The following is a 144,179-nucleotide window of genomic DNA, read 5'->3' on the forward strand; positions in this document are numbered from 1 at the left end:
CTCTAGACGCATATCCGAGCCAACAATATTAACTCTAATTTGGAATAACTAGTTGATTCACTTTGGGTTATGATTTTCTTAATAGCTATACATTATTAAGATGTGTATGAGAAATTTTCTTCAGAGTTGTCTTCATAATAGAGTTATTTATAGAAGAGCATTATTGTATTAATGTTAATACACCTGTATGTGAAATGACATGATTGTGTTATTGGTTTCCTTATTAATGTTCACTAAACTTGGAGTTTGTGGGTATCGCTCTGAAAACCCTCACAAGACTATAACTCGTCCACTAGGGTCACCTAGGGGTTCAAAGCCTTGTTGCATATGGTAAATGCAATTGTATTTTCCACGAAAAATAAGGTAGATAGGAATTCATTTATCTTTTGTAGGTTTCTTATTTTTCCTTTGCTCGAGAACTAACAAAGTGTATATTGGTGGTTGTGATGTGTTCCTAAAATGCAAATCACAAATTAACAAGTTAGTCTTCTAATCTTATTTAAATACTCTTCTGAACTCAATATTATGTTAGTCGTTCATAATTGGCTCTCAAATCATTGATCAAAATTAGAGTATTGGATTATTAGAACAGTATTGTTGGCCTCAACAAATCTACATTGGTTGCACAAAGAGTCAATTAAGCTAAATTGAAAACCATTCAGACCTTAGCCAATCATAATATGCTCCTCTTTAGTAAAATGGAGATCTTATATCAAGGTTTTCAAATTGAATGATCTTAGATTAAAAAGGGGAAATTTTGAAGCAAATCAAGCCTATTACATGTTAAGGAAAAAGTTTGAAGAGATTTGGTTAATCACCTTGAGTATTTCAAGCTAAATCTAAGAAATTAGAAAAGTTCAGGACATTCGGGCGACTAAATGCCCTAGTCCAGTGTTTTTCCAATCCAGCCAATTCAGTTGACTGAAGGATAACAGTCAGTCGACCGAACCCATATTAAACTAGGCCGTTGAGAGTATTAAGTGTTTCAAGCAACTGAACGTACTATAGATAGTCAATCAAATGCTTTGGGCAACTGAATGACTTGTCTAGTTGACCGAACCTATATTGCTTCTATTAATTGGGTGTGTTAGGTGATTTGGGCGATCGAATCCCACCTTTGGTCAACAAACCGCGAGTACTTAAAAGCTTAAACTCACAAAAAACCCTAACTTTTTACCTCTTTAGTTCCGCAAACCCCATTCATCTCTCACCCGCCCGAACGTGTGTCTCTCCTTATTTGAACCCTCTACACTTCGATTTCTCTTCCTAAACTCGTATTTAAGCTCCAATTTTACTTCCTAATCTCATATTTCATCTCCAGCATCACGATTTCTCTACATTCAAACTCCAAAATAATGCCCAAAAACAAGAGTGTTGCATGAAAAACTCCCACCTCAGTTCAAGATGACATTGAGTTTATTCATCAATGGCTTCTGACTCGAGGTGCGAAGAAGCTTTATAATGAGCACCTTTGATCTTTAGAACCCATTCTTGGTAAGATTCTTAATATCCCATTTATGAACGAATACTTCCCAAATATTCTTGGTAGGTTTTGAAATTTAGGATGAGGTAGATTTGTGTCTTATCAACCCCAAAGCGTTTATCCAAACTTGGTGTGCCTTTTATATGCCAACTTAGGAAGGAAGGTGACCAATATACTACTTAAATCATGTCCAAGAATTTTATGCTCACTGCCAGCAACATTACTACTCGATTTAACCTTGAGAGAGGAGATTTTAAGTGCCCTGGAGTTTGACCTACATAGATAATGGAACATGATTTTACCCTCCAAACATTTTTCCCTCTCGCTTTACCTAAACAAAGCAAAAATTTTGGGCATCCTCCCTCGTACAAAATTTTTAACCCTAGAGGCCAACATTATTCATTTTCTTATTACATATAACATCCTTCCTAGAACCGGGTCTAGGGTTCATGTGTCTTATCTAGAATGTTTTTTCATGTGGTGCATATATATTGGAAGGCATCTTGATCTTCCCTCTCTTATCATAAAATGGATGATAGCCAAGGAAGAATCTCGCAAAGTCATTCTCCCTTACCAAGGGATTCTAACTCTTATTTTTGAACATATTGGTGTTACTCATCTTTCCACCTTATTTGTTAGACAAAAAACATCTGATAGATTCTCAACTACCACTATTAAACAAATGGACTATTAGTTAGCTAGTGTACTTGGATGGATCCTTAAAAATCATCAACCTCAACGTAATGATGTGAATGTGTGCATGGAGGAGAAACGGGAATATGCATGAAGGGACGATCCATCTCATGGGGAGCCACCTGCTCCTACCAGTACAGCTGCTGCTCCTCTGGATTATGCCTCCCTCTTAGGAACTATCAATGATCTTCGTTAGCATATGGATTTTCAATTTGACACTATGCAGCTAGATATTCACTCTAACTTCAGTCCCTTTAACCAACGACTCGCAAGGACTAAAAACAATATGGGTGGTGCTTCCTCATCTAAAGGAAAAGCACCTATGGAAGCAAGTTCAAGTGAAGAGGACAAAGAAGAGAATGAAGATGATGATGAGGAGGATGAGAGCTCATCCAGTGGAGATCCTATTTATGAGGACTAGATGAGGATTTTCCAGTTATTAGAGAGAGAGATCTTTGTAACTGATTGTACTTTAATTGTAATTGTTTTTTTTATTTTTTTTTCTTTTGCAAATAGCTTGGTTGTGTATGATTCCCGATATTAATGTATATATGTTTTGTTTGTAACTACTATGTGACTTTTTATGCATGCTGAATGCTAAATGTTGGTTGTGACATATTGCTAAATATTTAATGACTTGGCTGATTAATGTATGCCTGTTACATATTGCTGATGGCTATATTCTTGTGAACTACTTCTAATTGTCTATGCAAAATTCCTAGTTGAGGAAACTGAAATGAGTGATATATATATATATATATATATATATATATATATATATATATATATATATTTGGATTTTCAATGGGCTTATATTAAGCAAAATGTAAAATTGCATTGAGAAAACTGAAATGGCTCAAACTTGTATGTTGATTTTAGTTAAACCTTTTTGTTGTTGTCAAAAGGGGAAGAATGAGCACAATGCAAAATTATTATAAAATACTTTCTTAACCTTAAAGATACCTTTTTGACCTTTTTGAATTCTAAGTATAAAAGGGTAGAATTTTTTTTTTTTTTTTTTTTTGAATTCTAAGTCAAAAGGGGGAGAATATTTTTTTAAGCCAATCACAATTGAGCTTAAACGAATGTTTTTACATTTCTTATTCTTATGTTTATGCTTATTGTGAGGGGGAGTCTTATCAAGGCTACCTCATTTTCCTCCTTATTTGTCATCATCAAAAAGGGAAAAATTGTTGGCCTAAACAAGCTTAATCTCGTTTAGATAATGACAAATCAAGGCATCTAATTGTGCTGTTAAGCGTGTATACATGTATTACAGTATAAAAGCACAATGAAAGATGCAAATTGGAAAGCCATGGTAAATGAAAGATGGTTGTTGAAGTAAAGTTTGGATGAAGACTAAGCTTAACGATATGAAGACCTAGTTAGTTTATTATGTGTATTGTAAAGTAGGTTTCATGCAAGTACATCTCAATTGGTTTTGTTACGAAGCTCTTAGGTTATTTATTTAGACTCCAGATACCTTTTAAAGTCCTGGAAAATATTTTTTATAAAGTCCAAATGTTATTTCAAAAGGTTAAAATCATTTTTGGAATTAAAATATAAAAAAATTTAAATTTTTGAACAAACTGGTCTGGCATCAGGGAGTTTGGGCAACCGAACCTCAAGTTCAGTCAACCGAATGGCTACTGCCAGTTTTGAAATTCAGATTTAAATTGGTTCGAGCAGCGATAAGTTTCACAAACAGCAAGAAATCTTTTGAATTTTCAATTATAATGTTACCAAAACACACAAAAGGGCTATAATTCAAACCTACTTATAAACAGCCAACCCTAATCGTGTTTTGAACATAGAACATATGATTTTACACTGATCAATTCAAAAAAGTGCAGTTCTTGCAAAAAATCATTTTTGAATTGTTTTTTCAAGTTCATAGCTTTCAAAACCCAGAAAACATATCCTACCTCTTTGAGCTTCTTAGCAAACATCTTCTAAAAGTGTATTAGAGTGCTGATTGTGTACCTATCTACTCTATTTGAGAGTTATTATTGTACAACTCTTGTTCTTGATTATTTCTTTGTAACAAGCGAAAGGGTGTTTTCGCTTTAGAGGTAACTCCACCTAAATAAAGGAGAGAGGTGACTCTGCCTAGTGAAGGAGTAGGGTACTCTGCTCAAGCAAAGGAGAGAGGTAACTCCACCTACGTAAAGGAGATGCTCAAGCAAAGGAGAGAGGTAACTTCACCTACGTAAGGGAGAGAGGCGACTCCACCTATTGAAGGAGGGTTTGTAAAAGGCATCTCCACCTACTAAAAGAGAAAGGTTTCCCCACCTATTGAAGGAGGTATAGTGAATCCTCATAGCGGATTGCTTGAGGCAAGGACGTAAGCACGATTTCCGAACCTTGTAAAAAATCTAGTGTCATTCTCAACCTTATCTTTTTATCTCTCTATGCATATTTACTTTGATTTGTGAATGTTGTGAATGCTGTGAATATTTTTATTAATTAAAATCAGCAATAGTTACTAATATTATATTGATTCAATTTGTTAGGAATTTTATTATGATTGGTTTATCACTTATTCAAGTTATAACATAAACTATCTTGTGGATTGGGCATATTTTTAGTGATATTAATTTGTTGTAAGTATTTTTAATATTGTGTAGTTTGGTTTAATATTGAAATCTTAGCTTTGACTCTTTAATACTTAAGGATATATAAATTGATAAAATAATTTGTTGAGAATACTGTTGTTGTCAAGAAGTTAGAGCACTTATAAGTTCATAACATTTAAAATTGATTAAGCTTCCGCCCATAAAATTTTAAAAATACCCAATTCACCCCACTCTTGGGACACACCACAGCTTTCAAAATTTACTGACCTATAGGTGTTGAACCAATTTCTATTTGGTGTCATGTGATAAGAACATCTCGAATCTAGCATCCAAGAATCCGTGAGGTGTTCTAAACTCGATGAAACAGAAAGTATATCACCATCACTGCTCCTTGAGTCTCCTTCTTCCACTACATTTTCATATTTTGATGAACCCTCTTGATTTTCTACATTCCCCTTCTTCCACTCCAAACACTCCAGTTTTATGTGCCTAATTTTCCCACACTTAAAACTCCTTATGTCCTTCTTCTTCCCAGATTGCAATCGAGATTTATTACCACTCGATCCGCTCTGTAACTTGCTTCTCCCACATTCCTGATTACATTTTACCACAAGCCCTTCACCTTGTGAAATTTCATCACTAGCTTTCTTTCTTTGATGAAAACTCAGCAGTGCACTTCTTACCTCTTCCAAATTCAAGGTTTCTTTGTCCCATGTTAGAGCCATAACCAGATTTTCATACGTGTGAGACGCTGGTAGAGAATTCAATAGTATCAACACCTTGTCTTCTTCCTCGAACTTCACATCAACCCGCATCAAATCACTTACATTGTGATTGAATGCATTGATATGTTGGTTCAAATCCGAACCTTCTGCCATCTTAAGCCAATACAATCTTCGCCTAAGAAACAACTTGTTCGACAAAGAGTTAGACATACACCAACATCCAATTTCTACCAAAATTTTTCCAGAGAATCCTCATCCATGATGTAATACAACACGTCATCGGCCAAAAAAAGTCTAATAGTCAACACAGCCTTTGCTTCCAATTCCTTCCAACTTGTTTCATACATGTCTTCCGGTTGACCTTCGTATAATGCCTTCACCATACTTTGTTGCACTAATATATCTTTAACCCTTCTCTACCACAATTCGAAGTTTCCCATTCCATCGAACTTAATAACATCAAACTCACAGAAGAAATTCGAGAAGCCATTACAACATGGCTCTTATACCAATTTGTTGTGCAAATCAATGCACAGTGGAAACAAACGATCTCACAATGCAACACTTAATAGTGAAATATACATAAAATAAAATCATGCATATTATATGAAAACAATAAAAAAAAAAAATGACACAAAGAATTACGTGGTTCGGCAATGCCTACATCTATAGGAGCAAATGGCAGTGTTTTCCACTATCTTTTTGTCAAAAGGCATGAGAGTAATACCATATATCATACATAAATAACCCTCTCAGAGGTTTTTCTCCCGAAACCTAACCTATTTAACTTTCCAGTTCAAAATTCAAAAAGCAGCATTGAAAATCAAGCCAAACCATTGACAGTTTCAAACATACTGTTGTTGTTCGCTCTTGGATACGCAGAGCGAAAGCACACAATCACACACGAATCAACTAACAAACACCAATGCAATCACTTGATGACGAAATATATTCAAGAAGAAAACACTCAATAATGAGAAGAATCAAAAACACAAGCAAAAACACAAGATTTATGTGGTTCGACAATCTCCCTACGTCCATGGGAGCAGCAACCTCTTTTCCACTATGAACAATTGCAAAGCTTACGATAGGGTTACAAATTGTTGATTATATGCGAACCCTAAACGTAGAAGAACCTTAGATCCTATCTAAACAATCCCTGTAACAATCCTCAAAATAAATCCCTCCGATCAACCCAGTCTACTAGCCCCTAATTTGAATTTACGTTATCTGCACCAACTGAAACCATCGACAGTTTGGTGCTGAGAAAAACACCCCTGAATTCTACCTGAAACCATCAGTAGTTTGGCCAATCCAACATGATCTGCACCGACTAAAACCATCGACAGTTTGGTGCTGAGAAAAACACCTTTGCATTCTACCTGAAACCGTCGATGGCTTGATCAATCCATCGACGATTTGCCCTTTGACCTGCAGACTTCTCTCATGACATTACCACTCACTTCATGTAGCTTTCTCTAGTGCATGTGATTCACTCTAAATATGAGCCACGTCCCTAACACATATTGTCGACGGTTTAATACCGAGACCAAACAGTCAAAGTAATAGAACCAGAACGGTCAACGTTTTTTCCTGCAAACCATAGCTCTAGTTTTCTATTATGTTTTCTTATTTCTAGCCCGTTGCTCTCAAGAGACCAGCGACACATCTTCTTTTTTAGGTTAGGAACTGAATCCTTCTAGTTTTTTAAACAATACAGCTATTGCGGTTTTATTTCTACCCTAAGGGGTGTCTTTCTAAACAAGCTAGTTGTATATCTCCTATAGCTAACAACCCTTTTGTGTATTAATTCAAACAATTTTCAATTATGAAAAACTCCTAATTAACTCAAAACTGCAATAAATCTTGAATTTAAATTATCAACCACAATGGAGACAACAAGATTTCTATCTTTTTTTCCCCTATCCTACCATCGATGAAGGCTGTAATATGGAGTCATGCCCTCGCACTCTTCTTATAATCATTTTCCTCTTTCTTGATTACGATATCTTCTTGAATACAAAATCTATAGAATCCTTAAAACGATTAGAACTTTTATTAAGTATTTTGGTTGAGAAATTTGTTAAAGATGCCTATTGGTTGGTGTGCTTCTTGAACGAGTATATTTTTTTCCTTAAATAATTTTTCAAAAAAATTGACCATGGTTTTTATTTGTTTGGATTCTAAGGTTTGTAAACACATTAATTAGTTTAGCACATTGAGATTTGATGAGGTAAATAAAAAAAAATTTATCCATATGTTCAGGAGCTTGAAATTTGAACTTTGTACTAGGATTTGTGTAGAATGGGATAAAATATAATATAAAAATATACTATCCTCGTACAAATTTAAATTTTAGGCTCAAAATTTATACCCCCAACACAACTTAAAGGTTTTTAATAGTTTCTAAAAATCTAATACTACTACAGTATTGCTTATGTTCGTTCAAAAGTTGGATATACTATAATTTGAGTTCTGAGTTGTGATTAAAAAGTCATAATATAGCTCTGAATTTGGTATGAATTTTGATGCTAACTTTGGCCAATGCCCAACCCTTTTAGTTGTGCCTTCTCACGCCTTGATTTTGATTTATTGATTATTTTGTTGTATTATCTTGTTTTCTTATATTCTAACTCTCTCTCTCTATCTCTCTCTCTCTCTCTCTAGGTTGCTCTTGGAAAGGACACAACACCAATTGTGTGCATTGTTTGGTAAAAATTAGTGTTCATTTTGAAAATGGACACAACTAATATTTCTAATAACTTTTTTTACTATTTTTTTTAGTTGCTAAACATGCTTGTGTTTTTAATTTGTCTCGGGAGAGTCTTTGTCAAACCCCGGGCCCACAGGTCATCAGGTCACCCCCGAGGTCCCACAAGTCGCTCATCAAGAAGGGGAACCTCTAGTTGCTTCCTTGGAGGTCATAAAAAAAATGCCTATTAAACTAATCACAGGAATAAATCTTTTTTCGGAATTGTTTGATTTTCAAACTTCACCTTCAACAAACATATATGTCCCACTCTTTCTTTTCACAGCCAATTCTCTTGTTGAGGAAATTTTTCTTTCTTGTAGTTAAAAGAAGCTTTAGTGCTTTTGTACAAAAAATGATTAGAATGTATAATGATGATGTACTCATTTTTTAAAACTAAATGCCATGCATATAAGAATAATTGACATGCATGAACCAACTAGTATATTAAGAAATTAAAAGTGATAGGAAGGAACCTCTTCCCAGATGTATTAGTATAAAAAGAATAGAAAATTGCTTTTTAAAAAAATACTTATTTAAAAATAATATGATATTACTTATTATAAGTAATTTAAAATTTTATGTCGTAGCACCGAGAGAAAATTTTTCCATCGTTACGTTTAAATTTACTGAGATACCCCTATATGAATATATAGGCCATAAATGGGTGACCCATTTAGATCTATTTATTAAATGGATTAGATGTGTGTACCTGCTTAACCCATCAACTTATTTAAATTTCCAACCATATTAATTATGATAGCAATTTATTTATTTATTTATTTATTTTATTACATTTAAAAATATACTACGAATAAGTAACTAAATCAAATACTATAATTTAAATCTCTATGTTCATAATGTAATTATGTATTATTTAGTTCAAATATTTGTATAATTATATACATAATTTGACTTGATTTTCAAACTAATAAATATGCACATATGTTTGTAATTGCATAATTGGTTCATTTAGATATATCCATAATTTATAGGTATGTAATAATATTAATTGTTGACATTTGAAATTAAACCATCTAATTATGCAATCAATATCATTTTTTGAAAAGTCTATGTACATAATTTTGTAATTATGAACAATTTTGTGGGAATATATTCATAATTGTGCAACTATAAATGTACACAATTGATTTGCTTCATATGCATGCAACATGTATGTACATAATTACAAAATCGATTTGATTTAGATATATCCGTAATTATGTAATTATGTAAGTATGATATTGATTATACTTGAAATTAAACTACAAAATTATGTAATTAACACTATAATTTGAAAATTTATGTACCCAATTTTGTAATTGTGGGATCCAAATATGTATGTAATCAAATAATTGCACGTACGAAATTAGTTTGGTTTAATTATCTGAATCACCTCATATGCATCCATGTACTTAATTAAATAATACATTTGATTTAGATTTGTTCGCAATTATGCGGATGGTTGTAATTATAATATTAATTACTCATGATTTGAAACTAAACTACGTACATAATTACATAATTAATGTTATTACGTGAAAATCTATATATATAATTAGTTATGCGATTATATATGCATGTACTGGTTGGTTCAATTTTCTAAACTAATTACTATACATACGTGTATATAGTTATGTAATTAGTTTGATTTAAATGTCTTAATTATGTAAATATGTAATTATAGTATTGGGTACGCCAATCATTTGAAATTAAACATAATTATGTAACTAATACTAAAATTTAGAAGTGTATGGACACAATTTATGGTTAGACAATTCCATTTGAACATGCACATAATTATATGATTATGTATGCACATAATTGATTCAATTTGATTTTCCAAATCAGATAATTCGCATGCATGTACTAAATTAGGTAATTGATTCGACTTAAATGTTTGCAAACATGTAATTATAATATTAGTTGCATATCAATTGAAGTTAAAATTCATAATTGCGCAATGAATTCTATAATCCAGATATTATGTATATAATTTTGAAATATTTTAATAGTTTGATTCAAATATATAAGTAATTCAGTGGTTATATGTACACAATTAATTTATTTTGATTACAAATATAAGTAATTATGCAATTATAAATATATGCAATTTGTTAGATTCATTCATGCAAACCAATCAATAAGCATATGTGCAGGTACATAATTACTTAATTGATTTACTAAGATATGTCCATAACTACATAAACACACCCCAATTATATAAATACATAACTGTAGTATTGACTACAACTATCATTCAAAATTAGATTATATTATTAATTTCAGAATCAACACTAATGTTTGAAAGCATGCATATACATAATTAATTCAGTTTGAAGAATTATATGAATGCGTGCATGTGCATGCACTCATTACGAAATTACTTACCATTTTTCAATAGATCAAATGACAAGAATAGATAATGTTTGAATATAATTATAAGTTTCACCAAGTATTTAACAATTACATTCACAAGCTTTAAAATTAAATGAATAAATCAGCTAACCCATATCTAAATGAGCATGCCTAATTTTGCCCAGCTGTATCTTATTCCTGGAGGAACATGATAATCAAAACTAAGGACGAATTACTAATCTCTGAATCATTGTAATTTAAGCATTTGCAACACAAACAAATGGTTGTAATATCACAAGAAAGGGATGTATACACTCGGCAAATAATAATAATAATAATAATAATTACAAAATACAGTGGCCAAGTAGTAGTACAACCCACAGAAAGGCAACAACCGGGAGGTTGTAAAAAGAACAAAGAAATCCGGCTTTACAAACTCTACTGAAAGCCCCCCTGCCTCGAAGCAAAATCTGGCCAGAAAATATGTCATTGAACAAATCAATTACGCACTTGCACCCAGCAAACCACAACTGGTACAATGATCAAACTCATCTTTGATTTTGTGAGACTTGAATGGCCCTCCGTTGAGGATCAGTCAGATTCTGCAATTTAAAAAGAAAAGCAGTTTCTGATTATGGTTGAATAAGCTGTGAAGATTAGAGCAAAACCAAGTTCATTCTTCATCAGAGCATTCAAAAGCTAGGGAGAGAAAATGGACCTGGCAAAGATGATCAAACAGCTGCCTGTCGCTTTGAGAAAATTTTGCAAAGAAATCCACAAGATAGTTTGCTAGATTAATCTGTCAGATGCAACAAAAGAAAGCCAAGATTTATGAAAGGTTTGATAACTTGTTGATTTAATATAAAAGTAAAGGTCTTAAAAAGCACCTCATTAAGGGGATCTGCTGCAAATAGCATGTCATCTTCATACCCGTCCTCTTGATTCTTACAAGTTTCACAAAGTCAGAAAAACAATCAGTAATGCCATACAGAGAGAGAGAGAGAGAGTAGGAAACAATTCTTGTTTTGACCAAACCTCACTAAACACTTTAACCATTGCATCAAGATGTTCATATGAGGGCCTCCCAAATGACGTAGCACTGGCTGAATATGGAAAATCTTGATCTGTTTCCACATCCCCATCCTGAACATCTTCCCAATCACTGTCCTGCTCAAAAAAACATGAAATCCAAGAACTCATAACCTGAATAAATAGAATAGGAAACTTAAGGGTCATCACTACCTCATCACCCCCAACCAGAACTTGCTCTTGAATCTCAATCACCGCATCCGCCAATAAAGCCAATATCTATGATATTCAAGGAATGAAGAAGGATAATGAGACTGCTCAGAATTTACACTCTTTAACAGTGTCATCTTAATAATCATTCCTTCCAGAAAACGAAAATGAAAAAGGGGAGGGAAGAGGAAAAAAACGGCGTGGCATTCACCCAGGAAAGGAAATTTCTGCAGCAGCTGGCAGCTAGCAATTTGTAGTAACTAACACAATATTCAAATAGAGCATAAACATTGCATCAAGCAAGCAAGAGCCATGTTATTAATAAATAAAAATGATTAGGTCAGTAAACAAGGAGCATTCAGGTGATAGATTTGGAACACGCATATCCAATAATTAAACTTCAACTGACTGGATATAAGCCACATATACCTTTGCAGGAAGCGACATCAGTGTCCATTGATCTGGAGCAAGTTTAGCTTTTGAGCGAGTGGCTATCCCTTTCATGAACTGAAGATGAAACAGAATAAAATGTTGAAAAATAGCTCTCACACACAAAATGCACTAAAAAGCATCTCCAAACCTGAATTAGGTGACCCTGGACGCTGATTTTAGCCAATTCAACATGCCTGGTAGAAAGCAATAGTGCCAAAGCAGTAGTTGTTACTTTAATTTGATAGGCCCCCTGGATCTCCCCTACACAATAATTTTGGGGGAAAACATTCTTTTCACTATTACTACAGCAAATCCATTGGATAATAAAACACCATTTATTGTGAAGATTGTACGAATCAAAGCAACAGAGATACAACTGTCATTAACTCTCCTGCAACACTATTGACTGGTGCTAAGATTCATTACAAAAAAAAACCTTAGCATATGGATGCTTGATGCTCAGGCACATGCATGCAAATGTTTGGAGACAAAAGTTCCATGCGTTAAGAGAAAGTAAAAGCTAGAAACAAACACTAACGCCACTACCAATTGGTAGAAAAAAATTGCTAGTCAAAGACTTTCTAAGATCCATGCCCAACAACATTTAAAAAAAATAAAATCAGATTATTGGAGCAAATTGGATAACAATAAAATGTACTGGTCATCATTTTTATCTACCCAACAATTTGACAAGCTGCTCATTTTGCATACACAATAATTAAAAAATAAAAACAATTTAAAAATAATACTGTAGTTTGGACAAAGAAGGGAAAGGAGGCTAATCACAAGGAGATAAAATACTTCTGACCCCAATTCTACTTGATACGTATTGATAAAAAGTGAACATTTTAGTTGAAAGATATGTTTGAAACACCTTAAATCCCTTAAAGAAACTTATCAACTTTAAGAAGAAATATAAAATATTTATACCCATTCGGTCATATTCAGGAAAAAAAAACCAAAAAACCAAAAAAGAACAGTGAAACAAACACCTCAAATGTCTTGACAGAGTATATATATATATATATAAAAGTAAATTTTCTACTCATATTTAGAAAAAATAAAAAGAAGGGCATGAAAAGAAACTAAAATCATATCCTGGTTTCTAATCCAACTATACTGAATCATGATAAATAGTATTTCATCACAACTCTTTTGAAATTCCAATTTGGTATGATTTATAATGCAGAGGATCTAGAGAAATAACTCAGAAACTTGAAACAAACAAAACCGCAGTAGAAAATTTACAATGTATGATGATATATATATATATATACACACACACGAATCTTCAATAATACAGCACAACCAAGCTAAATAGAAAAGAATTAAAGAAATTATAGATTAGGCTAAAAATTCATAATTTATGGTAGTGTGATTTGGGTGTTATAAGATAGCCTTTAGAGAAGTGACACATTATTTGAAATGGAATTTGGCTCCAAAATAAATATGTGGTATTCAGATTATTGGAAATAACAGCTGTGTCTTATAATTGACGAGAAGTGTGATAGAGCAATGAGAATCATGTTCAATGCCTCCAAAAGATTAAATATCTAGCAAATCAATCATCCAATCACCTGAGACCATTCATATTTTCTATGTCTTTAGTAAGACTCACTCTTAAAATCCAAAACTACAGAAGTGGCATGCTACACAGTACACACAATGAGCATTTAACATTTGCATTTCCATATTTCATTCTAACAGTCCCTCATGGTATAAAAACCAAATCAGACTGTTCAAGTAAATAAAATTTTATAATGCAAAAAAAAGTGCATCACACTAACATTAGCATGCACATCTGCGCTCAAGTCCTTAATCTCTTGCACTTAAATTCCTTGGGCCCCTTTTTACTGAGTATGCTAACTAAACATGTGAAAATGCTCTAATATGTGCTCATGGGGCACAATCCTGCCACTTCATATAATTTTCGTCCTTAAGTAGCTTGCTCGCAAACAACTCGTAAGGGTTCTCACCTTGCTGTTTAGTCCATTCTGACATCACATAAACAAAGGAATTATTGTGGCCTTGAGCTGGGATGGTGACCAACAGTTCAATAAATTTTTCTACATTTGGAGCACTCAAATGAACCTGCATAAAAAAGAAGAAAAATCTAAAAATGGAAGACACAGAATGCATGCATGAATCTTGACCATAATGGCTAATAAGAACAGACACTGAGTAAAGGAATATGAAAAGATTAGGCTACTTAACAAGCAAGTGCTATTGCCCGCCAAGACAATTGGGAAGAAGGGGGAGGCTGATTCATGTCTAGGCTCTAGATCTGCATTTCTATTGTGATAATAGTTTGAAAGGCATCGAACAATATAGCATCGCCTGAAAGCACCCATGAGTATATTGCAATCCTAAACCTTCTAAAGATTCAATCACAGCAGCCTAAGATTATCAACTAATATCTGAGAAACATCAACAATAAGTACTGAGCCACCATCCCAAGTTTCCAGCCACTCAAGGTAAATAGTCAATCCTTTTCTTCATTCAATTCAATTTACGGCTATGCATTCCGATAAATTAAATTCTATTTATTATTTTTCTACTGTTATAATCTTCCATATTTTCAATACCCAATAATATCATGCCCTTGTTGCACATTTTATTAATAAAATGTCAATCAATTTATAACATCAAATAAAACAAGCTTACTATTTGAGACTAATATTTAGCAGAAAAAAAATATTAAGATGCATTAAAAACAAATCAAAAAGCTGAATCAAGATACCAGTCTAGCAAAAATAAGCAACAACGAGCTTCTCAGGCCTTCTATTTGACAAGACTGCATACGCCTAACAAGAGCAGCAACCAGGTCTCGGATATGCTGTGCCATTTGTGACGGAAGATGCAAAATAAGTTGCAAAATGTAGCTCCCAACAAAAAGCGAACCAGAGCTCTCCAAATCAGGATCTAGAAGCCTACACATAATTTCCCAACTAAGTCTCCAGAATCCAGGAGGAAGATGTACCTATGAAAACATTTATTTTTTAATGGTAGCTAAGCTACAAGTAGTTCAAATTACAAGAAGAACAAGTCACAGGGATGACTTTAAGTTAGTATATGAAATCTGATAACCAACCAATCTTTCATCATGCAAGATTATACATATAAGAGAAAACAAAGCACAGCTGGAACATGAAAGGAAAGATTAGACAGAAAAAGATAACGACTCAGCATTGGGAAGGGTGGGGCAGGCTCAGGCCAGCCTGGACCTGCTCGAGAAACTCGTGATTAAAAAATATTTTAAATTATAAAATATATGTATATATAAATAATATAAATATATTACAAAATTGAAATATAAATACATAGACCAGGCTCCCATCGGATAACTCTACCAACCCCCCCCCCCCCCCGGGACCCATGCCCACGGCCAATGGCCTAATGATGACTGCATTTATCAAAAAAAAGCAGGTGCATGTAAAAATGAGACATAAAAAGTTCACCCCCTGGACAGCATATCACCATTAACCAAAAGAGTGAAATCTGGTTATTTCCACTCATTCCATTCTTAAAAGAACAATCACATTGGAGAATAAAATAAAAGGCTATCAATATGTTCTTCAGTGAGACTAACATTTCCTTTAAGTTCATTTAATACAAGTTATACATCATCATAAATGAAACTTTCTTGTACATTACATATTTCTAATGAATATGAGAATAATGATTGTTCAATAAACAAGTTCCATATAAATATTTCATTCAAATCCAATATTCAATTTATGTTCATGGAACCATCAACCATCCACACAACTAAGTGGCTGCAACAACCAAAAACCTTGCATGTCAATTATTTATCTATTTTAAAAGGACAGCGCATCATTTTTGCATTTGAGTATTCAGTAACATCTATCATGCCTGTCCATGCACATGCTACTCACTGATGATTTTCTTTATTAAGTCTTAAAATTATGTTTTTTATGCATCATCCAATGCTCATACAACAACAGTAAGTAGCAGCACCTGCATAAAGTCAGACCCAAATCAAGCATGAGTTTCCATCAAGGAGGAAAAACAGAGAACTGAACCACCATGCTACAATAATCTATAGTTAATAATTCAATTTACACTTCAGATGTTCCAAAGTTGAAGGCAGTCACAGGTACAGTGGTAAGATGCATCTAGAGAGAGTTGTTTTGCTTGCCCCTTAAAGCTTTCCAGTGCTCCTCATGATGCATTTAGGTATTTTAATGTTAAAGGACCTTCTTAACATTAAAATACGTACACAATGAGAAAGTAGCTAGCCAGGTCACGATGCCTTCAGTAAGTCATTAATATTGAACTTCTGGAAAATTACAGACCAGACAAAAACCCTTCAGATGAAGCCTTATCCGTCCAAATTTAATTAACCCACAAACAGGAGATTTATGTTAGGGAAACCACTCACGTATATGAATTCAATTGCCCAATTTGCTGATCTTGTGCCTGTACCTTTTCTATTTTTTCATGCTTTTTGGGGGATATTTTGAGTGCATCTTGAAATGATGCTATATCTTGTTACTAACATAATTATTAATGATGCAAGTTGCACTAAGGTGCAATCAGTATCGAGGGCCAAGGAATAAGTGTACATTCATTAAAAATATGCATAAAATACTCATCTAATAAATAGTTAGTTTGCACAGAGCCACAGATTATCACCAAGATCGGCATTGAAGATACATAGGAAGTCAAAGTATGATCTTAAGGGCACAACAATCAATTTAGTCAAAGCATGACAATTCGAATGACCACATTGGTTTAGAATTTAATTAGTTTTCATGGCTTCACATAAATCTTTAAGTTGATTTGGGTCAATTTCATGGTTTTCAAAGTATTTAGGGAAGTTTTCTATCAAGTTGGTTAAGTTACGGGGTTGACCAAATCCAAAATTTGTCCATGGCTGATGATCCTGTATATTAGACCAAAATTCAACCAAGACCATATGAAGCATTTGTAAAAATTCTTATAGCATTTTGATTTCTAATCATTTTAGGCTAAATTAAGTTTTTTAAAGGCAAACTCTCCGAAAATTTTTAATTTGTACTCAAAAAGAGTTGACTTTTTTTTATTTGGGATTTGTTTGCATGAAAGCAAAAAATAGAAACGACACACGTTTGAATGCTGTTACATGTAAATAATTGTTGATTGCACCAAAAAGAGGAAATAAACCACTGATGCCGCTGAAAGAGGACATGCAACGGGCAGTCAGACATCCTTTTTTTGTGCCTGTCCCAAAGCACAAACCTAGGCACCTAGGCCCCTAGGTCTTCACCTAGTGCAAGCCGCATCAGCTGAGGCTACAACCATCAGTCCACAACAACAGATCTTCGCACTAAAAAATTAGATTTCTCAAGACTTATGAGCACACTAACAATTAAAATTTCAACACAAATCATAAAACTGCTAAGGATGATACCAATGCCAAAACCATGAGCTCACTACAGTCAGCCTTTCTTGGCACAATAAAACTAGTTTTTCAAGATTTATATGGCTGAAGAAATAGCAAGAACAAGCAGCTACCTTGATGCTGCATCAAGCAAACATCTCATTGTAAATCCAGAATCACCATCCCAAGCAAGGAGTTCTTGTTTTCCACAAGAGACAAAGGCGGCCAAACATTCTGTTGCATTCTGAAAATTGTGCGGCAAAACAGAAAAGTCATTACTACAGAATGCATACAGGAGAAAAAATATAAAATAAAATAGCTAAGAAATACAATTGATTTCAGCAAAAGAAAAACCTGCATTTCACTATGATCATCACTTTGAAGGATGATTTGGATAACAGGATTAAAACAAACGTCATATATTGCTTTTACGACATCAGTAGGAGCATTCTGTCCAGGGTTATCACAAACCATAATCAGCAAAATATGTGTATAGGTTGTCAGCAAACTAAAAGGAAAATAAATATAATTATCAAGTGAATTATACTTGCCTTCAACAGCATCGTCAGCAAGTCCAATGATCCAGCTACTAATCCATCTGGCTGATGTTTGGGCTGAAAATTTCCACCAGGATGTATCAGAAATAGATAAATATTCAAAAGACAAGTTGCCACAAAAATCAATATTTCAATATAATTCTTGCAATCCATACCTTACTTAGGATTGGTCCAATATACGGTAAAATACGAGAAACTAGTGGATGAATACAACCAGGTGAATTTTTTATCGCCTGAAAAAAGATTTTTGGGGGGGGGGGGGAGAGGAGAAAGAGAGAGTTGATGAGAATGAAACTCAGAACACCATCAGTTGATCACTATAAAAAATCACAATAGTAACAGTTTAATGATTAAATTCTTAACTAATATTGGAATTGTTTCTCTCAGCAATACAATGGCACACTTGAAACCCTGGTTGTTTTCTAATAAGATTACAAAACCTAATTTCAAAACAATTTGTTTGGAGCTTAAGTTCTGCATTCAACCAACATAGAGGGGAAGTTTCACACTCAGACCCTCTGTCAATCCCATTTCAACCATGCCGGTAAAAAATTCAAAAACCAGCCATAGCGCTGCTCATTGGCTACTAAACTTGATATACATTGTTGGCCCACAACCTTAACACTCCCCCACAAAACTAGCCGTGCATTAGAGAAAAAATGATTTACTTTCTTGTCCCCTTTCTTGGCTAATACAACAAAGAATGTAAGAAACTAACCCAAGCTTGAGCTGATAATCATGAGGATGGTGCTATCAATGGCACAAGATGTACAACAACATGGATGCTATCTCCTTCAAAGTGCTCTGACATCCAGTGTTCATGAGGCTAGTTTTATCTGACAGAACTGAATCCTTTTTTTTTTCTTTTTAAAAATGCTTCCTTCAGCAAAACACTTTTGACAGCAAATACTGAACAACACCTTTTCTTTTATTCTTTCTTGCCATTGGAAGACTTTGTCTCCTGATTTTCAGGACTAACAATCTATCTCTCAAAGCATCATTCTAAAGCCCCCTGAATGTCTAAAGCAAGGAGATTATGGATTCTACTCTTGCTGCCCACATTTACCATATGGTTGTTAAAAATTATCTTATTCCTTGAAATGGGTGTTATTTAACATTTTTTTATATCACTCCACATGCAATCAGGCTCCACATGTGGGAGTCTTAAGGCCTAACATACATTGTTGGCCTACTACCTAACAGCTTAAGTTTTTAGACAAAGTGGTGATATGGCAATAAAATCACTTTCAAGCAAGGTCTTAAATTTCGATTTCAACTCAAATTACGAAGCTCCAAAAGTATGAAAATTTCGACGGAAATTTCGATTTCGATGTCAATTTCGATTTCAATTTGAAAAAATAATGGAAATCACTATAAAACATGGAATTTATTTATGAAACTTTAGAAATGATTAATAGACATAAGAATGTAAGTTTTAGGACTAATATATTACAAGTAAACACATCTATGCTGTGTATAAGGTGGAGAAGTTGTAATATAATATGTGCTTCAAACATATTTGTAAGATAATGTACATTAAACATATTTAGTGAATTAGTTAATACAAATGAAATGCATAAATCATTTAAAAATTATTTATTATACAAATAATGATAATTTAGAAATGAATGGTTAAATAAAATGTTGTTGTAAGTTTATTTTTTCATTTAATTTCAAAAGCACTTGTAATAATCATTTGTTTCAATAAAAATAAATAAAATAAATTAAAATATAAATTTGATTTCACTCATAAATCCCTCATTTGAATTTTGAGGAAATTTCATTGCATAGTTCAAATTTCGACAAGTTTCGCTAAAATTTCGAGATTTTGATAAATTTCGGATGATTTGTTGAGATTTTGACAGAAATTATGCACGAAGGAAATTGACTGCTGTCGGATTTCTAGGGAAAAAATTAGGAAATTTTTTTTTTAAAATCTGAAATTACTATTTCAGTTTTTAGTAGTTTCAATTTCCTGTTTTCTAGCCTAGAGATCTGCTGATTTGATTTGCTGATTTTGTGGTGATTTGATTTGCTGATTTTGTGGCCTTCCTAATTTGGTGGCCTTCCTCTACTATTTATCTTGTGATCGTGTCTCTTGAAATTCAATAAGAATGGTTATTCTTCTTCTAAAAAATCCTTCATGGTATCAGACCCTCGTGCTCTTTTCTTCTGATGATGTCATATAAGTCGGCAATGACAGGTGCCCAAAGAAATACTACCGGCTCTTTGATACTTCCAAAACCATTCCACCCAATCCTCCCAAGTCTGTATTTACTGATTATTATTCCCAGAATTCAGCCCTTTATCTCACGGTTACAAAATTCAATCGGCATAACATTGCAAAAAACTGCGGCATACAAAGGAAACGTGTTGGAAGCTTCTTGGTAAACCAGGAAATAGGAAGTCAAAATCCAAACGTGACAGTCACGCCTACCAAAGCCACTGCTGAAGAGACTCAAGAGCCTTCTACCAACTCGATGCAGTCCCTTTTAACAAGGAGCAATTTCATCACCTGTAAAAATTGTTTCAATCTCCAAAACTGTTCTTAACTCCGTCTTGTTCTTCGGTACAGAAGGGTAACTCTCGTGCTATTGCGTTTTTAGGTGTTATTCCTAATTTTGTTCATTCTTGGATAATTGATTCTGGCACAACTGATCATATGACTGGTTGCTCCAAATTTTTCTCATCCTATAGTCTGTGTGCAAGCAATAAAAAGGCCAAAATTGCCAATGGTTCACTCTCGGTAATTGCCGAGATAAGAACTATCAAACTCACTTTGTTGTTAACTCTCCATGATGTGCTCAACGTTCCAAATTTGTCTTGCAATTTGTTGTCCATCAGTAAAATTACCTCTGATTATCAATGTCAAGCTAATTTCTACTCTTCATATTGTGAGTTTCAGGAATTGGCCACGAGGAGGATGATTGGCAGTGTTAAGGAAAAAGATGGACTCTATTATTTTGACGATGGACCTAACTTGAGTAGACAATGTCAAAGTACATGCTTAAATTCTGTTTTTGTTTTCAAAGATAATGATATCATGTTATGGCATTATAGGTTAGGCCATCCTAGTTTTCAATATTTAAAATACTTGGTTCCCAATTTATTTCGAAATAAAAGTCCATCTTCTTTTCAATGTGAAGTTTGTCAGTTTGCTAAACATTATCGTGCATCCTTTCCCACCCAACCCTACAAACCAAATACACCATTTACTGTGATTCATAGTGATATTTGGGGCCTATGTAGAACATCTACATATTTTGGCAAAGAACGATTTGTGACCTTTATTGATGATCGCACGAGATTAAGTTGGGTTTATTTGATAAAGGAAAAATCAAAAATGGAAACAATTTTCAAAAAATTTTACACCATGGTACAAACACAATTTCAAAAATATATTCAAATATTGCGAAGTGATAATGGTCGAGAATATTTCAAAAACATTTTGGGCCAATTTTTTTCTTGAAAAAGGAATTGTTCATCAAATCTCTTGTGTCGACACTCCGCAACAAAATGGTTTGGTTGAAAGAAAAAACAAACACTTATTGGAAGTAGCTCGGGCATTGTTTTTTACCAATCAAGTACCTAAATATCTTTGGGGTGAAGCCATTCTTACTGCTACATATCTCATAAATAGAACGCCTAATAAGGTTTTAAGCTTTGAAACACCTTTTGATATTTTTCATAAGTTTTATCCAACAAATCGGCTATCTTCTTCTTTACCACTAAAGATATTTGGTTGTACCGCTTTTGCTCATATTCATAGTCATAATCGAGGAAAACTTGAACCCCGAGCCACAAAATGTGTGTTTGTTGGTTATGTTCCGACTCAAAAGGGGTATAAATGTTTTGAACCCATTTCCAAAAAAATGTTTGTTACCATAAATATTACATTCTTTGAATTACATCCCTATTTTACACCTAATCTTTAGGGGGGGGGGGGGGGACCAAAACAAAGATTCAGCTGTGTTTCATGGTTTTTTCCAAACAGAAGACAAGCAAAATGATCCTTCTCCAACTTTGATTAGTCAACTTGAAAACCCAAGTTTTATTATACTAGGAGAAAGTGAGTCGAGTTTTTAAGATACTAAAAAGGCAAGTCTTCCTACAGTACCATCTCATGGTATTCATGATCATATAATGACTAACAAAGGAGAAACAAAAAAACACACATCGTTGGTACCACTAGACATTGTTTACTCGCGACAGAGGACAACTCAAAAGAAAAGGTCTTCCAATCCTTTACAATGTCTAGAATCCGTAAACCCTCTAGGTGATGTCCTCATCGAGCCTTTACCTCATGTTCAGTCCATTTCATCTTCGAGTTCTAAGTCCCCTCTAGTTTTTGAACTCGAGTCTGGTTCCAATCCTGAGTTTGATGATTCTGAACTTCCCATTGCTGTCCGGAAGGGTGTGAGGTCTTGCACCAAACATCCATTGTCCAATTATGTGTCATATAAAAATATCTCACCTTTTTTTTGTGCTTTTACCTCACAACAATCCTAATACTGTGCAGGATGCTCTAAAAGTTCCTAAGTGGAAGGAGGCTGTCTTTGAGGAGATGAAAGCTCTTGAAAAAAATGGCATGTGGGAGTTAGTTGATCTACCAAGAGGAAAGACAACTATAGGGTGCAAATGGGTGTTCACAGTCAAATATAAATATGATGGTTTTCTAGAACGGTATAAAGCTCGATTGGTTGCCAAGGGATTCACTCAGACCTATGGCATTGATTACTTTGAGACATTCGCTCCAGTCGCAAAGCTAAACTCTGTAAGAGTTTTTTTGTCACTTGCAGCTAATCGTGACTAGCCTATGCAACAGTTGGACGTAAAAAATGCATTTCTTAATGGAGACCTATAGGAAGAAGTGTACATGGATCCACCTCCAGGATTTGGTGAAAAGTTTGGCACAAAGGTATGTAAACTAAAGAAGCCTTTATATGGGTTAAAGTAGTCACCAAGAACCTAGTTTGAGAAATTCACTAAGTTTGTTAAAAGTTAGGGTTATACTCGAGGGCAAGGTGATCATACAATGTTTATAAGACACTCACAGGATGGGAAGATAACGAGCTGATTGTGCATGTAGACGATATAATTCTCACTGGAGATGACGTACTTGAGATGAACCGATTGAAGACTTCCCTCTCATTAACATTTGAGATCAAGGAGTTAGGATCTCTGAGGTATTTCCTTGGAATGGAGGTTGCTCGGTCGAAGAAAGGGATTGTTGTCTCCCAATGGAAGTATGTCCTTGACCTCCTTAAGGAGACCGGGATGAGAGGTTGTAGGCCAGCAGACACTCCAATAGATCCCAATTTGAAACTTGGAGATGACAAGGAAGATGATCCAATGAATAAACTCAGTATCAAAAGTTGGTGAGAAAGTTATTTTACTTATCACATACACGGCCCGATATTGCTTTTGTTGTGAGTTTGGTAAGCCAGTTTATGCATTCACCCTACGAGAAACATCTTGAAGCAGTTTATCAGATTCTCATATACTTGAAAAGTACACTAGGCAAGGGTTTACTCGTCCAGAAGATCACACAGCAGAACATAGATACACTGATGCAGATTGGGCAGGCTCAGTTATTGACAGGAGATCCACATTAGGATACTTAAGTCTGAGGAAATATGGTCACATGAAGAAGCAAGAAACAGAATGTAGTTGCAAGGAGCAATGCCGAGGCAGAATATAGGGCTATGGCTAACGGATTTTGTGAGATGCTATGGTTGAAGAATGCAGATGCCGGTGAACATGCCAATGAAGTTGTATTGTGACAACAAAGTTACCATAAGTATTGCTCAAAATTCAGTTCAACATGACCGCACAAAGCATGTAGGGATTGACAGACACTTCATAAAAGAGAAGATTGATAGTGGAGTTGTTTGCATGCCTTTTGTTCCTACTACTCAACAAATAGCCAATATCTTCACCAAAGGACTTTTCAGGCCTTGTTTTGAGCACTTTGTAAGCAAGTTGGGCATGATAGATATCTATGCTCAAACTTAAGGGGTGGTGTTGGATTTCTAGGGAATAAATTAGGTAATTCTATTTTTTAAAATTTGAAATTACTATTGCAATTTCTAGTAGTTTCAATTTCCTGTTTTCTAGCCTAGAGATCTGCTGATTTGATTTGCTGATTTTGTGGTGATTTGATTTGCTGATTTTGTGGCCTTCTTAATTTGGTGGCCTTCCTCTACTATTTATCTTGTAATCATGTCTCTTGAAATTCGATAAGAATAATTATTCTTCTTCTAAAAAATCCTTCAACTGCCATTTCGATTTCGAGGGTAACAAAAATCAGAAATTTCAACGAAAATTTTGACAATTTCGTTGAAATTTAAGACCATGCTTTCTGATAAGTCCCTAAAATATATGATTTTAGACACTCATTTATCTTTGTTTATTCTCATTTTATTATATATTCACCCAGAGTTATCATTGTTCAGAGTTATGTAAGGTTTGTTTGTCTTTTCAGGAAAAATAGGTTAAAACTATAGAGTTAGGTATTACAAGAAGCCAAAGAGGATTAAGAGGATTCAAAACTCCAATTCAAACGTCCAGCCAAGCTCCAAAAGCTTCAGATCATAAATAGACAAGAAGATTATGCTCGACCATGTGGTCCAACTAGCAAACCACAGGGACGACTTAGTCTTCCACTGCAAACTCCAAGGTTCAGACTGAGATTAGAATGCTGCAAGGTTCGACCAAGTGTACCACCAAGTGACACCCTGGATCGACCACGTTGAGATACTGAGACAGAACTGAAATTCAGAAGTACCGAGAGTCTCGACAAAATGTTCAACCAAGAGACCTTCAGGGGCGACCATGTCCAGATAGTGAGATTTCCTGAAGAACGAGATACTGCAAGTTTCGACCATCAGCTCGACCATCAAGTCCCTGAGGTGCAATGAAGTCGAAGACATTGAAGATTCGAATCCCTGACTTCCTGCGAGATCCGATTAGGATGCGCACAAAAAAGCCAAAGAAGCAACTTGGTCAACAGCGACAATCTTCTGCATGAGATTTGCTGCAAACTTTCCTAATTTGTAAAACAAACCTTGTAAACCATAGAGCCTATAAGTATTCACTACGAACACAAGCTTAGGGTTCCTCTTTGGCTTCTTATAGGTTAATGACAGGCCTACGAAGTCGTTGAGAGCCAAGTTAGAGTAGGAGTAGAGTAGTTTCGGTTCGTGTATGGAGTGTTCGATAGCCTGTGACAACCGACAGCGTTCATACAACAACCGTGCATATTAGGATCTCCTCTTGTACTTCTGGCGTTAGTGACAGACGTTTGGAATGACAAAGGGATGATCTTTTTACTCATGCTTTCATTTACTACTTTCAATTTACTGCTTTCCATTTATCTACTGTGTGTTTGATGAAAGATTGTAGATAAGGATAAGCACAGCTACGTATCAGTCAGAGGGAAATAGTCAGCTACGAAACCGCAGAGGTGTTCGTTATCGTTGAGATAGGGTATACTCCAATTCCCGACTATACTCCGGACGGTTGGTGCACCCTTACTACCTTGTGCCCTCGATCGCCCCTCTCCCGCTTTGGCCTGCTCTGATTAGTACTTCTATGGAAGTCTAGATGAGCGTAGTTAGAAGCATGGCGTCCAGCATCTGATTCGGACCGCAGTATCGCTTTGTAGGAGTAGGGTAACTTAGAAATTTACTTGTTTTCCAGTAGTATAGATTTACTTGCTTTCAGTTACATGCTTTCCAGTAGTTGTTCGACAATCACCATTGCAAAATACCATCTTTCACTTCTTTTTCATAACAAGGCTTTAGTAAACTAAATTGGAAGTGGTCTAATAACTGCGCTTCAAGTCTCCGTGGATCGATACTCGACTTACCCACTTTCTACTGAACTTGAGATAGTTAGATTTTATAAATATTATTTTTGATAGTTAAGGACCCAAGCCTTCGCAAGCCTACCACTTTCAAGTACTTGAGACTCTTTAAGGTGACTGTGACCCAACAAACTCTTCAGATATTTTCATTTCTCTCATATCATGTGTAATCATTAAGGATAATAGTAGGTCCACAAACCTTGCAAGTACAGAATGAGGAGGAAATGCCCACCTCTTTTCTTTTTCTTTTTCTTTTTCTTTTTTTTTTTGATAAAAAAAAGAAAGATATATTGAGAGAGAGAGAGAGAGAGAGAGAGAGAGAGGGTACGATCAATGCAAGGATAAAAATTTGAAAACAAGGAAAGAAAAAACAATAAATAAAATAAAAATAAAGCTAAACAAAATTAACCAAGAAACCCCCTTTTTATTTCACAGAAAACTTAAAATTTGCTAGTCCCCTCTAACCCTTCTGAGTTTAGTTTTACCACCATCTAACCAAATTTCATTTCCTCCACGCATGTAACCCAATACAACCAACAAATACTGAGCTTGAAAAATATTACAAAAATAATCCCTGCTGTGGAGAGCAAAATTCCTAGTTTTTTTCGATTTATCCTTTTTTAAAAATATATATATTAAATAATACCTTTTTTGGAAAATAATTCCCGAAATGACTCTAACGTAATCTCGCTACTTCAAGTAGCAAGATTTGCCACATGTCATTTCAAGAATTATTTCCCAAAAAATATATTATTTAATATATTTTTTTTAAAAAAATGATAAATCGGGAAATAAATTCTTCTGTGTAATAAATTCTTTTGCGTAATAAATCGAAAAATAAATTCTTTTAATATATTTTTTTTTTAAATGATAAATCGGGAAATAAATTCTTCTGCGTAATAAATCGGGAATAATTCTTTTATGGTAACGAGATTTGCCACGTGTCATTCCGAGAATTATTTTCTCAAAAAAAATATTATTTAATATATTTTTTTTTTTTAAATGATAAATCGGGAAATAAATTTAATAAATATATACTATACAATATAATTTTTTCCCCACGAGAATTATAGAATTAATTTTAAAGTATTTGAAATAGCAATTGCTTGTGTGACTCAAATCAATTGAATCAGTTAGTCTAGTCAACCTAAAAACTGAGTGTTTGATTCACTTATAAATTCAATTTTCAAAATATACTTAACTGACGAATTTGTTCAGCATAATATATTAAATTAATATTATTTTCTTAGTTTATCTTATTACAATTAAATAAAAAAGATAAAATTATCATTTATCAAGGGCATTTCTTTAATTTTTTGACGTAATTTAACTATGACTAATTATAATTTTGGAATAACAGAATGGTTTTTGTGGTCCATAAAATTAAATCTCAGATGATTTTTTTAGATAATTTTCAAAGTTTAACATATGTAGAGTCATATTTAATAAACTTAAAAGGTGCTATGAATTTTATCAAAAAATAATATTATCTACAAATGGCACAAATTACCAAAACTATTTTAATTTTATACAAATATTAATTTTTTTAAAAATATCATTCTATATATTTTTATTATAATTTTAAAAATAAAACTATTTTTTACATCTGCTCAGACCACTGATATGTTTTTGTGAAATTTTCATATAATGCTCTGCAATTCTTTTATTGGGATTGTAGAAAGAACTTTCTTTTTTAATCCCAAAAAGCAAAGAATAGATCCCCAATTTCTTTTTGAAAGCATAGATTTGGAAGTCTTGAGTTTTAATTTGTAAAAAATTAAATAAAATTTAGTATATTTTTATTGTACTTAGCTTAAATTTATACATATTTAAATGTATAAGTCAAGCTATCAAGCTCCTAAACATAGTAAGAAACTAAGAATTGTGAAAGTTGCTCAATTAATAAATTTAGCATATATTTGAGTGTCTAATGTTTAAATTTTGGACGTAAGTTTTAAAATATATTTAGATAAATAATTTACAAATTAGACTAAATTTTTTCAATTGAAATAATATCTCAAAAGGGCAATATATATATATATATATATATATTAATAGTTGCCAAAAATAAAAAATCTTTTTGATAGTATTCGAAAGTGCAGACTTTGAATTTTAAATTTTTTGTAAATTTAAATATAAAACAGAAATTTAAATTTAAAACTTGAAGTTTATATTCATAAACACAATTGAAAAATTATCTTTGCCTCCATGAGAAAATAAAATCAAAATAATCTTTCTTACAATCTTTTTAAGACTTAGAAATTTAGAACTCTATTAATTTAGTATTAGTATTCGAACATTAAAATTTTAACATTTTAAGTGAAATAAGATCATCTTTAAAATGGATTGTATTTTTTATTTCGATAAATTAAAAAATGAAAAAAAATCTATGTTTTACATTTACATTTGTAAACTCCAATTGAAAAAAAAAATTAAATGACATTCCTAAAATGTCTCACATACAAACCCCTATGCATTTATTGATTCATAATCATTTTTGAAAAAAGCTAATGCAATATCATGTAATCATTTATAACCTTCACATTCCAAAGCAAATCTCGCTGGTGCAAATCTCGCTGATGAACCAGCGAGATTTGCACGCGTCCAAAGCTACCTTTATTCATGCACAATAAATTTCACTACTTGATCCAGCGAAATTTAATAAATCTATCTGGACCAAGTAGCGAGATTACGTCAGGGTTATTCCGAGAATTATTTTCCCAAAAAAAATGTATTATTTAATATATTTTTTAAAAATATATATATAGGGAAAAAACTAGCAAAATTTCATCCTCCAATATCTTTTTATTCATAGAACCATTTCAAAAATGCTTTTTCCCTCCAATCCTTCTAATGGAGGAAGCATCACATGCATTAATCCCCAAGCATATCAGATAAATTAGAAACATAACCATATCATTCCTAAACCTTGTCCAAGAGCAAAATCCCATCATGAGCAAATCAGTGAAGCCTTCGCTGTCATTGTCCAAATATCACCCCAATTCTTTATTTCCTTACAATTACTAACCCTCTCTCACTCTAGCACAATGTTCTGAACATGGGTTCTGCAAATATACTTAAAACTCCTACATCTCTCCTTAGAACTTTTCTTGTTAATTCATCAAAAGTAGCTTTTTCTTCAAACTTTTTCCTCATTTCAACACCCATCACTGTCTTCCAGCGTAAAGCCTTTGACCCTTGAACTTGTCAAATTTCATTGCAAAGCAGGGTTTTGTGCCAAGATTCTACTTGGAAGACAGTGCACCTACTAAGACCCTTGGCTGCCTACAACAAATAATGGCAGGAATTATGGGCTTCATCAATTACAGGCATCTCTTGAACTCTCTCAATTTGGCCTCCAACTGATATTAGGTACAACTCCATATGATAACTCTGCTGTTACATCTTCCCCTAAATGTTCACTATTGGTGTTTCAAATTAAAAAAAGTATCAATTTAATAGTCGTTGGTTTTATTTTAACCAAGTATATATTAAATTTAATATATTAGTTTTAACATTTTAAAAATATTATCTACTACTTTAATAGTTCGTGTTTATGATGCTGGAAGTTATACTTAATTTTACCTATATAAATTATGATCCATCTTCATTTCAAGATACGGTTTTTCTTCTTTGAAAAAACTATATCTTCTACTCTTTCTTGAATTCATATTGTTGGGTAACTAAATAACACTACATCTCCAATAACTTTGGCGTTTGTGAGTGCACACAAAACCAAGCCACCTGAGTAATCCTAGAGTTGTGCACGTAGTGACTATATGCACCAAGAAATGTTCTCTCTAGGCGCGAAATCAGCTTTAAGGACAATAGTCCTTCCAACTTCTGAAAAGTATTTGTGATTTATTTAACCTTAATTTTATTAGTAAATATCTTTTCCTTCTATTATTTCCAACAATCTTAAAGTCGAATGCTATTATCTATTTTAGAGGGGAAAAAAATAAATTACAAAAGTTGAAAATTTCAAAAATAAAAAAAAAAAATAAAAAATTGATTCAGTTAAGTTTGGTTTGAATAGTTGATACAACTTTATATTTTGCAAAAAGCATTGATATGTCTCCATTTATTTATTCAATTGTTTAAAAAATTAAATTTTGGACAATTAAATTTGAGGTTACGATATTCTTATTTGTAAATCATGAATCTCATGTTAACATGCTTTTCAAATTTTAATTTTCATGTTAAATTTATTTTTAAGCAACCAAATTCAATAGCATCATACTTTTAGTATGTGAAATAGCAATATTAGTTTTTCAAAAAAAAAAAATTTTAGAATTATAATGTCTTTTCTTGGTATGTAATGATGCAATTCATGGTTGTTTATTGATATGTTTGTATTCATTCTTTTTTTCCTTTTTTGAGATGGATTGAAATTACTCTTTAAATTCTATAGATGATTGTTCATATAATTGGGAAAATTTACAAGAATCCAATATTCAAAATAATAGTAGAATGGGGCAAGAGTGCTACTAAAATCGAAGTATTTATTTGTAATTACTTATGGATGCATCTATATTGTGTTGGCATAAAGAAATTAATTGAAGTGTTTTGATATTCAATTCATATATGAAATAGAGAGTGGTGCATAAATATGCAATTAAATTAATATGCTTGACAATTATTATTCAAGTTTTTACAAAGTAAGATAGGTGCAAATGAGGCACAATATTTGCATGAGAAAAGTAGTGTGGTGATGGAGTCACCTAAATTTACGAGCCTTAAATGACACATGAAAATTAATGCAAGTATGATAATTGAAGGATTTTTTAGAAGAAGAGTAACAATTCTTATTTAATTTCAAGAGACACGATTACAAGATAAATAGTAGAGGAAGGCCACAAAATCATCCAATCAAATCACAACAAAATCAGCAAATCAAATCAGCATATCTCTAGGCTAGAAAACAGGAAACTGAAACTACTAGAAACTGCAATAGTAATTTCAAATTTTAAAAATAGAATTTCCTAATTTATTCCCTAGAAATCCAACCCCCCCCCCCCCCCCTCCTTCAAGTTGGAGTGTAGATATCTATTATGCCCAACTTGCTTACAAAGAACTCAAAACTAGGTCTGAAAAGTCCTTTGGTGAAGATATTGATTATTTGTTGAATAGTAGGAACAAAAGGCATGCAAATAACTCCACTATCAATTTTCTCTTTTATGAAGTGTTTGTCAATCCCTACATGCTTCATGCGGTCATGTTGTACTGGATTTTGAGCAATACTTATTGCAGCTTTGTTGTCACAATACAACTTTATTGGCATGTTCACCGGCATCCGCAACTCTTGAAGAATTCTCTTCAACCATAGCATCTCACGAACTCCATTAGCCATAGCCCTATATTCTGCCTCGACACTGCTCCTTGCAACTACATTCTGTTTCTTGCTTCTCCATGTGACCATATTTCCCCAGACATAAGTATACTATCCTGACGTGGATCTCCTGTCAATAACTGAGCCTGCCCAATCTACATCAGTGTATGCCTCTATGTTCTACTGTGTGGTCTTCTGGAAGAGTAAACCCTTGTCCGGTGTACTTTTCAAGTATATGAGAATCCAATAAACTTCTTGAAGATGTTTCTCGTAGGGTGAATGCATAAACTAGCTAACCAAACTCATAGCAAAAGAAATATCGGGCCATGTATGCGATAAGTAAATTAACTTTCCCACCAACTTTGATACCGAGTTGTATTCACTGGATCACCTTCCTTGTCATCTCCAAATTTCTAATTGGGATCTATTGGAGTGTTTGCTGGCCTATAACCTCTCATCCCAGTCTCCTTAAGGAGGTCAAGGACATACTTTTGTTGGGAGACAACAATCCCTTTCTTCAACCGAGCAACCTCCATTCCAAGGAAATACCTTAGAGATCCGAAGTCCTTGATCTCAAATGTTGATGAGAGGGAAGTCTTCAATCGGTTCATCTAAAGTATGTCATCTCCGGTGAGAATTATATCGTCTACATACACAATTAGTATCGCTATCTTCACATCATGTGAATATCTTATAAACATCGTATGATCACCTTGCCCTTGAGTATAACCCTGACTTTTAACAAACTGAGAAAATTTCTCAAACCAAAATCTTGGTGACTGTTTTAACCCATATAAGTACTTCATTAGTTTACACACCTTTCTGCCAAAATTTTCACCAACTCCTGGAGGTGCATCCATGTACACTTCTTCCTATAGGTCTCCATTAAGAAATGCATTTTTTATGTCCAACTGTTGCATAGACCAGTCACCATTAGCTGCAAGTGACAAAAAACTCTTACAGAGTTTAGCTTTACGACTGGGGCGAATGTCTCAAAGTAATCAATGCCATAGGTCTGAGTGAATCCCTTGGTGACCAATCGAGCTTTATACCGTTCTAGAGAACCATCAGATTTATATTTGACTGTGAACACCCTTTTGCACCCTACAACTGTCTTTCCTCTTGGTAGATCAACTAACTCCCACGTGCCATTTTTTTCAAGAGCTTTCATCTCCTCGAAGATAGCCTCCTTCCACTCAAAAACTTTCAAAGCATCCTGCACAATATTAGGAATCTCTATACAAGACAATTGTGAGGTTAAAGCACGAAAAACAGGTGAGAGATTTTCATATGACACATAATTGGACAATGGATGTTTGGTGCAAGACATCACACCCTTCCGGACAGCAATGGGAAGTTCAGAATCATCGAACTCAGGATTGGAACTAGACTCAGGTTCGGAACTAGAGGACTCAGAACTCAAAGATGAAATGGACTGAACATGAGGTAAAGGCTTGGTGAGGACATTACCTAGAGGGTTTACGGATTCTGGACAATGTAAAGGATTGGAAGACCCTTTCTTTCGAGTTGTCCTCTATCGCAAGTAGACAATGTCAAATGGTACCAACGCTGTAGTTTTTTTTTTCTGTTTCTCCTTTGTTAGTCATTTATAAGATCACCTGCCTTTTCAGTATCTAAAAAACTCAACTAAGTTTCTCCTGGTTTAGTAAAGTTTGGGTTTTCAAGTTGAATAATCAAAGTTGGAGAAGGATCATTTTGCAAGTCTTCTTTGTTTTGGTTCCCCCATGAAGATGAGGCATAAAATAGGGATGTAATTCAAAGAATGTAACAGCCATGGTAACAAACATTTTTTTGGAAATGGGTTCAAAACATTTATACCCCTTTTGAGTGGGAGCATAAACAAACACATTTTGTGGCTTGGGGTTCAAGTTTTCCTTGATTATGACTGAATATGAACAAAAGTGGTACAACCAAATATCTTTAGTGGTAAAGAAGAAGACAACCGATTTGTTAGATAAAACTTATGAAATACATCAAAAGGTGCTTCAAAGCTTAAAACCTTATTAGGTGTTCTATTTATGAGATATGTAGTAGTAAGAACGGCTTCACCCCAAAGATATTTAGGTACCTAATTGGCAAAAAGAAAAGCCTGAGCTACTTCCCATAAGTGTTTGTTTTTTCATTCAGCCAAACCATTTTGTTGCGGAGTGTCGGCACAAGAGCTTTGATGAACAATTCCTTTTTCAAGAAAAAATTGGCCCAAAATGTTTTTGAAATATTCTCAATCATTATCACTCTGCAATATTTGAATTTTTTTTTTTTTAAATTGTGTTTGTACCATGGTGTAAATACTTTCGAAAATTGTTTCCACTTCAGATTTTTCCTTTATCAAATAAACCCAACTTAATCTTGTGTGATCATCAATAAAGGTCACAAACCATTTTTTGCCAGAATACGTAGATGTTCTACATAGGCCCCAGATATCACTATGAACCATAGTAAATGGGGTAGTTGGTTTGTAGGGTTGAGTGCACAATGATGTTTAGCAAACTGACAAACTTCTCATTGAAAAGAAGATGGACTTTTATTTCAAAATAAATTAGGAAACAAGTATTTTAAATATTGAAAACTAGGATGGCCTAACCTATAATGCCATAACATGATATCATTATCTTTGAAAACAGAAACAGAATTTAAGCAAGTACTTTGACATTCTCTACTCCAGTTAGGTCCATCGTCAAAATAATAGAGTCCATTTTTTCCTTAGCACTACCAATCATCCTCCTCGTGGTCGATTCCTGAAACTCACAATAAGAAGAGTGGTAGTAGCTTGACATTGATGATCAGAGGTAATTTTACTAATGGACAACAAATTGCAAGACAAATTTGGAACGTGGAACACATCATGGAGAGTTAACAACAAAGTGAGTTTGATAGTTCCTATCCCAGCAATTACTGAGAGTGAACCATCTGCAATTTTGACCTTTTTATTGCCTGCACGCGGACTATAGGATGAAACCAATTTGGAGCAACTAGTCATATGATCAGTTGCGCCAGAATCAATTATCCAAGAATGAACAGAATTAAGAATAACCCCTAAAAACGCAGTAGCAAGAGAGTTACCCTTATGTACTGAAGAACAAGATGGAGTTAAGGACAGTTTTGAAGATTGAAACAATTTGTACAAGTGCTCTAACTGCTCCTCGGTAAAAGGGACTGCATACGAGTTGGTAGAAGGCTCTTGAGTCTCTTCAGCAGTAGCTTGGTAGGCGTGACAGCCATGTTTAGATTTTGGCTTCCAATTTGCTGGTTCACCATGAAGCTTCCAACACGTGTCCTTTGTATGCCACGGTTTTTTGCAATGCCTGCACCGTGGTTTCTTACGCCCATTGAGTTTTGTACCCATGAGATAAAAGGGCTGAATTATGGGAATAGTAATCAGCAGATACAGACTTGGGAGGATTGGGTGGAATGGTTTTGGAAGTACCGGAAGAGCCAGTAGGATTTCTTTGGGCGTTGGTCATCGCCAACTAATACGACCTCATTAGAAGAAAAAAGCACAAGGCTCTGATACCATGAAGAATTTTTTAGAAGAAGAATAACCATTTTTATTTAATTTCAAGAGACACGATTACAAGATAAATAGTAGAGGAAGACCACAAAATCAGCAAATCAAATCAGCAAATCTCTAGGCTAGAAAACAGGAAACTAAAACTACTAGAAAATGAAATAGTAATTTCAGATTTTAAAAATTTGAATTTCCTAATTTATTCCCTAGAAATCTAACAATAATAAAACACATAGATGTGTAATTTTACAGTGCATTGTCCAAGTGGATGATAGACACAGCTATATTATTGACTTTGATTAGTGTATATATGGACTACCTTGAAATACTTGAATAGTCCATTTGGCTATCATTAGTGTGATCACAAAAATGTGAGGGTACCTAGTACCAATATGATCAAAATATAAGAATTGAGAAACAACTATTGATTAATGAATTCCTTAACTAAAGGACTAACTAAAAAGCTAATAGAAAATAAACATAGAGGATGATGTGTCTTAAGCCCTCAATATAAACTACTAATGATGGCAACCCAACCTATGTGATTGGAGATCCTATGAATTAGGTTCAATGAGTAATAAAAAATCATTTAGTATGGTGAGTACTATTATTTGTTTTGATCATGGTGTTGGAATAGTGCACAGCTGCAATGATTGTGAGGTTGCGTTTATCTTTAATAAATTCATATCCTTTGTTAGTTGGTGCATTTAGTTTTAGTTACACACTTGATTGATTTAACTATGTGAGTGTGAAACTGGTGCTACTTCCGATGAAAGTTTACTGGACTAAAACTTTCTAGAGCATTCATGAACATCCAGATATGGTGCATAGTCTATTCGTACCAATTTATAGGAGTTTTGTGTCTATAAATGTTATGTGAGCGATATATTTATAGTGTTATGTTAAAAGAATTTGGTTGAAGATTTTAATATTCACCCAATTCTTATAACTCATAACATATTTTCTCTAAGTGCAATTCAAACCAAAAGGTATTGTCACCCAATGCATTACATCTCATGGTTACCCAACACTGTGTTTTTTTAATCTTTATTTGATTATTTTTAAAATTTGAACCACGTGGGGGATTGTTGGTACCACTATATTAATGTTGGATGTTTCAAATTAAAAAGATATCTATTTAATAGTCGTCAATTTTATTTTAATTAAGTATTTGATAAATTTAATATATTAGTTTTAACTTCTTTAAAATATTAACTACTACTTTAACAGTTTTGTATTTATGATGTTGGATGGTATACTTAATTTTACCTATATAAACTGTGATCTAGCTTCATTTCAAGATACAATTTTTCTTCTTCAAAATAACATCTTCTACTCTTCCTTGAGATTTATATTTTGTTGGGTAGCTAAATGAAACTACATATCCTATAACTCTGGTGTTTGTGAGTGCATACAAAAACCGAGCCAATTGAATAATCCTGGAGGTCATGCGCACAATGACTATAAGCACCAAGAAATTTTCTCCATAGGCCCAAATTCAGCTTTAAGGACAGTGTTCCTTCCACTACTCAGCTTCTAATAAGTATTTATGTTTTATTTAATCTAAATTTTGTTAGCAAATTGTTTTCCTTCTATTATATTTCTAACATTCTCTTCTAAATCCATCACTCCCAACTTAACATCCCTCGTCTTTAGAAACATTAGACATGGAGACCACTTGGGCTTTATTTGAGATCGGAACAGCCTCATGAGCTTTTGCACCAGCTTCTTGGGCTTAGTTAGAATTATTCAAGCTAAGGACTCGCTAAAAAGAGTGGCCCATATGAGAAGAAATAGAATGTCATTTGTTTCTGAAGAATGGTTCCAATCATCTATTTGGGCTGGAGTGTCTCACAGATCGAAAATTTGCATTGCTTACATCTGTTGATCCTTCTTAAGTGAGAAAGAGGAAAGCTTTGCAAGAAAGAAAGAAAATGCTTGCATTTTGCAAGCTACCCTTGTATCAAGATCTTATTGTTACTTTCATCATTCACCATAGTAACAAGATCTTTTCATGTTTTTTACGTTCTGAATGGAGATTGGCCTATACAGCTAAGTAAGATAGACTACCATTTTTCCTTCTTAGTTGATAGAGAAGATCATTTTATGTGAGCATAGTTGTTAGAATCCTACAATTCGCCAATTTGATTCATACAATTTGTATCAATTCCACAACAAATCAATTCAAATCTAACTAGAAAATTTGAATTGTTGCTCAATCAGTCAATTCACCCTGTGAATCTAACGAATTCAATTGGAATCTATCAATTCACATGATTCTAGACCTATCATATCCTAACAAATCTGACTAGTTTATAACCTTTAAAAATACATCTCATTTTTTATAGCTTTTATTTTTGCATGAATATCTTCCACTCATTGTCTATGTCAGTTATGTGTTTAAAAAAAAAAAAAAAAAAAATTGAAGGTCTTTTGTTCATTTATTATCAATTTTGTTCAACTATTTTATTTTCCTTTTTTGTCAAAGAAAACTTATGCAAGAAAGATGAATTTTTTTAAATTGTCGATAAACTAGTTTTTTATTGTTTTTCCTTGATCCCTTCCCTTAAACATCATAAAGTTCATTTTTTTATTAATTTTTCTTAACTCATTCTTATATTTTATTGTTTATGGAATGCATACACATAAAATATGTTTTATTATTGTTACAATTTAAATATACTTTACTATTTTTCTTCTTCGCATACCAATATATACATTTCCTTTGGAATAGAGTTTGAAAATTTGTACCGAATCTTACAATTCAATTCATTCTAGATTCCTAAAATGGGGATTTCATTTCACAATTCAAAACTTTATTGCGCAACTACAGTACATAGCATGCCAATCATCTCTGAGGGTAAGATAACCCTAAGTGTTCCACCATGGACTTCAATCTTTGATGCTCTGGCACATTAATGTTTTTTTATTTTTATCTCTATGCCCACCTAAGTTCAAATAAATTCTAGCCTCATAGTTACAAAAATGGACATGGCACCATAATGTATGAAGCATTCAGTACTACTAACATTTATTTAGCTACATCACCTAATTAGTAACCAAGAAAATGAAATTTATTGAAATAAAAAAAAGAAAAAGATACAAAGAGGATGACAACTTAATAAAGCATCCTCTGAGTACGCATAAAAACAAAGGGAAAAAAGAACTAAAAAACCAAACAAATTAAATATTAATGGAGCAAAACTCTCCAATCCCTTGCATTTACTAAAAAACCAAACAAATTAGATATTAATGGAGCAAAACTCTCCAATCCCCTACATGTCACTCAAAGATACTTCCCAAATAAACCATTAGCAAAGCACCAAACTAAAGCAAGACATAGCAACCTACTCCAAACCAAACTTAAAGCCCTTGAAGATCTTAGCATTGTGTTGGTGGGAAAGAGTTGGATGCTATGCGTCTGAAGGACGAAGGGTAACACCACAACACCATGCACCTAGCATATGACCAAGCCTAGTAGGTGAGACATAGACCTAGCAAACAACCAAGTCAAATTAGCAAGAGGGGAAGGTGCTCAACGCGCGCCTAGAACATGAGCAGTCCATGTTGGTGAAAGCATGTACCAAGCATATGACCAAGTCAACTTAGTGAAGAGGAAGGACCACATCATGCATCTAACACATTGACCAACCAGGTTGATGAGATCAAACACCTAGTACATGATCAAGTCATGCCAACAACAAGGAAGGGCCACACCTCATCCCTAGCATTTGACCGAACTAGATCTATGAAACCATGCATGTAGCACACGACAAGGTCAAATCAACAAAGATGAAGGGCAACATCTTGTGCCTAGCATGTGAGAAAGCCAAGTTGATGAGACTGCACCTTGAGTGAAAGGAGGAAGCATGTAACCAAGCCAAGTCAGTGAGATAATGCACACAGCACAAAACAAAGGCATCAAATGCTTTCCTTGTTCTCTCCATGAGCATCAAATAATGGATAAGGACCAATGTGAAGGGCAAAGCACACGATAGTATGAGAGCCTCACGAATAATCAACCCCTCAACCTCAACAATCTAATAATGGGACACAAGGGAGTCTCAAGTCTCTATGGGCCAACCTACCCACCCGATGCATAAAAGAGGAGCAAACCCAGTAAAAGAAAAACCATTTCGTCTCTCTCACTTCTTTTTACACTCTTCTCCTCATCTCGTCTAGATTAAGCATTGAAAAGATCCCCCAAAAGCCATCGAGAAAATCCCAAGACACTTCCCTTTGGTGGTGATGTGCAAGTCACAAGTTCACTCACAACGGGCCATTTGTGCAACAACACGATGCAATCCAACCAAATCCACCAATTATAGAAAAATAAAAGGCAATTTTCAAAAAAGCATATCTCCTTCCCAAGACCTTTAAATCACAAGACACAAACTCAAAGAGGACAAACATAGTCTCCTAAAATACACCAAATAAGTTATTATAAATACCCTAAGAATAAGAACAATGCACTAAATTGGTAGTCTATATCATGACCATACATGCACTCATTCTGTGAAAGTGCTTTATTTGACCTTCTCCCCTTAAGCAAATCATTAGTGTCTAACTATTAAGAATCCCAAGTAATAGCCTTAATTTTAGTGGGGATAATAGTTTTCCAAATAAAATAATGACACAAAAAAAGAGCACTTAGAAAATTAGTATATTGAGTGAAAAAAGACGTGCAAGAAATATTCATCAAAGCATCCAAAACCTAGATCCTTCCATCTCTCTTGGCAAAAAACGTAAAGAACTCAAAATATTTAACAAAAGGATCAAATCAAATGCCCCCCAACAACAACAACAACAACCAAGCCTTAAGTCCCACTAGATGGGGTAAGCTACATGAATCATTTTCCCAAAGGAAGCATGGATACTCCAAAAGGGTAACAGTCATATATCCAAAATGGATATGCCTTGGATATGGCCAGATACGTTTACAACACAAATCTGTAGCTTTTTTAAAAAAAATTTGGACAATTTCAGATATGTCGGGATATGCGCAGGACAACGTTGGCTTGAAATGCAGCGTTTTTAGGGCCACTAACCGGGGGAAAAAAAAAGAGCACGGAGGAGAGAAAATGAACATGAACAAATGGGCCCTAGCTAACTCTCTCTTATGACGAACAATTCTAGCCTTCATTGCTGACTCACCAAACATTGCACAGCCTTGGAACCTCCCTCCAAGCCTCCATTATCAAACATCTCAGGACTCATCCTCATCGTAAGCTTTGCAGCCTTCAAAAGTTCCTCTCAGCGAGACTGCGAGTGTGAATCTACCAAAGGGAAGCTTGAAGTCGAATGACGAATAGTGCCTCTATGCCTGCCCAAAGCCTCTTTACTCTTCAGTTTTCTTGCAAGTTGCAACACGAGTCCCTACCTCCTCCTTCCCTCCCTCTTCCCGATACCCTTGCCTATTTAAAATACATCATTGATGATTTGATTGAAGGTTTTGAAGCCCCATGAGTCCCCACTCCTCTCTTTTTATATCTTTTTCTTGGATGTCCTCGTCAGTCAATTTTTTCTTGTGAGTTGTACAATTGTGTGGTGCACTAATGATTGATGAGTGATCACAAATGTTAATTTGAGACTTTGAATGACTAAAATACTAAATGTTTGATGGTTAATTGGTACCTTGGTGGATGATGATATTTATCACAATATTGTTGTGTTTTGTATTCTGCTTAGCCTCTAGGAAAAAGCCATCCCTAGAGACCATGTAGTATATCTACTATAATACAGGAATTTTATATGAAGGTACTATTCTCAAATTTGATTCTATAAGCTATGCAACAATGAACATACCCATGCTTTTTTTAAAAATAAATTTTCCTGCAAGATGATTAGATAATGATATTAGCTATGAGTCTTATGACTTAGCCTCTCCACGGTGTTTTGATTTCTTTGCAGGAATAGAATATGTTGCATTTTTTGTGGGAATAGAATATCCTCCATTTAGTAATATTATTATCCATTATAAATTACATTTCCAGCAATGAAAAACATCACTTAGGAACTTAGATAGGAGTTTGTTTTCATTTCTTTAATTTCTTATTTGATTGTGATTATGGTGTACTAAATTAGTGAATACTCTGTGAACAGTAATGGCTTCAGATAATTCTTCATCTTCTACTTCTATTTCTAGTGAATTTGGAACTAGGGCATTGGATGATAGCAGCCCTCTTTGGGCTTACGTTACTAAATTAGGGAAACTAGGTGAGAGAGGTGGAAACTCAAGTTTTCAGAGCAACTACTGCCAATAATATTACAAGGGCTTGTATTCTAGAGTAAAAGCTCATTTATTCAAAAAAAATTCAGGTGTAGGAATAAGGGAATGTCCTAAGGTGTCTATGAGTATCTCGCTGAGATGCAGAGATTGAAAAGTGAAGCAGAAAATAGAAAAATCCTAAGCAAGTGTTGCTGCCTAGTCCAGCTCCGCCACCTCTTCCTAGCCAATCTAATTGCTCATATTCATCTTTGTTTAAGAGGAAAAAAGCACTTGGAAATTCTCAGCCATTTCAAATGGAGGCAAGGGAACTTTTGAAATTCTTGCTTCCCAAGATGTTTTATTCCAATGGTCTATGTTTCCACTTTGATAGAATACATATTATATGGAAGCATTCAGTTATGCCACCAAGTGCCAACAATAATATTGTTGGTTTTGTTGCTCTATGATATAATGCTTTGAGAACAACTCTTTTAGAAAAAGAGAGGACACACATGGAGAGGAAGTTGCACAATCAATTAGAGGGGCTTGGAAAGAAAAAGGATGGGCATTGTGTCTAATAAGTGGATTGATCCACAAAAAAGGTCATTGATTAATTTTATCGCGCTATAACAAGAGGGGATCCAAATTTCTTGAAAGATGTTGATGGAACTGAAGTACAAGAACAAGCATTACATTGTCCAATCGACGTTGGGCATTGTTAGAGATGTTGGGCTAGAAAATGTAGTCCAAATTATTACTGATAATGCACCTATGATGAAGGTTGTGGGATCAATTGTGGAGTTTAATTATCAACATATTTTTCGAACTCCATGTGTGGTGCACACAATCTTGCTCCAAAGAATATATGTGCAACAAAAAATACCGCGCAAAACAAAATTGCTTATCAAGAGTGTAGTCGATCACTAATGTGGTGGAGGATGCTTCATTCATTTACACTTTCATCACAATCACTCCATGATATTAGCAATTTTTTTAATAAGTATATGCCACTCAAATTGCTTTCTATAGCTGATACCAAGTTTGCTTTAGTAGTAGTTTTGCTCATAAGGACGAAGCTAATAAGGAGAAGCCTCCAAGCATGGTCATTAGTGATGAGTGGGGTTCTTATAGAGAAGATGATATTTTTGGGAAAGTTATGCATGTGAAGGAAATCATTTTAAATGATGTTTGGTGGGGAAATGTTGATTACATTTTTATCTTTCACCAATCCTATCTATGATATGCTTCAAGTAGGTAATACTAAAGAACCTAATTTGCACTTGGTATATGAAATGTAGGACACCGCGATTGAAGAAGTGAGGAAGGCTATATATTAGCATGAAGGCTTGATAGCAAGGGATTCATCATCCTTTTATGAGGTGGTGTACAACATATTAGTTGCTCAATGGATAAAAAATTGTACACCAATTCATTGTTTGGCTCTGTCTTTGACTCTATGGTAATCTTTTTATTTTTTCATGTTTCATAAATTATACGCTTATTACCCCCTTTCTAACAAACCTATGTAAATTGTTATAGGTTTTATAGCCAACAATGGCTTATAGAGGACACAAATTGTGTCACTCCACATTTAGATGGAGAAAGTTTTTAGGAAAGGAACAAATGTATTTGAAGATTTTTCATAACCCCGAGGATAGGAAGAAATAAAATGTGGAATTTGCCAGATTTTCTAGTTTCATGGATGTGTTTGGTAGTCTTGAATCCATACAAGATAGATACACATTGAAGCCAAACTATTAGTGGTATGTCTACGGTGCATCAGCACACATGCTTCAATTAATAGCCTTCAAGCTTCTAGGACAACCTTGCTCATCCTCTTGTCATCGAGAGGAATTGGAGTATCTATGCATTTATCCACTCATTGAAGATGAACAAGATGGCAGCATAACATGCTGAAGATTTGGTAAATGTGCATACTAATCTTCAGCTTTTATCAAGAAAAACTGAAGAATACAAGAAATGACCAAACAAGTAGTGGGATATTGAAGATACTTAGGATAAGCCATTTGGAGGTGCTGAGGTGCTTGAGATTGTGAGTCTTTCCCTTGATGAACCATATATTGAAGCCATTAAAGATGGTGATGGTGAAAATAATGATGCATAGTTGATGAATGATGAGTGTTTCTTATTCTGTTAATTGGATTTGTTGTTGGACAAATATTTTTGTATTTTATTTGGAAGCCTTGGAAGCTTGGACGACTTTTTGATTGATGATGAATGATGGATGTTTCTATAAGTTCTTTAATATGAGCAGCTAATGATTATGCAATTCATAATTGAGCATGAATGATGCTTTATTACTTCAATATTTTTCATTTAAAAGGGAAAACATGCCTAAATATATATTTTTATATTAATTAACTAATGTATTCTATCTATATTGTATCCTTGTTTTTACAAATTGTCGTACCACCATATCCATATAGTGTCGTATCCATATCCCATATAAATATCGGTGCTTCCTAGTTTTCTGCCAATACACACAATCTTAGCAATATCTTTGAAAAATAGAGGGCTTTTAAATCCCTACTATCAATCCAAGTTGTTATAGGTCTATCCCTCCCCCTTCTACTACCACTAACATTAACTAGTAAACTCACAGGTGACCAAATCATCTCAATCACCCCTCTGTTACATTGTCTTCTATATATAGTATGCCTAATTAACTAGGAAGTGCCCATCCCTTAAATATCTTCTACAGTTATACTGGTCATCCACTCAGCATTCCCATTACAACAATTTTTACTTTTTGGATATGTTGTTTCTTAGTTGCCCAACATTCCAATCTATATATCATACCTAGCCTTATAGTTGTCATATAAAGCTTCCTTTTAAATTGTTATCCTATTCTTGGAAAGGCATTGGATTTGAATCATATGTAACATTAAATTGTATTTAAATTTGTCCAAATTCACCCAAATCCAAATCCAAGGTTCAAAATTCATGCTCCCAAACTCAACGCAAGTGTATTCTACGATCACACAACACGCCCAATGCATTTCTCCATTTTATCCAACCTACTTTAACTCTATGTCTTACATCTTCAATTTTTACTTTTTCTTGCATAATAGATCCAAGGTATCAAAATCTACTAGTGCTACTAATTTCTTGACCATTAACTAGTTCTTTTCTACAATATTCCTGCTACTCTCTCAACACCAACTTTGTCCTTCCACATTTGGATCAATGTAGTTGATTTGCTTCCCCAACCCCTTTACTATAATAGTTTAGGTAAATTTGTCATTGTTTAGTGGTTACACTGTCCATGCAATTCCTTTATCAGCATAGACTCTTCTGAAGTCACTTCCAATCAACACTTGCTAGGATGTTTGGTTTTCCTTTCTTCTCTTCTACTTATCTTAAAACTTCTAGATTCTAAAGCTACTCCCCATAACTCTAATTTAGATTCTACTTCACCTCTAGTTTCATCAACCAAAACAATATAATCTGCAAACAACATACATCATGGGACCTTATTTTAGACTCTTCTAGTAAGTTCATCCATCACTAATGCAGCAAGATAACTCAAAAGTAGACCATGAGCTACATATATTGTGATTGAAAATTCCTTCACTCTCCCTATAGTCCTAACATTAGTCATTACTCTACAATGCATATCCCTAATGACATTTATATACCTACTAATATACCTTTTTTTCTAAGAACCCACCATAGAACTTCTTTAATACCTTATCATAGGCTTTCTCTAGGTCAATTAAAACCATGTACAAAGTCCTCTTCTTTTCCCTAACTTCTACATTAATCTTCTTAATAGATATATAGATTCTGTAGTTGATCTTCCAAGCATAAAATCAAACTGATTTTATAAAACACTTGTTTCTAACCTTAATTTTTGTACAATTACTGTTTCCCAAAATTTCATCATATCATTCACAAGTTTAGTTCCACGATAGTTATTTCAATTTTGAATATTGCCTTTATATTTTTTAATATAGGACACTTTTCCCTCCATTCATATGCCATTTTTTTAGTTCTTATAATTGTTAAATGAATTAGTTAACCAAATAATTACGTTATCACCAAGGCAATTCCAAACTTCAATTTGGATGTCATCCTGTCCTAGCTTTTCAATTTTTCAATTGGGATGTCATCCTAATTCACAAGAAATGGAAATTCAATGGACCCATGCTCCCATGAGCAAGGAAAAATTAATAAATAGAAGCATTATAGACTAGACAATTGACAAAGGAAAAATTCAAATTAAAGAAGCATCCCTCACCCAATTTCCCCAACGCAAGGATTTCAAACACATTAACATCTTATGATGGTAATGTTAGAGAGGGATCAAAGGATTTTGTTTGAATAAGATATATCTCAAAAGGAAGATTGTTAGGTAGAAAATAGGGTAACAAATAATGTCAACATGATTCAACTGGTCTGCTGTAAGTCTGTGATCACCGATATCTGAAAGCAGCTAATAACTCGTGTGTAAGAACATAGTTAGACATAAGAAAGGAAGCAAAGGCATAACCATAGAAATTGGTTTTCCCACAAACCATCAGACCATCACATCTATCAACAATATTCATCATTACCTCAAGAATCTCAACAGCATCAATACTAATAAATGGATCGGAGACATGCAATGCCCACACATTAAGGATGATAGGAGAGAGAATGGGTTCTATTGATTCAGCTGCTTCACGCCCTACAATTAGCAAATTTGCAAAGAAAGATACTAGTAATTCACAGGAAATTAATAGTACAGTACATTCAAAAACACTGCATCTACTATGGACCTAAAAGACCACTTGTACAGAAATCCACATATATTGATACCAACCTGCCTTTACCACAGCTTGCAGTGTTTCAAGCACCAGGTGCAAGGTTTCATCAGACGCCTGAGAACCAGAATCGCAGCAACTGTAAGTGAAACCTCAACAAGAAGGAAATTTTTGGCATTAAAAAAAAAAATTACTTGGTTGAGAAGATCTGCCAATGATGATAATAAGATCATTATATGAGGCTGGAAAATTCCTCTGTCTGCTCCAGGTAAGAGCTTTGTAAGTGCCCTGCAGGCACCAACTTTAACAGGTGGAGGACTGTCCACAAGACAGTGTCAGCAATTAGATTCACTATGTTCATGAATAAGGAAGATACATTCATATCAAAATATGGATCTAAAGGCTTACACATCCATGCCAATTGCCTTGATAGAAGCATAAATAAAATGCCCAAGAACACCATGGCTGATCTGAAAGTTATTATAATTTCAATAAGAATACTCTGCAACAGGATCTAAAAATAAGGAAGGGAGTATAGAAACAATTACCACAGAAGAGAATTTAGCAACTGATGAAAATACACGAGCACAAAGGAAAGGATATTCATGAAATCCTGCAAAATAGAACAATAAAACCAAATCGTAAATGTTAGAAGAGAACATGTCATTTTTTGCAATCAGGTGGCACAATAGGGGTTATTTTCATCCTTGAAGTATTAATACATGTAGAGGATAGACCTGGAGCTTTACGTAAGCTCAAGGGAACTGCTCAAATAGGTCTTCCCCCCATCTAATCTATTCTTCTCTTCTTCTCTTTTCTCTTCTCCCTATCTAACACGATTGTAGTATTTTATTCATTGAAACTTCAATAAAATTCAGATTTTTGATATGGTATCAGAATGCTAAACTTCTCTAAACATGATTAATCTAACTTAGTTGGAGCAACTTTTCTTCCTTTCTTCCTTTTCTCCCTTGTTGATTCTTAAAATAGAGATTTCTTATATAGTTTAAGAGTCATTTAGGCGCTGTTTGATTGTGGAAAACAGTTTTAATTTTCCACTTTTAGTTTTCAAAAAAAAAAAAAAAGACAAAAAAAAACCACCTTATTTTTCAGTTCTGCAACAATTGCATAAAAAAATGGAAACCAATAAAAAATTTTGGCACTACTCACTAATGGGATATAGTTTCATTTTCAATTCCAACTTTTCAAATACTTACAAAAATGCCACCTTGTTTTCCAATTACCTAAATTTTATAGGAAAGTTAGAAAACGTTTTTGGTTTGATTTTTTATATAAATTTTATAAAATTGAAACAAGGTTTTTTTTTTTTTTTTTTTTTTTTTAGATCATTTGAAAATTTAGAAACGAAAATTGTCTTCCACAACTAAGCAAACCTATTTTTTTTTACCTTTTTAATACAAATCTTGGAAAACTAAAAACTACGCTAGTATTTTTATAATTCTCCAAAAAACTAAAAAAATTTCCACAACTAAGCAGACCGATTGGTTTTCATCTCCCATTCTTAGTCGTGAGCAACTCTGTGTCTTGTATATCACAGCCACATACTGTTCCTTGCAAACTGCGTGGCTGTTCAGATGCTTCCTCTAATTGGTTGCATAGTGATGACAAATGTTATGATTTTTTGTGTATACATGATCTCCTGATTTTGCAAGCATATGCTTCTAGCTGCTGCAGGCTGCAGAATGCCCCGTTCTGGGTGATCAAAGCAAATTTTGGCAGGGTTAGTGAGAGACTAATTATGTTCACAATTCCTCCCTCCTAGGATACTGTAACTTTAGTCCAGTGGTTGATGCAGCCTCTTGATGCTTTGGACCTTTGAAGTTCTGAAGTGCTGTTTTGTGCTAGTGTGTGCTGCCCAATTTTATATTGCTACGTATTGTTCATTCCTGGCACTGATACATACTAACTGTGGCATACTGGGGAGTGGTTCTGATGCCTTCCGCAGAGAGAGATTCTACTGCTGAAACTTAATGTGCAAACCACAGCCATCAAACTGGTTGGACCCTGCAACTACATGTTGCAGTCTAAGGCAGTGCAAGTGTATACTAATGCAACAGAGGGATCCAAGTATTTGCTGCATTCTCGTCCATCTCCAAGGATTATAAATATTAGAAAATGATCTGTTTTTTTTTTTTTTTTTGCAGTTTTATTTGGACAATAAGCTGTTTTCTTTTTATAGAAGCATTTCTTTTTCTCGGCATTTCTGCTTCTGCAATCTAGTATTTCCAGCATCAGAGTGCTGCACTGCTGCTGCTTTATTTTTTATTTTATTTTTTTTATTTTTAAAATTTCACTGCTGCTTATTGCTGCTTCTATTTTGTGGAACTTATAGCATGAATATTGCATTTTATTGAAATTTTGTGTTCCAGTATTCATTTTTATGTCCTAGTATTGAATATTTTAATATTTTAAAATTCAAATACTAGTCCTAGTGTGTTCACAAACAAGAATATATTATGTAGGGCATTTTACAAACAGTTTTAATAAATGTGCACCTCATCTCCAAGAGGCACGAGGAGACTAGGCTCCAGGCACCCTTTGCACCTTAGTGCACCTTGCGCCTCTGACTAGTATGCTCTCACCTCCCCCAAAACCACGGTCTTAACCGAAATTTCTTCTTTCCATTACCCCAAATTTCAATGAATCGTCCAAAATTTTTCAAAATCTCAAAATTTTAGTAACACTAGTTGAAATTTTAACCATACAATGAAATTTCCTTCAATTCAAATGTGAGACTTGAACCTAAAGTGACATTTCCATATTATTTTATCTCTTTTTTTTTTTGTTGAAATCAAATATTGTAATGATAATTTTAAGAATTATATGAAAAATTAAATTTGGATATTAGCAACAACATTTTATTTAACCATTTATGTCGAAATTGTCTTTACTTGTGTAATAAATAATATTAACACACTACATATTTCATTTATATTAATTAAATATGTTTAATAAGATTATTACATTAAAATTACTGCATCTTATACACAAATACCTACCATTGATGTATTAAACTTATAATATTTTAGCTCTAAAACTTGCATTTTATTTCTATCAACGATTTCTAAAGTTTCATAAACGAATTTCATGATTAATTATTTTTTTTATAGAAAAAGAAATTCATTAGATAAAGATGGAATTTACAAGCAGGAGAGAGGACATCTCCTTAACGAAGTTTGTTAAACCTCAAGAAAACCAAAAAGAAAAACAATGACAAAAAACTCAAGATGCCCTTAGAAGAGACTTCCAATCACACAGAACTTCTGAGACACACATTCCCTTGAATTTCCATGGCCCATACACCATAAAGAAGCCATAACAAAATATTTTCCAACACCAACCAATATATTAACTTCTTTTCTGCAAATATACGCACATTACGTTGTTTCCACAAGCCCCAAAACATTGTGCTACTGCAAACATAGCACAATTCCATAATGCAATTCCTTCCTTCTTCCTCCCAAACCCCATAAAAAGTTTCCAAGAACTCGTCCACTGTTCTAGGACAAACCCAGCTTTCTTCAAACTAATTGAAAAACTTGTTCCAAACCTTCCATGCACAATCGTGGTGCATGAAAAGGTGTGAAACAGGATCTGATAATTAAAGCACAACATACAAATCTTAGGAAGGAGAACCTTTAAAGGTCTCCTTATCTGCAACAGTCATTAGTATTTTTCCTATTAAACACAACCAACCAAAGAAACGCTTTGATTTTAGGGGGAATTTTGACCTTCCATATAACCATGTAAAGAGGAAAAGAGGAATTTATCCGAACCAAGAATTCAAAGAAAGAGTTACAACAATAGACTCCCTAAGAATTCAATAACCAATATTGGCTACCATTTTCGGAGGATACCCTACAATTTATTATTCAATATAATCAATAAAGAAGATGACTCAACAGTTTCCCTATAATTCAAGGCTCTCCTAAAATGGAAAACCCAATAGGGTAAAGGACTGTCCGAGTCTACTCTAAACAAAGAAATGGTATCATTTTGCCCTGAGTTCAATTGAAAATGGCAAGGAGAGGAGGGGGAGAAAACAACATTCCCCATCTATAGGTCTTTCCAAAAACGAGTATTACAACCCTTACCCAAAACAAATTTAGTATGGGGAATAAAGCGAGGGTAAATCTGAGATATATTTTAGTCAAAATCGAAATTAACACCTTTCCTAGAAAAAAGTGATTCAAGGTATTGAGTAAAGTGGACAACTCAACCGTGGTCTTAAATTTCCACCAAATTGTCAAAATGTCAATCGAAATTTCTAATTTCTAACTATAGAAATCAGAATGGCAGTTGATTTCTATCTTACATAATTTTAGTCAAAATTTCATAATCATTTGAAATTTGTCAAAATCTCAAAATTTTAGCAAAACTTGATGAAATTTTAACTATAGAATGAAATTTCATTGGAATTCAAGCATGAGATATTATGCAAAGTGAAATTTTTCTCTTAGTTTATCTTTTCTTTTGAGGAAACAAAAGATTACCACAAGGGACTTTGGATTTTGGAATTACATAAAAAATTAAACTTACAACAACACTTTACTTAACTATTTGTGTCCAAAATATGTTTATTTGTATCTAAAATCGCAGTTGAGTTCCCAAGACTAACTGCGCTGCTACAATCCCTAGGTGGAGGTTGCCCTAGTAGATGCACCCAACCAATCCCCATGTGTTGCTCAACAGAAGGCTTGGAATCACTTTCTTGCAATAAGGGGTTAAATCTGTTCTGCTGAAGGGTAAGGGTTTTCTCCATATGAGAGTTGGCTGTACCGGGCTCATAGAGCCCATTTCTAAACTCTTTTATGGACACATTACTTTCTTCTTAGTAAATAGAATTTTAGGCCTGGCTAGGAAGCCCACTAAGATCTAAAACCGTTATGAGCTTCAAGATGCTGCTGGCTGGCCTTAATCCAACTTCCATTGGACCGCAAGTTGGGCCAGATCATTAAAAACATTTGGACTTGCAGCCTGTTTACTGAGTCAGCCAAAGTCCTCAAAACCTGTATAACCCAAAATTTGGCCCAAGCCCAAATTAATGGTTAGGCAATCCAGCCCACTCCATCAAACCTTCATCACACTCCCAACCCCAACCAAAACCATAGCCGCCTATGCCTCAAAGTCGTATCCCCATATGGAGAAGTCCTGCGGGCAATGGACAGTCAAATTGCTGCTAGCACCTGCACCTGCTTCTTCGCCTGCATCTGCTTCACCTGTTGCTGCATTTGCTGCATCACACGTTGCAGTTGCGTCTGCATCACACAACCACATTTATCTCAGATACCATCTTTCTCTGCCGATACTACCTAGCTCCAAGAACAACCACCCCACTGTAAATCTTCGGCAACACCAATCCTTTCATTTAGGAAACCCTGACCACTCACAAAATTTTTAAACAAATTTTCCCCTTCCATCCTCTTTTGGTCCTCCGAGAACAACACTGGTATCCATCAAAGCCCTATATCCAAGAACTTCCCAAGTTTTGTTGGTCGAATTGCCAACCAATACATCACACTACCAAATTTAGTGCTTCAAAAGCCCCTTCCCAGCCTGCAAAATTCAAATGCAGGCCTTCAGAAAACCATTTCCCCACTTCCACAAAAAGCCTCACCCATCGATTACGCTCGAGAACAGAAAATATCCCTTCCCACTTTATCCAATTTCAGAACAAAGCTTTTCCCTTCAATATTAAAGGGGATAGCAATCCCCTCCTTTTGCATTCTATTGAAGCCATGATACCTAGGAGCAGCAGCAAGAGGAGAGAGGAGAGAGCATCAGATACTTACATAACATGACACAGAATTTCTCCCAGCAGAGATTAGATATATAAATGTAATAGTAAGTTAGTAACTATGAGATCATGGGATACTCATGCATATTGGGCTGGATTTGTTAAGTGAAGGTCTACTACTAGTCCACTAGATAATATTTGTGGTTGGTACTCTTGTTACCTAGTGCCCCAAGAAAGAAACTACTATAACAAGATCCAAAGCTAAATCAAAATACAGAACTATAGCTCGTAATGTTAGTGAACTTGTTTGGCTAAAGTCTCTTATGTCAAAGATTGGGTTCTTAGTAACAAAATCCACAGATTCAAGTTGCCATATATTTTGTTTCCTTTTTTGAAAAACAAAGAATTATATTAGAAGAGGAGAGGATATACACAAGAAAAGAAAAAAGGGAAAAAAAATTTATAAACAAAGAAAATTTATTAGAAAGGGCAGAATGAACAAGACGAATAAAATGAAAAGGAACACAGATAGAATAAAATCCTCCTTTTACATTAAAAATAAATAGTTACAAAATTTTCAATTCTAGGCCTAGAAACCAATATCAAAGCAAGAGAGCCAACCAGTCCTGCTGCATGTCTTCCAAAGAAATGTGGCGAAAAAAAACATCTGTTAACATCCATAAAGATGAAAGAAAGGTTACTCTACTCCAAAAAAGTTAGTAAGCATAGCCACTCCTTTGAAAATCCCAGCATTCCTTTCCATCCAACCCCACCAAATTATAGCCATAATGGAGCACTGCCATAAGAAAAAAGGAAAAATAAAACAAGGAGAATAAAAAATTTTCTTTTAAAAGAAGAAAACCAGCTACAAGATCACATAGACCCTATGATTACACGCCTTCGCGATTGTATTCAGAATTTTTTCCCTTCCTGCTAAACCTACATGTTTTTCTCAACAGGTCAAAACATTCTAGGTGAAGCCATAGCGGATGGGTTCAATGCTTTTCTTTTCCAAGAAGAATTGGGGAGCTTGTTCCACTGGACACAAAAAACATCTCAATGAAGCAAAGCTAACCAACTCCATTGTAAGTCTTCCAAAGAAACATGTCAAAAAAACCAGCTGCCAACACTCAGTTTTCACTGGCCGAATATTTCACACCTTGTGAAGGATCGTGCACTACTACCTAAAGCACTTTTAATTAACTAGTCGGCCAAAGATTACTGCGGTTACCACAAGAACATATTCCCAACAGTTGAATGAAATTTTAAGTAAAAGCAATAACCAATTCATGAAAACAATGGCACCAAGTGGTAAACATTGAAGCAATGTAGTTCATTAACAACACCTCCATAAGCAATGTGTGTTTAGCGAGGGAATCAAGTAGGCCAAACACATTAACAAATGCCAGTGAGCTTTACAAGACTAATGAACACTCACCCTCCCCTAAAGAACTTTATATGCTATTTTAGCTCTGGCACTAAAAAACATCAAATTGTCTGAGGAGTCATACTTCTCTTTCTCACTAAGTCTTACAACTATTCAAAGCATAAAACCCATCCAATGCACACAAGACAAGGGGTCACAAGCAAGCATAATGCCCTGAACAAGCTTAGCTCATGGCATTCTCCCCCACTTATGCAGTCGACATCCTCGTAGACTTTGACGCTAGGTACTCTTCAACTTTGTCCACAAATAGTTGCATGACTGCCACTATAATCCAATTGATTTATTCATCTGCAAGGCTTTCTTCACTAGGAACCCATGTCACTTCTTCCTTGATGATGTGAACTCTCTGTCTACAAGGATGACTTCAACTTCTCTTCAATCAGGTTGCACAATCTTCAATAGTGCTCTAGTCGATTGACTTCTACTTGGATCTTCAATCTCAGTGTTGCAATGGCTTAAAGCAACAAACGTGAAACACAAGATGCACTTTCGTCCAAGCTGGAAGATCAACTTCATAACAAGCGTTCCCAAATTTAGCCAAGATGGGGATTGGTCCTTCATATTTGCAAAGCAATCTCCTATCTCAACCCCATAGTGACCTGATTTGTTCAAAATGGAGCTTAACAAGCACCAAGTCACCCATGTTGAAGTGCAACGGTTTTCTCCCTTGATCTGCTGACTTCTTCATCCGCTTGGAAGCTTTCTCCAAGTAGGCTCAAGCAACCTCTGCATCTTATCTCCATTCCTTGGAGAACACATATGCTTTTGGATTCTTTCCACTATATAGCTTATCCACTTTGTGAGGTAACAACGGTTTATGGACTATAGCAAGCTCAAAAGGACTCTTATTGGTTGTTGAGCTCCTTTGGGCATTGAAACAGAATTGAGCCACTTCGAGTACTTGCACCCAATTTTTCTGACTAGAGGTGACAAAATGGCACAAGTACTCTTCTTACTATTAGCCCATTAAATCTCTCCGTCTGGCCATCTTTCTGCAGCAGAAACTCGAAGAGATGTCAAGTTGGGACTCATGAAATCTCAAAAGATCTTTCCAAAAGTTGCCAGTGAATCTTAAGTCTCAGTCATTAATAATATCATATGGAATGTCTCAATACTTCATAATATGTTTAAAAAGCAATTATGTTATCTCCTTTGCCGAAAAATACTCCGGTGCAGGTATGGAATTACCGTACTTCGAAACCTATCTATAACCACAAGTACAATATTCTCCCACAATTTGGTTCGTGCTTCAAAGGGCTCCAACAACCCTACAATCTTCTTCCGTTCCACCTTGTCTTGTTGGCAGGTGAGACAAGTCTGGGTATACTCGATCACATCATTAGGCATTTGTGGCCAGTAATATCTATGCTTTAGCAATGTCAAAGCGTGATGCTATCCTGGATGACCTACCCACATGGTGTCATGAAACTTTCAGCAATGTCTTCCTTAAATCTCCAGCTCAAGGCACAAAGAGTCGGTCACCATGTGTAATAAGCAATCCATCCTCTAACCAGAGTTGTCATGCTTCGCCCTTTTCCGCCAACTTCATGAGGTTTTGGGCAACTGGATCTTTGACAAGGTTCTCCTTAATGCACTCCCACATTGTTGTGGTAACCTTACTCATTGTCAGGTGAGGTACCATTTGTAAGGTCACAAGCTCGGCCTTCCTACTCTGTCCATCTACAATTTGGTTCAGCCCTGCCGCTTTATGCTAATAAAAATAAAACTCCACCAAGAACTCTTACCAACGAGTATGCTTAGGTGATAACTTTGTCTATGTAAAGAAATGACTAACAACTGAGTAATCTATTTTCACCAAAAATTTCAACCCAAATAGGTAAATGCCCCTACACGTGAAGGCAATGTATCACCACTAGCATTACCTTCTCTTGAGTTGTGTACTTTTGCTCTTCATTAAGCTTTTGGTTTTCATACGCAACAAGATGCCCATCCTATAACAAGACTCCACCATGTGCATAGCTTAAAGCATCTGCTTATACCTCGAAGGGTTTCATGATGTCCACAAAAGCAAGTATCGGATAATTCATCATGGCATCATCCAAGTTATCAAAGGCATTATAGCACTTCTCTTCCCAATCCCACCTATGACTCTTTTTCAACAGTTTTGTTAGAGGAGCAATTGTCCTCGAATATCCTCCACGAACATTCTGTAATGGTTGGCAAGTCCAAGAAAGAAGCGCAATTTCCTTCACTGTCATTGAGATCTTCCAATCTTGAATAGCTCTAACCTTCTCCATATCCATCCAAATATGACCTTACTCAATCACATGACCAAGGAATTTGATGCTCCACTAAGCAAAAGAGTACTTACCTCTCTTCACATAAAGAATGTTCTACTTCAACTTGTCGAAACCTTCTATAGATGTTCTTTATGTTCCCCCAGAGCAAAACTATAGACAACAATGTCAACCAAGTATACCAATACAAACTTGTCAAGGCACTTATGAAATACCTGTTTCATCAAGGTGCAAAATGTCGTTGGCGCATTCGTCAACCCAAATGGCATCACCAAGAATTCATACAACCCATGTTGCATTACAAAAGTCATCTTCGCAACGGCTTGCACCATGAGTGGGTGGTCTCTTATCAAACAAACGGAACTAGAAAACAGCATTGGTACCACCTCAGTCTCCCTCAAGAATTCCATTTCAAGAATCATTTGGAAATCATCCAACAGTATATTTGTGCAATTCGTATGTCCCACCCACTATCCAAGCTTTACAGTGATATGTTTGGCTACTCTTAAAGTAGGCTAAGTTGTAGAGTTAACCACTTTCATGCATCCTAAATCCTTTCTAAGGTCAAATTAAGTCTCTGCTCTTCTTCTTGTGAAACAAAATTTAAGTAGCCCTGATATCAACCATAGCACAAGTGATCTTCCCATTGATCTATAAGTCTACAAACATTAACCTTTTAGCTTAGATAACTTTGTCTCTTTTTCCTGCTTCTCCAACTTGTTGACTAATCACATTGCACACATCCTCAAGGTTTCCACCTCATCCTCACCATCTTGCAATGCCCCCTCCACAATGGAAGCTTGTAAGTATTGAGAGATGACTTATGAGGGCAATCAACAACTCTGTAAGGGCCTTGACATAAGAAGTATGTCATCTTACCCTTACCATTGGGTGTGTTGAATGATCGAGACAATGAAACTTCCTTTGAAGTTGATGTCTTGGTGTCGGCTCCCCCACTTGCCTTCCTTGAAAGACTTTTCCATTGTCTCCACCACAGCACTCTCTTTTGACATTGTGGAACTCTCTCTAGCATAGTCAACCAAGCATTCTGCAACACCCTGTGCAGTAGGCACGTCTTGAACTCTTTGTTGATGAAGTTCTATCCTTACCCATGGCTTCAACCCCTCAAGAAAATAAAATAACTTGTCTTTCTTTGACATGTCCGGAATATCCAACATCACTGTTTCAAATACTCCCTGATTGAACCATTGTGCTTAAGGTCTCTCAGTTTACATAGAGCATTGTACTTAATATTTTCAGGAAAGAATTGAGTTTCGATATCTTTCTTTAAGTATGCTCAACAATCAACTATAGTGTCCATTCTCAGCTTCATCAAACTTGGTGTGCCACCACAACTTAAGTACATTGTTTCTATGGTTATTTTCACCTGTTCCGAGTCAATCCACATCACATGAAAGTATTGCTCTATGTCAAATAAGAATTTCTCTAACTCCTTAGCATCACAGGCACCCCCAAACCTTCTAGGTACTCGTACCTTTGTTCCTCAATACTCCATAGCATTGGAGTTTCCCACGACAAGAACCATCAAGTTCATCTTTGCAGTCAACTTTACCTTCTAAGCTTGTAAAGTTTCTACCATTGCGCAGGGGTCCTATAACATCTCCATTATGGAACTCTATTGATGTTTTCATGATCCCTCCAAAGCATCAACATGTTCAACAAGTTTAACCATCTCCATGGCCACAATGTTGGTTGTATTAGCATGCGCCTCTAGCTTTTCAATTCTCTCAATATTGGTTGGCACTGTCTCTTACAAATGCTTCATACAATCCCACTACGAAGGCAACTGAATTCATGTAGCAAATAACCAAGCTCCGATACCATCACGGGACGAATATTTCACACCTTGTGAAGGCCCATGCATCACTAGCTAAAGCACTCTTGTTTAACTAGTCAGCCAAAGACTACCACAGTTTACTACAAGAACACATTCACAGGAGTTGAATGAAAAATAAGCAAAGTAGTAAGCAATTCATGAAAACAATGGCAAGCAAGTGGTAAATATTGAAGCCATGTAATTCATTAAGACCACCTCTGTAAGCAACATGAGTTTATCGAGCGAAGCAAATAGGCTAAACACGTTCAACATATGCTAGTGATTTTTACAAGACTGATGAACACTCACCCTCCCCTAAAAAGCTTTATAAGCTATTTTAGCTTTGGCACTAGTAAACACCAAATTGTCCAAGGAATCATGCACCCTTTTTACACTAAGTCTTACACTTGCTCAAAGCATAAAACCTATACTACTATTTACATAATGGTAACCTATCCCATGCACACAAGACAACCGGTCACAGGCAAGCATAACACCCTAAACAAGCTCACTCATGACACATAGTGATGCAAGAGAAACCATTCTATACCTAAGCAAATTATTAGTAGCAGTTGTAGCCGAAAATTTGATAATTCTAGCATTTCTCCCCAACCAAACACACCAAATAATAGCCATAACTCAAGTTGCCATCTATATTATTAGCAGTTAAGTGTTTCATGAGAGGACAAAGCACATTGAACTGGACAATCATTTTGTGCAACATGTTGTGTTGAATATAGTTGTGAGGACTCCATCAGTGAAATATATGGATCGATTAGAAGATGTTTTCATGAAGGCTTTATTTAAACCCACCTTATCTATTTGTTGTAACAAGCTAGGGTTAGGTGATATCTATGCACCTCCAGCTCAAGGGAGAGTGTTCAAAAAGAATATGTTATTTAGTAATTAGGTGGTGTGAGAGGGAAGATTTTTGCTTCATGTTCTATTATTATTTATGTATGAACAGCACAGACCTAGAGCTGTATGTAAGCTCTAGGGGACTGCCAGCGAGGTCTTCTGCCTTTAATCTCTCAATCTCTTCTCTCCTGCAAACCCCAAGTCCTGTATTTTCTTCATTGAAACTTCAGCTCTGAGATTTAATACAGTATCGAGAAATTAACAATATAAACATTAAATAAATTAATAGTTCCACCTGTTTCAATGTCTTCAGAGAATATTTGCTGGAGAAGGTTTCCTAATCTGGCTTTTGTAGGTCCCGATACCTATAAAGATACAGCAAATGAAGAAAATAAATAAATAAAACATAATCAAAATTCCGAGGAATCTCTTCTGGATGAGGAGAGAAGGAGCGAAAGAAAGAAGAAGAAGAAGAAGAAGAAGGTGAAGCATAAATTACACCGCGTGACTGCACATGCATCTGCTGAAACCATGAAAAGGGGTACAAATTTAAAATAGTTACTACATAAAATTACAAACCTCTGCTTCAAGAAATTGTTCTGATACCGAAGCCAAAGCAAAAATAGTTGCCTCCCGCATCTGTCAAATTCAGATTTCATAACTGAAAGAAAATAGAATGTAATATGGACATGCAAAAAGGGGAAAAAAAAATGACTTAGAAATGGATATTTGCCCACATATCATAAAACCACTAACATAGACATCCAATATATCATGAGCTATATAAAATTATAAACAAAAGCCAAAAGACTTGACGCACTATACAAGGTATTCAACACATAGGAAATATGCCCTTCTTCCCATTCCTTAAAATCAGAGGTCAACAAGCACTAGTCCACAGAGTTAATTAAAACAAGACTTGACGCACTATACAAGGGATTCAAAACATAGGAAATATGCCCTTCTTCCCATTCCTTAAAATCGGAGGTCAACAAGCACTAGTCCACAGAGTGATATAAAACATTTCCCAGAAAAATAGACGCTGCATACCCGTCCAAAACCCAATCAAAATCAAGTCACAATTTCTCAGAAACACAGGCCAGAACAGTTATAGTTCAATTCAAGAGCTAAAAATGGAAGCAGAATAGCAAGCTAACTCCACTGATTTTGCACTCTATTAACTCAGGACCCATACTTCAGCATCATTTCTCCTACATTGACATGGTCAAAGCAATAGTGCAGTACATAAAAATAGTGCAGTACATAAAAATAGGAAGGTAATCTGTGATAGATCACTAAAACTAGATGTGAAACCCTACTCAAATAATAATAATAAAGGGGAATAAGATTCATAGGTTATTTGAAGAGATGCACCCAATGAGACTCCAGAAGCATTAACATAGTAATGTGCATAGTATGGGTTTGACCATTTTATGGGTCAGAGAAAACAGCATATAGCCTTCTACAACACATCAAAGATGGATCTGCCAGGGTTGTTTTATCACCTATGGCTATATGAAACAATAAAATTCATAAGAGGCAGTAAAAATACAAATACAAGTAATTGACCTCTCAAACCAGCATTCATACATGCAAATTTTATGAAGCAGCACAGATTACTACATATATTCAATTTTTAAGGAATAGGAAAGATCATGTAAATATGTAACTATGTGAGCAAGTGTGGATAATGTAAACTCTAAAAAACAAATGATTAATAAAATTGGTGAGGTGGAAAACACCAAATTTAGCAGAACTTACCCTCCACCAGACTGCAGAACCAGTAGCTTTTTCTTGTTGACACTCAGCAAATCGTTTCTCTGCAGCATCGATGATGGCATCAGTTCCATCCCTACCACAAGAACTAACCACCTCTTCCAATAGAAGAGCACCTGCAAGAAAATGCACAAAAAGGCATGACTGCTATTAGAGCGCATGTAGCCCTTAACAGAAGAAATACCAAAGGACTGCAAATGCCTATCCAAATAAACGAATTATGCGAGTCATCTAACTAATGCCATTGAAAGTTCAAACCTATAAAGGGACCTAGCAATTTTTTCCATTGTAGAAGCCTCAAAGACCCAATTAGAATTATCTGTGGATCTATCCCTCCCACATTTAACATGGTCAATCATAAAGTACAAAATACCAAAAAGGGCACAAGCACATATTTAAACTAAGCAGCAGCGCTCAAACAAACAAGTCAAACAAAGAATAACTAAATCATACTAAATACTGTGACAATCTGACCTTTGCTATCGTTCCATATTAAATTGAACACTATAATGCCATTAATGGCAAGTACACTACATCAATCCTAGTGTTTATAATAATACGTAAGAACATAGAAAATACATAAAGCAGCGAATTCACCACTAAATGTATAACTTTAGAAAAGTCTAAGCATGATAAATGCAAAAATTTAAAGCATATATCATATACGACCAAGTACATATATATCTATCAGTAGAATAAATACACAACCTTAAATCTTTACACTTATTTACAAGTACTCTGCTAATTAAAAGCAATGTTCACCAAATAATTCTTGACGGCAATTTTTGAGAACCTTACACTAAATCAACAAATCCTATCAACAATATTATTAATCGTTTTCAGCCATATAAAGTTCCTCTAATTTTTGAATTGCCTACTATGTTGAATACTGTACCAGATCATAAATATCACATATTTTAAGTAGAAAGTCAAATAACATAATGGCTTAGTCACTGCTCACCAGAAACACGACAACTATAAGTAGTGTCATCCTCATCAGCAACATACTGGTTAGCATCCAGCGACCAAGTGTGAACCTAGACAATAGTTGTTTAAAAAGGACACGGAATTATTGGTTTTGACATGAAAGGGAATTATTGAATAAAAGATTCATGCACAAGATAGGGGGCAGGGAACCAAATCATATCTAATCTCATATCCAAAAAGCAACAAAACATTAAAAATCATGCTTTTGCAAATATCATAACATGCAAGTTGACCCAAAAAAAATTACTTGTTGTTCTGTCATCTGCAGAAAGCCAATAGTGTAATACACCAGTTCTTTCACATTATTCGCAACCACCTGCATTTACAAAGTTCCAAAAACTGAAAGTCAATCTTACATCACATTAGGAAAAAGAAAAACGACCAGAAGAAAAGGTCTAATAAATTTGGGGCATACCTTCACCAGTTTCGTGCTACCAACAATAGTCAACAGAAACTCAAACAACTGTGCATAAATGAGTAATAAAGTTAACCCCAAAAAGAAAAGACACAAATAATATCAGCTTAAATATGCTAATCAGCTTGAATATGCTACAGTACAACAGTTGGTTTATTGTAAATCCATTACCCATGAAATATAAACTAAAATAAAATAATTAAGAGAGGTCCGATTAACATTCATTAAAACAGAAAGAAAAAATATGAATGCCAAATAAGCTAAAGTACTTTTAGAAAAACAAAGGTATAATAATTTGGACAAGTAAGAAGCCAAATAAAGCTTTGTCTCCAGATGTTTGTGTTCTTTGTGATTCCAGCATAGTGAGACATGCTCATATTTTTTTTGCATTGTGTTTTCTGTTGGTCAAATGCGGAGCAGATTGTTTGGTGTTTTTAAGGAAAATAAAATTTTCCCTTCTTCGAAGGGATTCTCTCCAGAACGGATTCTAGCTTTTGGTAGTTGCAAGGGAAACTTCTTAGGAACGATTCTATTTTTGCAGTTACTTGGTCGGTTTCTTTTAGCTTCACTTTGGTATTCTTCCAGTGGGTTTTGAGGAGTAACTTTGGTTGACCTGCAAAGCAATGGGCGGGCACTGCTGCAAAAAGAATACATCTGGGCAACATGATGTAGATAACCAAACAAGGGAGCTACAACAGTAATTTAGAAAAATATGTACGAAACAATTTGATTATCACCTTCTAACAACACAACCACAGTGCCAATGAACTGATAATGATTTGGGTAAAGTTGGTGCAGCCATAAGCCCCCAGGATTCAGTTCTAATTTTAAAAATTAGTCTGCAACAATGCTTTAGGAAAAAAATAGGCAGCAGCCCACATGGGTAAATTCAAACCAAAAAAAGTGGGTAAACCGAAAAGTTCTTATAAACAAGCTATTTTAAATAAATAAGATTGCAAGAAACATGCTCTCACCATAAGTCATGCTAGCATCAGGAATCACATATAGGTGGATCAAGAAATTCTTCTTGCAATTTTGCTTTTCTTTTGTTCAGTGGATTGTGCTTACAACTACTACAAAAATCTAAAATGGATTTGAAAGCATCATGCAAGTGCTTACCTGAATGACAAAAGATTCAAGGCTTTTCTCTTCACCATCAGAGTCATATAGTCCATCATAGGGATCTTCTTCTCCATTGACTGATGATAGCTTATACACTCTCAGAGATGACACAAATGTTTGCCACAATGGACCCACAATAACTGCAGCAATGCAGAGCCTTCGTGGATATAACATATAAGCTTAACAATATTTAAGATAAATATGCAAAGAAACCTGGAACTCAAGATTCATTCATTGAGAAGAAATAGGAAAATATTAACCCATAAATTCTGCTTCTGTCAGCCTTGGAAAATTCTGAACAAATTGATTCAAGCACTTTAAAACCTGGGAGCGAAGAAAATGCGAGATTGACACAACTAGATTAAAACATTACAAATTTATAATTTATAACCAATGAATAAACACCTGAAAACAGAAAATTCCCAAAGACCAAAATAGAGAACCTCCATTCTGATGCTCCAATCATCAGGATCTTCAGATTGCACTGCATGTTCTAATATTATGGAGAATTGATCCATCCATGTCTTAAGCATTGTCATCATCAATGCACTGGTCTCTGCCTGAACATGAAGATCTTGTATCCGTTAGTTCATATATGAACTACCTAAGTCAAGCCACACCCAAAGAAGATAAGAATAAAACCCAGTTATATACCTTATATGCACCGCTCATCACCCCCAGCATAGAAGTGCAAGAGTATACAATCGAAAGGGCCTTTGAACGCAAGCATTTGTCATAAATCTGCACACACATCACAAATCAAGTGATTGCAAATGACAATGTTAAGGATGTGGTGTCCTTTTAGTTCTGGGAAAAAAAGTCACTTCCAGAAGGTTTGACATGATTTATATGATTTTTCACTTTGCAGCAAGTTAAGGTTATATGCTTGATCTGGCGGGGAAAACCATACTAGACTTAAACAGGACAATGGTCCATTCATCAGCAAAAACTAATTTGGAATCCACAAATCCATTGATAGAACCCCATGAAAAAACAGTAAAAATTAAAGGAGGTTAACCATTATAATAACCACAACAAATTCCAAATTTTATAGGTGGGCAAGACCTAGAAGAATCAGTTATTTACTTCCTTAACGAAATATAGAGAAATTTTCAAATAATAATATAATATTATAGCCCCAGGAAGAATAAGCTAGTTCCCTACCTGATAGATAAAAAAATAAGAAAGGAGGGAGAAGGTGTTAAGGAAGTTGTTACATTTCACATATTTTTAGATTTTTGGTATAAGCTTGCAAGCCATAGAAAACCCTACCACTGCTAATCTGTTGTAAGAACAATTGTCTTAGTATTAGGAATTGTATCAGAGTTTGATTTTTTTATATTTATGTATCTTTTATTTTCTGAAATTTTTAAGTTTTTTTGAAAAAATGTTAAGCTTTAGTTGCTGTGCTGGGTAAGGTTAACTTCAAGAGTTTTCTAAGTGTTTTTATAGTTTTAATATGCTAATATATAGAACTGGCGCAAACCAGTCTGGAGGGGGGAAATGAGTAAATTTTAAAGCTTCCTTGCCCCTCTCTCTCTTTTCTGCTCTGCTACCATTTTTTCCACTTATCTTCCATCCCCACTCTCTCCACTTGTTATTACATTAAGAGTCATTGAAGACACATTGAACTGTCCTTTAATTAAACAAACAGCACAGAAGCTGTTTACACGTGCCTCACTTTTCTCAAAATGAAAAGGTGCAATAGCACAACTGGAAAAAGCTTTCGTGTCTGATAACAAGAAATATGGATTAAGAAACACAAAACTCACCTGAGGAGACGATACAATTGTATGCAAGCATGGAAAGAGAATGGGCACCACTGTTGGCAACACTGTGTCATCCAAGTCCGCAGAGAGAAGAGCCAAACAACGTAGAGCTCCATGCACTACAAATTTGAGTACACAGTTTAATGGCAACTAAACTCATGACCACCAGCAAGAAGTCAACACATGAACTAATGGTTTAGATTATTCAACCAAGCCAATTTTAAATAACAAACCCAATAAACCAAATTAAGCATGCAAAAACACCAACTCGTAAATTAGGATTACTTTTCTTGAGAAATTAATTAACCATCCAAAATTCTTGTACCATTGCAGAAACACAAGTAATACCCCCAAGGTTATTTATTTAAAAAAATATCTTCTTAATACAATTTTAACAATATTTCTTTTATTAAACATAATGTCACCTCATTCGAGGGATTGATTCCTTTATAATCATTTAAGAAACTATTGGTTGCAAGGTCATTCTACCATATTTGTCCCTTCATTAGCATGTGTAAGTTCCGTGCTAGCAACTTGGGAATCTTTTGTATGTTTGCAACCAGTGAGATCCTTTTTTAAAACTATAGTGGCATTCAAAATTGCTCTTAGGTTACTTGTATTCAAAAAATCACACAATCTCAAGAAATCAAACAGCTCAAATCAATTGTGCACAGTACAGCATCAACTGGGTAAAATATTGGCCATCTCCTAATCTGTTGTCCACTCCCACTCTACAACATGACTCTTTTCAATTTCACTTTCAGAATACAAATGACTGAAAATACCAGCCCTTGGCTTAACAAAATCTTGGAATAACATTGTTCAGAGCCAAAGGTCTCATGAGCTAGAGTGTTCTTGCCACTTTGTGTGATTCATATGGAAGGAGAGATCATCAGAAAATATTCAATGTGGGGACAGCTGAAGCCAAGCCTTCCTATGCATGTTCCATAGAGAATTTTATTGCATCCAAGTATGAGAGATATTTCGGGGGTCCAAATTTCAAATATCCATTACAAGGACTCCAGTGTGTTTTCATTTTGCTCTAATCACCCCCAACCAAATACAGCTCCCTTTCCAACAAAATAAAATAAATAAAATAAGAAGAAAGAGGTGGCACATTTTTTGAAAGTGATTATAATACTGAACACACAATAAAAGTCAAGTAGGTTTTTTCTTAACTAGGAGAGTAAAGCATTTATCATGTAAGGATAGTAAAGTTATTCCAACTGAAAGTTTTAACACTTTACAAAAGGTAGAGTTTTATTGTTATATATATATACAAATGGATGAGAAAGAGTAACATAAATTAATGCAAGAGGACTACGTGGTGGAAGCTAACGTGAGAAAATACAATAAAATTAAAAGATAAAATGGCAAAATGGTGAATGGACAATAAATGATAGTGCAGACACAAATACTATTTGGAGCAAGGTAGCCAGCTCTATTAAAAAGATATCAAAAGAGATTTTGCATGAATTTAGAGGAAGATACTCAGCAAGTAAAGAAAGTTGGGTGGAGGGATCAACATGTTCAAAAATCCATAAATACAAGAAGAATTTGATATAAAACAAGCAAAAATATAAAAAAATGGAAAACTTCGAAAAGTTTAAGAGACAAGAAAAGATGCAAAAAATGCCATTAGTAAGCTAAACTTAGAGCATATAATTTTTTTTTTTTTTTTATAGCACAGAGCATACAATAATTTTTATATTAGATTAGATACAAAAGAAGGGGAAAGAGACATATTTAAACTTGCTAGAGCTAGAGAAAGAAGGAGAACTTAGGTAATGTAAATGTATAAAAAATGAGGATTATAGTGTCTTGGTTAAAGGAGAAGACATGGAAGAAAGGTGGCGCAGTTACTTTAATAAGCTATTTAATGAAACCCAAGTAGAAGGCTTAAACTTAGACTTGAAAAAATTTGAGATTTATTCACAAAATTAGAGTTGACGGAATTAAGCTTGCATTACGAAAGATGGAAAATGGAAATGTTATAGGACCAGATGGCATATTGAAGTTTGGAAATGCCTAATGATAACAAAATTATATGGTTAACTAATTTATTTAGCACAATTATAAAAACAAAGAAAATGCCAAATGAATGGAGGAAAATCATTTTAACACCTATATACCAAAATAAAGAATATATTCAAATTTGTAATAACATCGCGGATTAAACTTATGAGTGATACAATGAAATTAGGGGAAAGAGTAATTGAGCAAAGAATAAGGCTAGAAACACAGGTATTAGAAATCAACTTGGTGCCTATCACTTTCTCTAAGTTAATAAAACCATATGCAAGTGCCTTTTTTTTTTTCTTGAACTTTCCATTTAATCTTCTTAAAAGATAGAATACATATATATCTTTTAAAAAGATTATGTGAAAAGTTTAGGAAAAAAAATAGTGACTTGCATATGGTTTTTATTGACTTAGAGAAAACGATAAGGTATTGAGGGAAGTTCTATGGTGAGTTTTACATAAAATCATAGGAATGGAGTATGCAGTAGGGTATTGAGGGAAGTTATATGATGTTCCAACATATGTTGCTTGCAAAAGATATTGTCCTAATTAGTCAATTCAGGGTGGAGTAGAACCTAAGTTAGAATTATGGAGAGAAGCTTTAAAATCTCGAGGTTTTAGGATAAGAAAAAATAAGACAGAATATATGAAATATAGTTTGAGTAATTGTAGGATGAATATTGGAGAAAAGATTAAATTTGATGGTCAAGAAATTAATAACAATAGCAGATGTCAAAACTTGGATGCAAGTAGAAGGAGAAATCGAAGAATATGTAATACATATGGTTAAAGCAAGTTGGGTAAAATGCAAAAGTGCTTCGAGAGTGTTGTGTGACCATAGAATATGCTTAAAATTAAAAGGGAAATTTTATAGGATGGCTACAAGCCCAGCTATGCTATTTGTATTTTTTTTCTATAGTAAAAGAAGAATTTTAGTAATAGAATAAGAATATACAGCCTAGAGAATAAGACATCTCCTTAACATATTCTGGAAAATCCAGATAAAAAACACAATAAAAAAACCTAAAACTCCAACACATAACACCTATCACGTTGCATATGAAAAAAGCTCAGCCCCTTAAAATTCCCCTGCTCCACACACCAAGGAGAAGCCAAATGATGTATCTTTTCTCAAACCTGCAAATGAGACAACTTCTTCCCTAGAAAAATATGCACATTACACTCCATCCACAACCCCCACAAGCCTGCAAAAAAACACACCAAAGCAGCCATTTGGTATCGCTCGCTATCAAAAATTACAGAAACGAAAATAAGAAATGAAAACCAAAAACCAGAAACTGTTGGAAAGTCTCAAATCTGTTTAGTCAACTTTCCTATTTTTCTAAGAGAATCTCGGCTGTAAATGTGTGAATATCCTAGAATATTTAGTTTCCTTAGAAGTTAGCATCTTTGGTTCTTTCCTTCAATTCTTCTGCTGTACATCTATTTATACATACCTATACCTATATCACGATTAATGAGAATTATTTCCACAAGAAGCTATCTCATTCTAGATGGCATCAGAGCTAGGTCCAGCTCTTGGCCTTGTGTAAACCTTAGTTTCCCTTGGCTGCTCCAATCTGACCCTAATCTCTATAGGGTTTTCTTCCTTGTTCAACTCTACCCTAATCTCTTCTGTTGCTGCAGCCATGGCTGAAACTTCAAACAAAGCTAAACCAAAAACCAAACCTGAAACCAGACCTACCCATTCTGAACCTTACTCTGTCCAAATTACCAATATACGATGGAATGAGGCCAACTTCCTGCGGTGGTCACAGTCTATCAGGATGTATATTCGTGGAAAAGGGAAGATAGGATACTTGACTGGTGAAAATAAGGAGCCCGAGAAGACAGACCCATCTTATGCTACATGGGATGCTGAAAATTCCATGGTGATGGCATGGCTCATGAATTCTATGGATGAAGAGATTGGCGCTAATTACTTGTGCCATTCTACTGCAAAGGAACTCTGGGACAATGTGAGTCATATGTACTCTGACCTTGGGAATTACTCTCAGATTTATGAACTGCAGCAGAAGATCAGCAATACTTATCAAGGAGACGGCAGTGTAACAAGGCATTTCAATGTTCTTAAGGGACTATGGCAAGATCTGAATTTATGCAATGATTATGAATGGAAAAATCATGCCGATTGCAATCACAATAAGAAGATGGTGGAGAATGCAAGAATTTTTAAATTCTTGGTTAGACTTAATGATGAGTTTGATGAAGTAAGGGGAAGAATCCTAAGGAGACAGCCTCTACCCCCACTCGGGGAAGTATTTTCTGAAGTACGACGAGAATATTGTCGAAGAAGTGTGATGATGAAGAAAAAGGAGGATGACTGAGGAAAATTCTTCTCTACTTGCTGCCAATAATCCTGCTCCTCATGCTGCTGGTAACACAGATTTGGCTACTGCCAATATTTCAGCACAGCGGCCTTGCTCTAATCAAAGGAGGTTGGATGATACGCCTTGAGTATGGTGTGACTATTGCAATAAGCTACACCACATTCAAGAAAATTGCTGGAAACTCCATGGAAAGCCAGCAAACTAGAAGAGCAACAAATCTGGACCCTCTGGCAGCAATCATGCAGTCCCTAAAGTCAATGAAGTTAATTTCCTAAGTGCTGAGCAGGTGGATCATCTTCTTCGACTGCTGAAATCTACTTCTGCCTTTGGTCTTCCTACTGGTTCATTGGCCCAAACAGGTGATAACTCTAGTGCCTACCCTTGTTGCTTAAATCTTGCACCATGGATTATTGATTCTGGTGCATTTGATCACATGACCAGTACCTCACAATTGTTTCAATCTTATTCTCCTTGTTCTGGTAATAAAAAGATTAGAATTGTAGATGGAAGTTTTTCATCCATTGCTAGAACAGATTCTGTCCAAATCTCTGAAAAAATAGAACTCAAATTTGTCCTTCACATCCCTAAACTTGCTTGTAACATGCTGTCTGTTAGTAAACTCTCACGGGATTCTAATTGTGGTGTCATTTTCTTTGATTCCCATTGTGAATTTCAAGACCAACTCTCCGAGAGGATGATTGGCGGTGCTAGGATGATTGATGGACTCTACTTCTTCGATGAGACTTTATTCAACAATAAACAAGCTCAAGGTTTGAGTAGTAGTGCTAGTTCTATTTCTATACGTGAACAAATGATGCTTAGGCATCTTAGACTAGGACATCCTAGTTTTCTCTATTTAAGACATTTGTTTCCTAGCTTATTTAAAAAACTAGATTGCAATTCTCTTCGTTGTGATGTTAGCCACATATCCAAGAGTCACTGAAGCACCTATCAATCAAAAGCTTATCATTCATCCAAACCTCTTTATTTAATTCATAGTGATGTTTGGGGTCCCTCAAAAATCACTACTACTTCTAGTAAGAAATGATTTGTTACGTTTATTGATGATGATACACATTTATGTTGGTTGTACTTATTGAGTGACAAATCTAAGGTTGAAAAAAATTTTCAGGATTTTTATAATATGGTTGAAACCCTATTCCAAACGAAAATCAGTATCCTTAGAACTGACAATGGTACTAAATATTTTAACAAATGTTTAGGAACGTTACTTTCAACAAAGGGTATTCAACATCAATCTACTTGTCGTGACACCCCACAACAAAATGGCATTGCTGAGAGAAAAAATCGCCATTTGTTAAAGGTTGCACGGGCCCTAATGTTTTCAATGCAAGTTCCTAAATATCTATAGGGTGATGTTATTTTAACTGCATGTTATCTCATTAATAGGATGTCTACTCGAGTGCTAAAATACATCACTCCCTTAGATTGCCTAAAAAAATTGTTTCCTATATGTCAGATGACATCAGACCTGCCACTAAAAGTGTTTGGATGCACTGTTTTTGTTCATATACCTACCAATATTCGATCCAAGCTTGATCCTAGGGCAGAAAAATGTGTTTTCCTTGGATATGCTCCTAATAAAAAGGGGTACGAATGTTTTAACCCTTTGACCAGGAAAATTCGTATCAGTATGGATGTTGTTTTTATAGAAAATCGGCCTTTTTTTTTGTCATAACTATCTTCAGGGGGAGAAAAAGGAAACTGAAGATGAGTTCTGGAAAACCTCTAAGCCTCTTTCAAATGTTTTCCATGACATTGACATCCACTCTTTAAAGAGTCAGGAAACCGAAACTTTAACTGGCGAAAATAATGGAAATCCTAGTCTACCTATACAAGGCATACCTGATTCACAAACAGAGGGAGAAGTACTATCAAATATTCCCTCATCTAAGCTTCGTGTTTATACCAGAAGAAGAACTCATCAAAATAATAGAGCTCTTTCTTCAAATCCAGAGTAAGGCCAATCATCATCATCTACACAATTTGGTCCTCCTTCCCATGTTCCAGGTACTTTTTCTTCTCCAGATCCTTGTTTTGATAATTCTTCTAATCTTAACCTGCCCATTGCCCTTAAAAAAGGAGTTAAAACCGATACCACACGTCCTATTTCCTACCATTTCTCCTATCATAGACTCTCTGATTCTCATAAGGCTTTTATTCAAATGTTTCTCATCTGTTTATTCCAAGAACCCTTCAGGAAGCACTAGATCACCTGGAATGGAGATTGGTTGTTCAAGAAGAGATGGATGCACTAATTGCTAACGGCACTTGGGAAATTAGTAACCTACCGGACGGGAAGAAGATTGTTGGCTGTAAATGGGTATTTACAGTAAAATTCAAGGCTGATGGGAGTATAGAAAGGTACAAAGCAAGACTTGTGGCGAAGGGGTTCGCTAAAACATATGAAATCGACTACCAGGAAACATTTTCTCTAGTAGCCAAGATGAACTTAATCCGTGTGTTGCTCTCTCTAGCAGCTCACTCTAACTGACCCTTATATCAACTAGATGTAAAGAATACCTTCTTAAATGGAGACTTAGAGGAGGAAGTCTTTATGGATCTACCGCCAGGATTTGAAGGGAAAGGTGGCAAAGGCAAGGTGTGCAGATTGAGGAAATCATTGTATGAACTCAAACAATCTCCTAGAGCTTTGTTTGAACGCTTTGGGAAGGTAGTAAAGAGTCATGGCCACAGCCAAGGTCAAGTCGATCATACTATATTCTATAGACACAAGTGAAGGTAAAATGGCTATACTTATTGTCTATGTAGATGATATAATTTTGACAGGTGATGATAGCAATGAGCTAGAGAGGAATTTGAGATCAAAGACTTAGGCAACTTGAAGTATTTTCTTGGAATGGAATTTGCAAGGTCAAAGAAAAGAATTTTTGTTTCCCAAGGCAAGTATGTACTTGATCTACTTGGAGAAATAGGTCTTCTAGGGTGCAAAGCAGCAGAAACACCTATAAAGCCGAACATAAAACTCCAACCAGCTAAGACTGACGAAGTGATCAACAGAGAGCAATACCAAAGTTTGGTAGGGAAACTCCTTTATCTCTCTCATACACGTCCTGATAACAAGCGTGGTAAGTCAAGTTATGCACTCACCAGGACCCGAGCATTTTGATGTTGTGTACAAGATTCTAAGGTACCTAAAAGAAACTCCAAGTAAAGTTTTACTATTTGGAGGACAAGGGAATTTACAGGTTGAAGTATACACTGATGCAGATTGGGCTAGAAGTGTCACTGATAGAAGATCAACTTCTGGCTATTGCACCTTTCTTGGAAGAAACCTAGTAACATGGCGTAGCAAGAAACAAAATGTGGTGGCAAGGAGTAGTGCAGAGGCAGAATTTAGGGTCATGGAATTTGTGAAGCACTATGAATCAAAAGGTTGCTGGAAGAATTAAAGGTTACTACTTCACTACCAATGAAACTGTATTGTGACAATAAAGCTGCAATAGCTATCACTCACAATCCAGTTCTTCATGATAGAACTAAACATGTGGAGGTAGACAAGCATTTTATCAAGGAGAAAATAGATGAGAGAGTAATCTGTCTGCCACATATCTCGACAACTGAGCAAGTAGCAGACATATTGACAAAGGGACTGCCGAAGAAACAATTTGAAAACTTCATTAGCAAGCTGGCCATGGAAGATATCTTCAAACCAACTTGAGGGGGGGTGTTGGAAAATTTCAAATTTGTTTAGCCAACTTTCCTATTTTTCTAAGAGAATCTCGGCTGCGAATGGGTGAATATCCTAGAATATTTAGTTTCCTTAGAAGTTAGCATCTTTGGTTCTTTCCTTCTTGGTTCTTTCCTTCTATTCTTCTATTGTACATCTATTTATATAGACTTGTACCTATGTTACAATTAATGAGAATTATTTCCACAAGAAGCTATCTCATTCTAGAGAAATAGAACTGAAAAACAAAAACCAGCAACTTATTTCATTAACATTTATAAAACTAAAAGAAATTAGAAACTTAATTAGAAAGTTATCATCTTTGCCTTTAAATCAAATAATATTATAAAAATATGATTAAAATAATAAAATTGTAAAAAAAAAAAAATGCACATTAAAAAAAATACTATAAAAATAAAATTATTATAATTAGTTTGCTTAATTGTTATACTTACAAAATTTATTTTACAATAAAAATTTTATTGAACATGACAATTGAAAAATAGTAAAAATATTTTGCAATCGGCTTTATAATTATTTTTTGAAATTTATGCATATTTTTATTTCAATTATATTTAAATTCATATGATAATTTTATTTTAATTTAAATTTAAAAGTGTATAAATTAAATTATGTAATCCAAAAAGCTATTTTTGGATGGTAAAATTTTTGACAATAGGTAGCCAAAATAACTGAAAACCATAAGTCTGGCTTTCAGTTTTTTAGCAAACAGCAGAAAACCGAAAACAAAGAACTGACAACTTAAACAAATATGTTTTTATAATCTGTTTCTTCACTGTGCAGAAACAGAAACAAAAAACAGCAATGATATCACAGAGGCCCGTATCTTTTCCCAAACCAGCAAATGAGACAACTTCTTCCCTAGAAAAATACGTACATTACGCTCCATCTACAACCCCACAAGCCTGTAAAAAAAAAAAAAAAAAACATTTCCAGAGGGCTGCCTTTTCCTTTTTCCTACCAAAACAAGCAAAAGAAACTGTCAAAAAGTCCTCCAATACCTCTGAACTCGCCCAACATTCACTTAAAATACCAAATAGCTTGTTCCATACCCTCCAAGCATATAATCACAATGAATGAACAAATGTGATGCAAATTTTGAACAATTAAAAAAAAAGAACACAGATGTCTCAAGATATAGCCTTCAAAGACCTCCTAACATGCAGCAAGTTATTGGTATTAATTCTATAAAGTGCAACCAACCAGATAAAAGCTTTGACTTTAAGGGGACTTTGGCCTTTCAAATGGATCTGTAGAGAGGAAAGGTAAATTATACCTATTCAGAAAACCACAAAAAGATTTTCAAGAGTAAACCCCTGAATGATCCAAAGACCAAGACCAACTATCCTCCTCTAAAGAAAACCGACAGTTATTCAACAAGACTAGCAAGGAGAATAGCTCTAACATCTCCCTATTGTTTAACAATCAACAAAAGTGGAAATCCCAAGAAGGCAAAGGACCACCTGAATCAACATCAAAATAAGAAATGGAATCATCCTATCCTGAGCTCAAGCGAAAAAGACATGGAAAAGAGGTGGACAAAACTACATTACACAACCAAGGATCTTTCCAAAAACGAATATTCCAACCTCTTCCAACTAGGAGTTTAATATGGGGAATGAAGAGGGGATAACTCTAAGAGATAGCTTTCCACGGCTCTCCAAAATATCATATTAGTATCCAACCCATTCTCGTTTAATCCATACTTACTTTTGACAACTAATGCCAAAAGAAAGAATTCTCTAGCCGGGTGCAATCATACCAATACTAATGCACCGGATCCCATCATAACTCCGCAATTAAGCGTGCTTGGACAATAGTACTAGGATGGGTGACCTCCTGGGAAGTCCTCGTGTTGCACCCCTCTTTAAAAATAAAATAAAAAATTCTATAGTCAAAACGGCCAAAGCCATTGAGCCAAAAGAGCTGTGTTCTTAGACAACAAATTTCCAATACCCAAACAACCCTCCTATTTAGACCTAACCACCACTCCCCAACTTACCAAATGATCCCTAAAACCCCCTACTCCCAACCACAAGAAGCCCCTCATTATCTTCCTAATCTTACTAGCAACCCCCACCATAATCTTGAAATTGAAAGAAAATATAAAGGGATACTAAAAAGACAAGTCTGGATAGTGCACAAAAGAATGAGCTAGTAACTATTAGTGGCAAGACAAGGGGTAGGAGTAGACCTAAAATATCTTAGAAGAGAAAGTGAGTAAGAATTTACTAGGCCCATAAATTGTCGAAATAATTTTCCCACAATCATGTAAATTGGCATAAGAGGGTTTCATGTGGCCAACCCCACCAAGACTTGAGGCTTTTTTTGTTGTAGATGTTGTTGTTGTTAATTATAATACTCAACAATTACATTATCAATCAACTAAAAAAAAATTCAACATTTCCATTTCTCTATTTCTACAGTGGTATTTATCATGTTAAACAAAGGGATGTATTTGTCACACAAAACAATGTCATACGCTAAATAACAACATTTTTTTAACAAAGTAATCAGCCCTGCTTCCGGAAAATAGAGAACCAAAATTTGCCTTACAAATCAGAAATACATATCATGGTTAAAAAAAAAGTGGCAGTGATACAATTAAGAAATATTGGTTGCAGTTGTAGCAAAAGCTACATAATGAATAATGGAGATACTATATTCATGAATTTGTTCATGTTAAAAAACATACAAATTCACATGTTTTAACTTCAAAATCTGACTAAGGTTTCAAATGATTTTTAGTAAGCTTTCATGAACATATGTACATCTACCCCACCCCCCTCCCTTGAGAACCCCTGATGTCATGGAAGCATTATGTACAAGTGTTACATCTAACCTCAACTTTTTTCCATCTAACTTTTCAACCTTAGGCATAAAATCTAGTCAAGAGTCCAAAGACACATAATTGTTAATATTCTCCAAGTGAAAATCAAACTTTCAATGACCTCAATCCTTGTTTTCAACCTTACTCTTATTTTTTTATCCATTATGTCCAAATATAATAGATCAAGTTTAAAGCCTACCCAAGCGCACGCATGCATAAAAATAAATAAATAAATAAATAAAAGGCTAAAAGAAACAGAGACATTCCGTATACTTACCCCCACTCATATTAGTTTGATCATTAATCAACTTTAGGAGGAATGGTAACAGGTCAGGCCAATCATCTGGCCAGTCATATTGGGCAATGGATGCCACAGCCATACTAATTGCTGTGGAGATTTTCCTGTGAGAGTCATCCAATGATAGCAAAAGATGTCTGCGTATGATTCCCTGATATAACGTAAACATGACAAAGTAAGGAATGCAATCAAATTGAATTAAGTTAAATAATCCATCAGGAAAAAAAAATTATAATAATAGTGTCTACAGATCACTAGCCATTACAAATGACAAGCACTAAAGAGTAACGTCAGTAATTCATCAGTAACTGTTAACCCATAAAAACCTAAGACCAGAATAAAAATACCCATACTGACTATCAAAGACAACCATATAGGCATATAAATATATAAGCCCAATCAAAAAATAAACTCAAAACAAAACAAAACATACAGATGTATAACTGTATAAGATCATTGGAGTAACACAAGAATAATAAAAGAGGGAAATATCAAGAAAAAAAAAACATTTTCAATACATTAGTCCTCGATGATCATGTCATTGATGGTGGGATTAGCCATAAACATGACCAAGCATGATAGCTGAATTATTCTTCACAGGAATCCCTACCATTATTAAAACAATAACCACCACCACTGTCACCAACGCCTAAGCCCCAATAAGTGAATAGAGGTAATATTTTAGTAGGTAAAAATGTAAAATTAAAAATTCGGATGACAAAAGGATCGTCGAATGTTCTGGAAGATAGATTATTACAAGTCATATTTGGCATTCAACCATCCATTTCAAAGGAAACTTGTAAAGAATTAGTACTACCTGTAGGTGGTAAAGGTCGAGTAATTGATATGTGGAGGAGCCAGAAAAGAGAGGTTCTAGTTATGATCTGTAAATAATCCATGCATATACTTCACAAAAACGTGAAATTTAAGTAGGTGATGAAATGACCATATGAATTACCACTATTCTATACAACCTGAGGCAATATCAAAAAGTTAGAGTGTGTTCAAATCTTTTTTACCACCTTAGTTCAAGTTATTCTAGTTTACATAGCCTTTCCTACAGCCTCATGTCAACTATACCATTTCTTCTCACCAGAATATTATTTGGTCTGCATTGCAAGTGCCAAAAACATCTCAGCTCCACTTCCCTTATCCCATCTCCTACAAGTGTTACTCCTAAATTCACAGCAATGTATCCATCCATTATTTTTTGTTCTAGAGTCATGCCGTTCATTCATATTTAACAGTCTCCTTCCAAGTTTCAATCACATATGGGGTCATTTAATAAAATTAAGTGTTAAATGATGCTCATCAAATCAAGTTTCGAGCTTGTCAACTAGTATCTGAATTATAAAGGTGGTCATCAAGGAAGGGAATTATGTCAGCATCAGAGGCCTTAATAGGATATTAAGAGGCACAATCAAAACACTTCTAGTTCCTTCAAAAGGACAAGATAAGTAATTACGTGCAAATTAATACCCCTTTACATTTTTTATATGCTTCTTAGTTGCCAAATTTTTATTCCTATAATACAGTTAGTAGTATAGTTGTCCATAAAAAAATAAAAATTAAAAATAGAAGTATTTTACAATCATATAATAAGCCAGACACAGTTTTCCATTTTTACCCAACCAACTCCTAGCTCTATGCATCACATTCTCAATTTCTCTTTTTGCTTGGATAATTAACCCATGATAACAAAATCTACAAATTCTACGAATTTCTTGACCATTAAGTTTAACATTTTCTTCATTAGTTTGGTGCACTTCTAATTCTCATGAAACTTGTAGATTCTAAAGCTGCTCCCCATAATTCTAGTGCACCTCCAGTTTTATCTCATCTGCATTTCTACGAACAACATACACCATCAAATCTCACAAGTTCACTTATAACTAGAGCAAAAAGATCAATTACACCTATTGTGGCTGGAAATTTTATAGTTCTCAGCCAATATCTTGACACTGATCATGAACCCATCATGCATACCCTCAATGATCACTGTTGGCCTTACAAGACTTAAAATCTTGTTATCTTGTTTTGATGCTAACAAACAAGTGGAATTTAACATATTTGTGTGAGTAATGTTATTTCAGGGCTTACATATGAGAAAGTAAGGTCCAAGTGCTCACAAGGATCAAATAAAGCTTAAATAAGTCAAAGCATGGATTTAAGATGATATATTAAACCTTGAAGAATATGAGGTCATGCATGATTTGTTGAAAGCCAAGGAATGTTTAAAATCAAAAGAGCCAAAGAAAAGCAAAGTGAGAGAGCTCAAAGAATATTAAAGCTTGAAGACCAAGAAAGGGCCAAAGCAAGTACGAAGACTTGAGCGTTTAGAATGTTAATGTCTTAAGAGTCTCTTGTAAGTGCTTTAATGTTTAAAATATCATTTGAAATATTTTGAAACTATTAGGTTAACTTCTTGGACCTAGATACCTTTTAACATACTTGGAAAATATTTTTACAAGGTCAAAAATTTTTTTAAAAAAGTTAGAATCATTTTTGAAATGAAAAGCACCAAAAAGAGTTTTTCCAAATACTGTCAGTTTTTATACATCCACATTGAGGTGAATTTTTCTCTATCAAAAACTCCTTATTTTAAAATGTGTTCAACATGAAAATTGTAGGATTTTCTCTTAGCTTTCTTTTGACACCAAGAACACCTAATTTGGAGTTATACAGAAAAAGTTATGAGAAAAATACTGAAGCGGGGTCATAGCTGTCAGCCAACCGAACACTGTTCACGGGAGGCACTTCAGCTGACTGAACAGCACACAAAACCACTTCAGACATCTGAAGAATAAGCTCAGACGTCTGAAGATTTTTTGGGACAAAACTGAAACAGGCAGTAGCTGTTCAGACGTTTGAACTCGACACTTCAGACATTTGAACTCGACACTTCAGACATCTGAACCCACTCTTCAGTCATCTAACCCTGTGTCCAGTTCATTTTTTAAAAGGTTTCAGGAACTTCAGATGACTGAACTTGACTCTTCAGTCATCTGAACACTGTTCAACGGACAAATTTTTTAAAATCTAATATTTTAAATTATAACCGTTTGAGCTCCAAATTTTCTAACAACTTGGGAAATTCTCTAAGGAAACTTTAACAACAAGGAAACTTGTTTGAAAGCCTATAAATACATGGTTTTGCAAATCAAAACACACCAAGAAATGAAAAATCTATTTGAGAAACTGAAAGCACTCTTGTTCTTCCAAAGTTCTCTTGCTCACTCATTGCAAATCTCTTTTGCTGAGATATTTTGAAGTGCTAATCCTTTCTCTTCTGAATTCCTACCATTAATCCTTATCTAAGAAGGATATTGGTGAATTCTACACTTGAGCTTCATTCTATTTCATATTGATATTTTACATTGAAGTATATAGTGTTGAACTTGTACTAACTTGCTCTTTGTGAGAGTATATTTGTACGCATATTATATCTTATTTCTTGTAGTTCTTTGACGTTCCAAGGATTGTTTGCATCATTGGCTAAGCAAGGGGATATTGCTTAGAGAGGCGGGCTCTAGCCTAAAGGAGTGACCAAACGAGGGCACATCGTTTGGAGAGGCGGTCTCTAGCCTAAGTGAAGGAGTGTTTGAGCGTGGGATATCGCTTGTAATCAGGTTTTGTTCCACCCGTCAACAGAACAGGTTTATTGAATCCTTGGGTGGTTTGCCAAAGACGAGGTTGAGACTGGGTATAAGCCGAACCTCGTAAAAATTCTGTCTCACTCTCTCTTTCCCTATTCTTTATTTTCAGTTCATATACAACTGCGTGGATGTTTTTAAATATCTAAATTATACATATTACGTATATTTGGAAATCAAGTAAACTTAAAGTCCAATTTTGATTTGGGTTGCGGAAACCGAAAGGGAGTACGTTGGTTACACCATATCTTGCGGAAACCATATAGGAGTACGTTACTTGGTTAACATCCCAAAGATAAATTTACCAAAAGTTTATTTGAGTTCTAAATATTTGGAAAGAGTGATTGGATTCATTTATACAGGGCTTTACATCAGCAAGCATAAATTCTCATTCACTGCTGGGCTTGGTTCAAATTTGGCTAAAATCAACAAACAACCATTTTGAGTTTTTATATTAAATAAGTACTGAATACTTTATATCTTTGTTTGGTTGTTTGTTGTTTAACTTGTACTTGGCAAATAAATTGATTATTTGGCTTGAAGATATCGTTTAATTGATTGGTTGTTTAATTGTGTTATTGATTGGATAAAAGTTCTTGATTGATTAAAGAATTAAACAAACAAGTCAAGAATTGGTTAAAAGAAATAAAGGAAGTTTAAGGTATCTTAAAAGGAATTAAAAGAAATTTTTAGAATCCAATTCACCCCCCCTCTTGGGAAGCTATTCCTAATTTCAATCACCAATACCTACTCCCTTCTTTTCTAGAGCCCACCATAAAACTGCCCCGGGTACACAATGAAACAAAATCAAGCCCAATGGTAGAAAATAGATATTCTAAAGAGGCTTAGGTTCATACAGAGGCATTCTGAATTGTTTTTTGACATGGAAAACACCAGGAGAAACCTCTGAAATTACAATAAAATCTGAGAACACTGTATGACCACAAGAACTAGTCATTATTATTTGGATGGAGGTGACTAATATCCAAAAAGTGGAATATTCAAAGAAGAACATAAGCTCAGACCATAGGCCTACAGGCTCAGGCCAAGGCTTAGAGGGCATTTGACAAAATTAAGCATTAAATGCTGAATGCTAAATCCAGTTTTGAATCAGTGAACTGGGATTAGATCCAAAGTGAACCGCTGAATACTGAATAGTTCAAGTCATTTGGCAAAGATCTAAATATGGATTTTTTTACTATTTAACCCTTAAATATTTTCATGAGAACTTTAAAAAAATATAAAAAAACCTAAAAACAGAAAAAATTTTAATTATACTAAATAAAGAAGAAGAAGAAGAAGAAGAAGAAGAAGAAGAAGTAGAATGTATAAGTACTGGCTATTATTGCATAAAAATAAAAAATAAAAATCTAAAACATTAAAAAATTACAGATCACTTCTTGACCGGTGAAAGAAGCGGCAGCAGCATCAATCATATTTATGCCCTAAATTAACATAAATACAATCCCCATATTTCATATTATCAAATCAATTGAAAGAATTTCAGGTTTGCATCAAATCTAATGCTCCAAGCTCACAGCAAAGGCCATGATGCAGGTTGTGGCAAAGACATGATGGATGTTGAGGGGGTAGGATGATGGGAGGCAATGGCGGCAGTGGTTTGGGAATATGATGGCAGGCAGTACCAGAGGTTGTTGTGGGAGACTGGCAGAAGCATGGTGGGAGGCAGTAGCAGAGGCTCCGGATCTGGTGGAAGGCAGTGGTGGTGGGAGGTAATTATGGGAAGGGAAGCAATGGTCTAAGCATAGCCACAGAAGAAACAGGGTTGAGAGAGAGAGAGAGAGCAGTGGTTGTGCAGGAAGAGGAGAAGAGAGGGTTTGGGGAATTTGTCATTTTGTCCTTTCTCTAAGGGCATGTGTTTCCAAAAATTGAAAAAATCTGGTGCTGACCAAATCAGCAAAGGGAGAAAGTGCTAGTTCAGTCAGAGCAGATTCAGATGCTATTTAGATATCAAACAAACTGGTCCAGTTGACCGAACATTGGACCCTTAAGAGTCTAGCATCTATTTAGAGGCTATTAACAGCAAACAAACACCCCATTAGTGACAAGAAATATCATTCTTGTCACTGCAACAAAGTAGGGGACCTAACAAAACCCTTTCTTTTATACGAAAGCAGGTAAAGCTGTAATTGTCTTCAAGCCTACGAAGGATCATGATTGTTGGGGTATGGCATCTAACTGAATTTCCCAAATGACCAAATTTTATAAATATCTTTTTTTAAAAGAAAAAGAAACTTATCGAAAAGCATTAGAAAAATATGCAAAAAAAGATAACTGAACTTTAGTAATATATTTAACAGTACTAAAAATACATTAAATCAGAAGCTGAGAATTTAAGGTTTCTGAAATATAATATTCACAGTTAGCAGTATTTTAGATGTAAAACAATATGTATCCCCAAAATGCGTCATATGACTCATATCCTGACTTTATGTTTCACTATCACTGCTAGACGGAAAAATAAAAAATAAAGTCTGGAGTGAAATGTTTGCAGGTATCACAATATCAACAACATTTTTGCACTACAACATCAAATTTTTTATACAAGTTCAATCGTGCATTCATCAAAACAACATATTATCATGAGGTGCACCAATTTAGAGGTCATCTATTCCACTCTAGTAAGTTTTAATTCCCTTTACTGGAAAGCAGTTCTTTATTTACTTGGGTTTCACCAATTTTGACATGAACTGATAATGAAATCGATTCCTAAATAGTAACACAAATAATTGCCTCACTCACAAATCAGACACCCCACTGCTGGTACATTTCAAACTTAGTTTCCTACCAGGTTTTTTTTTTTTTTTTTTTTTTTTTGTGGATAAACAAAGAATTGTATTAAAGGAATAAAGGACTACAATCAAGTAAACAGAAAAGGAAAAGGGAAAAAACCAGGGAGTACAAGGTATCCTCCCATTTCAATAAGAGTTTTCCTCCAGGAATTTCAGTAACAAGACTTTCCTAATTTTTGCAACTTAAATGCCTTCAACCCAGACTCAGGCATGTTTCCCATCCATGCAAGTTCCATCTTCTGCCGCATTATTACATAGAAAATCATAGATGATCATAATCCCAGCTTTATTGACTAGTCCAAAAAATATTCTGCAATATTAATCTGAAAACTCAAGTCATAGTACTGTACAGAATGCCAAGTTTTGTCCATAGTGAAAAAGTGTAGGACATGATTTTTAGTTATAAGAGTGTATTGCTTCGAAAAAAAAGGCACCAAGGGTATGTTACAAATTTCCCAAACTCTAAACAGCATATGCAAAAGAATATTATTTAAAGTTGGTACAAGCAATTCTCCCCCCCCCCCCCCATCCCCACCTTCAAAATCCCTCCTGCTTCTTTCCCCCCAAAATCTCTAACAACAAAGGGACACTGGTCCAAATTTTACTTAAATTATGATTGCAGCCCTCTCTTTTCCAGCAATACAAGAATGGGATTCTGTTTGGCATTACCATGCAACATTGATCCATCACATAAGAGACTACACAGATCCCTGGTTAGAGAACAGATAGGCACCAGGGGGTTCGTACTTTCCCATCTGTTTACTTATGTAGCACCAACTCACAAGGATTATTCCTCTTCTCAAATTTTCACCTGTAAGGATAGACTCCCAAGCAGCTCCCTAAGCAAAAAAGGCTATCCCTTTGGGTCTCTGGCTCCACGAACAGCTTTCAAGGGAAACATTTAGGGGATGGTATCAATGTCAGATTTTAACTAAAAATACAATTGCATCATGAATGTCCTGCTGCCTCACCCATGGTTAGTTATCCAACATAATGAATAAATTCACCAATTGTAACCTCAATCAGAGTTGGAAATCTAAATTCTGACACACATCTGCTAAAAATTACATGAATTAACATGAATCAATGCATCAAATTAAAAAATAAAAAATAAAAAACTAGCAATAGCAAAGACACAAAATGTCATTGTTAACAATGGTACTGTTTAAACTTCAAACAGGTAATGGTATGTGTAACGGCAACAGTTGCAATGTAACCACCAAACATGCTATGTAACAGACAGTTGAACACCACATTCTTTAATTCCTTTTCTTAACATTAGAAAACTTGCTAAAACAACATACAAGCGAACATGCTTCAACCCTAAAACTTCACAATTAATGTTTTGAATGATTTTTAGTAAACTTTAATCACCATACTACAGCTAGAATGTTATTTTCAATCTGGGTTTTAAGCTGCTACAAGCAAGAAAATCGTTGTAAGTTATTATTACTTTTCACAACCTTATTGAGTATATATGTAATGACATTAATCAGTAATAATACAATGAACTGCTAACAATCTAAAATATTCATAATTCATAGCACAAGTCATAACACTAGCACATACTAATAATGCTAAATGACCAAAATAACCATCAACAGCTTTATGATAATGACATATTTTTCCTATACAAACTATCAAATTCTTCTATTATAGCTATTCTATTCTTAGGAATGGGTACTCCATGAACCAAAAGTAAACTAAATCCCTAAACTACAAAACTCTAATGTTAATCATGATGCATAAACATAGAAGATACTCCGTACAAAAAACTGTTAAAGCAATAAAAGTTCAAAAAATTAAAAGGTATCACAAGGTGAGAAAGAAGGGGAAAGAGACATATAAACTAGCTAGATCTAAGGAAAGAAAGTGCAAAGATTAATGTAATGTAAATGCATAAAGGATGTGAATGAAAATGTCTTGGTAAAAGAGGCAGAAATAAAAGAGATGGCAAAGATACTTTAATAATTTGTTAAATGAAAACCAAATTGAAAACATAAACCAAGAAGTGACAATGACGAAAAGACTAAAAATATAACATTTATTCACAAAATTAGTCTTTGAAATTAAGATGGCTTTAGAAAAGATGACAAGTGAGAAATGTATAGGACCAAATAACATCCCAATTGAAGCTTGGAAAAGTCTAGGAGATAAAGGAAGTATATGGTTAACTAATCTATTCAGAATGATCAAAAAAACCAAAAAAAAATGCCAAAGAAATGGAGAAATAGCACATTAATACCTACATACAAAAAAAAGGTAATATTCAAAATTGTAATAACTATCGTGGAAGTAAGCTTGATTCATGCAATGAAACTAAGGGAAGAGGAAATTGAACAAAAAATAAGAACAGAAATAAGGGTCTCAAAGAATCAATTGGTTTTATGCAAGTGAGATTGATGATAGAAGCTATTTATCTTCTAAGGAAATTAATGAAAAAGTTCATAAAAAAGAAAAAGAGCTCACATATGGTTTTTATTGACTAAGAAAAAGCATAGGAAAGTTCTTTGGTGGGTTTTAGAAAAAAAGGGTGTACGCAATACATTTACTAATGTTATTAAGGATATGTATGATAAAGTAATGACTAGCGTTAGGATTCTAGAAGGAGAGTCTACAGAATTCCCATCACAATAGGTGTACGTCAAGGTTCAACTTTAAGCCCGTATTTGTTTGCTTTAGTGAATGATGAACGCATAAAGAATATCCAGAATGAAATTCCTTGGTGTATGTTGTTTGAAGACAATGTTGTTTTGATTGATGAAAATAGGAGTGGGGTAGAATCTAAGTTAGAACTTCGGAGAACAACTTTAGAGTTTAGAGGTCTTAGACTCCAAGTATAAGTAGAAATAACACATAATATACAAAATGTAATTTCAGCCATATAAGGAGGAATTTTGACAATAAGATTAAACTTGATAATCAAGAAATCAACAAGACTAATAGACTTTGATATCTTGGATATATTATGCAAGCAGAAAAAGAAATTGACAGGTTGTAGTACATAGAGTTAAAGCAGGTTGGATAAAATGGAGAAGTGCTTTGGGTGTGCTATGTGATTGTAGAACATCAATGAAATTAAAAAGGAAGCTCTATATAATGGCTACAAAACCTATCATACTGTATGGATCAGAATGCTAGACAACTAAGAAACAACATAATCAAAAAGTTGAAGTTGTCGAAATGTGAGTGCTAAGAAGGATGAGTGGTATTACATCAAAGGACAAATTAAAGATTGAACATATTCACAATAAATTAGGTATAGCAATGATAGAAGATAAGATAAAGCAGTGGTGGCTTATATGGTTTAGGCATTTGAAACACAGAACAAGGAGGGCACCAATAAGGAGGAGTGAGTTAGTCATTGTTAATGGTACTAGAAGGGGCAATGGGTGGACCTAAATTAACTTGGAATAAGTTAATGAGGAAAAATTTAATAGATCTTAAGTTAGTTAAGGAAAACGCCCTCGATCCTATGAATTGGCGGAAAAGGATTCATATAGTTGACCTCACATTGTGTGAATTAAGGTTGATTGTTATTGTTTTGTTGTTGCAAGGTGGGAAATATGATGCAAGAATATTTCCATGACAAATAGGGAATTGAAGAGACTGGAATGCTCAATCAACCATGACAAGCTAGGAGGGTACTCTGATGTGGGAGAAGTTGGAAGCAGCCAGGTTGGTGATATCCTTTGTTGAGGAAGTTAATCTCTTCGAAAGGAAGGGGACTAAATGACAAAACAAAAAGATCTATAATCAGATTGTTCCTTAATGACTAGAAAGGAGATGTTATTTGCTTTCAAGAAACAAAGGTGAATTCCATGGATGGCAAATTGGTTAACAGTTTATAGGGAGTTTTAAAATTGTAAATGGGTTGCGTTAAATGCAACAGATAATACGGGAAGTATTCTCATTATTTGGAATGACATGGTTGTGGAATTGTTGGATTAGTCCATTGATACCTTCTTGGTCACTTGTTTGTTCAAGAGTCTTGAAGATAATTTCATTTGGAACTTTATCGTAGTCTATGGCCTAGTTGAAGGGCCTTCCAGACATCTTTTGTGGAAAGAACTTGCCAAAAATAAAGAAAACTGGGATAATATGTGAGTCATTGAGGGTGATTATAACATGATCCCTTATCCTCAAGAAAGGAATGGGACTTCCTCTAAATCATTTGCATGAAGGAGTTTCATGATTTCATCAATGCTTATCATGGTATTAAATAATGGCCGTTACGTAACGGAAAATCATCTCTCCGATACCGTTACAGCCCGCATTAGCGGTGAGCAGAAAATTCACATGCGTAACAGCCATTACAGAACCGTAACGGCCCATAACGGCCGTTACACTAAAGTTACAACTCGTAACGTCCGTTACGACACATTACAGCCGACAGCCCCTTACTCTACTGTGTACCTTCCTTATCTCCTCAAATCTGCTCCATTTTGTGTGTTTCTCTCCACCATCTAGCTTAGATCTCCTCATTTGAAGCCTCCAAAGAAACGAAAGCAGCTTCGAAGCTTCGATTTGTTGTGTTGTTCCCTCTTTCACTCTTCATCTCTTTCGTACAGCTTCAAAATCCCCAAAATCAGCTTCGATTTTTGCCTTGAAGATGTTCTTCGCAGTTCGCAGCCATCGCAGGTCAGCTGACTGGCAGTTCGTCTTGAAGGTGTTTGATTTTTCCCTTGAAGGTGTTTCAATTTTTCCCACTTCATCAGTTCGTCTCCTTTGTCCAGTGTAAGAACCCAAGAATCAGCTTCCAATCTACGATTTGTAGCTTGAAGGAGCTGTGCTCAGCAGGTCGCCTCCATTCGCAGGCTCGCAGTCGCAGCTCCGAAAATTAGTTTTGAAGCCTTCGATTCCCCCAAATTTTGGGGGCTTGCAGGTTGCAGCTCTCTCGCAGCTTCGGTGGGGACTCGGGACTGGGGAGTGGGTATGTTTCTTCAGTTCTTCTACTTCATTGGTTAATGTAATTGTAAATTACCAATTTATTCTAAATTAATAATTTAGTTTATTTTATAATTTCAGTTTATATTTATTATTTAATTAGTATGCAAATTTATAAATGATTATATAAGTAGAATTTATTAATTAAAATAAAAAAATTAGTATAAAATTATTAAAACATAAAATTTATAAAGTTACTTAGAGAGTTAGAGTACAGATTTAGGAAAAAATTATTGATTAATATTCTACATAATTATTTTTTTTAACTACCTTGACTATTAATAATTTAATATTAGATCTAAAATTTATAATAAATCCTAAGTTTTACACAATTAGTCAAGTCTCAAGTGACTCAAGTACACTACCATTTAAATAATTAAATTGTAAGATTTACAATTCCATATTTATTTTTTTAAATTGTAAATTGTAATATAAATTATTGTATTGTAATATAAATTATTGGGTCTATTGACTCATTTTAAGTAACTTTATGTCTTTAATCAATTGATTCTTCATTTTAATTACATTTCTATATCTTTTTTACCCATTAAACTAATGCAAACTTTAAAAAAATATGCCTTTTTTTGTAAGCAGCGCACTAAAATTAATATAAAAATCATAATTCCCATTAAAAAGCATTTGTAGGTTGAATAAAGGTTGTCAAAATTCATTAAAAATCATGCATTAATGGATTTCATGCTTATTTTTCGATTGTGGCATGGTTGTGCATGCGTGAAAAAAATTCACAACCGTTATGCCCGCTTTCCGTTACGTAACACCTGCGTCTCTCGCTTCCCGCGACAGTTACGCGACGTTACCCACTACCGCGATTTCGAACCATGATGCTTATGCTCTTAATTGACTTCCCTCTCATTGGTGGCCCTTTCATGCGATCAAACTCAATGTCACACTCTAGGAATGATAGATTCTTAATTTCCTCTAATTAAGAGGACACTTCACGAAAATTAACCAATCCTTGCTTCCACACCCTATCTGACACCACTTCCCAATCCTTATTGATAAAGGGCGAGTCAAGTGGGAGCCAACCCCTTTCCATTTTGAGAACAAGTGGTTTAAACATGAAGAGTTTGATGAAAAAGTTAAGAAATGGTGGCTTGAGTTGCAAGTTGAAGGGAAGGCCAGCTTTGTGGTTGCCTCAAGCTGAAATTGCTCAAAGAAAAATTGAAATGGTGGAACAAAAATGTTTTTGGCAACATCGCTGCGAGAAAAAAGGAGTTTCTTGACAATATTGAGTTGGATGATAAGGAAATCGGCGAGGATCTTAATACTGAAAGTAGGACTAAAAGGTTAGCTCTCAAAGAGCTTTTGCCCATATCATCTCTTTAGAAGAAGTTGCTTGGAGGCAAAAATCTAGGGCTCTTTGGTTGAAGTAGGGGGACAAAAATACCAATTTCTTCCATTGCACAACTAATGCGCACCATAGATTTCATATGATAACAAGAGTAGAAGTGGAGGGAGAGATGTTGGTGGATGAGGGAGAAATCAAGACTTGCATTTACAACTTTTTAAAGACCTTGTACAGAGAAACAGAGCCTTGGAGACCAACAACTGATGGTATTATGTTTAGAAACCTGATCCTCTACACAGCCTAGTGTCTAAAGAGGCCTTTTGAGGAAGAGGAAATTATTCAAGCTCTTACGAGTTGCAACAAGGATAAAGCGCCCAGCCCGAATGACTTTAATATGGCTTTCCTCCAAAGGAGCTGGGATTTTTTCAGGCAGGACATCATTAGGGTTTTTGAAGACTTCCAATAGGACCGGCAATTTTATGTCCAATATCAACTCAACCATTATCTCCTTGATTCCTAAGGACCTGTTTGGTATCGTTGTTGTTTTCTGCTTTCTGCTTTTTGTTTCTCCACAATGAAGAAACAGATTATAAAAATGGGTTTATTTATGTTGTCAATTTTCTGTTTCTATTGCCAATTTTCAACTATTTGCCAAAAAACTGAAAACCAAATTTTATGGTTTTTAATTGTTTTAGCAACCTGTTGCCAAAAATTTTAATATCCATAAATAGTTTTTTTGGATTAAATTATTCATTTTATACTTTTAAATTAAAATCAAAATTAATGATCATATGAATTTAAATATAATTAAAATAAAAACATACATAAATTTCAAAAAATAATAATAAAGCCAATTACAAAATACTTTTACTATTTTTCAATTGTCATGTCTAATAAAATTTTTATTGTAAAGTAAATTTTGAAAGTAGAATAATTAAGTAAAATAATTATAATAAATTTTATTTTTATTATAGAAATTTTTTTAATGTGTGTAATTTGAAATTTTATTATTTTAATCATATTTTTATAATATTATCTAATTTAAAGATGAAAAAGAGCATTTTTTAATTAAGTTTTTATTGATACTAGTTTTATAAATGTCAACCAAATAGGTTGCTGGTATCTAATTTTTAGTTTCTGTCTCTGATTTTTTAATCATTTCTTATTTTCGTTTCTCTAATTTTTTCCAATGATATCAAACGGTCCCTAAGAAACTAGGGCTTGCCACATCAAAGATTTCACCCAATCAGCTTAGTTGGTAGCTTATACAAAATCCTATCCAAAGTCCTAGCAACTAGGTTCAAACATGCAATCTCAAAAGTTGTCAAAAAGCACCAGCACACCTTATTGCAAGTAGGTAAATCATGGATGTCACTTTTATAGCCAATGAAGTTGTTGATGCCTAGATGAAGGGCAAAGAATAGAGGAGCAATGTGTGAGCTCAATATTGAGAAGGCTTTTGACGACGTTAACTGGAGTTTTCTATTGTACATTCTTACAAGAATGGGTTTTGGGGAATCATGGTATAAATGGATCCGACAGTGTATATCAACATCTTTTTTGGTTATGGTTAATGGCTACCCTATTGATTTCTTCATATTGTTTCATGGTCCAAGGCAAGGTGACCCCTTTTCCCCCCTTCTGTTTATCATGGCCATGGAAGTGTTGAGTCTTATGATATAACTAATGCAAATGAAAGCAGCCTTCTAAAGGGTCCTAGCATTGGAAGGAACAATGATTCCATGGAAATGACCACCTTTTTGTAGGTGACACCGTCATCTTTTGTGAGGATGAGTTTGAGCAAATTCTTAATCTTAGATGCATCCTCCTCGATTTCAAAGCAATTTCAAGCTTAAAAATGAATCTACGCAAAAGTGAAATCATTCCATTGGGGACTAGCAATCATGGCCCTTTGCTTGCAAGTATCCTTGGTTATAAACTCGGTGCCTTCCCTATCACTTATCTTGGCCTCCTTTGGAAGCAAATTTTAAGGACAAGGGTATTCAGGATCCCATTCTTGACAGTTTCAGAAGGAAACTCGCTAGTTGAAAACAGAACTTTTTGTCAAAAGGTGGCAAACTCACTTTCATTACAAGTACCATGTCTAATCTGCTAGTTTACTTCATGTCTCTTTTCCTTATCCCTAATATAGCAACCAAAAGATTAGCGGGTATCCCAAGAAGATTCCTTTGGGGGAACACGAGTGAAGTTTTCAAATATCATCTCGTTAAATGGGGAATGGTTAAACAACCTTTACAAAAGGGTGTCCTTGGCCTCAGATCCCTCATTATCTTTAATAAGGCCCCTTTGGGGAAATGGCTTCAGAGATTCATGACTAAGAAAAATCACCTCTAAAAGGATATCATTGCTGTCAAGCATGGTCTCTATTATAATGGTTGGACCTCAAAAGTTTTGAAGGAAGCTCACAATATAGTTGTTTGGAGATATATTAGAAGGGCATGAGACCTTCTTCTCTTTCATCTACTCTCTTGTGGGGAACGGAGCTGATGTGTTCTTTTGGCATGATATTTGGTGCAGTAGTTCACAACTCAGCTCCTCTTTGCCTTCCATCTTCAGACTTGTGAACAACAAAGATGCCCTTATTAGCCAACACATGAGTTCACCAATAAAGGGATTTTTTTGGATATTCCATTGAATAGAAATGTTTTTTGATTGGGAACTTGATACTCTTAAAAGATTTTTTCAGTAGTCTCCATAAGTCTCATTGTCAGACCAATTTCAATGAGCCCTAATGGGTTTTGAGGAAAGACGGGAACTTCACTGTCAGGTTTTTCTATAAACACCTTAGTTCCCCAGCTGGGAGCAACACTAACTTCCCTTGGAAGCTAATTAGGAAAATGGATACCCCTTCAAAGGTTGCCTTTTTCACATGGGAAGCTACTCTTGGAAAAAACCTTACTGTAGACAATCTTCAGAAAAAAGTTCTCCCTCTCGTCAATAGATGCTTTTTATGTTTGGAGCAAGGGGAATCAATTGATCACATCCTCCAATATTGTCATGGACGAAGAAATTGTGGAACTTAGCCATCTCCATTGTAAATCAGACGTGGGTTACTGCAGCTACAGAGAGAAGTGAATTGCAAGAAGGGAGAAGATCTTTCTCCTTCATTCCCCTTGCTATTTTTTGGGTGATGTGGAGATAAAGGAACAGAAAAACCTTTGAAGGAATTATCTCTCCTATTCAGGCTATCGTGGACCGTTGGATTGCTATGATCTCTAGCTTACATTCTAGTCTAGTTGAAAAGGATCCATTTGAAATCCTTGATTTCCTTGATACTCTTCAGTAAGAGATGTTTCTCTCTCGTTGTTTCTTTGTACTTTAGTGGCATCCCCTTGGTGCTTTTTTATATAATTTCTCTTTGATGATCATAAAAAAATTATGCAAGAATATTTTGTTTCTGTATCTATATAATTTTAGAAAAATGTCTTCTCAATTTAACAGGAATAATTGTTAATATTTTGTGGCGAAAATCATGCAATCATTCTCTTGGTTCGCCTTCTTTCCAACGAACAACGAGAATGCGTGCATGATTTTGGAAGTGTGCTACATTTGCAATTATATGTTGCATTTGATAAGCGCAATAGAGTGGAGCTATGTTCTTAGCTTCGCTTTGGTGTTCTACTAATAGTATTTTCAAAAAAGTGCATTGTCCTCCTCTTATTCTTTCTTGCCCCTTCATAATTAGTGTATAAACACGTGCACACACACATATATATTATACGCAAGTATTATAAGTTCTTTTTTATGACAAAAGAAGAATCTTATTCATAGACTAGGAATTTACAACCAAGAGACTAAGACATCTCCTTAGCAAAGGGTGGAAAAATCCAAACAAGGAAATAGAGAAAAATCAAAAACTAAAAAAGAACAAATAAAACCAGCACCATCTAACAATCAAACAAATACTGCCAACCGCTCTGAATATCTGAAAAGTTCACCCCCTTAAAATTCCCATAACCCACACACCAAAGAGAAGCCAAATAGTGTATCCTTGCCCAAACCAGTAAATAAAGCAATTTCTTCCATGAAAGAATATGCACATTAAGCCCCATCCACAGCCCCAAAAAAATTGCAAAGAAAGCACATTTCCAAAGCACTGCCCTTTCCATTTTGGTGCCAAAACCAACAAAAGAAACTGCCAAAAAGTCCTCCACTGCCTCTGAACTCACCCAACATTCACCTAACGAAGAAAATAACTTATTCTGTACCCTCCAAGCCTAATCACAATGTATAAAAAGATGTGATGTAGATTTTGAACAGTTCAACAAAGTACACAAAAATCCAAAGAGAGAGCCTTCAAAGGTCCCCTGATCTGCAACAAGTTATTGGTATTAATTCAATCAAGTGCAACCAACCAAATGAAAGCCTTGATTTTATGGATTTGGCCTTCCATATGGATTTATAAAGAGGAAAAAGAAGAATTAGATCTAGTTAGAAATTCACAAAAAGATTTGCAAGAATAAACCCCAAAAGAATCCAAAACCAAGACCAACAATCCTCCTACAAAGAAAACTCAAAAAGACAAGCAAAGAAGATAACTCTACCAACTCTCTATCTTTCAACAACCTTCAAAAGTGAAAATTCCAATAAGGTAAAGCACCACCTAGATCAACAACAAAGGATGACATGGAATCATCCCACCCTGAGCTCAAGCGAAAGAGGTGAGGAAAAGAGGTCAAGAAAACTACATTCCCCAACCAAGTATCTTTCCAAAAGCAAATATTAAAATCCCTACCCAATAGGAACTTGGTACAAAAATGAAACGGGGATAAATTTGGGAGAGAGCTTACCATGGACTCTCCAAAGAACATCTAATCCCAAATTTGTACCCCACCCATTCTCATCTACTCCATACTTACTTTTTACAAGGAAGAATTCTCTAGCGAGAACTGCCAAAGCCATTTAGCCAAGAGATTTTTGTTTTCAAACATCAAATTTCCAAGACCTAAACCACCTCCCATTTAGGCCTACACACCACTTCCCAGTTTACAAAATGATCCCTAAAGCCCCCTACCTCCAAACACAAGAAATTTCTTATTATTTTCTCAATTTTGCTAGCAACTCCCATAGGAATCCTAAACATATAGAAAAAGTATAATAGGATACTAGAAAGACAAGCCTACATGCACCGACAAAAAAGAAAGAGTAACCTTTCAACCATCTAAACGTCTACAAACCCTTTCCACAATAAGATTCCAAAAACAAACAGATCTAGGGTCCCCTACCCCAAGGAACCCCTAACTAGGCCAGCGGCCAAGCCAAAACCCTACACCCCCACCTTTGAAGACAACTAACTAACACTCTTAATAGGCACATTAATAGCCGCAATACCACTCTTCCTCATATTGATCTTAAGCCCAGAAAACCTCCTCAAAAATATGGAGAAGACCGAAAATGTTCAAAAAGGAAGGTTTATGGTCCTACAAAATGAAGATAGTATCATCAGCAAACTAAAGGTGTGAAACCACTGCCCCCTCCCTCCCCACCTCCTAACTTTTCACTAAAACTCTATCCATAGCCCTATCAACCAACCTACTCAAAATGTCAACCACCAAAACAAACAAAATAAGTAGAGAGGGTCACCTTGCCTTCGCCTTAAACCAAGGTTTGTGCTCACCATTCACTATCAAGTAGCACACATTATGCAAGCATCCTCTTATCCATCGACACCATCTCTCTCTCCAAACCCCTTTCTCACAAAAATCCTATCCAAGAAAATTCCACCTCACTCTAGCATATACAATAACAACAACAACATTCCTTAAGTCCCACTAGGTTAGGTCAGTTACATGAATCCTTTTTTCCGCCAATTCACCCAATCAAGAGCATTTTGCTCTACCAGAGTAATATCTCTATTAAATCCTTCCTCACTACCTAATTCCAAGTTATATAAGGTCTACTCCTACCCTTTTTCATGCCGGATACAATAACTAACTCACTCCCCCTCACAAGTGCGCTACTAGGCATGTGTTTCAAATGCCCAAATCATCTAAGCTACCCCTCCCTTATCTTGACTTCGACCGGTGTTATGCCTAGATTATTGCTTATATGCTCATTCCCTAAATTATCTTTTAACGTTATACCACTTATCCACCTTAACATTTGCATTTCAGCAAGTTTTACTTCTTTTACATGTTTCTTAGTTGCCCAACATTTTGAACCATAAAACATAGTTGGTCTTATAGCCATCTTATAGAACCTTTCTTTTAATTTTAAGGGTATTCCTACAATCACACAACATACCTAATGCACTCCTACATGTTACCCAACCTGCTTTAATACTATGTATTACATCCTCTTCAATTTCCCGCTCCACCTGCATAATAGATTCAAGATATTGAAATCAACATGTGTTACTAATTTCTTGATTATCAAATCTATAAGCTCACTCTATCGAATGCTTTCTCAAAATTTAACTTGAAAATGAGCCCCTTCTTCTTCCTTCTCTGAATATCCTCCACAACCTCATTGGCAACCAAAATAGCATCCACATTTTGTCCCCCCACAAACACACTCTAAGCCTTAGAGATAGTCCTATCAAGCACTCCACCCAAGTACTCAAGAAATGCACATTTTCCACCAACGTACGCAAGAAGCAACGCTTTATGGGGGGTGTGGGGGGCAATAGAAATAGGTCGAAGCATAGTTTGAAGATGAAAACGATGATGAAATAAAGGAGGCATAGGAGGGCTATGGGTTCATGGAGGACTTCAAGATGGTGGTAGTAGTGGTGGTGGCGCCACTAGCAATAGTTGGTATGACCCATGTTAGGGTGTGTGGAGTTTCTGAGTAAGAGCAGCACTTGAAGATTTTGTGGCCCTTTATTGCTCTAGCTTAACACTTGACTAACCACCACAAACAAAGAACGAAAAATTTAAAAGGTAAATCATGCAAAACAAGCTAGAATAATTCAAAACCATTTATCAATAAGCAGTAAATTTTAAATATATATAAATTTAATTAAATATTGATAATAAGTGTTCAACTAAATAAATTTTTTAAATTATAGATTATATTTGAATGGATCAAAAAAATTATTAATTATAAATAATTATAAAAGGAATAGTATTTAGCTATTTCAAAGTGAACTTTTAAAATTTTCAACCTATTCCTCCTCAACCATTCCCACCATTTAATTCCATCATTAAAATTAGTCTTACCAAAAACGTGAACATGAATGAGAATAAAAACGTCCATTTCATAGAATCATACTAGTGTGGAGACAAACAGTAGAATTGGAATGACCATTCCAATCTTATTAAATTCTATTCCATTTCCATTCTATTCTATCAGACCAAACATAGCATGAGAGCTAATAAGAGGTCTAACTTATCAGGTCAAGCCTCACCCCACCCACATGAGGTGCCTATCGAAGTAAAACAACCATGAGGCCTACAAACCAAAGCAAATAATACCTTGTCTAAGCCACAAAGAAATTTCCAAAATAAAAACTTAACACCAGCATCAGCCCACAATAAAGGGCTTGAACTCAATCAACGCAAATTCTCCCTCAAATTGGGAGTTATTGTGATGTAAGAAAAGAGGTTAGGCCTAAAATGAAAATCTCACGTTAATTGGGAATAGAGTTAGGGGCTCACCCTGTCCATACAAGGCCATAAGCCCCACGGGCTAAATTGAAAAACACCATTCCATGAGCAATGAGACAATTTTTTGACATCAACAAATTATACCAAACAAAAATACTTAATATAGCAAATGTCCCATTTGAGAAAAGTGTCCCATTTGAGAAAAGAACTCATAGATTATGAGGACAAACAGACGAAGTAATGGAACACGAAAGCATTTTAAAATAAATATATATAAACCACCTTTTCTTCACTTGAAACAAGTGGATGCTCAAATGCATCGTCATCTTCCTGCCAGTGTTTCTTAACAAACTGCTTCAAAAGGACAGCTGCTAGGTAAAAGTACGTTAAATCATCCAAAGCATGAACTAAACAACAAATGTTCACAAACAGTTGCGTAACAAGCAACTATAGCATTTGTTTCAATCAAAGCAACTTGGGAAGGGGCTATTACTAGAAACAATGAACCATGCATTAAATGGAAGGATTTTTGGCATATGCTGCATCAAAAACAAAAACCAAAAAAAAAAAAACAGGGAAAAAAGAAAGCAAAACAAATCCTACAACTAGTTAACTAGTGATCAAACTATTCTTTTACCAAAGGGAGGAACAAACGGAGAAAAATAAAGGGAGAGGAGGAAGCATGAACCAAGTTTAGTGACTAGTGAGAAAAGGATATCTGCCGCAGTCCCAATGGAAGCTCCTGGTGGGCAGCAACTTTGGATAGAGCACCTCCAAAACCTTTAGACCAACAAAATAACAAAATTATTCACTACTATGGCAATAGTTGGGACACCAGAAAAGTATATAATAAGTGCAAGCACAAAATAAATGACATTATATCTGCAAGCATCAACAGCCAATACCAGACAATGTTATGAGCACACAAGAAGATAAATAGCATACTGCACACTGCATAATATATCTAGTGTCATTATTGCCCTCAAGGTCTAGCTCTATCGGGAAGATTGGGGATGGGCTATGGGAGATTTATGACATAAATCTTACCAAAACCAAAAGTATTCCCTTCAGCATTTTCCAACCCTTTTTTTCTTACGAAAGCTATCATCCACTCTGACAATAACCACCACCAACACCCCCTTCTTTTCTCTATGTTCTCTACTTCTCCCTCTCTGCTCCTCGCTCCCCCTGCCAACCTTCTATTCTTTCTCTCCCTCATTATCTACCAGTCATACGTTAGAATGCACATTGCCCATGCCATCCAAAGAGGAAATGCTTAAAAAAAGCCTCATTTGCCAAGATTCCATCCCCTAACATCACATGGAACTACTTAATGGAGTAGAAGAGAGGAAATATTTTGCATGTTAAGTAGGGCATGATTTATGAAGGCTACAGAGATTAGAGATATCATCAAATGTTTTCCAGTGAAGTATTTGCAAATTAAGCTTGTAATAATTAGTGGGGTAGCAAATGCACTAAATGGGTGCAATCACAACAAAGGAAGATTAAAGCAAAAGCATGCCTGAAGCCTTGAACTGTGCATGGGAAATAATGTTAGGTTCTAGTTGGATTTGTGGCAAGTGTACAACTCCATAAGACCAGACTTTTATCTTTATGCAGTGACTGAAAATACATGGACAATGGTCACTGACATCTAGGTAAACTTGATATAAAATATCTTTTGATGTATTACTTCATTAAGAACTTTTTAGGATTAAGTTTTCAGCCCAATTTAAGAGATTTTGGTTATGCTGACTTTACTCAAAGTAGGCTCCTCTGTTCACTAGAAGATAGCAATGCTTTAAGTGCTTCACTAAAGATCTCGAATTCATTTTTTCTCCACTGCCTGAAGGCTCCATGGGCAAGGTGAAAGTACACTTCCAACTAAGGCTACTAGAAGTCCCTTCAAATTTACATGCATTGAATGAGCAACAATCAGCTACATAAAAAAAAGGGAGAATAAAGTATGCTCCACAAGCAAAAAAACACAGACAAGGTCACAAACCATGACTTCATTTGTTTTTAAGCCCTGAACCATGCATTATTCGCTAGCATTATAATTTTTATTTATCTCTACTACTGATTAAGGGAAGAGGGAGCAGATTTCTATTTATCTCTACCGTTGATTCAGGGAAGAGGGGGCAGTTCTCATCATGCATTTTTCCCCTTATTATTCTTCCTAAAATGCCATTCTCTTACATGTTTAAAATGAAAAATAAAATTATCAAATAATAGTTGGAAAATTTATATTTATTAAAAAAAACCACCACAACTTCCCAGTATCTCAACTCCCCTATTATCTCCCCACAACCAGGGCTGTGGATCACCCACTTAGTGTATGCCTACAGCTACTTATAAAAAGGCATAGCTAAGTTGCGACTCAAAAATTTTCTTTTTTAATTGCTCTATCGTGGCCATTGAGATAGAAATTTTCTAATCAAGTTACTCCACGAAATTAATTTTTTCAATAAAAGCCAATAGTCTTTTCAATTTGACCAAATCATCACATAATAGCACACGATGCTTATGAGGCAATTTTTATGACGCATCTTTTTTCATTTTGCTAAAGTGGTTTTTTTTTTAACAACCACTTGTCTTTGCTTTTATAATACTTTATCCAATTAATACATTCTTTCTCCTCCCAGTCTCTCCTCTACGCTCCCCACCCCCTTCTTTTATCTATGTTCTCTACTTCTCCCTATCCGCTCCTTGCTCTCTCTGCCAAGCCCCCATTCTCTCCCTCACTCATTCTCTCCCTATCATAAGTGAGGGAGAAAGCACATTGCTCTTGCCATCCAAAGAGGAAATTGTTGGCCTTACAAGGCTTAAAACCTTGTTATCTTGTTTTGATACTAATAAACAAGAGAAATTTAATGTATTTGTGTGAGTAATGATATTTCAGGGCTCATATATGAGAAAGCAAAGGTCAAAGTGTTCAAGAGGATCAAATGAAGCTTAAAAGAGTCCAAGCATGGATTTAAAGATGATATATTAAACTTTGAAGAATATGAAGACATGAATGTGTTGTTGAAAGCCAATGAATATTAAAAGATCCAAAGAAAGGCAAAGTGATAAAGCTCAAAGAATATGAAAGCTTGAAGAAAAGATGGAAGCTTGAAGAAACAAAACATGAACACTTAAGAATGAGAAAAGTTTTAGAAGTTTTCATGTAAGTACTTTTAATGTTTAAAATATTGTTTGAAATATTTTGAAGCTCTTAGGTTAACTTAGACCTAAATACTTTTTAAAATACCTGGAAAATATTTTTATAAGGTCAAAAATTATTTTAAAAGGATTAGAATCATTTTTGGAATAAAAAGCATCAAAAAAGGTATTTCCATTTGCTGTCAGTTTTTATACAGCTGTATTCAGGTGTATTTTTCACTATCAAAACTTCATTATTTTAAAAAGTGATGAACATGAAAGTTTTAGGGTTTTCTCTTAACTTTCTTTTGACACCAAGAACACCTAATTTGGAGTTATACATAAAAAATTATGGCTAAAACACTGAAGTGGGGTCACTGCTGTCAGTCAGCTGAACACTGTTCACGGGAGGGACTTCAGATAACTGAACAAGTGACTTCAATCGACTGAAGAATAAGTTCAGCTAACTGAAGTATTTCCAGAACAGGCAGAAAGTTGCAGCAGTGAGTTCAGTCGACTGAACTTGTGACTTCAGTCGACTGAACTTGTGACATCAGTTATCTGAACTCTAACTTCAGTTGACTAACCCTGTATCCAGTTCAATTTTTTAAGGGTTTAAGGAACTTCAATCGACTGACCTCAACACTTCAGTCAACTGAACACTGTTCAACAGGAAAAATTTTTTAAATTCTAATGTTTTAAAATATAGCCGTTTGAGCTCCAAACTTTCTAAAATTTTGGGAAACACTTTAAGGAAACTTTTGCAACATGGAAACAAGTTTGAAAGCTTATAAATACATGTTTCTGCAAATCAAAATACATCCAAGAATTGAAAAATCTGCTTGTAAAGCTGAAAGTACTCTTGTTCTTCCAAAAGCTCTCTTGCTCACTCATTGCAAATCTATTTTGCTGAGAAATTCTGAAGTGCCAATTCTTCCTCCTTTGAATTTCTATTTCTAATCCTTATCTAAGAAGGATATTGGTGAATTCTACACTTGAACTTCATTGTATTTCATATTGGTATTTTACATTCAAAGTACATAGTGCTGAAATTGTACTAACTTGCTCTTTGAGAGAGTATACTTGTATGCAGATTATATCTTGTTTCTTGTAGTTCTTTGACGATTCCAAGGGTTGTTTGGATCGTTGGCTAAGCAAAGAAATATTGCTTAGAGAGGCGGGCTCTAGCCTATGTAAGGAGTGACCGAACAAGGAGATATCGTTTGGAGAAGGCGGGCTTTAGCCTTAACCAAGAAGTGTTGTAATCGGCGTTGTTCCACCCGTCAACGGAACTGAACTAGTGAATCCTTTGGTGGTTTGTCAAAGGCGAGGACGTAGGCTAGGTATACGCCGAACCTCGTAAAAATCTCCATCTCATTCTCTCTTTCCCTTACTCTTTATTTTCAGCATATTTAAATTGTGTGGATGGTTTAAATTTGAAAATCATATAAACTACATATATTTGGAAATCAAACGAACTTAAGGTTTAATTTTGATTTGGGTTGCGAAAACAGAAAGGGAGTACGTTGGTTACACCATATCTTGCGGAAACCTTACAGGAGTACGTTACTTGGTTAACATCTCAAAAATAAATTTACCAAGAGTTTATTTGAGTTGGAAAGAGTGATTTGATTCTTCTATACAGGGCTTTACATCAGCAAGCATAAATTCTCATTCACTACAAGGCTTGGTTCAAATTTGGTAAATATAAACAAACAACCGTTTTGAGTTGTTATATTACCAAAGTGTTGAATACTTTATATCTTGGTTTGGTTGTTTGTTGTTTAACTTGTACTTGGCAAATAAATTGATTGTTTGGCTTGAAGATATTGTTTAATTGATTGGTTTTTCAATTGTGTTATTGATTGGATAAAGGAACTAAGTTCTCGATTGATTAAAGAATTAAACAAACAAGTCAAGAATTGGTTAAAAGAAATAAAGGAAGTTTAAGGTATCTCAAAAGGAATTAAAAGAAATTTTTAAAAGCCAATTCACCCCCCCTCTTGGGAAGCTATTCCTAATTTCAGAAATGCTTAAAAAAATACATCAATTGCCAAGATTCCATCATATACTATCAAACAAAAGTAAACTTTTGCAGAAGTAGGGGCAGCAATTTAAATACCACCATGTTATGTGGGGGCATGATTTATGAAGGCTAGGAAGAATAGAGAAACCACCAAATGGTGTCTAGTGAAGTATTTGCAAATTAAGCTTAAAATGGTTAGAGTGGGGTAGCAAAGAGAGAATAGAGATACCACCAAATGGTGTCCAACAAAGATACCACCTTGAACTGTGCATGGGAAACTATGCTAGGTTTTGAGAGTATTTATGGCAGTGTACGACTCCATATGATCAGAATTTATCTTTATGCAGTGAGGAAAAATATATGGACAATGATCACAAACGACTAGGTATGCTTGACATAAAATATCATTTGATGCACTACTACATTAAGAATCTTTTTAGGATTAAGTTTTCAACTCAGTTTAAAAGATTTCGGTAAGTCTACCTTTACTCAAAGTAGGCTCCTTTGTTCACAAGAAAATAGCAACGCTTTAAGTGCTTCACCAAAGAAAGCTAATTGTTTCACGAATTTCTCATTCAGCTTTATTTTTTCACCACTGCCTTGAGGCTCAGTGGGCATGGTGAAAGCACGCTTCCAACTAAGGCTACTAAAAGTCCCTTCAAAGTTACTTGCATTGAATGAGCAACAAACGGCTACATACAAAAGGGAGAATGAAGCATGCTCCTCAGGCAAAGAAAAAAGAAAAAAACAGAGACAAAGTCATGAGCCATGCTTTTTTAGCTGGCCTTTTAGGTCTTCAACCACACATTTTTAGCTAGCATTATAATTTTTATTTATCTCTACTATGATTAAGGGAAGAGGGGCCAGTTTTCAACCTGCATTTTTCCCCTTATTCTTCTTAAAATACCTTTCTCCCAAAGGTTTCAAATGAAAAATAAAATTATAAAATAATGGTAGTTGGAAAATTTTGTATTTATTATTTTCAGAGGAAAAAAACACCATAATTTTCGACTATCTCAACTCCTCTATTATCTCCCCAAAAACCAGGGTTGTGGATCACTCACTTATTGTATGCCCACAGCTAGTTATTAAAAAGCACAAGCAAAGTAGCAATTCAAGAAAATTGGAATCTGACCGAGTTTGTTATGTTAGGAATTTTTTCTAACCAAGTTATTCTACCAGATTAATTTTTCTAAGGAAGGCCAATAGCCCATTTCACTTTGATCAAATAATCACGTTACACAACACAATGCATATGAGGCAATTTTTAAGATGTGTCTTCTTTATTTTGGTAAAGTGGTAATTTTTTTAATAATCAGTTATTTTCTGTGTTCAAATAATACCCTCTCTCTCCTTCTATTCTCTCCTCTGCACTAAGCATACACCACAACACCCCATTTTCCAGAGAATACCTGCGAAACTCCATCTAACATGTATCCACCGATGACAAGGAATCATTACCGTGCAATGGAGGAGCTTTCAGTGCGCGACCACAACCTTTCGTCATTTTAGACATTACCCATTTCCCAGAAACTGAATACCATTATATTAGCACAAACTGAGTCAAATTTTTTAACTAATAGAACAAATCATGGAGAAACATTTAAATTTAAGAAATTCAGTGGCCAACTGAGCGGTTCACTCCAAACAATTTTGCATCAGGGGAGAACTTTGAATCTAAAATTATAAACAGCAGAGGGATCGGCGATTTCACAGTGATCAGACGACAGAAACAAAATTCGAGCGTGCGAGAGAGAGACCTGACTGACGAGAGGCCTGCTGGAGCGAGGCTTCAGCAAAGGATCGAACCTCTCGATTGGTATCCAGAGTAGCATTCAAACAGTTGAGCAACCACTGCTGATCTTGATCAATGTTCGCCATCAGAGAGAAGCCGAGACCTGAAATGCTTTTCCCAGGTAAAGAAAATATTTTCTCGGAGTTTCTCCCGTGTGTTTCCCGCGCTGCAGCATCCCATGCTGCTCGGGAATATATAGAGGAAGACAGTGGCAGAAATGAAATTTTCAGCTTCGTGTTTTCCGGTTCTAGGGCTCCGGCGCTCCGCGAATCAAAGGATGGACCAATTAAGCAATTACAAAAATAAAATTGTTATTCATACACGATGACGTGGCATTCCACATGCTATGAAAAATAATTATTTTAAAAATTTTAATAATTCAGCAAAGAACATGCTGTTTTATAAAAACAAAATAATAGCACAAAATTTTTTATTATTATTTTTAAAAAATTATAATAAATTTAATTACTTTTTATTTTATCATATTTATATAAAATAAATTAAAAAAATAAATATTTTAATACTATTTGCATGTATAAATAGTTTATTTTTTTATTTTTTACACTTATAAAAGTATCACCGTACTTTCTAATTTTTTGAATTTATACAAAGAAATTAGAAGACCTTTATTCATTATTTTGTAGAGTTCTAACTCTTAATTGCGCATGAGAATATGAAATTCAAATTTTAGGTTTTAATTTGTATGAATTATGCATATAATTTTTTAAAAAATTCAAATTAAACCTCTAAAAATGTTTTTTTTTTAAATATTACTTTTATATAAATTTTGAAAGTGTGGAAAATAAGTTTTTTTATAATTATTTTGAAATCTAAAAATAAAAAACAAAAAATATTTTTTTGCACATTTAAACGGACTCTTTGCATTTTACCACTTTAATATGAATTTTGAAAAATTAAAAAATAAGCTAATACTTTATAATTCTTTAGAAATCTAAAATTTTAAAAATCAAAAATATTTTCCACAACTAAACATATTCACATCAGTAACACTTGCAAAGTTCACGAAGTTACAACTCGTCAATTGTAATATGTTATATTAATGTTTGGATATGCATTCTAATAATTTGAGTATTACATCTTTTTAATGGATCCAAATATTAATATGACATCTGTTGACTTGATTGGTCACACCCAGTTTTGATTATGACAAATACTCTTGGTAATGGTTGTACTGAGAATTGCATGCAGGATCACCTTATGTGCGCTTCGGGACTAAAAGACCTATTATGATGGCGTGCGGTGTTCGTGCCGATGAATGAAGAATCTTGTGCTACATTTGTATTTATTTTTCAGTTTCTTCATTCTGAGATGTAATTTTATTATGGACTGTGCACTCATATGGCTTGTAATAATTTGCATCATGCATGATAGGTAGGTATGCTCAAACTGACCTTAGATTGACCATAGGACCTCCAAATAACATGAAAAACTTTTGTCATAAAATGCCTAACTTATACAAAGGTTTTTAAATGGTTTTAAAGTTAAAAGAAGGCAAAAACTAAAATTTTCAAAGGGGTCGGTCAACCGGCTAGTCGACCAAATGTTAGAAATGAACAATTTTCTTACCCAATTGGACGTCATATCAAATCATGTTCAAAATGAAAATTGTGGCATTTTACCATAGCTTGAGTTTGATATCAAGAAAGTCCAAATTGGAGTTACATAGAAAAAGTTATGGCCAAAACACTGAAACATGTCCGTAAGAGAAAAACTCCCTTCATGTTTCTTCCGTCTCATTGATGGACATGTTTCTCAGTCCAAAAGTCATTATCTTAAAATGTGTTCAACATGAAAGTTGTGGAATTTTCTCTTACCTTTCTATTGGTATTAAGAAAATCCAATTTGGAGTTGTATAGCAAAAGTTATGGCCAAAACACTGAATAGTGTCTGTGCAGAAAACAAGGGGGCCGGTCGACCGAGCCCTTTCAGTTCATTTGACCCCGGTCGACCGAACCACGTGGGAGTCAACTTTTTGACCTCCCGGTCGACCGAGCCTTCACCACGGTCGACCGAAACTCGCCCTGGTCGACCGAAACATGTAGTTCAAGAAGCCCTGGTCGACCGAAACCTCCCTGGGTCAAATTTTGACCACTTGGTCGACCGAAACTTATAGTTCAAAATGCCCTGGTCGACCGAAACCCTCCTGAGTCAACATTTGACCATTCGGTCGACCGAGAGCTTTTATACTACAACTACCTGGTCGACCGGAAGATCCTCGGGTGAATTTTCAGCGGTCTGGTCGACCGAACCAGGTAGTTCAAAATGCCCTGGTCGACCGAAACTCGGAAAATTGGCAAATCGCCCTCTCCGGTCGACCGAGCCTTTCAGTTCAAAAGTCCCCTGGTCGACCGAGCCAATTGAGTCCTGGTCGACCGAAACATTTTTGGTCGACCGAAACATTTTTGGTCGACCGGACCTCTCGGGTTGCCCTGATTTTTTACCACACTTAATATTTTTTAAACAGGGTTAATTATTTTAAAATGATTTAAAACTTTCCTAATAATGCCCAATAGGTCCCCAACGGTCAAAAATACCTCCTTGCCTATATATACCCATTCATTTATCATTATTAGCAAGGATTAGCAAACTTGATTAGGGCAAAACTCTCTCAACTCTTAAAACCCTATATTAGCCAAAAACTTCTTGCAAACACACACATACTCTTCAATCTTTATTTCTCTAAGCATTGTGAGTATTTTTATAAGGCTGTTGTGCGTAATCTTTCTAGCTAATACTCTCTTTTGGTATAAAGGTTGATTGATTTTATTTGAGAGTATAGCCTAAAGTTCTTCCACGGATTTCATTTGATAAATCTTGTGTGGGAAGACTTTGAGGGTTGCGGTTCTTGCATTGTTGTTGCAAGATACCTAAACCCAGATTTTGTGTGCAAAATCCTTTTGTGAAAAGCTAATCTTTCAAACAACTCCATTGTTCTTTAGAAATTGAAATATCATATTGAGTTTGTTTGATCTATCTTGCTTAGCATATTTGAAACCCTAATATGATTTTGTGATATTCGAATATTGAGTTTCAAATCTTGCTTAGATACACACTCTAGATCTTGATTGATTATCATACTTGATTGAGTGTTTAGCACACATTAGAGCACTGAGCATATCTACATATCATTCGTGCTTGCTTTATTGATTGAGCTGTATTGGTGCACACATCTGCTTTTCTAGAAGCATATTTTCGTGTACAAATTTTATACACTTTGGTTGTATTTCCAGGCACGGGCCTGAAGAGGGAGACTAGCCCTGGAATAGTCTCGGATTGGCTTAGACCCGGTTAGGAAAGCTAGGTGCGTCGTCCTGTTAAGGCGTGTAGGTTGAGGTCAGCCCCGCTAATTGACCTGGTTAAGGTTGAGGTCAGCCCTGTGTTAATTTGACCTGGTTGTAAACGGTGCCGCTCCACCCTTAAGTGAGCTGTTAGTGGAATCCTCTTACTTGCGAGCTAGACGCGGGGACGTAGGCACAGTTGGCCGAACCCCGATAACATATCGTGCGTGTTCTTTACATTTCCGCAATTTACTTACTGCACGTGTATGTTATATTGTAAATGATTAGATTTACATTTGCATAGACAGACCCTAGGTTAAGTAATACTGCTTATCTGGTTTAACCTAGATGATAATTTTTAAATACCCAATTCACCCCCCCTCTTGGGATTGCACCAAAGCTAACAACATCCTATGGTTAAGAATTTGAAATTCATTTTTGAAGAACCAATCTTTCTATATATTTTTTTATTTTAGAATGATCCTTCTACCTCTAGTTATGTGTGTAATTATAATAACATCTAGCCTAGGGCTTTTTGTGTGTGGTTTGGTATATTATGTAAAAATTACAGGTAGCGTTTGTAAGCATGGATTTTGAAACTTGAAATTCGATTTATGTGGATTTGGATTTGCGTGGATTTAGAAGAAACACAGTATAATTAATTTTATACTGTATTTGTCCAAATCCACTTTAGATCAAAGTCAAGAATTTTATATTCCTAAATGCAGATTAGTGTGTTGGGAGTATGAATTTTATATTTGCATTTGAATTTGAGTGGATTTTTCAAAAAAAAAATCAATGTATTTTTATATTATACCTTGTCTGTTTTCGAGAGAAAATATTTTGGACTATATTTGATTTTTTTGTTGATTTGAAAAAGGACAAAAAAAAGTCAATGCAATTTTATATCACGTCAAAATTTATACAAATCCAAATCTAAGGTGTCAAATTAATGTTCCTAATCATTGGGTTAAAATACTTGTTTTTATTTTTATTGAAGATAGTAAAAAAAAAAAATATGTACAAAATAAAAACATCTTAAGATAAAAAAGACTTTGTTTTGACTCAATTGGAGTCTCACACTAAGCTTAAGTATGTTTAGTGGAAGGTAACTCATATTTCATTTCGTGTCTTTGTAACATCTTTTAAAGTTAAAACTTTAAATTTCAAACATTGAGGTCTCAAATTTTAAAAGAACAAAAAACAAGTGCACGATTTACGCATATATTATAAGAATGAATTAATTATACTTTATATGCAAACTGTGAATATGCCAAATTGATAAGTAGTAGTAATATATATTTACTAACACTCTACTTACATTCTACAATATATCTTAACTAGACTCAAGTTCTATGGTTGTACATTTAGTCATGATCCAAGATGCATCTACTAAACATTAATCCTTTCTAAATTTAAAAGGGTATATTTGAGTGTAACTCATTTAGGGCATAAAATAGTTGAATACGCATATTTATATATTAAACGTTTTGACTAACTAATGTTTAATATGTAAAAATAGAATAAAATAAGAGTATGATGGAGCGAAAATTTACATGATAAAAATGTAAAATTATAATGGTCAATGCCATTCCATTATGTTATTACCTACCAAATAAATTATAAATTCACAACTCTTTTGGAGGCAAACATGAAATCGAGTTAAGAGTTGAATCACAAACCCAATACTAAAGTTAAATACTTCGGTCTAAATTTAACACTGCATTTGGGATTATGAATGTCGAACTTTACATTTAAATTTGGACAATTTTTAATATAAATATATACTACATTTTATCAAAATTCAATATGAATCCAAACGTAAGGTCTTTCCAAACACAAGCTTAGAAAATTTTGAAGCTCCAATTTTATGCAAGGATGTGATCAAGATTAATGAAGTCATATGCATGTATTGCAAACTTTTTCTTATACTTTGTTGCCCAACTACCAAAATGGCCATGGGCTACAAAAAGAAAGGGGAAACCCCAATCTAAATAAGGAACAGGTTGGAGTAATAACAATGGGTTTGCTAAATAGTAGGTTTGTTCATCATGGTTTTAAATCGCGGTAGTGGGTAGGGTAACGTAACGGTAACGGGCGTAACGGGAAGCAGGAGTAGCGGATGTTACATAACGGGAAGTGGGTGTAACGGCCGTGAATTTTTTTGAAGCACGCACAACCTTGTGCATATTAGCGTACTTGCATGTTTTAAACTTTTAGCCATTCTTAGAAAGGGTTTTAGTGTATTTTGGACCCTTTAGTTAGAGTAACTAAGTTATTTGGTAAGGGCAACAAGTTTACATTTGTTTTAAACCATCATTGATAGAAAATTACGTGTGCGCGCGTATTTATACTACTCATTGTTCTTATCTGTGATAAATTCTTATGTGTGCTAAATGAATTAATAAAATAAAATACATTATACAGTCCATTAATCTATTAGACACATAAGACATACGAATAATATAAATATAAAATAGCTAGAAAAGAAAGAAGGTTGAAGTTGAAAAATAAAGAACATAAATATCACATTACTAATATTATTAAAAAAAAAATTCCTAACAAGTTAGTATTTTGAAATTGTTAATTAATGCATCTATTGTGAGTATTTACAGAAATAGTAAATTTTGAATCATTGTTATCCTCATTATAATCTTTTCCCCCTCTTGCAACTTGGTATATTGAGAATGATGTATGAAAGAGAGAGAAAAAGTGAGAAGAAAAAGTAAAAAATAAAATATTTTTTTGGTGTAACAGTCCTGTAACGGTTACGTAATGGCCGTAGAGGCCTTTACGTAACGGTCGCGGTCCGTAACGGCCGCTACGGCGGTGATTTTTCTTCCCACCGATTTCGTGGTGTGTAACGGTATCGGTAACCCAAAAAACCTTTACGTAACGGCGTTACGTAACGGTCGCGGCCTTTATTTAAAACCATGTTGTTCATTTTTGGATTTCACTTTTCAAACACATTAATTTATAAACACAAGCCTTTTAGTCTTATAGCCTTTATTCTTAACACTTGATTCGCTTTTTAAAGGTGTAATAACCGTGGCGCCTAGGTAAATTTTAATTGTTGAGTATGGGCACAAGGAAAAGGAAGCTGGAAGAATTTTGGGCTTGTGGTTTTCTCATTTCCAGTAAAATTTCCTATCCCATTAGTATTCTCATTCAGTTTCAACTCTCAGTTTGTTTCTCTGTATCCATATTTTTGAATAATTGATTTATTTTATATTGATTTTTCTTGCACACCACATGTTTGACAGAATACCTCTCACAATACCCATCCTCCTCTTCTTCTTTTTTTAACAGCAGGTTGTTTGACAGGTTTATAGTGGAGAAACAACATTGAATTCCTCTTCCTTTTTTTTTTTTCTCTCTTTTTTTTTTATTTATAATTTTCTATTTTATGGCAGTTTTAGCAAGCATATCATTGATCTCAGAATTCCCTATGTTCAAATTCCTCTTCATACATCTTTATATATATATATATATATCTTTAGATCTGTTTGGGTCGAAGATTTTACATATATATATATATATATATATATATCTTTAGATCTGTTTGGGTCAAAGATTTTACCTAGAAAAAGTAAATGAAAGGAAAAATAAAAAGAAAACTCATTTTTATATATATATATATATATATATATATATATATATATATATATATTCCTTCTCTATTACGTTTGAATTTCAAATAGGGCCTAGTAAGAGGGAATCTGGTTAAATGAGACTTGGTGCTGGAAATGCAAATTTTAATTAATAGATATTGCTGTCTTTTTTATTTTGAGGGTGATGAAAAAATTGTGCACACCAACTCCTTTATAGCACATGCACAAACATTGGAAAAATCATAAATTGGAGTTTTTGTGAATATCCAAGACCAGGTATCTTGTTCCCATATGTTCTTAATCCGGTGAGTGTGCTTGAATTCACAGCTTAATGCCAAGCTTCCATGCATTATTTTCAACACAAACCCCTCCACCAACACATATGAACCAAATTTGGTCCACTCACCCGTCTCTTCCAACTCTACCTTTCTCTCCACTCTCACTTGCCCATTTTTGCGTCTAACGCACCTGACCCTTTCCTCCTCCCAGTTCATCCTCTCCACAATTGCTGAACTCAAACCCATTACATGCTCTTCTTCTCCCCATTCTGTAGACTCCTAAACCACACCAACCCATCATCTTGTGCATCAACTTCTTTTATGGCTTCACTTCCAGCATTAAGCAAAACCTCTTTTGTTTGAACAACAATATCCACACAAACAGAGCCACCTTCACAATCAATGTCCTCACATTAAAAAACCCTTTGCCACTCTCGTTCTAATGTCATCTCATAGTGTTTACTTTGGTGTATTCCCAAGAGGGAGGGTGAATTGGGTATTTAAAACATCCTACGTTGATTTCAGTTCCACAAACAGTATTTCCCAACCTAGTGTCTGTCTATACAATCCCAAATGCATGGATAAATATAAAGTGAGAAAATTAAGTTATGCACAGCATTCACAGACTATTGAAAGTAATATACACGTGCAATAAATAAATTGCACACACGATATGTTATCGGGGTTTGGCTAATACTGCCTACGTCCCCACCTCAACTCGCAAGTCCGAGGATTACCACTGTTGGCCTAATAAGGCTTACAATTCTTATTTTGATGATAACAAATCATGATATGTTTAATGTGATTCAAGTGAAAGTTTTTCAGGAAAAAAGCAAAGCTTAAAGGTAGTGACAAAGTTCAAAATGATGATAAAGCTTATGGATTAAAAAGAGATCTTGAAGAGCATGAGGATTAAAGATAACTTAATAAAAGCTCAAAGAAAAGATCGAAAACTCAAAGATGATGGAAGTTACTTGAAGATCAAAGGATTAAAATTTTAAGGATGTTCTGAACTTAAGTACTTCAAGTTAATTTCAAGTATAAACTGATTTGAAGCTCTCATAAAATCAAAAGAAACTCAGAAATATTTTTTTTAAGGAAACTCTAAAGAATGTTTTTAAAATCAATGAAAAGAAAGGTTTTTGAAAAAGAAAAGTTTTTGAAAAACAGAAGGGTCAGGCGACTGTCCTCTTATGGCACGCGACTGCCAAATTAAATGAAGATTTTTTCAAAGAGACAGTAGCATGTCAGGCGACTGCCTTGGTTCTGGCAGGCGACTGCCAGTATTCTGTGTTGTGAGTTTGTTCTATGACAGACGACTGCCAAGTCGTGGCAAGCGACTGCCACTCGAACGTTGGCTTAAAAACTCTCAACGGGAAGATTTTTTAAATAAAGTTTTTGGACACTATTATTTTGAAAAACTTGAAAACTACTTCAAGGAAACTTTTGGGGTAAGGAATTACTTTTAAACATCTATAAATAACCCCAAACTTCAAAGATTTTTACACCAAGAAATTTTCAGCAATCAAAGTTCTCTAAAAGGCTCTCAAACTTTCTTGTGTTCATTCATCTTCAACTACTGAATTGTTATTGATTCAAACTTCGAAGTAAAGCCTTCAAAGTCATAATCTTTCAAATTTTGGAAGATACTTGGTTATCTAAATTGAGTATTGAGCTTCAAATTCTTTTATATTTGAATTACTTTGAAGTATTATTGTGCTGAATGTTGTACTAACCTACTCTGCTGTGAGAGTGTTTTCTTGTACACAAACTCTTCTCTATATTGGTTCTTGTTTATAAACGATTCAAGGCTGTAGAATCGTTGGACCAAACGAGGGAATATCGTTTAGAGAGGCAGGCTCTAGCCTAACGGAAGGAGTGATTGTAATCGGTATTGTTCCATCCGTCAACAGAACTGAATTAGTGAATCCTTTTGTGGTTTGCCAAAGGTGAGGACGTAGGCTGGGTATAAGTCGTGTCACAACGTCCCAGAGCGCGTGTGCCCTAGGGTAACGTAATTAAAATGGGTTTTAAATTTTCAAGAAAAATAAGGAATGTCCGAATCGCCACTAACCTTTTAGTGTGGTTAGAACACATGATTACTACCCCGTTACGAGTAGAATGGATCTACGTTACCAGAGTTGGGGTCGGGAGTTCGGTTACACGAGAGAATGGTACGAGCACCCCCTACGCGCCCGTTCTTACGAACGGTACCTAATTAATTTGGAGTTATCCCTAAATTAATCTAAAAAGTCTTTAAAATTACTTCTCTAGTGAATTTACTAATACACATGCAAAATGAATAAATAAATAAATAATACAAAAATATACGTAATATATAAATATTGGCATATTCCCTCAGAACTAAAGGTATGTGAAGCCCGAAGGCTCATACCCCCACATTAAAATCATAGGGATAAAAAATCAAGAAAATACTTAGGAAAATACACTCCCAAATTTGGAAATCTTATAGGACTTTTTTATAGGAAAATACTAATATGGGAGGTTTTAATATATGGTAATAGGATAATAAGCAACACATACCAACTAAAATATTATGAATGTCAAAATAAGTAACAAGATACCATAATACTATATATATTATTAAGATACTAAAGATACTATGAAAAGAACGTAATACCATAAATATCAGGATACTAACAAATATACACTAAATAATAAATATACTCATAATGATAATATGTAACCTAGAATGAAATACTAAAAATGACATAGTATTAAAATATAACCATATTCTTAATATAAACAGTAATTATGAAGAATAATAACCCTACATGTGTACCTAAACAAACGATAACGCCCTTTAAAAAATAAGTACTATGATAATAAGAATATTAAACACATAATGGACACAAAGAAATGAAAACCCTAGAAACGAGTATCAAACATTATGAACAACATACATCTTATAACATGAACATTAATATTTTAATGGATACAACCACAGCCCTAATATTAGGTATGCAACTTGAATATTATATACTCAAATAAATACAACATTTAAATACCAAAACTCATATTATAACTTTAAAACTCCTATATCAATATGATTAGTGCAACAAGATTTCAAACTTTAACTATTAAAATGAATTTTTACAATAAAGTTTCTACAACCATGTCTAATGTTTAAGAATAAATGAATGAATAAATAAACATTAACAAGTATCATAAAATTAACTTATTTAATATATATACAATAAAATCATGACCATAAGATTCAATCTTTGAACATTGAAATAAGCCCCTAACAAGAATCCTACAAAAAAGAGAACAAATGAATTAATATTTATGTTAATAATAATAATAATAAAAACAAACCAAAACAAGAGGGTGATCACAAAATAAAAAAAATAATCTTTACAGTGAAACCAAAATAAACAGGGGCTTGTGCACGTGTGCGTGCTGTGGCTGGCATGTAGAGGATTACCTGGGAGAAGCCAGAGCTCTGGGTGCCGGTGTAGCTGGAGCAGTGACCAGCAGCAGAGGGGGTTCCATGGGGGGAGCAGATGGCCGGAGAGGGGTCGTGGACGGCACTACGGGCTGGTTCGTGGTTGAAGTTCCCAGCAGTGATGCGTCTGGCAAGTGGTGACGGAGTCGTGATGGTTGTGGAGTTGCAGTGGGTGTTGCCGGGACCTGAGGGGCTGCAAGGTCCGCCGGAGACTGTGGGGAGCTGGTGCTTGGATGGTCTGTAGGAAGAGGTGGTTTGGCCTGGTGGTGGCTCGTCAGAGTTAAGGGAGATGGAAGGAAAGGATAGAGAGAAAGGGAGGCTGAGAAACAGAGAGCTGAGAGCAGAAAGGCCAAGACAGAAGGGAATGAGGGACGAAGGAAGAGAAGGAGTTGGGCGGAGGACTTGGGCTAGCAGGGAACAGAGGGAAAGCTGCGCAGCAAGAGGGGCCAAGATTAGGTTTTTTTTTTCTTTGTTGAATGGCTCCGCCCCCCTCTTTGCTCCTGTGCGAATGAAGCCTTTATACAGGCATTCCCCAACACCCTAAAAGTAATAATAATAATAATAATGATAATAAAGATAATAAATATACTAATAATAATAATAAAAAGAATAATAATAATAATAATGATAATAAAAATACTAAAAATAATAATGATAACAAAATAATAATAAAAATAGTAATAACAAAAATAAATAATAATAATAATAATAATAATAATAAAATAGTAGCAAAATAATAATAATAATAATAATAATAATAATAATAATAATGATAATAATAAAAATACTAAAAATAATAATGATAACAAAATAATAATAATAATAATAATAACAAAAATAAATAATAATAATAATAATAATAATAATAATAATAATAATAATAATAATAATAATAATAATAATAATAATGACAATAAGAAGGTAGTAATAACAATAATAATATATAGTAAACCCTTTATTATATTTGGCTCGGGCAAAAATAGGGTGTCTACAAGCCGAACCTCGTAAAATCTTGTGTTTCTCTTCTTCCTTACTCTTTACTTTTTCAGCAATACTTACAACCTGTGTGTATGTTTTAAATTGTTAATTCTGAGTATATAGTTGTTAAATAGACCGGAGAATAATTTGTTTTAGGCTTGATCAGCATTAATTGCGGAAACCGAAAGGGATTACGTTGGTTAATCAACTTAAACTTATTAATCTGAAAGTTTGTTTAAAAGCTAAACATAAAGAAGAATTGTGAGTTTGGAATAAACACAGGGCTTACATAAATTCAGCGTGCTTTATAATTCATTATAGGGCTATTGATACAAAAATCAAGTTTTTGATTATCTTGATTGGTTGTGGTTGAATTGTTTTTGTATTTACTTGTTGTGTTTGTTGATATAAAACAAAGAATTAAAATTGAAATAATTTTTAAAATTTCAATTCACCCCCCTCTTGGGAAGCTATCCTAATTTCAACCACTATTGCTCACTTAACGGGTCAAGCGGCAACGATTACAATCAGGTGAAATTTTCAAGACTGACTTCAACCTTTACACACTCTCCTTACAGGACGGAGAAGGCCCTACCGATCCTTACAGGCTGGATCAACGCCCCATTAGGCCACGCTTGGAATACAATCAAATAAACTTTTTTGTACAATGAAAAGTATTTCTAACACAAGCAAATTTGTACAACAATTCAACACATTATGATCAATGCACATCAACAAGATAAGAACAATAAACTCAGTGCTATATGCGTACAATCAACACTCAATAGTAATGACTATATCCAATCAAGCACAATAGTGTATCAACAAACTAATTTTTGAAATTATGTATAGATGTAAATTTCAATCACAGTTTAGGATTTCAAAGATTTCTACAAAGAGTAATCAGAATATCTCAAAAAATATTTTCTCAATATTCAAACACGAGATATTCGAAAAATGAGCTTATGACAAGATTTTTGTACACTCAAAAATACAAGCTCAATGAGTCTTGCAATGAAGATGCAAATACTCACTAGCTGTAAGATTTTTCCCACACACAGATTTATTAAATAAAATCGGGGAAAAAATCTTTGCTCAACTCTCAATATGAAAATCAAACAACAACAATGCAATGAGAGTTTCTAGCAATATATAATCACTTAAAGAACACTCACAAGGTTTAGTTTAGCAAAGGAATGAGTGTATGAGAGAGTATAAGCTTTGTATTTTGCAAAAGGGTTCTAAAAAATATAGAGAATATTTTGTTAATCGGATTGCTAATTAATTCTTAATCTGAGCAAATGAACCCATATATATAGAGAATGCCTAAATTATAACCGTTGGGGATACATAGGGAATAATTAAATTTGTTTTAAATGAGTTTAAGAAAATTAACCCAATTTAACCCCAATTAATCGTAGTAATATTTAAGCCAACCCGAGAGTTTTGGTCGACCGAGCCATAGGTTCGGATGCTCGAACAAACACAATGGAAAAAGTAACTTTTCCATGTTCGAGTGCCTGAATGAGGGTTCGGTTTGTTGACCAAAGCGATTTTCCAATCCGTCATAGGTTCGGTCGCTTGGTTTCAAGTTTGGTCTACCGAACTCACATGTTCGGTCGCCCGAGGGTGATTTGAACGTGAACGTTCGGGCGCCCGAGTTGTTGGAAAAAGTTAGGGTTTGAGTTCGTTTGACCGTAGACGCTCAGTTCATTCTGAGTTCGGTCGCCCGAAGTCAGGTCAACACGCTAACTATTGAACGGTTCGGTTGACTGAGGTGTTTTGAACACCAAGGTTCAATCGCCCGAAACCTCACTTTTCTTATACATTAAGTCCTGTTTTAATTCAAAAGGTTCCCCTGATAACATATGTGATTTTGGGGACTAACTTAAGTGTGAGTGTAAGGACCTTGGGTCTTTTCTAAGGTCTTTGAGCTTATTAGTTCCTACATGCATGATATGTATTAATTATTACATACCTTTCCTACTTTACTATTACAGACTAGAATTAAACTTAATATAAAATTACAACAAGTGAATCTTCTAGGTCTTCTTTTGCTTCAAGATAACATGTACCATCATATGATCTTGCTAATATGCACCTACACACAAACTTGATAGATTTTAAATATCAGAGTATTTGTCATAATCAAAATAAGATATGACTTATAAGGTCAACACATAGTACACTGATCTCTTCACTTGGTTTCTTAGTTTTTCTTCTCTAACAAACATGAATGGACAGAACCACTTTCCCACCACAACAACTTACGACCTCTCGTATGATAATAGAAACTCGAACTTCGGTAGGCAAGCACAAAGAGTATTGTCAAGGCCTAGCGCTTCTCCTAACTCATAGTTACGAGGCGTCAAGTTGTTAACTTCCTAGCCTTTCTTCCTCAAAAGGTATAAAAGAAACCCATCAGGAGCTATAGATTTTCCTACAAAGTGGCCCCTGCTGCTGCATGATTGTTCATTAGGAGAAATCTCTACCTGTTGATATATGTCATAAGGATCCAATGGTCTTGGTTCTACATCTCTCACGTAGTTATGGAAACAGCAGGTGCACATGTCCTCCTCCTTGGAACTTGTATATGTCAAGTCCAGCCCACATAAGTAAAAAAAAAAAAAAGGAAAAGGAAGCCCATGTGCTTGAAGCCCATTAGGGCATATAAAAGGAGGCGGCAATGTGGAGTGCCGCTACAGGGAGAAAAAAAAAATTGGAGCACCAAAACAATGAAAAAGAAGTGTGTGTGGCAATTTGTGAGGCAGCAATAGTGTATTATGTAGTCTTTATCAACTCGACGATTGGAAGGACTTTTGTTATTCGATTTTGCTAAAATTTGGAGAGCACGTTTGGGGTTTGTCAATATTTGATCTAGACGGTGGAGAACTGTTTCAGATCTTTGGAGGACCTGATTTTGTATTATTGACAGTAACTGCGTTCGGTTGACTTCTTTCCGTTCATTTTTATTTTATCGTGATTCTTTTGGGAATCCTATTTGCTCTAAGTTTATGAGCATTTTTGGGGATTGTATTAGTGTAATTTTTGCCTCTATTATAGTGGAAATTTTATTGGGTCTCATAGGCCTCGTCGTTTTTACCCTTCACATTGGAGGGGTTTTCCACGTTAAAAATCGTGGTGTTCCTATTGTGATGTGTGATTTATTATTATTGTTGGTTGGTTATTTTTGTTCATCAGAGATTTAATTTTCGGGAAAGATTTATCCGTCATGCTAGTTGTTTTTTAACTTTCCCAACAAGTGGTATCAAAGCTTGGTTCTTGTAAAATATGGAAGACAACATAAATATTATGTGTAGAGATCCAAAAAATAATAATAATAATAATAATAATAATAATAATAATAAGTAATAAAAAGGAGAATTGGGTTTGGCACAGGCCAAACCGTCGACAGTTTTGGTGGAACTTAGAAAATCGTTGACGGTTTTAAGTTACCGTAGTCGGGTAAGGGTAAAACAGTAAAATTAAGGTTTGGTTAAAAACCAAACCGTCGATGGTTTTGCTGCAGGTCAAAAACCTATAAATAGGTTTCAATTCATTTTTTTTAGGTTAAAGTCATTCCTCTCTCTCTCTCTCTCTCTCTCTCTCTCTCTCTCTCTCTCTTCATTTTCTCCCTCAAATCTTACCCAAATTGATGATCGGACACCACTACAAGATCCTAGGTTCGATTCTCATCACTTTAATCAGAGCAGATTGTGTTCTAAGGTTCCTAGGCACCACTCCAAAGTTAAGGTAAGGAAAATGATTTATGCCTGTTATTTTTAAAGTTTAACTAGTTAATGGAAGTGTATGAGCCTAGGAATGTTAGGATGATAAATATTCTGGGATTTAGCTGATTGAACTAAAATATGTGGTTATAGGGTTTGTGCTCCGAATGCTATAAGCGTCATTTTAGAATCCTTACAGGCATAGTCTCAATAAATAGGTAAGGAGAATAAATTATGTTAGGAATTTTCTTTGGGAATTAACTAATTAATTTAAAGCATGCGATTATGAAAATAATATTATATGTAATTCTCTGACTTATCAGACATGAAATTGGAATAGCTTTCCCAAGAGGTGGGTGAATTGGGATTTTTAAAATTTTACTTTCCTTTTTAATACTATTGTGTTATAACAATAATCAATGCTCAACCACAATCACAAAATTGAATTAGAGAAATTACAACCAAAACAAAATGATCAATCACTTAATAAAAGCCCTGTAGTAATGTGAAAAGCTTGCTGAATTTGTATAAGCCCTGTTGTATAAATTTAACAAACAACCTTCTTCCCAATGTTCAGCTTTTAAATAAACTTTCAGTTTAATATGTCAAGGATAACCAACCAACGTAGTCCCTTTCGGTTTCCGCAATCAATGTTGATCAAACCAAAACAAATTGACTTCTGGTCTATTTAACAACCAAACACTTAGAATTTAGAGTTTGATATAACATCCGTGCAATTTATAAAATTTGCTGAAAAGTAAAGAGTAGGGAAGAGAGAAGAACACAAGATTTTATAAGGTTTAGCTTCTACACAACCTACGTCCTCGCCCTTGGAAAAACCACCAAAGGATTCACTATCACCATTACTTTACCAGGCGGGACAATACCGATTACAACACTCTTTGGTTAAGGTTAGAGCCAGCCTTCTCCAAACAATATCCCCTTGTTTGGTACAACGATTCTACACTCAAACCGTCTATCAATCTACTGCAAATATTTAAATCAAGGCGTATAAGAATTGCTCCTCAAGAGCTAATTAGCACAAATAAAAACTTTATACTTCAGTAAATTCACAGAATGAAACTTAGATTTAAGCTCTAGAGTTTTATCACCGTAGGAATCTTTCAATAGATGAAAGAATTAGCAATTGAAGCATGATCTCAGTGAGACAATCAGCAGAGCTTTTGAGAATTTCGTGGATGTTGAGTGCAATAGAGAGCTTTCAGATTTTTTGAGTGCATGAGAGAGAGTTTGATTGCCGATTTGAAAACTTGGTGTTTAAATCAAAGTATCTTGAGGGTATTTATAGATGTAGAAAGGCTTCTTACTTGTTCCTCGAGTTTACTTAGAGTAGGGTCCAAGTTTTAAAATAATTTGGGCTTTTAGTAATTAAAATTTCAAAAATATGCCCGTTGAGAAATTTGAAATTTACTGCAAGCCAGATGACTGTGGGATCTCTGAAAGTCGTCTGTCCATGTGTTTCAAATATAATTTTCACAAACAGAAGGGTGGTAGTCGGCTATCCTCAGGGTGGCAGTCGTTTGTCACTGAACAACCACATTTTTTAAAACATTCAGAATGGTGGCAGTCGGCTGGAAGAACACACATAGACACCTCGTTTGTCACTGGCAGTCGTCTATCACCAACTTGACAGTCATCTGTCAAGCTTCTGACTTCTATTTAAAATCCTTTAAAATATGTCGGTCATCTGTCACTAGACAGACAATTGTCTGTCCAGCAGACATTCCTTTTTAAAAAAATATTTTTATCTTTCTCATTTATGCTTAGATATTCTTGAAATATAAACTTGTTTAATATTGAAAAACATGTTCCAAGACTTAAAAGCTAAGGTCTCTAAGTCTCGTTGCCTAATGAGCTTCAAAAAAGAAATTTCATACTTGAATCAACTTGAAGTACATACAAAATTTTGTTCTAAAAACAAATTTGACACTTTCTTTGCTTTGAGACACTTATTTGCTTTGAATTCTTTTTGTCACTAATGTTGGATCTTTTAGACTTCTCTGAGCTTTGTGAATCACTTTATGTGAGACATTCCTTGTTCCTTGATCCTTGTGAGCTTTTATAAAATATTTGAAGTTTGAGCAAATCATCTTTGCCTAAAATAATATCACTTGAAAACAATATCAGATAACCTTACTTTGTTATCATTAAAACCAAGAGTGTAAGTCTTGCTAGGCCAACAATCTCCCCCTTTTTTATGATGACAAAGAAAAAGCAAAGATGCAAAAATAATACTCCCCCTGTCAATAAGCATAGTTTGAAAATAATTTCATTAAGACATAAGTTCAGAAGTTTCAGATTTAACATTGAAACAAATACATAGAACTTCAAAGTTTCAGATTTAACATAGAACTTATAATACACATAAACTTTGCAGAACTTATAATAAACATAGGTTCAAAGTTCTAGGGAACAGAAACAAATACATACATAGACTTTGCATAGGTTCAAAGTTTCAGAACTAGAAACAAATACATACACAGACTTTGCTCACACACATACTCCCCCTTTTGACTTCAACAAAAAGGCCAAATATATCCCGAGCATGTGTAGTTTACTAAATAACAAAAAAAAAATTCAAACATCATCAAGAGTCTGTAGTCAAGTATTAGAAGTTGTGTCACTATCTTCAGCAATTCTTCTTTTCTTCTTCATCTTCAGCTTCAGCAGTGTCTTCATCTAATTTTGCCTGAGAGTCTTCATTATCATTTTCATTACTCTCTTTATCTGAATCAGTGTCATTTTGTGTGACACATTGCTCGATTTTGTCAAGACGCTTATCTAGTAAAGTATATTTATCATCAATATTTGCAATCTTGTCTTGAAGTGAAGCAAAACTATCCCTCATATTAGAACTGAAGCTAGAATAATGCTGATAAAAAAGAAGAAATCAAGGAGGCATATCAACTTCTTCAGGAGCTGGATTACGTTCTTCTAGTGCTGGTCGTGCTGGTCTATTACCCCTAAACACCCATCCTTTGGTGTACTTCTTGTATCTTATCCTCTTTAAGGTAGTGGAGGAGAATATGTTGTAATGGGTTCGCTTCACTAGTTTGGAAGATGGAGTGAGGACTTGAAAATGAGCAAACACTAAGGAAAGAATGCCACCATACGGAAGCCCAATTCTAGGAGAGTCAAGCTTCATTACCATCCATTTGAGTACAAGGCCGGCTAAATCCAATTTCTTTCCTTTTAATATGCACCACATAACGAAACAATCAAAGAAGGAGATGTGATCAAAGGATCCTGATCTTGGAATTATATTATAAGCAATGATTTTGTGAATAATTTGTGCTTGCAGATTGAGCTGTTTGTGTTGTGGAGGGTTTCCAAAATATACGGGTTGATCGTTCATCACAAGAGGCAGAAATTCTTGTGGGGAAAAACCCTACTCCATTGTCCACTATTTTTCTATTGGATTGTACTCAAAATCTCCATGCTTAATACAAAGTATTTTCCTTAATGAATGTGGAGTAAGTGTGATCTTTTGGCCAAATACTTCGGTGTCAAATCTAACATCTTTCTTTACCAAGTTTGAGTAAAAAAGTTTAATCTGATCAGGGTAATATCCCTTACCTTGGAGAAGAACAAACTTATCCCATCCAATAATTTTGAACAACTCAAGAATCTCAGGAAAATTTTCTTCAAAGAAAGAGATATCAAGCACCTTACAAAATATTGGATTGATTGTAAAGATGTGATTTTGGTACAAAGCTTTTGCATGAGATGAAACTAACCATTTTTCAATTTCGTTGTTGCTGACAGGTCTTGAAGAAGAAGCTTTGTCCTTTTTCCCAACTGATTTGGTTCTTGGCATATTGACGTAGCAGTAATTTGAGAAACCCTAGATGTGAAGAAGTTAGGGTTTTGATGGAGTGATGTTGTGAGGAGGTTTGGAGAGGAGAAACTTAGGGAAGAGATGAAGAGAGGCTGTTTTCAAGAAGGGTGGACGAGTGGACAGGCGTCTGAGGCTTTTAAAAAGAGTGTTTTTATGTTAAATGAACATGAATCGTTGCGAGACAGTCGTTTATCATCAAGTTGACAGTCGGTTGTCAACCGTCTTTCCAGATAGACAATAGCCTGTTAGGCGCTTGCCTGGTGTTTGGCAGTCATCTGCCCTAAAGAAATTCTTTAGTTAACCTCTCGTATATGTAACATTCTTAATTCCCATTGGATAAATACAAATTGATCTTTAGTTAGTGGTTTTGTGAATATATCAGCTAATTGATCGTGAGTGTTAACAAATTCAAGAACTATTTCTTTCTTATCTACATTATCTCTTAAGAAATGATGACGTATATCAATATGTTTAGTTCTTGAATGTGATATTGGATTCTTTGAAATATTTATAGCACTGGTATTATCACACTTTATAGGAATTGTTTGATATTGAATTTTGAAGTCCCTTAATTGTTGTTTCATATATAAAGTTTGAGTACAACAGCTCCCAGTTGCTATGTATTCTACTTCAGCTACAGATAATACTACGAAATTTTGTTTCTTTGAAAACCAAGAAACTAGTGAGTGTCCTAGAAAGTGACAAGTTCCACTAGTACTCTTTCTATCTATTTTGCATCCTACATAATCTGCATATGAATAACTTATCATTTCGAAATCAGTTCCTTTTAGATACCATAAACCTAGATCAAGCGTGCCTAGTAAATATCTAAGGATTCATTTAACAGCGATTTGATGTGATTCCTTAGGAGCCGATTGAAATCTAGCACACATATATATACTTAACATGATATCTGGTCTACTTGTTGTTAAATAAAGTAAGCTTCCTATCATTCCTCGGTAATGCTTGGTGTCAACTTATTTTCCTTTTTCATCCTTGTCAAGACTTGTTGAGGTGCTCATGGGAGTTCCTATGGGTTTACTTTCCTCCATATCAAACTTTTTCAACATGTCTTTGATATATTTAGTTTGATTTATGAATGTTCCATTTTTAGCTTGTTTGATTTGTAACCCTAGGAAGTAATTTAATTCTCCTATCATGCTCATTTCAAACTCTCTTTGCATAGTTGTAGCAAATTCGTTACATAAATCTTTATGAGTTGCTCCAAATATGATATCGTCGACATAAATTTGTACTATAAGCATATCATTATTTTTGGTTTTTATAAATAGAGTGCTATTTATCTTTCCTCTTGAAAAATTGTTTTGGAATAGGAACTTGCTTAGTCTTTCATACCAAGCTTTAGGAGCTTGTTTCAATCCTTAAGGCTTTAGTTAACTTGAATACATGATTTGGGTTTTTAGAGTTTTCAAAACTTGGAGGTTGTTTAATGTAAACTTCTTCATTTATATAACCATTTAGGAATGCACTTTTTACATCCATTTGGTATAATTTAAAGTCTTTATTGGATGCATAGGCAAGAAGCATCCTTATAGCTTCTATTCTTGCTACGGGAGCAAAGGTCTCTTCGTAATCGATACCTTCTTCTTGATTATAGGCTTGTGCTACTAGCCTAACTTTATTTCTTACAACAACTCCATTTTCATCCTTTTTATTTCTAAACACTCATTTGGTTCCTATGATTGATTTATATTTGGGTTTAGGTATAAGTTTCCATACTTAATTCCTTTTAAATTGATTTTGTTCCTCCCGCATAGCTATGATCCAAGAATCATATTTTAAGGCTTCTTCTATATTTCTTGATTCATCTTGAGACAAAAAAGCATAATGGTTACAAATATTTTTTAATGAGGCTCTAGTGGTTATTCTTTTTTATGGTTCACCAAGAATTTGGTCTTTTGGGTGACTTTTAGCATATCTCTATGCTTTAGGTAGTTCTAGATTTTTTATGGTGTTTTCAATTGAAGCTTCATTATTATTTTCTTCTTTTATTTCAAGATTTTCTACTTTTTGTGAGATATCTTCTTTTTCATCATTCTTAACTTTGTTATCATAATTATTTGATTCATCAAACATTATGTGTACTAATTCAATAATAGTAAGAGTCCTTTTATTATAAACTCTATAAGATTTACTATTTGTAGAATAACCTAAAAAAATACCCTCATCAGATTTTGCATCGAACTTTCCTAAATAATCTTTACTATTAAGAATAAAGCATTTACACCCAAATACATGAAAGTAGGAAATGTTGGGTTTTCTACCTTTCCATAATTCATACGATATTTTGTCTATACTTGATCTTATGGATACTCTATTTATAATGTAACAAGCTGTATTTACAGCTTCTGCCCAAAAGTATTTAGGTAGATTATTTTTAATTTAACAAAGTTCTTGTCGTTTCTTGGAGGGTTCTATTTTTCTTTCTACAACTCCATTTTGTTGTGGAGTCCTAGGTGCTGAAAAATTATGGTTTATTCCATATTCATTACAGAATTTATCAACATCTTTGTTTTTAAATTCCTTACCTTGATCACTTCTAAATCTTGAATAGTCATCTGCTATTACAAAAGCATATTGTTTACCTCCTAAGCTTAAAATTCTAGTTGGACCAAATAAGTCTAGATGCAAGAGTTCTAGGGGTCTTTTAGTAGATATGAATTTTTTCTTTTTGAAGCTTATTTTAACTTGCTTTCCCTTTTGGCATGCATCACACACCTTGTCTTTTATGAATTTAGTATTTGGTAATCCTTTTACAAGATTTTTCTTAGGTAATTTGGATAAAATATTCATACTAGCATGTCCTAGTTTCCTATGCCAAAGCCAACTCATTTCATTCATTGTAGCTAAACAAATTACATTTTGATCTACTAAGTTCTCGAGGTTTATACAATATACATTGTTTATCCTATGAGCTACAAACAAGGTTTTATTGTTCTTGGGATTTTGAATAACACATTTTTCTTTCTTAAAAGTTATTTTGAATCCTTTGTCACTTAATTGGCTTATGCTTAGAAGATTGAATTTTAATCCTTCTACCAATAGCACATTATCAATGGTAAGAGAAGGTTCTTTACCTATTTTCCCAATGCCAATAATTTTACCTTTGGCATTGTCGCCAAAAGTGACGTATCCCCTATCCTTTTTTTTTTTTTTTTTTTTATTGTGGTGAACTTGGTTCTATCACCGGTCATGTGTCTTGAACACCCGCTGTCCAAGTACCATTTATCCATTGACGGTGTAGTCCTAAAGCATACCTACAATGAGGGAATCATTGTATTAGTCTTTGGAACCCAAATTCTCTTAACTTTCTTTGAATTATTTTTAGTTCCACTATTTACTTTCCATTCACCTTGTACTTTGACATATTTTCTTTTTAGTGGGCAATTGAACATTACATGATCCTTAGTCTTGCACATGTAGCAAGTGGTGTGTTCATGTTTATTGTTTGAATAAGTACTAGCATAATGCTTGGCTTCTTTGATAAAAGATCTCATGTATAATTTTTTATTCCTTTTGTTTGTTTTTCCATTATATATATCCCTTCTTTGTTTCCATTTAGTCTTTGTTGTCTAATCATGTTTTCAAAATTTTCTTTTCCTTTGGTAAAGTTATATATAATTTTCTCTTTATCCTCTACTGATTTTTTAAGTTCTATTATCTCTAACTCCTTTTTATTTAAATCATCTTTTTAAATTTTTCCTTTCTCTTGAGTAATTTCTTTTATTTCATCTTCTAATTTTTCAATGTAAGAATCTTCCTCCTTTTCACTGGTTTTAGATGTTTCAAGTTGCTTTATTAATTCTTTATTTTGATCTTTCAAAGTTATATTTCTCTTGGAAATTTTTATGAATCTCTTATGTAAAGAAAACAACTCAGCTTGTAATTCCTTATAGGAAGGTATGCTTTCACAAGACTTATTGTAAGATTTTGTTGAGGAGTAGTAGGAATTTACCTCTTCGTTATTCGCCATGAAACATATATTCGCCATCTCTTGTCCACTTGACTCGTTTTCCGTCTCGCTGGAACTTGAATCATCCCAAGTGGCCTTCATAGCTTCCTTCTTTTTCTTCTTGTCTTTCTTGAGTAACAAGCAGTCCGAATTGATATGCCCTGATTTCTTGCAATGATACATATAGGAGGTTCATTTTTACTTTTATTTTCTTTTCTATTTATCTCTCCTTTTTCAGGTTTATTTTTATTAAACTTTCTACGAAACCATTTATTTCTCCTATAGAATTTGCCTATTCTTTTAGTGATGAATGCTAATTCATCCTAATCTAAGTCGCTTGATTCACTTTCCTCTTTACTTGGCCTGTTACTAGAAGCTTTTAATGCAATGGACCTTTTATGCTTGGGTTCAGGATTTCTTTCCTTTAAAGCCATTTCATGGGTAAGTAGTGAGCCTATGAGTTCGTCTAGATAGGTGGTCTTAAGGTTTCTACCTTCCGTGATAGTAGTAGCCTTTGGTTCCCACATGGAGGGAAGACCTCTTAGAATTTTTCTAATCTTTTTGTAGGTAGTATAAGTCTTTCCTAAGGCACTTAAGGAGTTGATTATGTGGGTAAACCTGGTATACATACTTGAGATTGTTTCATCTGAATTCATTTTAAATGCTTCATACTCACTCGTTAACATATCTATCCTGTTGTCCCTAACATCTATTGTTCCTTCATATGTTACTTTTAATTTGTCCCATATTTATTTAGCCGTCTTGCAAGTCATGACCCTATTGAACTCATTAGCATCTAAAGAACAATATAGGGCATTTATAGCACTAGAATTTATTTAGAGCATCTTATAGTCTACATCGGTTATATCTCTTTCTCTTTGGGAATTTGTTTTCCGTCTACTATCTTAGTAGGAACTAGGTCTACATCCATAACTACTTCTCAAGATTTCCAATCCATGTGTTGGAGATATATTTGCATTCTGTTTTTCCAAAAGGTATAGTTATGTCCACAAAAGATTGGTGGACGGGTTGAGGATTAGCCCTCACCGAAGGGTGCTACTCCAATATTTGTCATTTGATCTTTTTATAGTTTCTTTTTAGGAATTACTATAACCTGTCTCTGATACCAATTGAAATTGGAATAACTTTCCCAAGAGGGGGGGTGAATTGGGATTTTTAAAAATTTACTTCCCTTTTTAATACTTTTGTGTTATAACAATAATCAATGCTCAACCACAATCACAAAATTGAATCATAGAAATCACAACCAAAACAAAATGATCAATCACTTAATAAAAGCCCTGTAGTAATGTGAAAAGCTTGCTGAATTTGTATAAGCCTTGTTGTATAAATTTAACAAACAACCTTCTTCCTAATGTTCAACTTTTAAATAAACTTTCAATTTAATACGTGAAGGATGATCAACCAATGTTGTCCCTTTCGGTTTCCGCAATCAATGTTGATCAAACCAAAACAAATTAACTTCTGGTCTATTTAACAACCAAACACTTAGAATTCAGAGTTTGATATAGCATCCACACAATTTATAAATTTTGCTGAAAATTAAAGAGTAGGAAAGAAAGAAGAACACAAGATTTTACGAGGTTCGACTTCAACATAGCCTACGTCCTCGCCCTTGGCAAAACCACCAAAGGATTTACTATCACCGTTCCTTTACCAGGAGGAACAATACCAATTACAATACTCCTTAGTTAAGGCTAGAACCCGCCTTCTCCAAACAATATTCCCTTGTTTGGTCCAATGATTCTACACTTAAATCGTCTATCAATCTGCTGCAAATATTTAAATCAAGGCGTACAAGAATTGCTCCTCAAGAGTTGATTATTACAGATAAAAACTATATACTTCAGTAAATTCACAGAATGAAACTCAGATTGAAGCTCTAGAATTTTATCACCGTAAGAATCTTTCAATAGATGAAAGAATTAGCAATTGAAGCACGATCTCAGTGAGACAATTAGCAGAGCTTTTGAGAATTTCGTGGATGTTGAGAGCAATAGAGAGCTTTCAGACTTTCAGAGTGCTTGAGAGAGAGTTTGATTGCTGATTTGAAAACTTGGTGTTTAAATCAAAGTATCTTGAGGGTATTTATAGATGTAGAAAGGCTTCTTACTTGTTCCCCAAGTTTACTTGGAGTAGGGTCCAAGTTTTAAAATAATTTGAGCTTCAAGTAATTGAAATTTTAAAAATATGTCCATTGAGAAATTTGAAGTTTGCCGCAAGCCAGACAACTGTGGGATCTCTAGCAGTCGTCTGTCCATATGTTTCAAATATAATTTTCACAAACAGAAGGGTGGCAACCGGCTGTCCTTAGGGTGGCAGTCGTTTGTCACTAAACAACCACATTTTTTAAAACATTTAGAATGGTGGCTGGCCGTCGGCTAGCAGAACACACATAGACATCTCGTTTGTCACTGGCAGTCGTCTGTCACCAACTTGACAGTCATCTGTCAAGCTTCTGACTTCTGTTTAAAATCCTTTAAAATATGCCAGTTATCTGTCACTAGACAAACAATCGTCTGTCCCACAGACATTCCTTTTTTAAAAAATATTTTTATTTTTCTCATTTATGCTTAGATATTCTTGAAATATAAACTTGTTTAATATTTGAAAAACATGTTCCAAGACTTAAAAGCTAAGGTCTCTAAGTCTCGTTGCCTAATGAGCTTCAAAAAAGAAATTCCATTCTTGAATCAACTTGAAGTACATACAAAATTTTGTTCTAAAAACAAATTTGACACTTTCTTTGCTTTGAAACACTTCTTTGCTTTGAATTCTTTTTGTCATTGATGTTGGATCTTTCAGAGTTCTCTGAACTTTATGGATCGCTTTATGTGAGGCTTTTATAAAATATTTTTAGTTTGAACAAATCATCTTTGCCTGAAATAATATCACTTGAAAACAATATTAGATAACCTTACTTTATTATCATCAAAACCAAGAGTTGTAAGCCTAGCTAGGCCAACAAGGCATACGAAAACAGTGATTTTGGATTATCATTTATTTTTCTGGGCAAATGTTATATTATAAAATATTGCTAAAAATCCGTGTGACATGAGAAATGGTTTTGATTACCATAAAATAAACATGTTAGAATATTTTACGATGAAATGAGATTTATACTAATTTATGGGGGAATATTGAAAATGTGACAGATATTGTGAAATGATGAGATATGATTTGATATTGAAATATATGTATTGATAGTCTTATACTGGGAAATGAAATGATATAAATGATATTTTTTTTTTTTATATATATACTGAGTTGTGGAAATGAGAACCTGATGGATCAGTGATGTAAAAGAGCATGGTACCGTAGCTAGTGATTGAATTAGTGCAACCATACTACTTGGGGAGAGTTTTGGTATTGGAAGTTGATTGGGCTTGCGGAGAGATGTTGACTGCTCCTGGTTCCGGACCAGATTGTGGTGGGCCAATCTTACTACAGACGAGATATTATGACTTAACCTGGTAGTCTGGCCATGGTTAAGTCCCGCCTTCGGGCCACACAACTAGGTCATGTAGGGTGATTATATGACGGTGCTATGAATGTCCTCAGGGTGGTTCCTCATTACAGACATGGTAGACTCAGATGATTATACATTTATAGATATGATGTGTTTTGTACACTGGGAAATTTATTGAGCATGAGTATGTTTTTGGGAAATAAATATACGGTTGCGAAAGTATATATATGTGTATATATATATATATATATATATATATATATATTATGAGTACATTTTTCATGATTTCTTGATTAAAAGAATTATTAGATGAATGTGTTATGATACACTAAAACTCATTTGCGACACATTGATAATAATTTATCCCCATTTACTGAGAGGTGTCTTTCCCCTAAGAATTTTAAACATTTCAGGAAGTCGAGGACGCCAAGCGGAGTGAGCTCCGAGATAGAGGAGGCTTAGATTACCATAGTGCAGGGTACGTTTTATTTTTGGGACTGGGGATATGTTTGTATAACCCTTGGGATAATTATGGATATTTAAGAGTTTATAAGTATATTTATGGAGACACTAGTACTCTGATATTGTATATAAGAATTAGGTGCGTTATGTTTTCTGATGCATAGATGGAATGTAAATATGGATAGGTGTATTCCTGGTACCCCACCTTGGGTCTAGATTGATTTTATTATTATTATTATTGTGGTATCAGAACTTAATATATGGATATATATATATATATATATATATATATATATGTAGCACGATTTTTTGGGTCGTGACACTATGTGCAAGCTCGCAGCTTCAAATTATTCAATTTGGAAACCATTTATTGTAAGAATTTATTTGATCCGATTGAGTTGGGTATCTATAAGCTAGAAAAACAAACTGAAGCTGATTGGTGCATAGGAAAACAGTTGGCAAAATCAGACAGTGGGTGGATAATTGTGTTTTTCATCATGTGGCTCAAGAGACAGAGGCCCAAATACTTTGAAAGAAGTTGGAGAGTCTTTATGAGAGAAAGACTAATCATAACAAAGCTTTTACAATTAGAAAGCTTGTAAATTTGAAGCTTAGGGAAGGAAAATCTATTACTGAGTATTTGAGTGATTTTCAGAATTTGGTAAACCAGTTAACCAACATGAAGATAATTTTAGATGATGAACTACAAGTTTTGTTGTTATTAAGTTCTTTGCCAGATAGTTGGGAGACTCTTGTAGTATCTCTTAGCAACTCAGACCCAAATGGTGTGTTGGCCATGTCGTTTGTTAAAGATAGCTTGTTTAATGAAGAGACTAGAAGGAAATAAATGGGTACAGATAATACCTAGGTACTTGTTACAGAAGATAAGGAGAGAAGTCGATACAAAAATGAAAGGGGTAGAAGTAAAAGTAGAAGCAAGTCAAAGTCAAGATTTAAAAATCTTGAGTGTCATTATTGTGGTAAAAAAGCTCATATCAAGAAATATTGTTACAAATGGAAGAGAGAAAATAAAAGTAATAGTGACAAGCAAGAAAAGAAGGATCATGAAATAATGATCGTGTTGCCATTACTGTTGAAGATTATTTGGTTCTTGCTTATGATGATAATGTAATTAGTGTTGCTTTTAATGAAATTAGTTTGGTGGTTGACAGTGGTGCATCTTTTCACGTGACATTAAGGAAGGATTTTTTTAGTTTATATACTTCCAGTGACTTTGGAGTTTTGAAGATGGGAAACGATGTTGTGGTACCGATAGTTGGCACTGGAACTATTTGCTTAAAGACCAACAATGGAATAGAATTGGTACTCAATAATGTCAGACATGCTCCTAGTGTTCGTCTGCATTTGATCTAAGTTGGAAGACTTGATGATGATGGATATTGCAACTTCTTAGGTAATGGACAATGGAGACTTACCAGAGGAAATTTAATTATGGCCCAAGGTAACAAATTTTCTAATTTGTATTTTATGAATGCTTCTATTTGCTTGAATTCTGTGAATGCAGTTGATAGCGATATCACATCAGAGTTATGGCACAAGCGACTCAATCATATAAGTGAGAAAGGACTCGATTGATTGGCCAAGAAGAATTTTTTGTTAGGCTTAAATGGTGCAAAACTCAAAAGATGTGTTCACTATTTGGCCGAGAAGCAGAAAAGGGTTTAATTAAAGGGTCATCCTCCTTCCAGAAAAACAGAGTTACTCTAGTTGATTCATTTAGACGTTTGTGGCCTAATGAAGGTAAGGACACTTCGTGGTGCACTTTTTTTTGTTACTTTTATTGATGATCATTCAAGAAAGCTTTGGGTTTATGCTTTAGATTAGGTGCTTGATATGTTTAAAGATTTTTAGGCTTTAGTTGAGAGAGAAATAGGAAAGAAGATAAAATGTATTCGCACTGATATTGGTGGCGAGTATTGTGGTCCATTTGATGTGTACTGTATACAATAGGGCATCCGACATCAGAAGACACCTCCTAAGACTCCTCAGTTGAATGGTTTGACAGAAAGGATGAACATAACACTGGTAGAGAGAGTAAGATGTTTGCTTTTAGAAGAAAACCTACCTGGATCATTTTGGGATGAGACATTTTATACTGTTGTTCATGTAATTAACTTGTCTTCTACTGTTGCGTTGCAGATTGATGTCCCTGACAGAATCTAGTATGTGAAGGATGTTTCCTATGATCATCTATGTGTGTTTCGCTGCAAAGCCTTTGTTCATATGCCTAAAAATGAAAGGTCAAAGTTAGATGTCAAGGCAAGACAGTGCATTTTTATTAGGTATGGTCAGGATGAGATTGGCTACAAGTTTTTTGATCAAGTGGAAAAGAAACTTGTGAGAAGCCATGATGTAGTCTTCATGGAGGATCAAACCATTGAAGACATTGGCAAAACTGAAAATTCTCAGTTTCGGATAGTGATGGCTCAGTTGACTTGGATCCGATTCCTTTTGAAAATTTTCTTGATACAATTGAGATTGACAATCAGTATGATATAGAGATAGATGTTCAGAAGGATCATGTGGTGGAAGATCACGAAACTGTTGATGAGGAAGGTACTTCGACTATTGAACCACCTACAGTTTCACTCAGGAGATCTACCAGAGACCGACAACCCTCCACGAGATATCCTATAGATGAGTATGTTCTTCTAACTGATGAGGGAGAACCAACGAGTTATGAAGAAGCCATTGAAAGTGAGCAAAAGAAACAATGGTTTAGTGCAATGGAAGATGAAATGAAATCTCTACATGACAACCACACTTTTGAGCTGGTAAAATTACCTAAAGGTAAGAAGGCTTTGAAAAATCAACGGGTCTATAGATTAAAATAGGAAGAGAATTCTTCGCTCCCACGACACAAAAGTAGATTAGTTGTCAAATGCTTTAGTCAGAAAAAAAAAGGGATTGATTTTGGGGAGATTTTCTCGCTGGTAGTGAAAATGTCGTCAATTCGTGTTATTTTGGGCTTAGCCGCTACTCTTGATTTGGAGGTTGAACAGATGGATGTGAAAACTGCTTTTGTCCATGGTGATCTCAAGGAAGAAATGTATATGAACCAGCCTGAGGTATTTGTGGTGAAAGGTAAGGAGAATTATGCTTGCAGATTGAAGAAGAGCTTGTATGATCTGAAATAAGTTTCGAGACAGTGGTATAAGAAGTTCGAGTCTGTCATGGTTCAACAAGGCTATAGGAAGACGACTTCAGACCATTTTGTATTTGTTCAAAAATTCTATCATGATAATTTCAATATTTTGTTACTTTATGTTGATGACATGCTCATTATTGGTCATAATGCTTCTAGAATTGACAAGTTAAAGCACGTGTTGAGCAAGTCTTTTGTCATGAAAGACTTGGGACTAGCAAAATAGATTCTTGGCATGAGAATCTCACGTGACAGAAGTGCTAAGAAGTTATGGTTATCTCAGGAAAAGTATATTGAGAAGATAGTTCAATAGTTTTACACGGAGAAAGTCAAAGTGGTAAGTACTCCTTTTGTTACACAATGCAAGTTAAGTAGTAAACAGTCTCCTTCTAATGATGAAGAAAAGAAGACATGGAAAGTGTTCCATATGCATCTGCAATTGGTAGCTTAATGTATGTCATGGTTTGCACAAGGCCATATTTAGCTCATGCAGTTGGTGTAGTTAGTAGATTTCTCTCTAATCCATGAAGAGAGCATTGGAATGCTGTGAAATGGATTATGAGGTATCTTTGTGGTATAGCTGATTTGAAACTTTGTTTTGGTTCTCAAAAACATGTTCTGGTTAGCTATACATATTTAGACATGGCTGGAGATTTAGACTCGAGGAAATCTACTTCAGGTTATTTGATTACCTTTGCAAGGGGAGTTGTGTCTTGGCAATTTAGGTTGCAAAAATGTGTTACTTTGTCCACTACAGAAGTTGAGTTCATTATAGCTACTGAGCATGTAAAGAGTTATTATGGATGAAGAAATTGGTTCGTGAACTTGGATTCACTCAGGAGAGGTATATGTTATTTTGTGATAACCAAAGTGCTATTCATCTTAGTAAGAATTCAACCTTTCATGGTAAATCAAAGCATATTGATGTGAGATATCATTGGATTCGAAATGTTTTGGATTCTAAGTTGCTTGAATGTGAGAAGATCCACATCGATAAGAATGTTACTGATATGATGACAAAGGTGGTGCCTCATGCGAAACTTAATTTGTGCGCCAAGGCAGCCGATATCAAAATTTTTTGATAATCTTAATGAATGTCTCCTTCCTCTTATGGGCTGGAGGGGGATATTTGTTGGGTCTAGCCTACATAAGTAAAAAAAAAAAAGGAAGCCCACGTGCTTGAAGCCTATTAAGGTAATTAAAAGGAGGCAGCAGTGTGACGTGCTGCGATAGGGAGAAAAAAAAAAAAATTGGAGCGCTACAATAGTGAAAAAGAAGTGTGTGTGGTAGTGTGTGAGGCAGCAGTAGTGTGTTGTGCAGTCTTTATCAACTTGATGATCAGAAGGTCTTTTGTGATCCGATTTTGCTAAAATTTGGAGAGCATGTTTGGGAGTTGTCGACCTTTGATATGGATGGTTGAGATCTATTTCAGAGTTTTGAAAGACTTGATTTTGTAGTATTGATAGTAACTACGTTCGGTTGACCTCTTTCCTCTAATTCTTATTTTATCGCGATTCTTTTGGGAATCCTTTTTGCTCTAAGTTTGCGAGCATTTTTGGTGATTGTATTGCTGTAATTTTTGCCTCTATTATAGTGAAAATTTTATTGGGTCTCATAAGCCCTATGGTTTTTATCCTTCACATTGGAGGGGTTTTCCACGTTAAAAATCGTGGTGTTCCTATTGTGGTGTGTGATTTATTATTATTGTTGATTGGTTATTTTTTCTTGTTACAAATTTAATTTTTGGGAAAGATTTATTTGTTGTGCTAGTATTCTGGTTACTTTTCCAATAGTATATGCTTTCCTGTATATTGCCAAGTTTCAATATACCAAGGCTTAATTAGTTCTTTGTACACAAATCCAATATGAAAGCCTAATGCCTTCAAACAAGCTATCACGGTGTGCTCTTGTGCGGGGCAAAAACACCAAAAAAGTATGTTGCCCCAGGGTACGCGAGATGGAAACGATGTGTGATTTTGAAAATGATATATTCGTGGAAAAGTAATGTATATGGAGTCGTCACTAACCTTTTGAAGTGTGGTTAAACACTTGATTACTACCCGATTAAGAGTAGAATCAGTCTGTGCTACCAGAGTCAGGATCAGGAGTTCGGTTACGTGAAGGGAAGGTATTAACACCCCCTACGCGCCCATTCTTACGAATGGTACCTAACTAATCGAAAATTGAGTACCTAACTAATCGAAAATTATCCCAAAATAAATTTAATAGGTATTCTTATTTTTATTCCTTTTAAAAAATTATAAGAAAATGTATAAAATAAAATACTATTTAAGTATTTTCTCAGAACAGGGGCATATCGTACTTTGAAGAGCTCATGTCTCCCTTTTAAATCATCGGGATGAAAAATCGAGAAAATAGTTTACAAAAATACACTCATGAGGTTTTGAAATCTTTATAGAATTTTCTTAGTGAAAAGTAATATTTTGGGAGGTTTTGGAATTTATTCAAGATGGAAACAGTTTTCTGGGCCTCAAAACATTTTTTCTGATTTTTTTTTTTGGATTTTTGATGATTTTTCCATATTTTATCGAATTTTAAAAATAAAAAAAATACAATTAAGCAAAAACAAAGAAAATCAAGTCCCAAAAATATTTTTTAAAATTTTCTCCAGAGTTTTCTAATTTTTTTTTTTTTTTGTGATTTTTCTAAAATTTTTATGAATTTTTATGGGTTTTTAAAAGTTTAAATATAAAATAAAATAAAAGGCTAAACCGGTATCATACCGATTCAAGGGACCCAACCAATTCTAAGAGAAAACCAGTCAAAGGGGAAGGGTCAACCTGTCTAAGGTTCGGTCAAGATCATCTAGTCAACACGCGTTGCCTTCTGCGTGGGTTGTGTGTGTTCAGGTGTGTGTTTAAACAGAGTATGTGAGCAGGTGTGTATTAGAGTGTGTGCAGGAGAGTGTGCGTAGTGTCGTGTGTGGTGTCATGGTGTGCATGGGGTGTGTGAGTTAGAGTGTGCTAGTGTGTGTTCTAGTGCATGCATGGGATTAGTGTTCTAGTGCATGCATGGGATTGTGTTTAAGTGGTGCCAAACTCAAACTCCACAACACATTTTTCTCTAGCATTTCAAAAAACAACTTGCATGCATCAGACAAATTCTCACATTATTAGTGAATATGAATCAACAAATTTTCTGAAAGCATCAACAAAGGCTTTGTAAACTATACTACTCATCTCCAAACCACTCAGGACCACCATACCAAAAACCTGATGCAGCAATTAGTAAACCCGAACAAGCACAAGTACCCAAAATGCCAAACACCATAGAAATCAAAGAAACATATTTAAACAAGTTTGGTTTGGGCATTTTATCAAGTAGGTGGTAGGGATTTGGCATCTAAGCACATGTACAAAGGAATTGAGTCTTTTTTTATACCATCCATCAATCAAGCACATAATAGATACCCCAAATCCACACAACTTCAAACACACCCAGTGATGATAAGTTCAGAGTCATAATCAGGGAATCAATCCCCACTCATATGTCAACAAACAGAGCTTACCTAGTTGGAAAATTTTCAAAACAAAGTAAAATTGAACATGTGGGCAAGGCCTTGGCACCGAGAATGGGTGGTTCAGTTTGGCGGCGAGTCGGAACAGATCCGATCTCTGGTAGTGGGGTGGATCTAAAGTGCAGGTGGCCGGATTTTTGAGAGAGCTCCACGGGAGAGTGAGCGAGGGAGATGGAAGGATGTCTGTGTGTGCCGCCCTCTCCTACGGTTTCTGTGTATAAATAAAAAGAGAGATATAGAAAGACAACAGAGTTGTACGTGAGTGAGGGTGAGCTGTGCTTGCAGGGAGTTTGTGGGCAGCTATAATGATGGCCGTGGAGCAGCGTTGGTCGTGGCTGGAGGGGAGGTTGTGTGGTTGAGCGATGGATGGAGAGGGAAGGTGGCGGCAATGGAGGAGGAAAAATCCGGTGACTGCGGCGAGGAGGCAAGGTAGAGAGCAAAAGGTGGTTCGGGGACTCTCGAATCAGCAACTACGCCGCCAAGTGCGATGACTGAACGTGGGAGTGAAGGCTGGAGGTCGTAGACGTCTTGATTTTTTTTATAGATCTACAGATTCTCTGGACGATGCAGCCGCTCGGTGTAGGCGTCGCCGTCGCTGCTCGGTGTGGGGCTGCAAGCCGTGTTTTGGAGAGTGAAGAGAGTAGGGAGTGGATTGTGGAGAGAGGGGAGAGTGGAGATGCAAAAATGGAGAGTGGAGAATGGAAAAGCGTCCGATCGTGTGCGGGTGAGCTGTCTGCAATGGAATGGGAGAGAGCAGAGAACCGTGAGAGAGAGAGAGAGAGAGAGAGAGAGAGATGGTAGAAAAACTTGTGCGTGGAAGAATGAAGAAATGGTGGTCGGAGGTTTTACATCGGAATCGATGGTAGGGGGATGATGAAACTGAATTGCAATCGAGCAAACAAGCATCAAATTCTTAAGAAATCGAACAAACATGCTCACACGAACGTAGTAATCATAGAATCATCGCCTGAAATTCTTAAGAGCATTATCAATTAGCCATTAGAACTGAAGTTGCACATTGCAACCAGAAAATATTAAATCGGAATCCGTGAATCAGAATTCGAGCCTTAATTTTACAGAAATTATGTAGCCTACCTCGTAATAACTGAAGATTGAATCCGGAAGAGCTGGTGGTGTTCAAGCCGGCGATGGAGAGCAGCAGCGGTGGTGATGGAGAAGACAATAGAGGATAACAATGAGGTTCCCTCCGCAGCTGAGCTCAGATGTGGCTATAGCGGGTGCTGGTGGAGGTGGATGTGGCCGAGAAGGTGGAGAGTGGCCTCGGGTGTTTTTGTGAGTGGAGGGAGATAACGAAAGAAGGGGCGGTGTTTACCGTGGTGGTTGCTGTAAGTGACGTGGTTGTTAGGCGTTGAAGGCGCTGGTTGACGGTGATGAGCAGATGATGGCGTGTGGTGAGGGAGAAGAGATGAGCGAGAGTGAGAGAGATCCCGTAGTTAGAGAAATGAAGGTGACAATGAATAGTGAAAAAAAAATTAGGCTCCCCCTCTTTCCCCGTGTGTGCGAGAATCGTGTGCTTTATAGGGCTATGAGTGGTGCAAATTGGCGGACATGCCTTTCCTTTTTATTTTTGTTTTTGAATTTCTTACATATTTGTTGGCCAATTTTCTGTCTTCCAAAAGAAAAGTCTCCGGTTTAAAGATAAAACTTGATCCCCGGCGACAAAAGGACCCGGACTTGAAAAAAAAAAAAGGGACTCAGTAAAATACTCAATTTTAAAATCAAAAGACCCGCTCTAAAAATAAAAGACTCAATTCAAAAATTTAAAAACTCAATTTAAAATTTAAAAACTCCATTCCAAAAACTTGAAAGACTTAGTTTAAAAATTCAAAGACTCAAAGAAAAATTGAACGACTCAATCTAAAATTAAAAGATTCAATTCGAAAATTCCAAGACTTAATTTAAGATTAACAGAACCTTAATTAAAAACTCAATTTTCAAATTAAAATACTTGATTTAAAAACTTAAAAGGACTCTATTTTAAAAATATCATGAACTCATTTTTGAAAATAACCAAGGACTCGATTTGAAATAAAATGGGACTCAATTGGATCCCCCCCCTTCTTGGGAATCGAAGTTAAATGTTATTACGCCAGGTCTCCTCAGGGTTTCTTGGTTAAAATTTGGGTGTCTACACAAGCATTAGTACTTGTAAACGAAAACATGTCCACCAAAATTTAGATTCTGCTAAAATTATTCTCGTTATGTATTGATGAGCCAAAACTAGGAAGCAATGACATTCTAGGAACATTCAATTATTTGAGTTTCTGTTACATATATATATATATATATATATATATATATATATATATCCTTACGGTGCATTTGTTTAATTATTTTGGTGTTTGGCTAGATGCTTAGACTAAGCACCCTTAGTCTTTGTGTAATGCCCCAAACCCGAAAACCCGATCTGATGCATTATACCTGAATAAACCGTGTTTCGTGGCACCCAGAACCCACTTGGTGGGACCCGGGTGCCATGTCATCCATCCATTTACCCGCTACCTAACATTCTATTATCATTTATGCAGTGAAAAACATAAATATATTCCTCTAACAATAAAATACCAGAGTTTCTAACTACAACATCCCAAATAATGCATCAATTAACTTGCATCTACTTATATATACATTTCTCCAAAAACATAACCAACAACTTCCAGTATTCACAACCCAGAAGACTTAAAACATTAAACATAAATTATAAAATATTTACATCCCAAAAATGTCATCAAAATTATACCCTTTCCCTTTTCTATAACCCAAAAATGCTGCAATAACTTCGAGCTCTCTAAGCTCGATCTCATGGAGGTCCTGGAAAAAGATAAATTTGTATTCGGGTGAGACACATCTCAGTAAGGGAAGAAACAATATATTAAATCAGCATGTGGCCAACATGAGATTATTATCAACATAATGTTCAACATTTGTAGATCTTTAACATAATTTCTGAAATCATTTTTTGAACCTAATCAATCACATGCAAGATATTTTACCCATGAGAAAAACCTAAGGATAGGGTTGATTACTCACCTATACAAGTAGCACCCATTTGCTCTGATGCTTTAGGCAACCCGAAGGTCACAACTGAAGTATACCAAGGTACTCACCTTACTCAGTAAGCCCCCAGGTAAAGAAGTAATCTCGTACTCACACAGTTCATCCAAAGGTTTACTAGCGAAAGCTCCCGAGAATAGGGAAATCTACCCGCCCATACAAGTAGTTTCTCTCTGTCCTAGTACATTATGCAGTCTAGTGCTACACCTGATACCAACCAGGGCACTCGCCTTTTTCAGCAAGCCCTCGGACGAAAAGTTTGCCCCGCCCAAACGTAACATGTTCTACAAGTATAAATAATGATACTACCATAATACATTATTTTTTTTTGTCATTATTTTGTAATTCTCATATGTTCATGTTCCCAGTTTTGACATTTCATAACATTTCACTTTACGTGGTTTTTTCCCATTTCATATCGTTCACATTTCATTTCCATTTCATTCTCATTTTCATTTAATTTCATAATATACCCAGCATCTTTAAGCTGTTTTTGTATTAGTCACAACATCTTTCAGTTGTTTTTGTATTAGTCCCAGCATCTTTTAGCTGTTTTTGTTTCTATGGTTGCATTAACTCACATGCAGCATATTTCATATAACATTTTCATTTCAGTGCATTTCCTATATAACATGCATCTCATACTCATAACATAATTCCACACAAAATTTTATTTACTCATGCCACACTATTTAGTAGTAAAATTTATACATTTCTTGTAAAATAAGTCAACCTACATTTAACATTCATATATTGAAAATATACCTTTAATTTCTTATATAATTATCCTAAAAAATCTTTCACTTTCATCAGTCCATTTTCACATATACATAACTAAATAAACAACCCTAGGCTCAGAAAACGTAATTTAAACGGTTGACATTTTAAATTCATAACATATTTCATTTTCTAATTAATTCATAAAAATTTGGTTTAATATATATTCCCCCTTACCTGGTTTCTTGAACTATGCCAAAAGGGACCCCAAAAAATGCCTGCGGCGCTCACCTGAACCCTGAATCACAAATTCTAATTCTATTAAATCAACCCTAAATAAAAATATTATTTTTATATTTCCTAGGCCTATAAATTCCAAATAAACATTTAAACTTTCAAATATAACTAATTTACTTATTTCTCCTATTGGCCTAACCAAGGCTTACGACTCTTGATTTTTATGATAACAAAGTAAGGTTATCTAATATTCTTCAAAGTTATGATATTTCAGATATTGAAACAAAAGCATACTTCATGAACACAAGTGATCAATTCAAAAAAGTTCAAGAGACTAACATGGAAAGACTTGAAGATCACAAGAACATTGAAAGCTCATATCAACTCAAGTAATCAATATTGAAAATTCAGGAACTCAAAGCAACAACTTGATGAAGTTTTTCAAAAAGAGTTCAAGAAATGAAGAGAGTCTAATAAGATATGTTTGTAAGTACTTCAAGTACTTTCAAATTATGAAATTTCATTTTGAAACTCATTAGGAATGAAAAGACCTAGAGACCTTAATTTTAAAACTTGGAACATAGTTTTCAAAGAAAACAAATTAACATTCCAAGAATAGATAAGAAAAAAGAGAGAGAAAAAAACAATATTTCAAAAGACAGATTTTTTACTTGATAGGCGCTTAATTGCACATGGTCAATAGGCTGTCGCTTTAAAGGCTTTTCAAATACACAAACAAAAGGTCATCAGGCTACTGCCTGGACCTTGACAGGCGCCTAACGAAGTTTTTTTGAGGAGCCTATCCAGGTTTCATCAGGCTGCTATCACCCTTCTGCCCGTTTATTAAAACTGAGAAATTCAGTGACAGGCGCCTGACCACAAAGTGACAGGCGACTGCTAACCTACTGCCTGTATAATTTACTAGTATAATACATTGACAGGCGCCTGACTAGAAGCCTTCAGTCTACTACCACATGGCAAATTTTAAAATTCATAACGGACATATTTTTGAAAAATCAATTACTTGGGGCTCAAACTTGTTCAAAACTTGGACACTACTCCAAGTAAATTTGGGGATCAAGTTAAATACTTTTCTAACTCTATAAATACACCCAAGATCAATTAATTTAATTACCAAGAATCAATTACAGCATTCAAATCTCTCTCAATTCCTCTCAAACTCTCAAAGGCTCTCTCACTCTCAACTTGCACGAAAACTACTGAGGCTTTGCTGACTCTCAATCTCAAATATTGTGCTACAATTCTAAATTTTTTCATCCGTTAAAAGGATCATATGGTGATATATTCTTGGGGCTTCAATCTGAATTTCATATTTGATTTGCTTTGAAGTATATAACCCTGAATTTGTACTAATAAGCTCTTTTGAGAGCATCTCTTGTACACCTTGTTTCAAATCTTGTTTTGTAGATTGATAGTTCAAGTGCTTGGATCGTTGGACCGAACGAGGAAATATCGTTTGGAGAGGCGGGCTCTAGCCTAATTAAAGAGTGGTTGTAATAGTGTTGTTCCGCCTAGAAAAGGAACTAATATAGTGGAATCCTTTGGTAGTTTGCCAAAGGTGAGGACGTAGGCTGGGGATGAGCCGAACCTCGTAAAAACTTGGTGTTCTTCTCTTTACTTTACCCTTTACTTTCTGCACAATATTTTTATTTGTTGAATGCATATTGCTGATGGCTTAAGTAAAAATATAGAGAAGACTCTTAATTTTAGAAAATACGTTTTTAATTAACCTTTTGCGGAAACCCACAAGGGAGTACGGTGGTTAATTTGCGGAAATCTTGGTTAAGAGAGTGCATTAAAAATCAAAATCAAAACAGGGCTTGCATATAAACACATGACTGCTACCAAAAGCTGAAAGCATCAAGTTCTTAAATGATTAATTGATTTTAATATTGTGGTTGATTGGATTGTTTAAATTTTAGTACTTTGTGGCGTGTTAATTAATTTACTTACGTTCTTGTTGTTGCACTACAAGTATGAAGTCAAAAATAATTTAATTTTTTGATTAACCCAATTCACCCCCCTCTTGGGAATACTATTCTAATTTCGTCTCCAAATCACACTCTCATTTTGGGGTGATGCATAGGAAACCTAAATTGAAAATTTACTCCGTCCAAAATATCGACGATAGTGACTAGGACCCCGTGGTGATGCCCAATCTTCGATTTAGCGGCATATTTAAGGAGAAATTGAGAAAAGAGGGAAAAGTTACTTTACCCCATGAGTGGTGCCTACACCGCTCTTACGACAAATCTGTTCCGGTAGGAATGTCGGTGGCGGAGATAGGAACTCATCGGTATCTCTAGTTTTCTAATTAGCCAAATATTTGCCAGGAAAATGAGGAAAGAGAGGAGGAGGATGGAGGAGAGAGACATTCAGGAGAGAGAGCGCACAAAGAACCAGCCTGAAAGTCTCTGGATTTCAAATTTCAATTTGGAATTGTCCAGAAGCTTTAATTAGTATATCTATATATATTTAGATTAACTATTATATTATAATAACCTTATATATATATATATAGATATAATATATATATATAGATATAATATATATATATATATATATATATAACTTATATTTTATTAATCTTATGTGTGTGTCTATATATATATATATATATATATATATATCTTTATTCCAATTAGTTTTTTTTTTCATACTATTCCTTTATTTGTTTAATTAATTAATTAATTCAATAATATTTGACTAATTAATTGATTAATAATTTTAATTAATAAATTTTTTTTCTAGGTTATTACACTTTGTCTAGTGCAAGGCAGGTGTAGGATCGATCTAGCCACCAAGAAAGACCTTAACCCATTTACATAGTGTGAGGCTAGTTGGCTCCCCTCACACTCATCCAGTGGCTGGTAGTGGCTATGCAATTTCAAATATTTTATTTTTTTTTAAAAAAAGGATTAGATTGTCTTCTTTTTCCTAAAAAAAAATAATAATAATGTTGTTCTTGATCTTTAAAATAATTAGTCTACTACAATAACTATCATAAAGAGAACAATTTAGCATTATTCAAATTCCTCTTAAATTTAACCATTGAAACAAATTTACACTCTTACTATATGTTTGGGAGCATAGCATGGATTCCGAACCTTGAATTTAGATTTGTGTAGATTTCGACAAAATGTAATACATGATCATACTGAGTTTTGTTCGATTTATGAATACAAATCGAAATTCATGCTTCCAGATGAGAATGCTTTGAGAAACCACCACATGTAACACCTCGATTTTTCATACCATTTTTTTTCATTCAATAATAATTAAATCATACACATCAAACATCACATTAGTCACGTCAACAATTTTGATACCACTCACAAGACCCGACCCGTATTGGGTACCGAGTAAATAGGCATTTTATTTATATTAACCTAACAACGAAAGACATAATGTACATACTATCCAAAATACAATACCCAGAGTAACTATATCCATATTCATACATTTCGATCTCGTACCTAGAAATAATACAACTCTAGGGGAATCACACCTCCCTAGTCCAAAAATTTACCCTGTATATCAGGGTCTCAGCTCCCTACCATCTCGAAGCTCTATCACCTAGTCTGTCTCTGTTCCCTGAAAAGTTTAGATAATTCGGGCGAGACACATCTTAGTAAGACGAAATAAATTATTTACAGTGTGTGGTAATAT

General features: G+C 34.7%; 1 protein-coding gene and 1 pseudogene across 1 annotated transcript; one reads left to right on the forward strand and one right to left on the reverse strand.

Moving 5' to 3' along the window:
* Positions 1-10,809: 10,809 nt before the first annotated feature.
* On the reverse strand, positions 10,810-102,863 carry LOC131154215 (uncharacterized). Its single transcript, XM_058106835.1, has 33 exons — positions 102,575-102,863; positions 96,363-96,424; positions 95,927-96,019; positions 75,334-75,505; positions 64,125-64,240; positions 63,007-63,093; positions 62,796-62,912; positions 62,613-62,676; positions 62,350-62,492; positions 61,231-61,278; positions 61,063-61,131; positions 60,790-60,865; positions 59,814-59,944; positions 58,632-58,691; positions 58,348-58,417; positions 46,443-46,507; positions 46,303-46,364; positions 46,089-46,212; positions 45,954-46,011; positions 45,706-45,818; positions 18,351-18,428; positions 18,190-18,252; positions 17,993-18,088; positions 17,773-17,882; positions 14,996-15,185; positions 14,232-14,346; positions 12,404-12,516; positions 12,253-12,330; positions 11,827-11,892; positions 11,620-11,751; positions 11,472-11,528; positions 11,303-11,383; positions 10,810-11,186 (listed from the first exon to the last, which is right to left on the reverse strand). Exons 1-33 carry the CDS (start codon positions 102,693-102,695, stop codon positions 11,133-11,135), a joined length of 3,084 nt encoding a protein of 1,027 aa, XP_057962818.1. The 5' UTR covers positions 102,696-102,863; the 3' UTR covers positions 10,810-11,132.
* LOC131154728 (5S ribosomal RNA) lies at positions 73,975-74,090 on the forward strand (annotated as a pseudogene).
* Positions 102,864-144,179: the final 41,316 nt, after the last annotated feature.

The sequence above is a fragment of the Malania oleifera genome, chromosome 4 (genome assembly GCF_029873635.1).
Source record: "Malania oleifera isolate guangnan ecotype guangnan chromosome 4, ASM2987363v1, whole genome shotgun sequence".
NCBI classification, from domain to species: Eukaryota; Viridiplantae; Streptophyta; class Magnoliopsida; order Santalales; family Ximeniaceae; genus Malania; species Malania oleifera.

Bases quoted from the DNA above. Each gene is read 5' to 3' on its own strand.
- LOC131154215 (XM_058106835.1), bottom strand. From the start codon at position 102,695: ATGGCGAACATTGATCAAGATCAGCAGTGGTTGCTCAACTGTTTGAAT. The intron at 62,913-63,006 runs GTATATAACTGG...CTTCATGTTCAG, and splicing joins TGATGAGCGGTGCATATAAG to GCAGAGACCAGTGCATTGAT. The intron at 46,508-58,347 runs GTGGAACTATTA...TCTATTTTGCAG, and splicing joins CTCTGAAGACATTGAAACAG to GATTTCATGAATATCCTTTC.